Below are 114,135 nucleotides of genomic sequence, written 5' to 3'. Positions count from 1 at the left end.
GCAATGTTGTGCCTCGTTACCAGGTAGTTTGGTTGGTAGAACAGCGCAATGTCAGAATATTCTGGTAGAAACTGCAGCATGCAAAAAATGTAGACAGAGGCACAAATGCAGTTTTGAAGCTTTGAACTTGTGTAAAGGACCATTAAAGGAATGCAAGCAGGTGTTTTTCTTCCTCATTTGAGGACATCGTGGTACTGATAAAATAGGTGTATCTGAAACGTACGGCTCTTGATCTTCTTGTAAAGCGCAACAGGAAATCTTAGTTTGCAAATGCTGCTGCTTCGCTATCTCGTAGTCTGAGCGGAATGATGTTTCTTTGGTGGTATTGCCTTATTCTGTGTCTGCAGCAAAAAAGAAAATATCCAGGGTCCAGAGATCAATGTAGTAAATGACTTTCACAAACTGGGTTTTCTGAAAAACGTTGCTTGTGTGCCCCAGTAAATACCAACATCTCACTTTTGAGATAATAGTCTAATGAATAATAATTATTTCGAAGGGTTTAACTGTGGTGATCCAGGAAAAAATTTAATTTGTTGCTTAAACAGCATGTAGTAAACAGTCTAAGTGGCACCAAAGTCTTGTTTATTAATGTAGCAGCGCAAGTGAATGAGGAGTGGAGTGTCTGAGGAGTTCTGCAAGAGATCTACATCGACACTTAAAACCCCCCCGTGATTTCGTTTTGCTTGTTTTAGCAACGATTGTGTGTTAGCTTTTTAATATCCAAGTTGCAAATCTTACACTTAAAGGTAAATCTTTAAAGTGAAGCACAGAAATCCCCCCGGGGTTCCTTGTAGATGCTGCCGGTGCCTGCTTCCATGGGGGAGACGGACTCTAGAGCTACATAAATGTTTGACTATTCATCTTCTTAAATTATTAGTGATAGAGTGAAGTACAGGTTAAAAATTTTGAGATAGCTATGCCCTTATAGATAACGTGAAGCTGGTAGGCTGTGGAGTTTAATTCTTTGGTGTGTGTTTAGCTCCATATGCTTCTGACTGACCTAAAAAAAGACGACCTTTTTTGTGCCATTATGTTCACAGTGCATTTGGTATATTTTTCTGGCTGGCTTTTTCCTGCATTTTTTGAAGTGCTGCAGTTTCTTCAGTGTCTGGGTGTGTTGAATTTAATTAAAAATGTAACATTTAAATAAAGAAGCTGTGCAAATTTTGTCCTTAGCATGGGGTAGGGCGTCAATTAGAAGGCTGTTTAACTAGATGCTAGATGAGGATAAAGTTGATCATCAAAACAAAGTACTTCTTGATATCATCTCTTTATTAGGGAACTTCAGAAGCATAGAATAATTAGAAGTAGCTCTTAATTTTGTGTGCGTATTTGTACAACAGACAGGCCTTCGTTTTGTGCCTGCAGCAGTTTTTTATTAAAAGACAAAAAACCCAACACAACCCCTTACGGTGCTGGTATACCAGACTCTCTCCTGCAGTACTTGTGATTTACTCTTTGTGTCCAAGGAACGTAAACGTTAGATGTCTCTTTCATTTGTCAGATGTTAAGAAAAAATGAAGACATTTGTATCGCTAGCTCGGGAGAGGAAGACAAAAGCAGGCTCTTGGCTAACTGGTGAAACACTATTTTGGTTAAGAATAAATTTTATCTGAGACTTATAAGTGTATCTAAGTGCTTTCAATCAACAGCTCGGGCTAAGCAATCTCTCAGGAAGCTGAAACACCTTTAGTTATACAGCAGCATTTGAGGATTGACAGAAGCCTCTGTTCAGTGTTTCCATCTTCCTCACACATTCGCTGTGGCCGTGGAGCGATGCGAGTGCCCCATGTAGTACGGGTGCCCTCTGAGGTTGTACGCCGTTTCTGAAGGGCGGAATGGGGACGGAGATTTTCCCTACTGTTTTCTGATGCTGCGGGGGGAGAGAGTCACAAGGCAAACCCTGAACGTCGTGGCAGGGGAATGCTGTGCCGGAACGCTGCAAAGAAAAGGTTAGGGGAAGAGGAGCTGCGGAGCTGGTACTCCTTTTGCGGAGCAAAAGGAAGAGCGTGAGTTAAGAGCCGGCTGGGCTGCAGGGTGGATTTCGGCACTGCTGCGTACGGCACAGGTCTGTCCACGTTGGGAAGCACAACTGTGGTGGATTCGGTAGTACTGAAATACTAAAATTCAGATACTGAATCTTTCCTGAAAATGTCATTAATAAAGTATATTGTGACCGCTGCTTAATTGGTACCGTGGGGTTGGGATTCCAGGTTCATGTAGTGTGAAAAATTTCATTTGCGAGATTTGACTCCTCTGCTCGTCATTCAGGAGGTATTTGCCTGTGTCCGGCAGGATGATAACCTGTCCTTTCCCTTCTGAAGTAGCCGAAGCTTGGAAGGCAGAAGCAGATGCCTGCACTGGAGTTCAGGGGCGCACTCACCAGAGGAAGCTGTTTCCATTCGGCAAGATCTTGACAAGCCGTTCTGCCCCTCGGGCAGAGCTTTGCTGGCCTTCTGCTCTGCAAGTGGCCTACAGGCAAAATGCTCCCCCTGCCCCGGCCAAGAGGCTTCCTTCACCTGTACAAAACAGAAGCTTCTGACTAACTGTTCACCTCTGAAGATTACGAGACACTGAGGGGGTGGAAGGAAGATGAAGTAATAAAATAATGATAAACTACGTCCATTTTTTTTACCAAGACTGAAACATGGTATAAGATACTAGTTTTCACAGATTTCAAGTATTTAAGTTACGCCAGTACTATGATAATAGCTGACTACAAAGCTAGCTGAGTACAATAGACACAATTTATAATTTTGTATGCTTGGTTGTAGGAGGGAATAAAGGCTATAATTCATTTCTGTGTTTTATGTTCTTGAGACTTTGATGTGTACATGTGCAGTCAGAGCTTGGCAGAAATTGCCGAGATCGTAAGAGTTTGATGTCTGGTGGGGTGCGTGTGCTAACTGGGATGTGTGTGGACAGTTGCTGGAACCCTCGTTGCCTCGGTGGACTCTGGTCTATCCTGCTTTGCCTTTTATTCAGAGTGTATAAAAAAGAATGGGGCAAATGAGTGAGGGAAGGGAACAAAGAGGATAGTGATTAATGAGAATATATTTATGTAAAATTCTGATGTTAAAATAGTTGTTTTATGCATATCCTGCAACTTCTAAAGGTGTCCTGAAACTGCAGTGATGCCTCTTGCAGAGTTTCGTAGAGAACCCTTCATAAATAATGTCCCTTGGCTTTCTTTTCACTAAACCTATAGCTAGCTGTTTAGAGCGAGGATGGGCTCATTGCACGATCTTAATTTGGGAACAGAGAAGGCTGGTTTGCTCTCATTCGGGCTGCTCTGTTAAGGACAGCTGCTCGCTTCATCTCAGTTCCTTAACTTACCGTAGCTATTGCTTGTAAAACTGCGTTATTACACCTAAGGTCTACTTCAGTTTGCTATGTGAACTGTTATTTCACAGGCTACAACCCAAACCTTGGTTTCTGGTTTTCTCATGGCTTTGTGCTTTGTCTTTCATTGTAGTATTAAGCTATAGTTGCAGTGTGGCAGTAAGGTGGGAGCAGATTTGCCTAAATGTTTAATCTTGGGAGACTGAGGCTCTGTATACCTGTAGAAGTCAGATTTGTATCTTGTTATGTTACTCTTACGCTTTGGACTTTATAGTTTGCAACAGACCATACTTAAAATAATCCCTACCCATGTTAGCATTACTTGTGAAAGCACGTGGAGCATGTCAGATAACGCTCCATAACGTCTATTTTTGTTGTTGTTGGGTCAATGTGGCACTTTTATGCTTGGGGAAGGACTGATGTAAAGCCTGCCAAGGCTTGGCTTTCAAAGAGTGTCTGCAAGTGGGTTTCTAAAGGGAAGAACATTCTTCCAGGTAAGAGAGGCTCCTCCGTAATAAGGTTGAATTTTCTATTACAGTCAAACATAGCATGACTACCAAGGGCAGACGTGATACCAATTTGAATTTGGAGCGGTGCATATTAGTGAAGGCTAAGTCCTTCCGAATTACAGATTAGGTGAGCTATAAAGAAGTAGAAGGTTGGTGAAGAGGTGTTATGTATTCCCTGCCTTTAACTCTCTGTTTTTTATTTTTCCTTCTTGTGGCTCGACGGACAGCCAGGAGAAGTATAGCTGGTAGGAAGGAGATACGTGAGTGCCTGAAAGGCAGTTCTCCATACAGTGGTAGGCTTCAGCAGCTCCAATGCTTATTCGAGATGGCAGGAAATCCCCAGTACTGCTTTCGTTTGTCTGGAGAACCACAGACCTCTCAGGTATAATTTTGTAATAATCTGAAAAAAATCTCTCTTTTTGAGTTATAGTATTTATTTATGTCACAAGCTTTTCCTTTTCTCCATGGGGGTTTTTCACCATTGTTCATATCTTGTGTGAATGTAAGAGGAATCAATACAGATCTTTGATCTATTCTTGGCTATGTTATAAGATGAAGGAGGAAAACTTTTTATCAGTATTGTTTCATCTTGGAAGTAAGCACTGAGAGTGCATTCCTGAAGAGTCTGAAGTAGGACCCTAAAGAGGATGAGAGTGAGCTCTAGAAATAATTGAGTAGCTCATGATTCTCTTCCCCTGACAGAGTGAAATGTAGATTCTGAGCGTTGTGAACCCAAGGAAGAGAAGGCTGTTGTAAGTCATCTATTACCTGTATTGTGGGTGTGCGTCAACAGCAAGGCACGGTGCCGGATCCAAGCTCTGCCAGAACGTGGCTTGTACTGTACTGTGCCATCTCCACCTGTGTTGTACTAAGTAGCGGGAGAAGTTCAGTTGACAGTGAGGGGGTCATGGAGCTGGAAGATGAGGGCAGGACGGTGATGGGACTGGAGGTAGTGGTCATGATGAACTGCAGAGGCAGTTAGAGGCAACAAGTAACAGCCCGTAACCTCGTACTGGGGACAGGCGATTGCAGTGGGGTTTGGAGGGATGGCAGCCCGGGGCATGGATGTGCAAAGCAGCAGCACAGCATTGATGCTTCAGTACCAAAAGGTTGGAAGTAGTGTAATACAGAATACTGTAACACAGGTAGGCTGTGTATTGCAAGCAGTTGTCTTTGACAGGTCAAAGCAGTTGAATCCTCAAGAAACCGAAGCGGTGCGTGCAATAGCGGAAGAAAAGAAATAGTTGAGTGCTGTTAGTGCGCAGGGCCTCAGCAGGAGGAGAGAACTGGAGGCACTAAAATACGTTCAGGAGATGCTAACATCTAATTCATGCTCTATGCAGTGTAGGTTAAAACATCCTCAAGATTTCAATCAGTCTGACCAGGCTAAAATCCCTTCAAACACAACAGCTTGACGGAACTGGGGAGAGAATTATTTCAAAGAGATTGTTCGTGCCTGGAGTATATTCTGCAGTTGTTTTGAAGAGATGCCCTAACTACTTTTTATTTGTTTCTGCTCGTAAATGCATAATACTGTTCTGGTCACCTCCAATGCAGAACTGCAGTTGTGAAGTACTTGCATCTTCAAAAGCTTGATTCTTCCCTTTTTGAATGATGCGTGCTTACCTGTCCCTTGACAAATAACAGCGTTAGCTCCTGAAAGGAGGAAATGAAGCACATGTGGGATGTACTCTGGCACAAAACTGGGAGGAGTGCTTAATAGACCTGTGCTGCCATCCAGGGGGACCTCAACAGGCTGGAGACATGGGCCAGTAGCAGTCTCGTGAAGTTCAGCCAAGGGAGATGCCAAGGCCTGCCCCTGCGGAGGGATAACCCCAGGTACTGGTACAGGCTGGGGCTGAGCAGCTGGAAGGCTGCTCTACAGAGAGCGACCTTGGGGTCTGGGTGGACACAGGAGCCAGCAACGTTCCCTCGCTGCAAAAGTGACCAGCAGCCTTCTGGGCTGCAATGTGCAGATCCTTCCCATCTGCCCAGCACTGGTGGGGCCACATCTGGAGCACTGGCTCCAGTGCTGGGCTCCGCAGGACAAGAGAGACGTGGACGTAGTGGAGAGAGTCCAGTGAAGAGCCATGAGGTTCATTAAGTAGTTGGAGCATTTGCCGTGTGAGGAGAGGCTGGGAGAGCTGGGGCTGTTCATCCTGGAGAAGAGGCAGCTTGGGGGAGAACTCATCAATGGGTATCAATCCCTCATGGGGATGTAAAGAAGATGGAGCCAGGCTCTCCTCTGTTGTACCCACTGACAGGACAAGAGGCAGTGGGCACAAGTTGAAATATGGTAAACTGAATGAAAGAAAACACGTTTTTACTGTGAGAGTGGTTGAACACAGGTGGAGGCTGCCCAGAGAGGCGGTGGAGTCTCCGTCCTTGGAGACATTCAAAACCTGCCTGGATGCGGTCCTGGGCAGCCAGCTTCAGCCGACGCTGCTTTGAAAAGCAGCGAGTTGTGCTGGATGATCTCCAGAGATACCCTGCTGTCTCCTCCATTCTGTGATGGTGGCTGTTACAGGAAACTGCTGGCTCATATCCTCATTAAGGTTGAAGCTGCTAAACTGTAAACAGTGCTGTGCACAACTGTCCTTGATTTGCATGAAGCTGCCATGTCTTTACTTTGTCTTGAGGAGTCTCTCTCAAACCACACCGTACAGGGCAGCGAGCACGTGAGGATAGTTGCGTGCCCCGAAACTGCTGTCAGGCTGTAGTCCTCAACAGGAACAGCCCATTGCCTTTATTTGCATCGTTATATTTTGGCATAGGAGTCCGCGATGCTTCTGGACACGCGTGTGTTGTGTCCCCTACCGCAGTGCGAGCCCTGGGACCTGCTGAGGATGGTCTGTGAACCGGTCAGCACGGCTGTCACAAGGCCAGCGTTACGCAGGCATCAGGGTAAAAGCGTCCAGTTCTGTGGGACACATCACAGCCCATAAAACAACGCAGTTGCTCTTCAGTTATATCTGCTTGTTCAAAAACGGTCTGAATCATTCTTGTGGTGCGTCCCCGGCGGGTACGTGCCAGATCCAGAGATCACAGTCAGTACGGCAGAGTGTGGTTGATGGTGTTTTTGCTTTCTATTTCCTGGCGTTTGCAGAACTAGCTTTAGCTGTACTGTTGTTTGCCAATTATCTGTGTATCAATTTCAGTTTTGGACGACGTTTGATGGACTGCCTCTGTGATAGTCCATATGCTTGCTGATTTTCTTTTAAGCTACCTCAGACGGGAAATGCTTTTCCCAGAAAAGGGGGAATTGAGTTTTCTGTTTGAATGTGCCCTGACCTGGCCGTCAGAGGGAAAGTGAAGAAAACGAGAATGTTGAAAACGGGAACAAGCAGGACGGACCCTTCACCCAGAAGCATCTTCTAATCGACATGCTCTTTGTCTGGGCTGGTGGTGGACGCTTTTCCATCTACAAATATCAAGGTCTAGGCTGGGCAGCTTTCTCAGCCTTCCTAAGGCTGTGCACAGCGTGGCGGTGGGGTAGCTCTGGCTCTCCAGGTGTGGAAGAAGTGCTCTGTGGCTGCTGCGGGCCGGCGTAGATGCTTTGAAATTATTCTTGGAGATGTTAGAAGAATTTCTAAATAGAGCTTGCTTCCAGGAGGAGAACACGGTTTAAAAATACTGCTGGAAGCAAGTGGGAAAGAGCCTTAAAGAAGGCTGTGAATGCTCCAGGAAGAACATCAAGTTTCTGTACAAACCCAGTGTCTTCGGGAGACCCTGGGGGAAGATAACGAACCTTTACCTTCCGCTTGCCAGCCGTGGTACTGGCTCAGTTTTGGTTGCAAACAAAATGGAAACTCCCCCACTATCCCTGTCCTCACCATCCTCTCCCCCTTAACCCCAAATACCCATTTGGGTAATACGAAGAAGACCTTCCTTAGGAAGGGACTTGCTGGTCACAGGACAATTTTTCCTCTTCAGAGCTGCTACGTGGTCTGTGGGTGATGTTTATGCAGTGATCTTTTTAAATCGGGAAAGGCATTTTAAAATAAATTATGATAAAAGAATAGGATGAAGCAAAAATGAGACCAAGCCTCTTATTAGTTGGTAAATTTACTTATTGCTGATTCCTTCTGGCAAGTTAGGCTCGTGTGGAAGACTGCCCGGGAGATCTGTAGCCTTTTTGTTGGTGCAAAATATGTTACTGTCGGAGCTCGCCAGACACATTTCTTCTGACTCGTTAGCCAGCAACTCTCTTAATAGGTACCAAACAATTTAGCAGTGCTCCTTTTTTGTTGGTGGTGTTTTTTTCTTCCTCCTTCCAGCTTCCCATGGACCCGAGGCCTAGGAGTGTGCTACTTGTGAGCAGTGGGCTGCCAAAGCTGCCTTGGAGGATTTGGAACCAGACACTTTTTCCATTTACTCTGCAAAGTTGTTTCTCTGGTAGTACAGAAAGAAATGTTCTCAGAGCTCTTGTTATGCAAGTTGAATTTCAGAGAAAATGGCATGCAAATAGTCATCAGTATAATTGAGAAGCTCCTTTTTAAAAAAAACATTAAGTTGATGTTAAGTGGTAGTGCACATCAGGCGCCTTTCTTGCAGATCCCCAACTTCAGAAAGAGCATTGCTCTTGCCACATGCGCAGCTGACTTACCTTAAAACTAAGACTCCTGGAAAGAGCGTGTTTCTTTTTTCTTCCTTTTTTTCCTCTTTCGCAACATGATTTCTCTGCGTATGCTTTATGGCATTTTTGTAATTTCGCTACTGTGCATGTATCTTGCATGGGATCACCAGTTCAGATGGCATCCTAAAATAGTTATATGAAAGTCAATAAGACATTCTTGCATCTTTCTGTTCATTTCTTAGAAATAAACCCAATCAGGAACAGGGATGATATTCTCGAGGTGTAAGCAGTGTTCTTTGAGGAGTTTTTGACTTTCTTTGAAGGAATGCCGTTCGCAGCAGTGCCTTGGAGCAGTAACTGGAAGCACCTTTCCAGGCAGCGTTCCTCAGTTCACGGTGTGTCCAGTAAGGCTTATTTCCTTTCAGTTGCAGGTTTGATCACTAAATTAGCGTGTGCTGTAAATGCGCTTCTGGGGAAGTGTGAAGAGTCTTGAAAATGGACAATAGCTCCTGAGCTCCCAGTGTAGCTGTGGTGCGAGCGCACTGAACTGATGAAAGATCTGGCTTAAGGAGGCAGAGGCCATGGGCTTCTGTGAGTCCAGCCGTGACTCTTTTAGGACTTGGGGAAATTAAGTTGAGCAGTCTTCATAATTGTTTGGTTGCTGTCTATGAATTCAACGCTGAATTACGATGTCCAGAGTGCGTCATCTGTGGGTAAGCGTGGGAAAAATAGCATGCCTATAGTTTGTTATCCATGCCTTTGATTAGACTTAGTGTGGTTTCACAGCAGTTTGCGCCTTTCTGGCGCAGGTTTTTTTTCGTGCGTGAACACTTGGTGAGGTCCTGGGCGCTAAATTGGTCAAAAGAGCCCCCAGCCTGCACTGTTTGCTGCCTGGCTGGGTTTTTCCTGCCCGCTTGGCACCCGATGCCGGCACACCAAGGGCTTAGGCGAGCAGGGGTGCTTGTCTGAGGGAAGAGACCTGGCAGTGTGAATTCAGAGACAGGCTTGAGCTGGTGTAGTGTTGTAATTCAGAAGCACCCATTTTACTTGGGGCAATTAACCCATACAGGATGAAATTATTTCTCATGTGCCTTTTTCCTCTCGCTGTGGCCAGTGTAAGGCATTGCATGTGCTGTCGAACAAGTAGATGGAAACCACTGACAGCCCTGGGTTTTTTGCAAATGACGGGAAAGGGGAAAATCGAGGTGAAGAGACCCTGACCGCTCCTGGCAGCAAGGCCTGAAGTGTGGAAGGTGTGTGAGAGATGGACAGAAGCTTCAATACTTCCAGGTTTTACCGGAATTGCTTCTGGACTGCCTAGCGTGCCATGTTCTTAGAACTGCATGTTTTCATTGGAATCGATTCTTTTGTGCCTTCACTCAGGAGCATGATAAGACTTAGGTAGTATTTTTATACATTTGTGTCTCTTCTAGAAGCAGATCTTGTCAGCCTTGGGCTCCGTGTGATTCTTATTTATTTTTTTTTTTCCTAGCAGGGAATTTTGTACGGTGTGCTGACAGTCTTCACCCTGTCCCCGCACCCCCTCCCCGTGGCCTGTGCATAGATGTCACAGTGTACCTGAAGAGTTTAGCGGGCTCAGGTTTTAGCATTGCAGAGTATCAACAAGTGTTAGTTTTTAATTCCTTGTGGATTTTCTATATGAAAACTAAAAATTTAAATTCTTGAGTAGAATGAGTTTAATCTGCTTGCTTTTCCTTATCGGTTGTAATGCTGCGTGTATACCTGGCACAACTCTAGTGACTGTACTTAACCGTGGATTGAGATTTGTTGTAATTTTACCTGAAGTTTGGTCTCTCTGGGAAGCAGCGACGCGGAGCGCGAGGGGAAGGAGGCAGGCTGTGCCGCAGGAGCAGCAGTGAACACGCTCCCATCATGGAGCACTAGTTGAACAAAAATTGGTCTCGGATGATGTTACTGAAGTGCAGGTACAGCTCATCCATTGTTTTATTTCTTGGTTGAGTTTAAATCGATTTCTGTTCGGAATAGAGTAGAATACAGACTTAGGGTTTTCTAGAACAAGAGCTTGGATAAACAAGGGTGATTCTCAAGAGTGTCATGTGCCTTTTTTGATAAGAACTGGGTCCAGGATGATGGCTTTCTGTCTCCTTTCTCCAATATTCACAGGAGGAAGACTTTCAGATGTGTCTGCAGACTGCGTCATGGATGACTTGAGACATTATAGTGTGCTCTGAATTTCGGAGGGTGTTTACTTAACTCTTCTGGAAAGTTGGACCCTTTTTAGGCAACTTTTGTGCAGTCAAAAAATCTTCATAACCCAAATTATCAAATTTCCTGGGAAGATCTTGGTGATAAAAATACTGAAAATGTAAATTCTTGTGAGGTAACAGCGTGGTGTTATGTATTAAACTGGCAACGTTCCTCAGCTTGTTTAGTTACTGAGTGGCTTGACAGATTCTTAAAATGGGTTATAGCTGACTTAAAGCATCAGCTTGGGACTGTGAAAGAGCAGTGCGCTGCAGTGGCAGTAGAAGAAAAATTGGTTGAAACGACACTGTCCCCTGCCTTGTGAATCACTGGGCTTTAGTGTGACAGTTCCATTATTATTCATGCTAGGTAAGAAACAGTGGGATGTTTTTTTGGGGCCTTCCAGATGACCACAGGTGATTTATCATAGACTCCAGCTTCTTTCCAGCCAGCACACTTGACAATGAAACACTGTCCTTCGTTTCCTTCTCTGCTTCAGCTCTGGTGCCTTTTGGCAGTTTATTGCCACAAATAACTGCGCTAGATAATCTTCAGCTTGCTTTTAGTTATCTGGTTACGCCTGACCTTGCGGTTGGGGCCTTCTGCCGTCTTTATTGTCTGACTCAAAAAACCGTGATGACTTCACCTTCATCCTGCGTTGTACTTAACAGTTTTGAAAAGATTTCGTGCAAGCTCTGTCACCATAACATGCTGGTTTTGTGGATGGGTCAGCTTCTGTCAAAGACATGCACAGTCCTTGCCCAAAAGTTTAAAATAGTAACTGGTCTCGGTTACTTCTATAATTACCAGTATCATTTCATGTATCTCATGATTTGCATATCATTTTGCAAATGTCCAGATGGGGAGGAAAACAAATTTACAGTCGCTCTGAACCGGAATTTATAAAGGATGTGTTTGAAACTGATACTTGCTGTTAAGTGTGTGAAGTCTGAGAACTGAATTGCAGAGGCTGGGAACAGAGATCAGCATTCGGGTAGAGAGCAGCAGGCTGTCTGCTCTTACATTCTGGATAGAAAATGAATTCCAGGGAGAGTGGAAAAAGGCAAATATTTTATAGTCTCTTGAAATGGGAGGCTCTATACCTACACGAATTACTTAAAGGAATTCTTCTGTTTCAGAAAAGTAGAATAATATCAAAATGTTAATCTAAGATTAAGTTAGTTGCTGACTCTTTAAATGGTATTTCATACCCTTTACGTGCCTGAAGGACTGTGGTAAAAGAGCTGAGATTGGACTCCAGACAGTACTGTTGCTGCAGAAATACTGCTGGTGCTGAAAATCATCCCAAGGGGTTGATAAAACCTAAGTTTACTATTTTGCTCTCTGTGGGAAGCATTAAAACCAAACCGGATCTTTGCATCAGACAGCAGGTAGTCTTCATTATTGTTTGCGAGAAATGTGGAGATGCCGGCCCCTCGGATCTTACGCTGTAAGCCTGCAGCCTGTGAAAATGCAGGACGATGCAACTGGCCTTGTTTCATCCCTCCGAAACTGCCATCAGTTACTTCGAGTTTAGCAAGGACAGCATTTAGTCTTTAGTGAGACATGAGCCTTTCTTTCAAAACATACATCATTAAAAAGGGCGGTAGATCAGTTTGGCTTTGTCTGCAAGTAAAATTTTGTTTCTTGATTATTTTTTTTTGTGTGTGTTTGTTTTTTTTCTTTTTAATTTCAGCAATTTCTATAAAATTTCAAGTGCTCTGGAAATGTGCAGGGAGCCAAATTCTCTTCTGAAAATGACATGAAGTAGCAATGGAAGTTGGAGGAGGATTCCTTATAACTTTGTTTCCAGCATAGTTTCTGGAAAAATAGGACCATCCATAATGTTCAATGTATATTAATAAATGCCAGAAGTACCCATTAGCTGTGCAGTGGTTCGTTTGTGTAAGCTGTTGTATTTATTTACTGTTACAACTAGTGACTATGGGAATATTTAACTTCCTGTATTACGGTTGAGTCTCAGAAGAGTTGGTGGATGGATTTTTTTTTTTTAATTATTTTTTTTTTCTTTATTTTTGTTGGGAAATGAGGAGGCGGAAAAGACCAAGCGTTGTCTAAGTGATCTTGGGGCTGCATGTAGGTTGGCAGCAGGATGCAGGATTTTGTGGACTAAAATGAGTCTAGAGCATCTGGAGTAATACTCCTGATCATTTGATGCTTGCATTAACTTTGCGGTTCTAGCTGAGCATTAGTGTGGTGCCCGTGCTCAGCAGAGTACTGCCAGGGAGTCCCTTCTCTATTGCCTATGAATTAATTTCCCAATAAGATATCGATACTCGGTATGAGGCCACAGCTTTGTCAAACAGTCTTAGTGCCTGTGGGGCAGTGCAGATGCTAGAGCTGACTGCAACGCATTGAAGACGTAAAGACAAATTATTCTCTTTTGTGGAGGGTGAACTCTTGACAGCTTTCTGGAAGACATAAAAAGTATCCTGATTTTTCACCCATCTTTTGGAAATAAATAAGCTTTTTTGTTATTCTCCATGACAATTTTACAGCTATTACACCCTTTTATCCCTGAATTCCTGGCGGCGTTATCTTGAGAGAAGTAGAGTTAGGAAAGAGTTGATGATCTCAAAAAAGCCCAACTTCAGAAACTTGATGCAAGCGTTGATAGTATAGAATCCCATGAATGGGCAAGCCTCCAGACTGTCTTAAATAGTACTTGCATTTCTCACTTGTTGCACCGGAGAGGAAAACATGGAAAGGATGACTGCTGTGTACTGGGCTTTTTTTTCTTTGGATTATGGCAACTTTTTTGTGACCGCTCTTGAAGTAGGTGGGAAGTGGCTGAATGAATTCCAAGATATATGCTAGTGGAGATAAAACTGACTGGAGAGTTGTTTGTGGCTGTTACTGCTTTTATGTAAACTACCTGTTCCTTTTTTTTTACCTCTTTCATTGCAATGGAGATACCCTGTAGAAGTGCTTTTTTCCCCTTAGTTTGGGAAACAAAATTCTAACTTTACTAATAAAGTCTTGAGGGACATTAACTAAATCCAACCCTTTATATAAGCTATAATCTTGCTTGATGTTTCTGATCAACTGTATGAAAGTAACTAAGGCAGTGGGAAGACTTTAAATTTCTTTAAAAATAGCTGCTTTTTAGATAGTGTTATCAAAACATACATGTTTTTTCATATGCTTACATACCGCTACTGACTGCTGTGGGGTGCCACTGGTATATCAGGGGAAGGCAAGGGTCTCGTTTCTCCCTTGTGTGCCCAGGCCGTTAGAATAGCTAGCCAGAGATGCTCTTTTTTAAGAGTTAAATACACCTTTTGATTATTTTTATCTAGGGATTCTCATTCTCCTCAATATTTTCCTCTTCAAACGCCTTTTCCAGATAAAGAAACCTCCTTTACTAGTGGTTAATGGAAATTGTGAGTACGGATTCTCCGCGGGGAAGCGGCGTTCCAGCCTGCGGGTGCCTTGGTGCAGCTCAGTCGCTTCTCCCTGCTTCCCCCACGGCAGCAGGTCCCCACGCAGGAGGAGCCCGAGGAGAGTTCTGCGCTTACCAGCGGCTTCCTTATGTGTGCTCTCTTTTTGATGTCTTGCCGTTTTTTTTAAGCAGCGGAGCACTGCGAGAAACATCCAAGCTCTCCCGGTGCCCAGGCTGCCGTCTTACTTGGATTCGGGCTGACTTCTGCTGCCTGGCGGGGTTGGCTCCGAATCGCCCTTCTCCGGCAGAGGTGTCGGGGAGCTGCTGCCCCAGGCCCGAGCCGCTTCTGCACGGTGGGAGCCGGGCACGGCGGGGGGGTCCTGGGCTGGAACAGCCCCACTCTGCTGGGCCCAGGTCCCCTCCTGGCAGAGGGGCTGAGCTGTGGGTCTGTAGTGCCATCCTTCCTGTATAGTGCCTATAATGTCTCTGGTTTTCCACTATTATATACGTTATCTTGGCACACGCTGCCCAAGGTAATAGAGGGGTACATATAATAGGTTGTGCAAGCCTTATTTCAGGGGGAGATTTCCTGAAGAGGCCTCAGGCGGTAGTTGGGAAGCTGGGATGTTTTTAACTTTTTTTTTCCTTGACTTGCTAAAGCGTAAGTGCTCTTTCAGCGGCATTGTGGCAGTGTATACAGTGGATTTAGGTGCTGGAGCGTGTCCAGGGAAGGGCGACGGAGCTGGTGAGGGGTCTGGAGCACAAGTCTGATGAGGAGCGGCTGAGGGAGCTGGGGTTGTTCAGTCTGGAGAAGAGGAGGCTGAGGGGAGACCTCATCGCTCTCTCCAACTACCTGAAAGGGGGTTGTGGTGAGGTGGGTGTTGGTCTCTTCTCCCAAGTGACTAGCGACAGGACAAGAGGAAACAGCCTCAAGTTGCGCCAGGGGAGGTTCAGGCTGGATATTAGGAAAAATGTCTTTCCTGAGAGAGTGGTGAAGCACTGGAAGAGGCTGCCCAGGGAGGTGGTGGAGTCACCATCCCTGGAGGTGTTCAAGGAACGTGTGGACGTGGCATTGTGGGACATGGTTTAATGGACATGGTGGTGGTGTGTTGATGGTTGGACTTGATGGTCTTACAGGTCTTTTCCAACCTTAGTGATTCTGTGATTTTAGACCACTTGTTAATGAGCTTTTCTTAGTTATCTGAGTGGATTCCATGAAAAGGCTGTGGAATATCTCTCAAAACCCCGCTGTCTTCAGGACTGCAGGGGGAAGCAGTGGTAGGGAAGATAGGCTCTCCTCGCAGGATGCTTGAAGAGAAATGTGTGGAAAAGTTGCAAGACGCTTTAGTTTCATAGTGACTTAGAACTAAGCTATATACAAACTGAACTTTCACTCTTGATTGATATTTTAATTTGCATTTTTGAGTTAATATGTTTGGAAGCGTGTCTTGCTATATGAAAGACACATAGCTATTTTTAGTTATTTTGGATATTTGGAAACAAATGCTGTCTAATGAAAGGAGCTGTAAATCAGCAGTCTCTTGAATTCCTTTAGGTTTTGCTCAACACTAAACTTTGGGCAAGTTACTTGGGCGTTTTGCCAACGTTCTTTCAAAAAGCGAAAGTGGTTCAATTTTTTTTCCTGCCTTGTTGGTTCTAACGGCTATTTGAAAGGTTTGGCTGATGCGTGACTACTCTGAAGCTGGAAATCATTAAGTAACACTGAACAGTAGATTTATCAGCCTCTCGTTCTTTGTATAACAACTTCACCAGTTGCTTGCGTAACTAAGAATATTCCGTTTTTTCAGGGATGTGTGGTACAAGACAGGTAACGATGACAAAGTAATGACACCACGTGGTGGCATGAAATGCCAAGTTCGTCAGGGAGGTGCCACTGTGCTGGTGTTAGTCAGCGGCGCTCGGCCCTTGGAGCGGTGCCGTGGCTTTCCTGTGCCGGAACGTGAAAGCAGGCGCTGTGCCGTGTCTGCCGGTGAGGGTGCAGGGGAGTGCGGGGGTTACTGGGATTCGTCAGCCCGGATCTGTTCATGTCCTGTCTCAGGTAGTGAGCTTTTCGTTGTGAAATGCAAAGCTAGTTTAAAAGAACGAGACAACTTCTCCCAACCCCAAAGCCCACCATGAACCCCTCTCCCCCCAGTCAGCTGTTAACGACGGCCGCTGAGCAGCTGGCTTGTTCTGTACGTCACGAGGATTTATGTGCATTCTTTCAGTGTTTCCATCTGCATCTTTGAGCTGTCCAAAGCTTCGTTATCCATTTAAAGCAGGGATCTGTAGAATTTTACAAAACTCTTAGCTTTTATGGCATGGCAGTGAATTCTGTTGATTGTCATTCAAAATAATCAGTTTCCTATGGATTGGTTTTGGGCATTTTGCCTCACCAGTGAGTACTTGCACTGCGAACTTAATCTGGGATGCATATGCTGGAGGTCTGAAGAATAGGAGCAGGTCTAGCACAGTAGCATCTGCAAACACCTGATTTCCAAAGAATCAAAAAAGTGCTGTTGGAATAAGGAAGGCAGTCAGCTCAAATTTAACCTAATTCAAAGTCCTATCTCCCCAAACTGAAAAGCTGTATCTTACTGTCGGATTCCAGTGGCACTAACCCGTCTTTAGGTGTTTCTGTGGAGCGATGTGGTTTTCCCAAAGACCTGAGCTCCTGTGACACCAGTAAGACTTGGGGTGGTTCTGCTTTTCTGAAGCCGCACGTGCTTAATTATTCCATCGTGGAACCGAGGAATGCTTCTGTCTCCATACAGATACTTTTAAAAACAATTTGCTAATAGCTGTCCGTTCACCTTGCTACTGCTGTGTCTGTACCGCAGGGAGTCATGGAATACTCCGTTTGGAGTACATCTTAAAATTCATAGCCTGAGTTAGATTACATTTCCTCTAAAATCTGTGCGTATGGGGAGTATGTTTGATCTATTGGGGTTATTCTCTCTACCTTGTTTCAGGAAATCACTGGAGATACTAGTTGTTATTTCGAGGTGGATGATTTCTCCTGTTAGAAATGAGACACTTGGTTTTAACAACATAGAAACCCGTGCGCGGTTTGACCTGAAAACTGAACTTCTGTATGGATATACTATGCTAAGTTTTTGAACGTCTGTGTGCGTAGCTGGGTAACATGCAGCGAGTTTAGCAAAAAATTGAAAATCACTGGGAGAGAAGGTAGGAAATATAAACTCTTACTTACTTTAACTACCTTATTGTGCTTTGTTTCAAATCGGTTGTCAGATAAAGTACATGTCTCGGAAGAGAATAAGGCTGAAATCCCAGCAGTATGTGTTCAGAATGGAAGAAAGTAATTAACCACATCATCCAAATCTGTGTTTCAGCTGTGTTGAAATACAGCAGATCCAGTTGTCCTACCGCTCTTATTTGGAAATTCATTCGGTAGCTATTCCAATTAAAAAGTAATTGAAAAAATTGAAGAAAAATTGCGATGAATATAGCGTAAAACTGAAGATGACAGATCTAACTGAGGCTGATGTCAGTCACTTGGAATGTTAGAGATCAAATTCTTAACTCTTTTTCATGTTGGAAAGGCAATGTCACGTAGGCTTGCTTCCGTCCTTCCACACGGAAGGCCATTTCAGTAAGGTGCAACTTGATCGTGTCCTTAAGGTACGCCGCTGTGAGTGCACTTTGGATAAGATGATGATGGGTACTTGCTCCTGTTCTTCACGCGTCTCGCTATATGGACTTGGTGTTGAAGAAAGCGTTGAGGGCGTGCTGGAGACTCTGCACGTGGAGTCGGTTTGCTGTCCTGCTGACCACCTTCACGTACATGTAAACTTGTAAACATGTGCCTGGCTTTTGGGCTCAGTAACTCCAACAGGACTGCTCGTTGTGTTGGATTGAATCACAACCTTAACAGAATTGGGGCTGAAGTAATGCTGCCTATCTTGTGGAGCAAAGCATGGTTTGTCTTGACCGCAAGCAAAACAAACAAAAGTGTCAGAATGGTGCAGATGTTCTGAATTTCTGTAATGAAGTAGCTCCTCAATAATTATGATACTCTACCAAACTTGAAGTCATTGTTCAGAGCTTTTCTTCTCACCCTTTGCTTTTAAGTCGAAATACAGCAGATATCCACAACTACAAATTAATTTCCAAAATAGAGTTTGATTTTCAAGGGGATATGTAGAATTAAAAAGTGTAGCTTTTTCTCAAGCACTGTCTGGAAGTATTCTTGCTGTATCCTGAATACATCTGAGGTGATTTCTCTGGAAAACAATTCAGTCTGTTTTCAGAGCAGTGCTCTAATTTTTGGGCCTCAGGTTATGATTTTAAATCTATGCTGCACTGTTTTATGTTTAGTTTATCATTTATAATGTTTAAAAGACTTCGTAGGACAAATGCTGGGAAAAAGAAAGGCATCAAATGCACAACCCTTAAATATGCACAGTAAAATCGTGTACGCTGTCCATTCAAATTGATGACTTCAGTTTTGGGTGAATATTGTACCTCCAATTAAGTAATTACCGATTAAGGAGATGAGAAGATACCTTGTTCTTTCTGCTGGTGCTCTCTGTGTTACGCAGCCGTGCCTTCTCTGGGTTCCGACGTTGAGGTTTGCAAGGCTGTTGAGATACGTAGGGTATCTGCCCTAGTAAAGCAAGTGTACTCTTTTTATTGGGATGGTGTGGGAACATTATTGTTCGCTGTAGGGACTGGCTGCGGTTATTTTCTGCTTGGTCATAACCCCACAGCACAAAAGGAACACCTGGATTTGGAGAGAGGCTTGGTTAAAACCTGTCTCTCTCAAGTGGGGGGGCTCGGCAGGCTAAGCCAAGCTTAGTTCTCTTGCCTGCTTCCCTTCTGTGAATCCCCTCCCGAAACCCCTGTGAACTCTCTTCTGGACCCCCGGCTGCCTCCTGAAGGTGGTGGCGGCCCCAGACTGAATGTGAAATAAGTGTATTGTTGCTGCAGTTATTCTTGGAACAAGTGAAAATGACCCTTAGGTTTCCTCGACAACCTATAACTTTCTTTTGAAGTGATGTCAAGAAAACAAACATGGGTTCTTGAATGAGGTACAAGTCTCACAGCCGGGTCCCAGGGCTATGGAGGGGAAGGGGCTGTTAACCCCTGTGCTGTCACAGCTTGGGATGAAGGTTCATGTTTGCCCAATGCTGCGGAAGGGGGTAACAAGGGAGTACGTCTGTCATGGTGGTGGTGATGGCTTTGCAAAGAGTGTTAGTCACCTACAGTCTTGTGCAATTTTTGCTTTGGACTGAAAGGTTACATGGAAGTTTGTTTAGGGGGGAAAGAAAATAATCTTTGGCCCTCGCTTACCTTTGGTTAATAGTAACTTTTAAAAATATTTTCCAGGATAGGAAGCTTGAGAAAGAATTCACACTGGATGAAAATAATTTTCTGAAGCTGGGTATATTCCAGGAACTGTAACCCAAATGTTTCTCTGTCCGTGGAGAAGATTTCACGTTTGAAATAACTTCTACTGAAGGTATGCCCATCTACCTTTCCTTTTTAAGCTCAGTAATGACAGCGTGCTTTATATGCTATATTATGTGTTCTGGTGGTTGCTAGTGAGATTGTTGTTGATATTTAATACCTGGAGTCACTTGAGAGGGAACTGTAGTGTCGCTGGGATGGTCCTGCTGATGAGATTCAGAGCGGGTTACATACAGCTAAGAAGCTCAGTTCCTCTGCTGTTGAGTCCGCAGTCTAGTCATGGTATGTTGGTCAGCTTACTCCCTAAAACCAGGTTTAACTGGTAAGTGATTCTCAAAACTCGAGCTCTAATTTAGTGTACATAATTGATGGGAAGAAGATGGAACTTCTTTTTTTCTTTCTGGTGCCTATCTATGCTTCTGGGAACTGCTCGTGGCTGTTCCAAGAAGTAACCAGATGGAAATGACACGCAGTACGTTTGGTCATTGGGGTAGTGAAAGTGAATAGGCCGTGATTACTCACTGGTTTTCGTAAGGTGAGAAGTTGGAAGCATCCAACAAAGTTTAACGGAAAGAACAGGAACTGCCCTTTCACGCAGCATGTAATTGCACGGGGGATTCGCTGCCTTAGGATTATTTGGAGATGGACAGTGGGAGCACTGCGATCCTTCCCGGTGCAGGCAGTGGAGGTGGCTGATTCGGTCATTTTCCTATCAGTAATTCAGTTAGGAAAAGTTTTCTTAACATTAAAAAGGCAAGAGATTTTACGTAAAGCAAGGTCTCCCGTGGGGAATAGGTTATGAATTAAAGGCATTCTTGGAAGATCCTAAAAGATTGCAGGAGATCCTAAGTTTTGTTGCAGAAAAGTGCAGGTTTTAGGTGAGCTGTAAGTAGAGATGCTGCTGCTGACGGAGCTGATCATAGTTATGTTGCGTGTTGGACTTGATGGCTTGAAACTGGTGAAAGTTGCTCTGGAAGTCATCTAGGAACGAGAGCGCATGGATGGTACCCAGGCATTTGTAGTCATCTATGCCAGTGAGAGATGCAGAAATAAAAAATAGTAGTTGGAAATAACAGTGTAGCTCAGTCTGGCAAATTCCAGTCATCCTTGAGGCCCAGCTGGCTCCAGACCCTCCGATTCCTGCTAACGATGTACTCGGGGGAAGTTTAGAAGAGTGTAAATGAAGGGTAGGCATTCCCACTTTCTGACAGTCACCCAGGTTAGTGACTTTTCTGAAACAGCAGTGGCTGTAAGACATTTGAGGGCCCTTTATAAACCTGTTTTTTTTTTTATGAACCGGTGTAACCAGCTGAGTTTTTGAGCTCAGCTGAGCTTTTGGACTCGGTAACCATCTATGGTAGTAAGTTCCCCAGGGTTTCTTCTTCCTGTGCAGAAGGTAATTATTGTTTCATTCTGCCTGGTTTTGAGTTGGCTGCTTGATAACTTTGTGAGGTGTCCCCCTTCTTGGGTTTATAGGAAGCTGTAAATAACTGTCTGTTCACCTCCTTAGTACCGTTCCTGCCTTTCTCTGTATCTGCTGTTTTTCTGAGCTGTAGCCGTGTATCAAGTCAAGTTTGATGCATCTTCCATTAGAAGATGTGCTGCTTCTCGTTCTGCTCAAGCTCTTCTAAGAGAAGCTAATCAGACCAGCTGTACTTGTTTGAGCTCTACTGTCTCTTCCGAGAGAAGCTAACCAGACCAGCACTCGAGATGCAAACACACGATAGTCAAATGATGTCATGCCTTCTGTTTACTTCCTTATTCTTTCTTGTAATAACTTTTGACATTACTTCTACCTCTTTGGCTGCGGCTCTATATTGAGATCCTTGAACAGTGGCTCCAAGATTAATTTCCAAATGGCTGTAACAAACAGGATCTACTCTATTTGTATGTTAAAATGTCATGTTTCTTCAAAAGGATTGCCGTCCATCACAGAGGAGGGCTGCTTGTTTGCTTTGTCCTGGCTGTGGCACTCAGGTCAGGCGAAGCCCTCCGGAAGGAAGGGAGATGGCTCCTTCCTGGGATCATCTGAGCATACTTGGGGGGGAAGAAGTTCCCAGAACGTGAGATGGGGCAGGCAGAAGAGTGTGAGTGTGTGAAAGCTCAGCAGGAAAGAAACTTGCGGCCCAGGAGGGCGTGGGATACATCTCAGATGAGCAAGGGGCAGATGGACAGCCTGGCTGCAGAGCTGGTGGAGAATGAGAGACTTCTGAGGATCCAGCGGACACCGCAAACATCGACTGGTCCCACAAAGCTCCTGGGTTAGACTGAACCAAGCCCAGAGGAAAGGATTTGCCAGTCAGGACACAGTGGACAGTGGCAAATGGCTTATCCCCTGCTTGTCGTCTTTTCAGAAAGACAAACTCACCTGAAGTGAGCAGCAGTCGCTGCTCAAATACCTGTTGGTGATGTTTGTAAACCCTGCAAGTATTTATTTTCTTAGCATGCCTGCCATAAAGATTTGGGCACTTCTGTCTGAATGTACTGGATGGCCACAGGTCCCTGATCAGAGTGAGGTTAACTAACTTAGCGGTCGTTGTTCAGCGAGGGGTTTTCTCCCCTGATTAGGACTTTGCTTTTGTCAGCACCAAGTTAAACCTGCCATTTCATTGTCTGGCTGCTTATTAACATGAAATCATTCTGCAGCTGTTTGTGACAGGTTTGGTAGGTTTAAGCTAAATAATTTTTCTATCACTAGTACATGTTTCTACCTTGCTATTCATCTTTCTTCCGAGATCACGTATAAATACATTGAGCAGCACTGTTTCTTTTGGGACCCTAGTTGTTGCCCTTTTTCTAATTTTTTTATTTGTTTTGATTTATTTCGTACGTTTTAACCAGCTGCTGATTCACAAAAGAAAGTGAGCTTTTTAAAGTTGTTTGGAGAAGCCCACGCAAAATACTTCTGTGGGAATTCAGATGAACTATCGATCATACTGTCCTTGTCCATCTGTATGTTTTCATTGTGGGTTTTTTAAATTGTGTAAGAGTTTGCTTAAAAAGCTAGTTTTAGGCTTCAAGTTCACCAGGTTAAATAAAGTGATACTTTATTCCCTGCAATTAGTTGTTCGGTAGCTGCATTTTAAAGGTGCAGAGCTCTTGGGTGAATGCCATCTGGTCCTGGTGATCTGCAGGTGTGTTCTAAAACTTTCTCAGTACTGCCATTTGAGAGAATTACCTGGATTTTTTTCTCTTTTGCTCTGTGTAGCAAAGCTTAAAATCATCTGTGCTTACAGAGAAAATAAAGGAGATTTTGTATTAAAACTTAGGAAAAAAAAAATATCATAAAATAACCTTAAAATTCACATCAGGAATCCATGCCTGTCAAGACTAAAGAGACAGACTGAACTAAATGGGACCTAGGAAGACTTCAGCTGTGACATAGCTGCTGAAGTTGTTTGTCCTTTGTATTTTTATAACAGAAAGGATGTTACAGGGAAGTCAGAAGTATTCAGAAATACTTTCTTTTTGGAAACAAGCAGGATAAGATACTTGTCTCAGCATTTCCATCTGTTTCCACTTAGTAACTAAGTGGAAAACGTTACATATTTTATTTTATCAGGAGTGGGTTTAAATAGGCTTAAATAAAAAAATCAGTAAATCTTGGTAATTTCCTCCCAGTTTCCAGAAGGAGTTGCCCATGGTGATTGCTGGCCCTCCATCCTCGGTTTTACTGGTCTGGGAGTACCGAGAGCATTCTGAAAGGTTGGAAAATGCTGCGGGGTTTTTGTACGTGGGCAGTAAGGCTCGGGGTAGCCTTTGGTAACTACGGAACTGACTGCAGTAATAATCCTGGGCAAAAAAGAGCAAATATAGAATTTAGATAATAAAGAGTAAGACAGAAGTTCACCCAGAGTTTTAGGGGAAGGAGGAGGTGCAGTCTATTTTTTTTAATGGTAGCCAGAGAAGCATCGCAAGATGGGGTAAATTTTGCGATACGTCAAACTACTAGTCTTTCAGTCGGTGAATTTTAATCGCCTGTTATTTTTGCAGACCTCTTCTGACGTTTTCTAGAAAAGGTAGAGGCCTTCTACCAAACTTAATGGTATTTGGGTGAAGGCTTTAAGAAGATCTCCCCTGCCCCTGCATAGTTGTTAACTAAGATAAAATCCAGGCCACAAAATGGAAATCACTGGTAAGTGGAAGGATGAGATGAAGTGAGGCAAAAGGGGTGAAACAATCATTCCAGGCCTCAGAGAAGAGAAAGGAGACTTCTGACGTTCTGCTTGTGTGAGGAATAAGGCAAAAAGTAGGGATTACTCTGAAACATACATAGTAAGAGGAGATTTTTTTTTTTAAATGTTTTTAAACCTCTACCCCAGAATCTGTGTGCAGCCAGGGGTTGCTTTGTGTGTTCTTCTGCTTCTTGATTGAGGCCTCTGCATACCTTCTAAATATTAAAAAATTCCTGCAGCGTATTGTTGGCAAATAGCAGGCGTTTGAATGACAGTTTAATTCTACACGTATCAAATTTAGAAATGTTCTCCATAAAGCAGTTAATCCTCGAAAATGGCAGCATATAGTTATAGAAAACTTGTTTCCTTAAATCATTATGGTTTTTCCTTTAATTAGATGCTCCAGAAATAATATGGGCAACTTGAAGCGCTTTGAGATGTCCGCCTGAAAAAGCGAAAGCTATTTCTAGTTTACTGTTGACGTAGATGACCTAAACTAAAGTACTAAGACCTGAGATGCGGCAGACATCGGGAGAAGGGTACTTCTTGTAGATATGTGTTTGGGCCCCATCTGGATTAAAACCTGAATGTACCCGTGCTTTAGGTGGTAGTACAAGTTTTGAATACATACGGTTAATTCATTTTAATGATAAAAGGGAAAGGTTGTGGTATTTAACTTGTTCGGAAAAATGTAGGAAATATTTCATCTCCCTGTTCCGATACAGAGTTACAAGACAAACAAACCCTGCCTCCTCAGAGTTGCGTATATAATATTTCTTGCCCACAAAACATGAGGACGAGAGGATGTATTACTGACTTGAACGCACTGCAGAGAGCAAACATTGCTGTGACAAAACTGTCCTTCCCCGGCTCACACGGGTGAGCACTGTTACAGACTATGTTTAAAGGTGGGTTTACAAAAAGTTGCAACAGTTAATCCACTTACTGTTCAAAAATATTAAGCAAGGAATACCTTTTGCCAGCTCTGTTTGGTTTTTTTTCTCTTGTTCTCTAGCCGCTTAGTAGCCTACTTTGTTCTTTTTTTCTTCCGTACTACTTGGAGCAAGGATGGTCCCTCCTCCCTGTGTGTGGAAAGCACCTGCCTTCCTTAAAAGCTGTTCATTGTCATAAATGAATCAGATCTATCTTCTATATAAAATGTTTTGAACCTGACATGTTTCTTGCTGTGAATTGTAATACAGAATTTGTCCTTTCATGGTTTTTTTTTCTTAATGGCATGATTTGTCGGAGCTGCCTGCTGCTGGCAGCCTGCAGTGAAATGGCTTGTTCCTTCGACGTGACAGAGCACATCTAGCTTTCAAAAAGTCTTATTTTCGCAGCTCCAAGCAAGAACAGAAGCAAGCTAACAAATCAGGGGACTAAATTGTGAATTTTATTTTGACACCAAAGGTGATTGTCATAGGACGACAGAGCACATGATAAATTGTAAAGGCTCTTTCTCCTTACTGCTGATTTTGCAGTCTGTAGCTTGCTGCTGCCCAGACCAGGTTGTCAGACCCTCCTCTCTCGCTCCGTAGCTGTCTTTCAATAAAACTTTTCTAGTACACTGTGGTATTACAGTATTAAAGATGCAGAGGACAGGGAAAGTGCTATTTATGCATAAAGATTGAAAATACACCTAAATCATTTTGGGTGTAAATCAAAATAGGATCTTAAGGAAGCTGTTCAGTAAACTGGTTGCCCAGATAAAATTACCTGCAACTGGGTATCAACTGTGCGATGTGATTGAATTAACTCCTTGAAAATGAGCAACTTGGATCTATAAAAAAGCTGAATCAAAAGCTAAGTGTGAACAACAGTAATTCTCTGATGTAATTTGGAGACAGTTGGGAAGTGTTAAAGGTCAGTACCAGTAATTGCTTTGCAGCTGATTAAAGCGCTTGGGAAAAGGAAGGCCTCAACTCCCTTACGAACAGGCATGAACAGCGTGTGTGTCTAGCTGATTGGGAGGCAGAGTTGCTCAATGGCCTTCTGTCAGCTCCTTCCGTGTTGCTCTGATCTGTACTTAGAATCATAGAACCGCAGAATTGTTTAGGTTGGAGAAGACCTTTAAGATCATCAAGTCCAACCGCAAACCTAACCCTGCTAAGTCCACCACTAAACCACATCCCTGAGCACCACGTCTACACGTCTTGTAAATACCTCCAGGGATGGGGACTCAACCACTTCCCTGGGCAGCCTGTTCCAATGCCTGACAATCCTTTTGGTGAAGAAATTCTTCCTAATATCCAACCTAAACTTCCCCTGGTGCAACTTGAGACCATTTCCCCTTGTCCTATCACTTGCCACTTGGGAGAAGAGACCAACACCCACCTCACCACAACCCCCTTTCAGGTAGTTGGAGAGAGCGATGAGGTCTCCCCTCAGCCTCCTCTTCTCCAGACTGAACAACCCCAGCTCCCTCAGCCGCTCCTCATCAGACTTGTGCTCCAGACCCCTCACCAGCTCCGTCGCCCTTCTCTGGACACGCTCCAGCACCTCAATGTCCTTCTTGGAGTGAGGGGCCCAAAACTCAACACAGTATTCGCGGTGCGGCCTCACCAGTGCCGAGTACAGGGGCACGATCACCTCCCTGTTCCTGCTGGGCACACTCTTTCTGATAAAGGCCAGGATGCCGTTGGCCTTCTTGGCCACCTGGGCACACTGCTGGCTCATGTTCAGCCGGCTGTCGACCAACACCCCCAGGTCCTTTTCCGCCGGGCAGCTTTCCAGCCACTCGTCCCCAAGCCTGGAGCGTTGCATGGGGTTGTTGTGACCCAAGTGCGGGACCCGGCACTTGGCCTTGTTGAACCTCATACAGTTGGCCTCAGCCCATCCATCCAGCCTGTCCAGATCCCTCTGCAGAGCCTTCCTGCCCTCCAGCAGATCAACACTCCTGCCCAACTTGGTGTCATCTGCAAACTTGCTGAGGGAGCACTCGATCCCCTCATCCAGATCATCGATAAATTTATTAAACAAGGCCGGCCCCAAAACTGAGCCCTGGGGGACTCCACTTGTGACCGACCGCCAACTGGATTTAACTCCATTTAACTTCCATAAAGATGTCTAATCCCCAGAGACTGAGCAGTCCGTATAAAGCCCAGCTGGGCTTCCAAGCCTACGGAGCAGTCCGGGCTGCTGCTGGAAGAGGGAGATCTCTGCTTTTGCTTGGTGTGAGCAGTGTTTGGTGTTTCTTGCTGCCTTTTCCATTGCTGAAGAAAACTTGCAGGCTGGACAAGCGTCACTGTAGCAGTTATAATGAGTACATTTAATTTTTTTTCCCAAAAAATATAATAGCTATAAAGAGCTTTAAAAGAAAAATAGCAGGAGTTTTCTTGAGCAGCAAGAATGTGAACCTTGACCCTACCATGTTTATCCTCCTGTTCTCATATTCTGATTTAGCTCTTTTTTACTTGTTTAAGGAAGGAGAGTGAAACTTGAGAAGCTCTGTAACAGGGATTGTTTTGAATGTCTACATGGCTGTAAGCAGCCTGTTGGTATCTCAAACGAACTCTGCCTTGGCTACAAATAAAGCCAGGCTGGTGCGGGGGGATAGCAGCTTGGTGAAGAAATACCCAGTTATGGAAAGCTTATTTTAAGCTGTTCACAGCTGTTAATCTCTAACATCCTCGTGCGGCTCAGGACTTGCCCCATTTTACAAAATTGGAAACTTAAAACATGGGGAGAATAAGTGAACCATGGTAGATGGCAAGAATGATCTTTTTGTGGTATGAGGCTAGGTGAAGGAATGACAGCTACATAGTTGCATATGCTTAGTAAAATGAGAAAATTAAAATTCATTTGGAATTATTAGTTATGGTCCAAAAAGCACTTATGTCTCTACTCTCTTCCTTGAGTTTATCCAAGGAACTTAATCCATCATCAGTAAGAAAAAGTTACCACTTATCAAATGCTCCTTTTTGTTTGCACTCCTTTGTTTTCAAATAAGTTCTAAAAGATACTGACTATTTTAGTGTAGAGATTAGATTAGAACAAAGACTGAGACTTAACTTCATATATATAGAAAAAACTGTATTACAGCGTTCCAATTTCACACTTCCCAAAACTCGCCTTACAGAGCAGCTTTCTCTTAATTCATCTGCTGTATACAGCTTGAAGTTTTTAACTTACCCTGCTCCTTAATTATACAATCCTCATGTATTTCTTAAACAATTTTAGCTTAAAGGGATGATTTTAGTGCACACAATGTAATCGCTGTAGGCAGATAAAACTATTTGTTTACTGCACTCTAGCCTTGTGATCAATATTGTCTTTATACTTTTGCTTTACTCCCTTCTTCTGCTTTTAGTAGATTATTAGTTTTTCAGAACTGACTGGTGTTGCTTGAACAGTTTGTATGCCATTCCATGTCTGAGGGAGATGGTATGGAGAAAGTGAGTGTGAGGCAGTTGGGTCTTCTAACTCGGCATGGGTGGGAGGAGGAATGATACGCGGTCAGTTCAAAACAACTGGTTTAAAAAGTACTCTTCCAAACAATTTGAAACTTTGGTACGGTTTAAGGTTAGAGAACACTTTTGATTGCAAGCCCAAACGGGTTTTAAAAAGATAAGACACATTCATAGCATGTTTTCGCTGATAATTATCGAACGTGAGATTTCAGGTGTGACTTACGATTGAAGAAATGATGACAGGAGGTTGAGGCAGTTTACCAGAAAAAGATAATTCTTACCTTGTTTTCCAGTGTTCGGGGGGCTGTTCTCATTGAAGACTTGGCATAGCGTATTGCCTCCTGGGTCGATAAGGCATCTCAGTGCTGTTTTAGGCCTTCTTTGAGGCACTGCTTTGCTTTTTCTGAGAAGATCCAAGAAATGAAGAAATCCCGACCAAAGAAGTTACCGTGCTTCAAGAAAATTGTAAACCCCTCTTCATTTGCAGAAGGGAAGACTGTCATCAGCCGGGAGCTGAGGTTGGAAGCTGAGGCTTGGGCTCTTCTTGCCTACTAAGTTAATAAACGCTTCCCGTTCCTTCTCAGCCCTGTGTTGAGGGTAGGAAAAAACAAAAATGCATCCAGCGTGCCTGGAAGGCTAAGCCTCCCTTTCTGGCGTAAGTTGATGCAAAGTAGTGGTAGTTTCAAACTAGGGTAAGCGAACACTTTGCAAAAGGGTAGTTGGGGAACTCTGATGGTACTTGAAGGTGCTTTTAGCACTGAAGACACATTCTTGAAGCAGTGTCAAAGGTTGAATCAAAAGTCCACCCCAAACTTTTATGTAATGCCAACTTGGGGGGAAAAATGGGCATTCTTCATTTGAGAAACTTTTCCCCTCTTAACTTCAGGATGGAAAGCTCTTTTGAAATGAAAACTACTGTACTTCTGTTAATGTCAGAATAAGCTATTTCACCATCTAGACCTAAGGAAAAGCAGTTTGCTGAAATGTAACAATTTGAAGGATTTTGTTCCTATTAAAGATACTTACAAAAAACAATTCCTGACTATGTTCTCATCTCTTTAGTGCTCTAGGTTAGGCTGCTGCTTCTGACACTCCTGTTACTTAATGTTAGATCCCTGAAACTCCCAGCACATTGGAGTCTCGTCATATTATACTCTTAATGGTTTTCTGGACATAGAATAAATAACTTAAATATTGAGAAGGCTTAATGAAGGTCAGTAGTATCTGTTATGTGACCAGAAATGTGTTGGTATACGTTTGTATAGCAGACTTTTATAAACCTTAGAGAAATGTTTCTCCATACTGCTTTCTGATGTGTCTTAGTGTTCAGTCTGTATTTCCTGACTTTTCTGGCTTTTGTGGAAAGTATCAGTCGGACATTGCTCAAGACCTGAAGCCCAAGTCTTCTTCACCTAGAGATGAAGGTCAAGTAGTTCAGCAGTTACACTCAAAGAGTGAGAGAAGTAGGATGGTCTGAGGGTGACACAGATTCAGTAGCTGCTGTTGACGAAGCAGTTATTCTGTTCCTGTCTGTTTTGTCAACTATTACTTGTGCCAGGAAGGTGTATGGGAGGTTAGTGATTGTCAGGGAAAGAAGGCAGGAGGAATCATGCAACCGTATGGATACGCTATATTGCTTTTCTGATCAGAAATGTCAATAACAGATCTTGTTAGAATCTGCTAGAGTTGTACAGAAAGCCTTCCCTGGAGTGGAGACCTAATCAAAGATTAATAAATTTTGGGTCCTCTTGGCAGACTTTAATGCTTCTTAGTTGGTTTGGATAACTGAAACTATTCATCCGATGATACCGCATCAATAAGGCATAAGGCCAAGAGTCAAAGTGGTGAGAAAGTGTGTTTTGTCTGGAGAAGAGAGGCATTCATCAGCCTTTCTGCAGATGTACATATTAAACCAAATGCACCTGGCTAAACTGGTCTTTCAAATCTCCAAGCACCACAAAGCACTAAAAGATACTGCAGAAGCATGGGAAGAAAGCTCAAATTCCTGCTGGTGGAGGGACTGCTAGTTGTGCTTGCCTCCTTTGTAGGGTTCCCTCCTCTTTGCTACTATACAGATATAGGTGGCTTGGATGTGGTAGCTTGTTGGATGTTGAACATGGTCATGACATTCTTCTTGTGGGTAGGTTTTTGGGGATACCAAGAGGCCATTGAGGCCCTGCTATTCTGAGGACTGGAACCTCCTCAACAAGAATGCAGGAATGAATGCAGAAAGCAGTTCACACTTAAAGGACATAAAGACGAAGCTGAGCTCTGTAAGAAGATTCAGCAATTCTGCAAGATGAAGGAATGCAGACCACGAAATTATTCAGCATAGATAGGACTTTCTTTCTCCTGCTCTGACCAGCAAGTAGTGCCTTAGGTGTTGGGGAAGAGGCACAGGCTCTGGGGAGGGCCTCTTCTGTGTTTGTCCTCATTCAGTTACAGCTGTGCCCCATCAGCTCTGATTGTGACCGAGTTGCTTGTGGTGAGCAGAATATACTTCATTTCCTAACCTCTTATTACTGACTTCCCTGCACGGGTCTGTTTAAAGCTGCCGATTCCAAAACCGGCTTTTGCAGCAGGGACTAAAACATGCCTTTCAGCTTCAGAGAGCCCTCCCATTCATGCTGGGTGAAAAGGCCTGAGAGAGCCCTGCTCTGTTAGATTGTTCAGAAAGTGTGTGAACCACCCCCACCAGAGCCTAAAACTAGAGAACAGAACTCTGTTTAATGCTTAATAATTGGAAACGTTTAAAGTTGGCAGTTAGCTTCTTCGTGGTCTTTTGTCCTGGAAATCTGCAAATTTTTTTTTTTTTTTTTTTTTTGCCATCAGATCCCTAAGATGCTCCTGATTTGATTTAATTTCCTGTTTTGTTTTTTTTTTTTTATTGGGGAGTGCAATGCCACAGATTGCTGGAGAAAGTAGGATACTCTTTCATATTCCTGTTTCTTCACCTACCTCTTCTGCTTTGCAGTTACCTTTTATTCCTTAACTTTATTAGTGATTTCTAGTGTTTAATATTTTAGTATTTAGAAGTTCCTCATGTTTAAGTAGGTGTCTTAAAGACAGCATAAACAGGAAACAGTGTTGAATCTTTGTCATGTATCACAAGAAGAAATTGTGTTTACTGTTTTTTGGGTTCATAATACTCAGCAGCTCTTTAGCTTTTTTCAGTTTCTCTTTGCCCATTTCCTGTTATTCAGTCGGTGTTTTTTCTTACCAACATTTTGGACAGAGGCAAAGTGCACTTTTTGAGTTACAGAAAGAAGGTGAGTTTATATCCTAATGCCAAAAAAAAGGGCTCCCTCATTCTGGGCTCCTGCCTCTACGAGGCGATACCATCATTTCGGTCAGTGGATTACTCTGGTTTCCTTTTCCTGTGGTAGGTCCTGTGAGATGAACTGCAGTTTTGGCAGTCAGTGCTGCTGAAGTTTTTCACAGTAGCTCAGGTTCTTTATGGGGAGATCCCATTTCTTAGGAGTGCTTCTCTTCAAGCTCTCCATAGCTCATAGGGAACAAGCGCCTTGTTAGTTATGATGGCTTACCTACAGTGAAGCAGATTAAAGAAAATTAATTAGCTAATCATTGCAGAATGGAGTGGTTACTTTTCTAGACTATCAGGTTTTTTTAAAGTAAGCATGAACATTTTTTTATTATGTTGTAGACATGCTAGTTTATTTCTTGATAGAACTCAAAATGGAATATTCATAAGGGTGTAACTTTCATCATGTAACACCTTTTTCTGGCCTTCTGTCCTGTGTTTTCAAGATACTTTCATGTGCTTTAGCAGTTACGTTCTATATTGTAGAAGACTGCATGTGCTTCATGCAAAGATACTCATACTGAAATCAGCATGTGTGTTGTATGTACGTACGTATCCTGCTGCTTCCACAAATGGGATAGCTGGGTTTCATCAAGAGCTCTGCTCTTCAGTCTTGTTGGTGCTGCCTGGGTGTGGGTAAATGTGTGCCATTGTCCCCACCATCCGCTGCAAGTGTCCTGGTGTTGGATATGTTGATGTTTGGGTGCAAGGTTCTTCTGGACCATCCAAGTCTGCAAAGTCTCAATGAATTCACAAAGGATGCAAAGAATAATGAGGGCTTCGACAGGTGCATTGGCCAGAAAAGGAAGATTAAAGAAAATCCACAGCTGCCCTCCCCAATAAATAAGACAGGAGAACTGGTGACAACCAATATGGAGAAGGCTGGGGTATACAACAATTTTTCTGCCTTAGTTTTCAGTGGTAATCACTCTTCCCACATCTCTCAAGGCCCTGAACCTCAACGCAGTCCCTCCCATTGTAAGGGAAGATCAGGTTTGAGACCACCTGAGGAACATACATAAGTCCATGGGACCCGACAAACACCACCCCAGGATCCTGAGGGAATTGGTTGATGTAGTTGCCAAGCCACCCTCCATCATATTTGAAAAGTTGTGGCAGAAAGGTGAAGTCCCAAGTGACTGGAAAAAAGGAAACATCCCGCCCATTTTTAAAAAGGGTAAAAAGGAGGACGCTGGGAACTACCGAGCAGTCAGCCTCACCTCCATGCCTGGTAAGATCATGGAGCAGATCCTTATGGAAGATGTAGAAACATATGGAAGACAGGGAGGTGATTAAAGATAGCCAGCATAGCTTCACCAAGGGCAAATCGTGCCTGACTAATCTAGTGACCTTCTACAGTGGAGTGACTGCATCAGTGGACAAGGGAAGAGCTACAGATGTCATCTACCTGGACTTCTGTAAGGCCTTTGATGTGGTCCCACACAACATTCTGGCCACTAAATTGGAGCGATACGGGTTTGATGATGGACTGTTAGATCAGTAGGAAATTGGCTGGATGGTCGCATCCAAAGAGTTACAGTCAATGGCTCAGTGTCCAAGTGGAAACCTGTAACGAGTGGTGTCCCTCAAGGGTCCATACTGGAACCTATAGTATGTAATATCTTCATCAGTGACAGTGGGATTGAGTGCACCCTCACCACGTTTGCAGATGACACTAAGCTGAGTGATGCAGTTGATTTGCTAAAGGGAAGGGATGCCGTTGAGAGGGACCTTCACAGGCTTGAGGAGCGGGCCTGGGTGAACCTCATGAAGTTCAACAAGGCCAAGTGCAAGGTCGTGCACCTGGGTCAGGGCAACCGCCAGTATCGGTGCAGGCTGGGGGATGAATGGATCGGGAGCAGCCCTGCAGAGAAGGACTTGGGGGTACTGGTGGATGAAAAATTGGACAAGAGCTGGTAATGTGCGCTTGCAGCCTGGAAAGCCAACCATATCCTGGGCTGCATCAAAAGAAGTGTGGCCAGCAGGTTGAGGGAGGTGATTCTGCCCCTCTACTCTGCTCTCGTGAGACCCCCCCCGGAGTACTGCATCCAGCTCTGGGGTCCTCAGTACAAGCCAGACATGGACCTGTTGGAGCGGGTCCAAAGGAGGCCACAAAAATGGTCAGAGGGTTGGAACACCACTCCCATGCAGAAAGGCTGAGAGAGTTGGGGTTGTTCAGCCTGGAGAAGAGAAGGCTCTGGGGAGACCTTTCAGTATGTAAAGGCAGCTTATAAGAGAGAGGCTTTATACCAAGTGCTGTAGTGACAGGAGAAGGGGCAATGGTTTTAAACTGAAAGAGGGCAGGTTTAGATGGGACAGAAGGAAGACAAGTTTTACAGTGAGGGTGGTGAGACAGTGAAACAGGTTGCCCAGAGAAGTTGTGGACGCCCCATCATTGGAAATGTTCAAGCTCAGGTAGGACGGGGCTTTGAGCAACCTGATCTAGCAGAAGATGTCCCTGCCCATGGCAGAGGGGTTGAACTAGATGATGTCCAACAACATCTAGTCCGACAAGTAATAGGACAAAAGGAAATGGCCACAAGTTACCCCAAGGGAGGTTTAGGTTGGGTATTAGGAAATATTTCTTCACCGAAAGGATTGTCAAGCGTTGGAACAGACTGCCCAGGGAGGTGGTGGAGTCACCATCCCTGGAGGTTTTTAAAAGACGTATGGATGTGGTGCTTAGGGACATGGTTTAGTGGTGGACTTGGCAGGGTTAGGTTTTCAGTTGGACTAGATGATCTTAAAGGTGTTTTCCAACCTAAATGATTCCGTGATTCTATTTTATGATCTTTAAAGGTCCCTTCCAACCCAAACCATTCTGCTGCTGTTATGAATTTGCCAGCGCTAGGGGCTGCTTGTTCAGCCTTTGCTGTACTTCTCTGCTTCTAGAGGCACCGTAGTTCAGCAGTGTTACAGCAGCGTATTGTCTATCATGTGCCTGACTTGTAGCCTTCGGGACAGTTCATCTGGCTCCTGTAGGTCCTGACTCATTCTGCTGGTCCTTCAGTGGCGTGTATGTCTCTGGGGGTTTTTTTGTGTGTGGTACCATTCCACTTTCAAGCTTGCAGAGCTGCTACGTGGATTACAAAAGCTCACTTGATTGCGTGGACGCCTGCTTTGGCTTAACTGTCTGTTGGTTTCAATATGCCATGAACAATCATTTCTAAATCTCACTTGCTGCATTTTACCGAGTAGCCTGTAAGATCACTGTAGCGAAAAGAGCTTTTTTTGGCTGGAGTGAGGGCAAAGAAGAGTCGTTTCACGCTGTTGCATTTGCTTTGGGGCAGCCTCCCTTCTCGGTTGGCTGCAGCTGCCCCCGGTCTCAGGACACTGGGAATTGCATCAGTGTCTTCCAGAGGCCCGGTTCCACCGCGAGGACCGGGAGAGGCCAATTGTCCTCAACCTTTGTTTTAAAAAGGAGGTTGGGAAGGGGATCTGCCTGCTCTCTGCTGAGAAAAGAGCTGGCCTCCTTTCCTAAGGACAGCTTATCGGCCTGTCTCCTATAGATTAGACAGCTTTTCCTATAGATATATAAAAAGTTTTGAAAAACCTGTAGAATTGACAGATTGGTAATGGGCTTGAACTTGAGAAGTGAGATTTACCTGTGTATTCCACATATATGTATGGAATAGATATGTATTTGGGTTAACTGTGCACCCAAACATTCTTAATCTAAGGCCTTTTACGCCAGCTTCTCACTCGGTGAATTTATAACTAAGCACAGTTAGTTAAAAATATCTGAAGAACAGTTTGTAACGAACACACTATACAGCCAAACAGCATTACTGTCACAGAAATGTCACGTAGGTTGAGAATTCAGATGTCTGTTCCTAACTCAGAAATTCGGTTACTTGAGTGCATTTTCCGTAGCGGAATGGACGGATGCAGAAGCTCTTGCTTGGTGCGGTAATGCTAAAACTTAACTTTTTGGTTTTTTAATTTCAATATACTGTTGATGTAAACAGCTCAACTTAGAAACTGCTTCTCGCTGCCATATTTTGTGCTATTTTTGGGGGGGTGTCCCAAAAGACTAGGATCAAGCTAAACTGACTAATCTGGCAGTTTGGAAGATTGTTGGGAAATGGCAGTGGATGGGCCATGGGGAGGTCTGGGTAAGCTTTCGTTTCGGGCAGCTTGCCCCCGCTTTCCCCCCAGTACCTCTGAGCTCGGGCCCGTCACGAATAAAGCCTGTAGCCTTGACGTTCAGAGGTAGCTTTTCGAGAAACGTGACGCTGTAGGTTTGACTAGAAGTGGTTGACACCTGATGTTCAAAAGGAACTTTGAAAGTATAAAGTGGTCTTCTAGATGTGATGCTTGATCAGGATCTCGGTTCTGTTTCTGCTGGGCTCGAGGCTGTATACTTCCCCCTAATGTGTATGTGAGCTCTGCCTCAAAATGCTGAAAGGCCAAAGCCAGCGAGTAAATGTGGCGTGCGGGAGGACTGCGGGAAGGCAGAGCTATAAGGAGGCTGTGCTTTGCGTGGCTTGATAGTTCATAGCTTAAATGTGCCCTTCAGAACCAAGTCTTGCAACACCCATGCATTCAAATAGGAGTTCAGCAGTGCTGTGTCACAGAAGATAAATTTGCAATGATTTTCTTGATTTTTTCTAAATCTCTGAGATAACAACATTAAAAGAAAGCATTATGCTGACATGGAAGAAAGCTCTGTGAAATAGAAAAGTTATCTGTGACAAATTCTGAAGCGCTGAGTGGAGCTCCACAGAGTTTGTTATCAAATATCTTGGGTAACGGAGCTATTCCAAGAAGAGAGCCTTAATTTCATAAGGTAATCCTCTTTCTTTTAGAGATCCTTAGACACATACAGGCACAAGTGAAGAATCCTTGAACTGAGGTAGGGCAGAAAATGCATGGCAGTAACTTAATTGGTAAAAATAAATAAAAAATCAGTGTTTCTTTTAATGTGTTTTATTTAGTAGTTCCTATAAGCCCTTCAGTTGGAGGTTCAGTGTGAAAGTTACACTACGAGGGACCGAGATATTTAAATGAGTAATTAAAAAATTGGGGTCTCTACATAGCCTTTTAAATGGCCCTGCTATGGTAACTGGAAAGCAATGCCCCCCTTTCTGCAGTAAACCTTCCTGGAGGAAAAAAGTGTTGTTTTCTGTTTGTTTTTTAGAAAGGATAATTTCAAAATTCTGTCTTAGATGTAGTTATGCAAGCGTGGAACTGGCAAAAGATCAGGCGTGGTAACATTTTTGGATGCTGGAGAAAGCAAAATGAATGGTTGGAGCAAGTGTTCCTGCTGCTGCGGAAATAGTAATGTGGGTTAGGTTAAAAAAAGCATTGTGATCCTCTTGTATAAAATGACACGCTTATATAGAAATAATCTGGGAATGTAGCACACTGACATCTCTCATCCAATTGACTTTGTTTTATAAAATAAGTTTTATCTTAAACGTTCTGTGTAATGATATCATTATCTTGTTTCAGCTATGCTTACCACCTTTGTCAATGGGGAATAACAGTTATTCTCTTATTTTCTTTAACGTTGATGATCGGTTATTTCTTGAAACCATCTTTGATCCCCATAGCGTAGAACACGATGCCATCTCCTCGTGGTCTCTCACTGCACCTGATCTTCTGCATAGCACACAGACCCGGAGTCGACCGGCTCTTCTGCACAGGGCTCCTTCCCTCAGAAGCTCTTCTTTCCTTTCGTTAGGCTTCTGTACATGTAGCAGAGCCATGGGGTTTGAGTGAGGATGAGACAGTGTCTGGGGAAGAATTTAGTCTGAAACAGTGAACGGGAGCCAGAAATGAAAGGCTGTACTCAGATTCTCAGATAGTTAAATGACTTGGCTGCTCTTTGAAGAACAAACGTCTGCTGATGAGGAATTGGAGTTATCTTGTAGTCTCTGAAGATGCTGGAAGCGTTACTGGGGAAGAATGAAGATTAGTCCTTATTTGCTCTCTGTAGGGAACAGTAAAAGATACGACAATGAAAAATGAAATGAAAACCAGTAATTTAAATTGTGCCAAACTAATCTCAGCTCTGTCTTTGGCAGCTGATACTCTAAATAAAAGAAATTCAGTAAATCTTGTTTCTTTGTGGAGATCATTAAGATAGTTGGTACGCTAGCCAGAGCAGGATTGCGAAAGGTTATGGCTTGTTGAGGAAATGGCTCGTTTGAGGAAAGGTTTCCGCTCGTTGAGCCCGATCCTGAGGTGAGGTGGCAAAGGGCAGAATTGTAAGAGAAAATATTAAGCAAGAGGAAGACCATTGGAAGAGTTTCTTAGGGATGGTCTGAACGCTGTCTTATTTTGATGTAAATAATGACTGTTCTGAAAGTTGAAGTCTATTGGGGAAGCTGACTGGAAAAAGATAATTAATAGAGCTCACATAGAGAAAAATCAGGATAACAAAAAAGGAAAGAAAGTGGTAGGGGTAGGAGTAGGATGAAAATGAGCGATACAAAGTGCAGTGCTCTATATTTAGCAAAAATTGTTTGAAGAGGAATATTCTTACCAATATACACGGCAATGGTGAAACCTCATCTGAAATACAGCGTATGATTCTGGTCACACACTGAAGGCTCCTGCGAAGTGCAGCAGATACAGCGAGGGGACGTCAGAGGGGACGATCTGAGCCATTGCGAGCGGGTTTGAGGGAGCCCTGCTTGGGCAGGGGGTCCCCGAGCACTGCCAGGGAGACTTGGAGGGGGCAAAAACGGCAGCTGGGGCCAGGGTTTGATCACTGTTTATGAAAGGTAACGTACTGTGGTTTTGTGGGACTAGGCTCCAGCTCAAGTCGGTCTTTAATATTGTCATTCTTTGTTATATTCAAAGAATATAACACTTTGGCAGAGAACTGTATCCGTTTTCTTTTATATTTAGTTGGGATGATAGAAAATGTCAACGTGAAACTTCTGTGAGGAGGGTTTCTTTTCAGCAAGTGTTTACAAGGACTTGAGATCCAGAACATGTAGGAAAAGGAGGCCATTCCTTCAGTTTCTATTTCTAGCTTTGATTTATAGTATTATTTTGCCATTTCTGTTGTTGGTAAACACCTGTAAGTCCCAATCCCAGGCTGTAGTAAAACGTGCGGACCCTGGTTAAGAGGTGAGTGTGCGGAGACTGTAAGTATCGTCTGTTTTAGAGTCATCAAGAACAGAATTTGGGCGTTATTTTACAGACGAAATTTTAGCTGCCTGGCCGTACACCCTTTAGGTAATACAACCCACTAGTCTCTAAGCTGTATTTTTTTCCTGCGGTAAGGTTAGAGTTCAGAATTTTGGAACTTTCTATTAATGGTGCAGTCCAGTCAACTGCTCTGTGCGTTCTTGACGGTGTGCGCTCGGCTTCTCCTGGAGCGGTTAATGGTCCCGCTGGCGCTCAGCCCTGGAGCTGCAGGTCGTACGGTTGCAGATTGCACACGCGCGCACCCCCCCCCCCCCCCCCCCAATGTATAAAACCAAAATACACTCTTCTGCCCCGCAAAAGACCACTCACAGTTTTACACTTCCGCGACGTCTGTGAGATTAATAGCATATTCTAGTGTTCCATAAGGTTTATATTTATTAGCAGTTCAGCTCTGGGTTTGCTGATGTTGTTATCGCTCGCCGTGTCCTGTATTTTTTTTTAATACTTTCCAATTATGGTCAATCTCTGTTTATCTCTTGCTGTTGAATATACATTGGAGGCCTTTCTTCCACTTACATTTGATTGTTGCAGTTTTGGCTGATGAGCATGACTCTGAAATACAAATAATACAAAAAAACCCCAAACCCTTTAATGCAAACTGCTTACAGTGCAGTAGCATGGTTTCCCTGTCTGTGCCCAGCCTTGACTCTAACCCAGCAAAGCCTTTCTGTGCATGAACGTAACCTTTGATTTTTAGTTCAAGCTACTTTCAGTTAAAGTTAATTCATGCATATATTGTGTCCGTTGTTGATATGATACAGCTGTAATCTAAGTCGTGCTGGTTTTCTGGTGCAAAAAGTTGTTAATTTTGTTTACAGAATTTAACTGATTTTTACAAGCTGGCTGGCAGCTGTATGAAGGTATTCTGCTCAGAATTATAAAGGGGGAATAAATAGTGACGATGGAAGACTAACTCCTATTCTTTTCCATTCCAGCTAGTTGTGTCCCATCAACATGTTCTGGAAGTTTGATTTGAACACAACATCACATGTGGACAAGCTGCTGGATAAAGAAGATGTGACACTTCACGAGCTGATGGATGAAGATGACATCTTACAGGAGTGCAAGGCTCAGAACCGCAAGCTGCTGGACTTCCTTTGCCAGCAGCACTGCATGGAGGAGCTGGTCAACCTCATCACCCATGAGCCCCCCGTGGATATGGACGAGAAGGTCCGCTTCAAGTAGGTATTTGTTTTCTGTCCTCTGCGAAGAAAACTGAGTGAGAGAGCTTGATGCTGGAAATGCTCTGGTGCGAAATGGATGTAACCTTTTCAGTCTCGGGAGAGAGGCTTTCAAGTAGTGTGAAATATTTCACAGCGTTTTGTTATTCATAGTGAATTTTCAGAAGCTTGTTTCTTTATTTTTAATGGTTTAACATTGAGTTTGTCTAGGAAAAAAAATCTGTTTGAGATACTGATTATTTTGCTTGCAAAAGTATCTTTAGTATGTTTTTATGAAAATTGCAAGCAAAGAGCATTCTGCTCTGAGTTATGAATTTCTGAACTTGATTGGTTTTCAGTAGTCAAGCCCACAAAAGCAAGTGAGCTGTACAGTGAATAAAAGATGTCATATTTGCATATGCAAAACCTTCTGATTTCAGTGGCCGTATAGTTAGGGAGAGGGCCTTGCTCTGTAAAGAGCCTCTTTCTTAGGATGGTGAACTCTTTAGATGTGTTTGGTTCTCATAGCAAGTTGTGTTTATACATTTTAAACTAAGTGTACACTTGAAAATATTTACATTTTGGATTTGGGAAGTTTGTTTTTCTTAAGTTTATGTAAAAATAAAAGGTTGCTCTCTGTATAAATAAATAAAAAGGGGCAAGTTTGTCACTGTGGGAATGGATCCGCGTTGGTTGTTGCTTGAAATCCACCGAAGAAATGGTAGTTGGATCAGCTAGGTTTAGGTGACTATTTCCAGGTGAGTGAACGCCAGGAAATACATTATGTAGTGACTTGGAATTTTCTGTGGCTGCTTTTGCAAGGCTTCTGCTATAAAAGGTGAATTACCGGAAGGAACCAGGAGGCTTAGTTTTATACTGTTGTCCTACACGTGCAAATTTTGTACAGGCTTAAACCGGGGATGTGGCACACCACAGTCCTTTGACTTTTTGCATTTCCTGTGCTACATCAGGTATCACACCAGCATAACTGGCTTTTCGGTGGGTGACTGGCTCTGTGCTTATTGCAGCCCTTTACCCATATTGCTTGCGCAGCTAACCTGAGACAAACTCAAACCCCATTGATTGAAGAAGATGGGCAATACCTTCCTTAGTGCTAAGAGTTGGCGAGCAGAGGAGATGCTGAACAGTGCAAGACTTGTGGTCCTTTGCTGGAATCTGGGTGTATTTTGCCGGAGGAGAGGATGAGGGATTCCAGTATCATGCCAGCACTAGTTCATATGTTGTCACTGCAGAATACTACTTCAGTTAACCAGACCCTGTTTTTAAGTCCTATTCTTTTTGAGATTTTTGGGGCTGCTGTCAGAAGACCGTTTATGTCTCTGATCCTGTGTGCTGAAGGGTGGAAGTGGAAACCTTTTCCTATTGTAACCAAACAGATTAAGAATAAGGAAAGGCAGGGACAAACAAAAATTTCTCAAGAAGCAAGATCCTTAATGCAATCCAAAATGAAGAGGGAAGCTCAGTACGAGAGTCTTTACTCCCAGGCATCCTTGAATTTCATTCAAGGCAGGATTATGTGCCTTTTCATCAGCTTTTGAAGGTAGCGTGTGGTGTAGGCAGCTCAAGGTCACGTTGGCTGGTGAGGAGGCGCAGACGAAGGTAGATGCTGGTGGGAAGAGGCCAGTCTCCAGTGCTGCCGTCCCCTGTGCTGGCAAGATAGAAGAAAGTCTTGGGTTGGGAAGGCCTTAAGGTAGCAGTCTCGTTCACCGATTTCTTCATCAGATGATGGCATTATATCCTCTTCCTCTTCCGAAAGTGGTCTGTAAGGTGCCTGCTCAAAAAGCCGGTATAGTGGTGGGAACTGTGGTTATACACCATAGACGGCCACGAGAACTGCGTAGTGACCTGCTTGCCAGGACAAATAGAGCTGATCTTTATGAAGTACTGTTTTGGAAATGCTTCCAGTACCATAGGTAGACCAGACAGAGAAGCATTTTCAGAGCACAGTGAGGCACTGGAGAAGGGAAAGGGGGCTTAAGCTTATTAGACACTGGGAAAGCTTTTGTAATAAATAAAGGCTAAGCAGGAAGAATGGACTCTGTCTAAATCCACATGGAATCCTATTTTTGGCTCTTAAGAAAAGGTTATGGTTTTTAAACTGGACAGGGGAGAAACTCGATAGGTTTGGAAGGACACGCAGCTCAGAATGATGCATGCTGTGGAAGTGGAATCATCAGAGTGCTTTATTCTTGAAACGTCGGTAGGATGGAAGTTCATAAAGTTCATAAAGAAGGGAGACTGCAAAGAGGAAAACTCGACAGTAAATCCCCATCTAAGCATAGCATGCGAAACTAAGCAACCAGATGAAGACCTACAGCAATCAAAGAAGTGTGTAAACTATTTGAACTGTGATGTCTATTTATAATGAACTTGTTGACGTACTAGGGTGTCTCATAAACCTGCTGGGACCGTGCAGTAATGAGAGTGCAGCTTATGGGAAAGGCAGAGTAGGCTCTGCTAGTGTAAGAGTGGGCTGTAGGGGATAGAGGGCTGAGTGTCAAGTGAGATAAGTGAGCTGCAGCACGGAAACCTTATGGGTTGGGATGCCGTGCCTAAATAGAAAGGGTGAAATATTAGATCTGACTGTGTGAAGCTTGGAGACTGTAAAGGCTGCAAGAGCGGAACGTGCTATAACAATGAGAGGTTTCATTTATCCCCCTGTTGACAGGGTATGTATCACAGGGAGGCATGGTGCATGAATTTTTAGGAATAGTGAATGCCTTTTGCATGGAGCAATGAGCCAGAAAAAGGAGAAATAACTCTTCATATACCCTCGGGGGCTCTAAGAAATATAACTGTTGTAAACCCACTTTGTAATAGTAACCATAACGTACTCAGATTTAACATCCTCCTAGGAGCAGAAAAGACATAAACAGCATTATCAAGGGCTTGGGGTTTGTTTTTCTAACTTTTAGGAATGGAGCTACATAAATATGAGGAGGCTAGTTAGGAAGTAAATGGTACTGTGAAAGGGTAAAAAGCTCACAGCTGGCCTGGAAACATTTTAGTGGCTCATGGTAAATGCAGAGCTTGTGTTACAAAGATTGAAAAAAACCCACCCTAATGTAGAACTGCCTTGGTTAAAAATAATAATCCATTACAGGTAAAAGTACATCCTCACAAAAGGGGAGTTGTGTCCAGATATGGAAAAAGGACATTGTGGCTAGTTAATCTGTGAGAATGAACGAAGGGATTTTGAGAAGCAGTTTTCTAAAGGCAAACCCACTAATACACTAAACGCATCAAAATAAGGAAGCCTCTCTGAGAATGTGTAGGGTGGATGGGTGATCTGAGTGTAAAAAGGAAGATAGGACCATAGCAGAAAATCTAATTAAACTGTCTGTGTCAGTGCTCACTGCAGAGACTTCGCAGGAGATTCCCAAGCGGTGCCTTTACAGGGGAATAGTCTGAGAAACTGTCTCCAGTTGGAGCATCTGTGGAACAAAATCAGTAGAATAATTTAGGAGTGGCTGGTATTCACCCGAGTGATTTAAAGGAATCCAAATATGAAATTGCTCACCTGGTCAACCTTAAAACCAGTGGAATGGAAGTGGCAAATAGGACACCAGTTCTGAAGAAGGGTCTGTAAGCCAGTTAAGCTGGCTTCTGCATTGTGCACATTGCAAAATTTATGATATAGCACGGTGATTCATAGACCTCTCTCTAAATGCAGGCGCTCAGCCATCACGCGGTACTGCTTTTGTAGAGGGAAGTCAGGCTTCCGTTCAGGAGCTGGGTGTGATGGAGTCAGTGAAACACATGGATAATGGTGATATGCCTAACATGGTGCAAGTACAGTCCTGAAAAGATAAGGTCCCTTATCAAAGACTGTTGAAAGCAAGCTGTCACGAGATAACCGAGAAGGGTTCTGTCATCAGTTAATAACTCTTTAAAGAGAAGAAATATACATGAGGGAAAAATGGTTTCTGGTTTTGCACTAGTGAATGCTGTGCTGGTAGATATATTCACACATGAAATAAGAGGGGAGATGAATTATAAATGTGGAAAGTCGATAATGCAAATTTACTTAGGTTAATTAAAAGGTAGGAAGATTTCATGATGTTATATGGCCAAGCAGTAATAAAGCAAATCCAGTCAGTGTTGGTTGTGTAATAACTGATGGCCCAAGTTACACGTGCACAGGGACGGGCTTCACATTAGATTTTACGTCTTGGGGAAGGCTTTGGAGTCCTCGTGGGCAGTGTGCTGGAAATACTCACTAAATGGGGCAAGTGTGTGTTCATGATCGAAAGAAAGCACAAGGCTCTACACGAAGCAATTCAGTGTGCATACTGGAAAAGTTATTCTTGTCCTGTAACACTTGTCCTCACCTTTTACATACTACCAGGGCAAGAAGCATTTTCCTTGTTAAGAGCCAAATGGAACTGCGATGAGTAAGTGAGGCTTAAATCGAGAAGGTTGGCATGTGGAATTTCTTCCAAAATAAAAATTCTATTCAATGAATGGGGGTTGGACTAGATGATCTCCAGAGGTCCCTTTCAATGCCTATCATTCTGTGATTCTGGGACTACAACAAAACCAAACCAATAGCAATTATGAAGGTAAAGGTGGGCATAGAGCGATGTACTTGGAAGCATAATAACTGAAAGGAAGCTCCAGCTTGAGCTGCGCATTGAAAAGAGCCAAGGGCTGTGGAGCATCCTGCCGGTTAAGCCACATGTACATAACTCCTGGGTACAGCTAAGGCAAACACCCGAGAGGAACAGGCAAGCGGACAGTCAGCTGAAGAAGGAGCTGCAGGTCTCCCCACAGAAGAGGTGCAAATGCCAAGAGCAGCCACGTGGGATCAAACGAAGAGATCTTCCTTTCCTGGTGTCCGGTCCCTGATGATGGTCCTAGCAATGTCTTTAGACGATGGGAGATGCAAGCGTACTGTGAATTCACACAGTGACACAATATTCTCCCTATCTGTTCCTTTTGTGTGATTTCCAGCAATCCGTGTGTCTGTCTTGTCACCCCAAGAACTGAGCTGAAATTTCCAGAGACCTACAGTAATTCCACAGTTTCTTTCCTGATAGGTGGTCATTAGCTTAGGAAACATTGCCAGATGTATGAAACGTGCTGTGTTCAACTAAGAGAAGAAAACCACAGCAGGTAAATGCTGCAACCCAGATCCTGTTACACGCTCACAGGTCTTACTGCAGAGGTGGTCGAGATGTGAGAGTTACCTAGGCACTTCCACAGCTCTTTTCTGCGTGTTTTTTTTCCTTTGAGACTGAGGCTAGGGAAAAAAAAAAAATCTTGCTGTGTATTAAAAGATTGTTTCAGCTTCACTGTGCTACAAAAGTGAAGGTATTCCCTTCGTGTTGTAGAAACAGTCATATTATTGCAAGAGTGGTTTATATTGATCTTGGCGTTAGACAGAAGCCGACTTAGATCTATTGATCTAAGTTGGCTTTTGTCTAAACTTATAAAAAAGTTGTAGACCTTGCATAATTATTAAAAGTGGGAAATCTGTTGGGTTTATGTCTTATGGAATGGCACAATTTTTATTTGGAAGGTGAATGCACTACTTAGAGAATGAACATGCATTTGCAGCAAGAGTATTCTGTAGGGTTTAATGTTGTTATTAGTTTAGTTGGCCGTTACTAAAATATGTAGTAAATTTTCTTTTTGCTTTTTTAAAAAAAAGATAACCAGCTCTGCATACAGAGAGAAAACACTCAAACTGTAAAGGACAGGTTTTATTTTTAATCTGTATTACTCGATAACAAATCAAAACTACTTTAGGAAGCATGGATAAGAACGGGCACTCAGCGGGAGGTTTGGTGTTCAGAATCGCTGCTTTGTGCTTAGGACCGCTGAACCACTCGAGCACACCCTGTCAGCGTCTTTAAACAATTAGTGGGGTAAGAGTAAATCATGGTTTAAAAATAAAGTCCAGCTGCTTTTTGACTCTGGGATCATATATATCATTGAAACTGTGAAAATAGCGTTAAAGTTCAGTGCTCGGTTGAATTTCACAGCACTAACGAACTGCTGTTTCTGACTACAATAACCTCTGTGTGACGGTGAATAGGTGAATAGGTCTTTTTCTGAGGAGTTCTCTTAAGCCCATTTTGTAGAGAACAGTAGCTAGAATATGGAATTAAGATGCTAATCTAACAGTGAAACACTGAAATGAGGTTTTAAAAAAATAAAAACCAGATAGATGAATTTCAGTGTTGTAGCGTGCATGCAAGACGGCCTCCCATCCCCTGCTTAGTTCCTTCATCGCATGAGCAACGGAGAGGCTGAATCAGTGAAATGTTTGCAAAACGGTGCTGGGTGGTTGTACGTTACAGTTGACTTTTAACGTAGAATCTCAACCTGAAGAAACTTAGTCTTTTAGCAAAACTAACAGTCCCCAAAAAGCGGTTTTTGTATTGACTTTAGATTATTGTTTTGTATGTATGCACTTTGATATTTGAGACTTGGTCTAATTATAAACATAATATTAATTATAAACATGTTTTTACCTTTTCTGATCATAAATGTGACCTATTTCTAAAAGCACCACCTGGAAGAGCAAGAAACAAGGTCAGGGAAAAAACGGATTTCATTAGCTGTCAAATAGAATTTCATATTCTGATATAAGTGAGAAAAATTGTCTAAACCAGGCATAGTAATATTTTCTGAAAAGCAAGTTGATTTTACAGAAGATTGTAGACACTACTGAAAAATTGAAACACGGAAGGTTGGCGATGAATTGCTTGCTCTTGTGTATAGCGTATGCTCATTTGTTAGGAGTTTTGTGTTAGATCTAATCTTCTGTCTCTAAATTCTAGTCCTCTTGATTTAAAAAAAATTATGATGCTTATTTTTAATTCAGCTCCAGTAGCTGAAAGAATAATTTTTCAGAAGCCTGCTAAAGTATGCATTCTCAAATCAGCCTTCAATTTTTGGGTTAATTTTAGTTGTGCAAATAGATTTATGTTAAAAGATTTTAAGAGATTATAAGTGTATTGAAACTGATTAAGCATCACTTTTAAAAATCAGAACTAACTGCAATTTGAAGGCAGCTGAGATGCATAATTCAGTGGTTAAAAAAAGCACATGATGTGCCACAGGAAACAGTGTTTCCTTAAAATGTGCCATTAATGTAGATGACCCTTGTTTCTCGTGTGGTTTTATTTTTTTCCGTGTCTCCAGGAAGGGCCATCCTCCTGCTCTTTACTTCATAACCTTAATAGCAGCAGATTTTCTTGAGAGTTTTCATTTCACCTTTAGTTGCTCTGGTTCTGTCCTTCCAGATATCCAAACACAGCCTGTGAACTGCTGACCTCGGATGTGCCGCAGATCAACGACAAGCTTGGAGGGGATGAAACTCTGCTGAATATCCTCTATGACTTCTTGGATCACGAGCCTCCTTTGAACCCTTTGCTTGCCAGTTTCTTCAGTAAGACTATTGGGAATCTCATTGCAAGAAAAACGGAACAGGTAGTGATTAGATTTGTCCTGATACGTAAGCACAAATTAATCCACTAACGTTGTTTGTGTTGTGTGGCAGTATCATTGCTATCCTCGTGACCTCATTGTATTCTTAGAGTTGAAAGATAGCTTGCTATACTCTTTAAGGTTGGAGTTGAAATGCAGGCTTTGAAAAGTTCTTCGGATTCCTCAGTTGAGGGAGCTGCTGGCTCATTTAGACACCTTTGCGTAGTTTTGGTTTCAGATCTGCAGTAGCTGGGATATTCCTGTGCCACAGCTAAAGCTTTATTTTTTGTACTACGGCATATTGATGCATCCTTTGATCATTGCCCAGAATCATCTCATTCCATAAACAATGCCTCAGACTCATGCCTGTAAAAGGGGTGCTGGAAACATGAGCTGAACGGTGTGTTAGGAAAACATGCGTTCCGATTCAAAATTGATTTTTTTAAATGAAAGCTATCAGACAGCCTTAGTGGAAAATTCTCCAGCTTCGCTAGCTTCTTGACGCTCTTATTTCTGTGGGCTTGGGTTTCTTTGTGGCATAAAGGAAGGAAAATACAGCTAAAAAGATTTGATTTAGTATTGCCTTGAAACGAGAATGTTACTCTCTCATCTCGTTCTCTGGAGAATTTCTCAACCTAGTAGCCGTTTTGCATCGAGATTGGTCGGTTGAGGCAAGAAGGTGAAGTATAGGAAGTTCTGTGTGCCATGTCTGTATGTTGTACTAGCAACTGATGGTGACACTTTTATTTTTAGGTGATTGCATTTTTAAGGAAAAAAGACAAATTCATTAGCCTGGTGCTAAAGCATATAGATACATCAGCAATGATGGACCTCCTGCTTCGCCTAATCAGCTGTGTGGAGCCCGCAACTCTACGGCAGGAAGTACTGAATGTGAGAATCTACTGCTTTTTTTCTTTAAATTGGGAACAAGGATTTTTGTTTGTGTCTTAAAGAAATGGAATTCTTTTTGTCATTTATTATAAGAGTGGATCCCCTCTTCTGAAAACTATTTTTCTTAGGGCTAGCGTCTGCACATCGGTTACTTTGGGTACTTCAGCCTGTTTGTGGCATTGCACGGCAGAGCAAGTCTGGTTCAGTAACTGGCAGTAAAGGATTTTCAGCTCATTTTTCCATATAGCAACCACTATTTACTCTAGCTGGTTTTGCTGTAGAGGTTTGACAAAGGAAATTTGTAATCTTTCCCAGTGTTCAGAATTTCAGACTGATCATTTGGGACAGTAATTTGTTTAATTCCTCGCTGTGTACGTGATTTTTGGAGATGATATCTCGTGCCTCCTCCTTCCCCTTCCTCTTTCATAGGCAGCCTTATAAAATATCTCATTGAGATGCTTAGTTTGCTCTACAGGTAGGACAAGTTTTTCTCCCTTCATAGCCCAGTGTGGGTGAGGCTGCCTCAGCCCCCCTTTAGTGGGCAGATACACAGGATTGGAGGAAAAAAACTTTAGCTGCTTTAGCTCCCTCTCAGTAAACCAGAAGAGCGGTGTGCCGTACGGAAAACTGTACTCGAGGCATTGAAGCCCACGCCAGGATTTATAAGTTTGGCAAGCTTTGCTGCCAAAGTCTTCCATGTCCGGAGCATTGCCCATACCAGAGCTGAGCAGGTAAATGTGCTTTGCAGAGACTCAGGATAGATGATTGCCATCATTCGGTTCCTCCTCTCAGCCTTACGGTGCGTCGTGCAGTACACACACAGTCGCAGAGAAGGAAAAAAATACAGGCACAAATGGATCTTTACAGACTTGTATGGGCATTCACCAGTGAAAGGACGTCTTCATTTCTTGACAGGAAAGTGAGCAATTCAATTAATTAGACATCAAATAGTAATACAATTCAATTAAACATTCAATGAAACATCAAATAGGCATCAAATAGTAATACCAAGAGAGGAGACGGGAGGAAAAAGCATTCAAGAGATGGAATGATGGAGGATAATAATGATGGGGGATTCACTGGAAGAGAGAGCAGCTTTGCAGAAAAGGTCCAACCACATCCCAGGCCATGATGGCCCAAGGGCAGCCGGAGGGGTGAGGGCAGGGATTGCTCCCCTCTGCTCAGCGCTGGTGAGACCCATCAAGATACTGGGGCCAGGCTGGGGCTCACCAGTGCAGGACAGACATTGCAGTAGTGCGGCGTAATATCATTACTAAGATAAATGCAAGTATTTTTTCTTCTGATGTTAAAATGGCTTTTTAACTGAGGAGTGTTTCTCCTGGATGGATGGCTTCCATGCAGGAAACTTCCACATATCCAGGCTTCCAAATATTAACCATACGTAACTAGGCAAATCCGATGGGTTAAAATATATCAGGTTAATTCTACCTGTTAAAGATTTCACACAGTCAAAAAAATGAAAATAAAGTCTCCCACAGCATTCTCCTGGAGAAGCAGGCGGCTCATGGCTTAGATGGGTGCTCTCTTCGCTGGGTAAAAAACTGGCTGGACGGCCGAGCCCAGAGAGTCGTGGGGAATGGAGTCAAATCCAGTTGGCGGCCGGTCCCAAGCGGAGTCCCCCAGGGCTCAGTTTTGGGGCCGGTCTTGTTTAATATCTTTATCGATGATCTGGATGAGGGGATCGAGTGCTCCCTCAGCAAGTTTGCAGATGACACCAAGTTGGGCGGGAGCGTTGATCTGCTGGAGGGTCGGAAGGCTCTGCAGAGGGATCTGGACAGGCTGGATCGATGGGCCGAGGCCAATTGTATGAGGTTCAACAAGGCCAAGTGCCGGGTCCTGCTCTTGGGTCACAACAACCCCATGCAACGCTCCAGGCTTGGGGACGAGTGGCTGGAAAGCTGCCCCACAGAAAATGACCTGGGGGTGTTGGTCAACAGCCGCCTGAAGATGAGGCAGCAGTGTGCCCAGGTGGCCAAGAAGGCCAACGGCATCCTGGCTTGGATCAGAAAGAGTGTGCCCAGCAGGAATAGGGAGGTGATCGTGCCCCTGTACTCGGCTCTGGTGAGGCCGCACCTCGAATGCTGTGTTGAGTTTTGGGCCCCTCAATCCAAGAAGGACATTGAGGTGCTGGAGCGTGTCCAGAGAAGGGCGACGGAGCTGGTGAGGGGTCTGGAGCACAAGTCTGATGAGGAGCGGCTGAGGGAGCTGGGGTTGTTCAGTCTGGAGAAGAGGAGGCTGAGGGGAGACCTCATCGCTCTCTGCAACTGCCTGAGAGGGGGTTGTGGTGAGGTGGGTGTTGGTCTCTTCTCCCAAGTGGCAAGTGATAGGACAAGAGGAAATGGCCTCAAGTTGCACCAGGGGAGGTTCAGGCTGGATATTAGGAAAAGTGTCTTTCCTGAGAGAGTGGTGAAGCACTGGAAGAGGCTGCCCAGGGAGGTGGTGGAGTCACCATCGCTGGAGGTGTTCAAGGAACGTGTGGACGTGGCACTGCGGGACATGGTTTAGTGGGCATGGTGGGGTTGGGTTGGTGGCTGGACTTGATGGTCTTACAGGTCTTTTCCAACCTTAGTGATTCTGTGAAAATGAAGATACCAGGTGGCACCGGAGGTGCTCCTGAAGGTGTTTTTTCCAAATAGTCTTGATATAGGTATTATCCCCAAGCATTTAAACAATGAATGGCTTAAGCACTTCTCAGAAAAACAGAAAGTAGTAGCAATATTGAAATTTGGGATTGAATGTTCAGAGAAGCCACTTAGCAGCAATTTTGGCAATATATTGAGAAACGTCTCCAGAAAAGTTAAATTTCAGTCTTGATTTTTGGTAGGTATTAGAAATAAAAGTTATACTTCACTGCTTTAGCTTTTCATCACATCAGGAAAAAACTACTGTTTGTCAGCTAGTAGCTAGAACGGATGTGAATGGTTTGCTGTCTCAAAGCAGACTTCATGTTTCTTTGGGATGCCAGACACCTCAGAGAGGTATCAGGCTCTTTGAGTTTTAGCAAGAGGAAAAGTATTGTTATTAATTTTTCAGGAGCTTTTACAGCTGCACTTGGTTGATCTTCCTGGGTTCTCACTCCTGCTTAGCCACCCTTCTCCCACTCCTCACTGCTGAAATTCTGGAGAACGTGGTCCATCGAGCAGTGTGTTAGATGGTAACCATAAGGCCGTGCGCCCATTATCAAACAGCACAGCGGAGTCCATCTATCTTGTGATCTGGATCTGAGCTGCACTGTTTAATTTGTGTGCATTTATTTAACTTCTTATATATTGTGTCATAAATTCCTGTGCGCTGTCATCTTTGGTTAAACAGTTTCCAGTTGATTGCTCGCTCTATCCATATGTTGAACCTGCACGCAAACGTCATTCACTAACAGCACTGTATGTTTACAGTATGTCTTTAAATGCCATATTTGTGGGGGTTTTCCCTATCTGCACATCTTCCTCATGCAGTAGCAGTGTTTTGGATAGACATCCTGTGCCGTAGACTTTTGGCTAGCTGTTTATCAATTACTTTTGCAGCACAGTGACAGCAATTAAACTTAGTATTTTAAGGTTTCCCTAGTATTGCTGTACCCTGCTCCTGGATGGTATCTAAGGAGGTCTAACATTACGTCAGGGTCTCCAGGTTATGCTCCAGCTACTTCCCAAGTACAATATGAATGTCATCTGAACAAAAAAATGCCTTCTACGTTGTGTTTGTGTGACTTAGCAAACGCTGAAAACTTTGCTGTCCAAGTAGAGTTTGAGAAGTGGCGTTTTTCACTAGAAAGTGCTGCCGTGGAGGGCCCATCACTTAGGGCTGTGAAAAGACCACTTTTCCGCTTGACGTTGCTATGCTGGCAAAACTCTTCTGTGAACGTCAGTTGGTTCGTTCTATGTTTCTTGCTGTCTGGAAAGATAGTGTTTTACAGTGTCAGATTTACGATATCTTAAGTTGTAAGTTAAACAAAATTATATTCTGCATAACAAGTTCCACAGCACCTCTCCTTAGGGATTTGATGTCCACATTAGCACTTTGACTCAGTAAGTCAGAGACTCCCTGGTAATTGCACAAGAGACCAATTCTCTGGCCTTCTGTTTTAGACTGCGATAGCTGGACAGTGCTGGTGGCTCCGTTCTCTGCTCTGTTTTCTACTGAATGGACCTTCTAAAGTGTGTGCTTGAAGTTGCCTTGTCTACCCCTCACTCAGATGATGTTAGCCAGTGTGGAGGTTCTCACTGTCCTAGTGCCAGCGTTTGACTTCCAGTGCCGAGTGAAGCTGGGCCAGCAATTCCACGAGCACTGTAAGTTGGCGTTGCCACAGAAAGAGGCACTCCTGCTTTCACCTTCTTACTGCTTGTTCTGCCCATCCAGCTCCTCTTGGATCGTTGCCAGCTGAAGCATTCCTGTGGTTGTAAGGTGACATGGACTAGGGCATTGATCCAACTGGAAACACCTCTCTCTTATTTGTATTTTTTGCCAGGATAGTTTTCAGTCAGGTTTGGATTGGGTGGGTTTTTTTGCGTGGGCTTGTGCAATGATAAGGGAGGAGAAAGGAGCAGAAGATAAGTGGATGAGTATGAGCAGAGAGAAGGTGGCAGTGGCATTTTATATGTTCTTAAACTGTTTGCAGAACTACAGTTGGTGGTGTTTTTTCCCTTTCTCTTCCTTGATATGTAATTGAGGGCCTACAGTTAACATGAAAATATGATATTTCTTTATCCATTTCCTTCTGTTCATGCATGACAGAAGAATGCTTTGTCTGTGTAGCTCAGATTTTGTTGTTTTGGAGAGCTGTGCCATCAGGAAGAAAGCTGGCTAGCACATGCTGTTTCTCCATACTTCTGTCCCAAGTTGGACAGAAGCACCACTGTACAAAGAAGCCTTCAGATTCAGCAGCCCATGGGTGGGTGAGATGTAAGTGAAATAATCTGTTGTCTACATTGCACCTTTACAGCCCTGTCTCCTCCCCCTTTCTGGACTCTCACAACTGAAAATACTAGAAGAGTCTTCATCAGAAACCTCTAAGGAGGTCCTTCCAGCATGCTTGTCTTTCAGGCACCAACATTTTGATATCCTTGGACAAATCTGACATCGGACAGGTGGATGACAGCATATTCTCTTTGATCGGTGTCACTGGATCCTGGAATGTCTCTGTGGATTTGTGAAAGAAATAATACTGACTTTAAATAATTTACTTCTTGTGCAGCAAGAAAGCTCAGATATGGGTTGCTCCTTGAAGCAAGATAAACGGGATCGAAGAAGTCTGCCCTCTGTCTGCGTGTTATTAGTGTAAAATCTTACCTAGAAAAATGCAAAGAGACACAATTGCTGTGAAAAGATTCCACATCTGATTTTGCTGGCAAGTACTGGGAATTTATGTGAAGCAGATCCAGTTATTGTGGGTATCTCTTCTGCACTTCATCTTCCCATGCTTGCCTTAGTGACAAAAAGCACAGCTTCTGTTGTATGATCTTCACTGAGGAGAATTAGCCTGTCCTCCTGATTCAGGTCTGGAGGAGAGAACCCACTACTGCTCAGCTGGAGCACAGGGAGTCACTGGGATCTCACCACAAAACCCCACCTTTGGGCTGCAGAGTGGGTTACGCCATTTGATGTACCTGACATGGTTTCCTTGGTAGTCAGGAGAACATGACCCCTGTTACTCTGAAGAGAAATCTGCTCATCCTGGCCAGATCCGTCTCTTCTCCCTGGGTACCGGTGAAGAGTGCCCAGGCGTGGACCATGGCTTCTGGAAAAACCACTCGCAAGCGCCGTACCTCTGTGGTTGAACTGATCTTCCAGTTCGCATCGCTTGTAGCCAGAGTATCGCGTACCCTTTTTGTCAGTCTAACATGGATAGTGATCATAGCACAGAAAAAAACCCTCGGGTACGTTGTCCCGCTTTTTTCTGTTGCTTTCGCAGGTAACAAACTGCAAGAAGAAAAAGGGCATATTCTTCCTGCCATCTTCACCCTAAAGAAACAGTAGCTCCCAGAGCCTGATTAGACTAGCGCAGATATCTTTCTTTTGTAACAAAAATTGTCTTACTGCAAGATCGGTCCTCAGCTGAGGAGAGTTTAATTTGAATACTTCAGTGAAGTGACTATTGATGCTGTGATCCTTGAAAGATCAGACAGCTTGGTCTGGTGACTGCTGCAGAGTCCCTTGTTTGACTACCATCTTAAATAATAAGATGAACTTTCTTTTGCTGTGGCAGGTTAGGAATATCCAAGACCAAGTCACACTGTTATTAGGTATATTTTCAGCAGGTTTTAGAAAACAAAGTTTTGTTGAAGTCTTGATATAACAGCTTTCCTTAAGTATTGACTCTGCAAGACCTCAAAGATCCATTCATAGCATAACGCAGGTTGGAACGTTCCCAAGAAGGTCCAGTTGACTCTGCAGAGCAGGTCCCATTGAAGTAGATTGCTCAAGGCCTTATCCAGATGAGCGTTCATTGTCTCCAGGAGCGGGGATCTGCCTGGGCCCTCTTCCAGTGTTTGATCACCCTAAAGTGGAGACTTTTTTTCCCTAATATCCGGTTGGATTTTCCCTTGTTGCATCTCGTGCCTCTCAGCCCATCGCAGCACCTCCAAGAGTATCCTGGCTCCGTTGTTGCTCCCCACCCCACTGAGCAGTCACAGACCGCAATAGGGTCTCCCCTTCACCTTCTCCTCTCCAGGCTGAGCAAACCCCACTCAGCCTCTCCTCTGACCTCACGTCTTCCAGCCCTGACCCATCTCAGCGGCCTCCACGGGACCTGCTGCACTATTGCAATGTCTGTCCTGTGCTGGTGAGCCCCAGCCTGGCCCCAGTATGTTGATGGGTCTCACTGGTGCTGAATGCTGGGGAGCAATCCCTGCTCTCATGCTGCTGGCTGCCCTTGGGCCGTCATGGCCTGGGATGTGGTTGGGCCTTCTTTGCCGCAGGGGTACAACGCTGACTCCTGGTGTAGTAGGACCACTGAAGGCCCTCTCGGCCTTTTCCACAAGCTGTTCCTGGCTGATTGACTCCCACCTTATCCTGCTGCGTGGGGTTATTCCATCCCCCATGTAGGACTTTGCATTTTGCCTTGTTTGAACTTCTGAGGTTCTTCCCAGGCCATTTCTCCAGTTTGTCTAGGTTCCTCCCCTCCTGCACATCAGCTGCTGCCCCCCAATGTGGTATTGTTCACGAGTTTGCTACGGGTGTGTATTTTCCCATTTCCCAAGTCTTTAACGAAGACACTTCGCAGTACTGGTCACCAGTATCAACTGAGTTTTTTACTGGTAGCCTCTGCTGTTAGGCCTGCCTTGTCCTTGAGCCTAATAGCGGATTATGTGGGAGGGTGGTCATGGCAGAGAAAGGTAAGAGCTAGTACTTCAGCAGAACGGACCATCCTGATACGCAGAAAGTCAAGCAGGCATGGGAGAAGGTCCACGTGGGTGAGCAGGGGACTCCTGCCTGAGCTCATGTACGCACCGACAGTGCTGAGATGGCGGAGTGGGGATGGAGCACCCAGGAGCAGCAGTGAGAGGCTGCCTGAGCCGGCAGGGATGTTGTTAGGAACGCCAAAGCTCAGCCAGAGTTGAACCTGGCAAAGGATGTGACGGGCAGCACAGCGACTGATCCGGGGCTTCACCCTAGCAGGGTGATACACCTGAGATGTCCCTTGGCTGTGGTATCGGTGCACACGTGGCGTCAGGAGGAAGGAGTGGTCGTCCAAGGGCTGGATGAGCCTTGGCAGTCTCCCCACAGTCAGAGCTGCTGGCAGGCAGCATGCTTGTCGAAACAGCCAATCTGGCCGGTGAGCGGGTTCTGGGTTCCCTGCAGAAGGGAGTCTCCAGCCCCGCTCATCTGCCGCCTCCTCTTCCGTCCGTCGGTGAGTTGCAGGCTCAGGTGGCTCTGATGACTCCCTTGAGGAAACCTGTTCCTCCTCGCCTATTCCCGCCAAGCCATTATGCCTGTTCTGGAAGTGCACATCTCCTGGTGGTGAAAGAGCTTTTCCCATGCTGCCAGCTTCTAGCCACTCCCGATTTGTGAGTCTCCATCCTCTAATTCCTGTATGGTCTCTGGTAGTTCCTTCTTCCATGCAAAATTAGGGTCCAGGAAACCCTGACTGTTTCCACGGTCTCTGCAGAAAAGCCCTGTTGAAATTCTGTTCATCCAGAGTATACTACTACATTTTCTTTTCACCGCCACCCATAACTCCCATCATCTGGCAGCACAGCGCCTTTATGAGAGTGCATCTGCTGTGGGTGAGGGACATTATCTCCACCACGGAGAAGCACCAGGCATTCCCTGCTGCCTGGGACCTGGTTGACCGTGCCCTTTCTCAGGAGCTCCACGTGGGTGAAGGCCTCCCATGTGCCAGATACAGTTGATCCAGCTGGTGCTGGGGACCGTGCCCTCTTGCATGTCACCACTGAGGTTGCACTGATCTGGCAGTCCCATGCAGCCTCGAGCAGCACCTCCGTGCCCACTGCCTCATTAACTGCCTAGTCCCGGTTTGCCTGGACCAGTTTGCCATGTCCCACTTGTTCTGTGGTGCCTGAGCGTACGTGATACAGGTGCTCCCCAGCAGCGGTTGGGCAGAAGCCCAACGCTCCCTAGTCAGGAGGCAGCAAACAGGAGCCAGGTTTGTTTGCAAACGACAACTGCTGCATCAACCGCCTACTGCTTGCTGGCCCTGCGTCTTGCCGTCTTCCTTTTCCTGTAGAATAAAGTAGGTTGCACATATGTGCAAGTTTTCTGTCCGCGAATTCCACGTGTCATTTATCAGTGAGAGGAAACACACTGCTGAATTGCATGTGGTCAGAAGAGTTTGTGTTTCAGGTGTGACTCTTAAGGGAGATGCTGAGGGTAGCACTGTTGTACTTCAGTCCAGGTAGGTAAGTCCTGCAAGCGTCACAGCTTTCGTTTGAGTAGTCAATTAAAGAGTATTCCTTTTCTTGTGAATCTCAAAGTCCATCTCTTCAACAACAGCCTCAAGACAGAGGTATGGATCTCTTCCAGGTTTACAAGGTGCTTCTTAATTCACCAAATTTTGGTATTGCTCTTTTGATCTTAACAGATTATTTCAGTTGGGCTTTTTTTTTTTGCTTTTGAATTTCATTTTCTGTGTTCCTCAGTTCCCAGGAACAGTAATTCCTTTGTTCAGATGAATGATCGTGCTTCCCTCTCTTCCGTACCTCTCTCTGTGGCCATCCAGCTCCCCCCAGAGCCCAGGATTATGGCAGTCCAGGCAAAAAGAGCAAACCTTCTTACCCTCGCTTATTGTGTAACTCCCAGTTTTAATTAATAAGGCCCATAGGCCCAACTGATGTGGGGCTTGGGGGAGGATGTTAGTAGAGAATAAAATTGAGACTACGATGGAGGGCTGAGATTTAACTTGCTGTGCTCTGCAAGGGAAGGAAAATACATTTGACGCAGGAGCGTTGATCTGCTGGAGGGTCGGAAGGCTCTGCAGAGGGATCTGGACAGGCTGGATCGATGGGCCGAGGCCAACTGTATGAGGTTCAACAAGGCCAAGTGCCGGGTCCTGCACTTGGGTCACAACAACCCCATGCAACGCTCCAGGCTTGGGGACGAGTGGCTGGAAAGCTGCCCGGCGGAAAAGGACCTGGGGGTGTTGGTCGACAGCCGCCTGAAGATGAGCCAGCAGTGTGCCCAGGTGGCCAAGAAGGCCAACGGCATCCTGGCCTGTATCAGAAACAGTGTGGCAGCAGGAGTAGGGAGGTGATCGTGCCCCTGTACTCGGCGCTGGTGAGGCCGCACCTTGAATAGTGTGTTGAGTTTTGGGCCCCTCACTCCAAGAAGGACATTGAGGTGCTGGAGCGTGTCCAGAGAAGGGTGACGGAGCTGGTGAGGGGTTTGGAGCACAAGTCTGATGAGGAGCAGCTGAGGGAGCTGGGGTTGTTCAGTCTGGAGAAGAGGAGGCTGAGGGGAGACCTCATCGCTCTCTCCAACTACCTGAAAGGAGGTTGTGGTGAGGTGGGTGCTGGTCTCTGCCAAGTGGCAAGTGATAGGACGAGAGGAAACAGCCTCAAGTTGCACCAGGGGAGGTTCAGGCTGGATATTAGGAAAAGTGTCTTTCCTGAGAGAGTGGTGAAGCACTGGAAGAGGCTGCCCAGGGAGGTGGTGGAGTCCCCATCCCTGGAGGTGTTCAAGGAAGGTGTGGATGAGGCACTGTGGGACATGGTTTAATGGGCACGGTGGGGTTGGGTTGATGGCTGGACTTGATGAGCTGACAGGTCTTTTCCAACCTTAACGATTCTGTGATTCTGTTAATAAGTAGTGTTCTTCTGGGCTGTGGAAGTCATAAGGGTAGATGGAACTTTGATGGGTAAAAATTCCTCTGCTGGATTGGCAGGTAGGTTCTGCACAAAGCAAGAAACAGGCTGAAATACCCACTGTACCGTGTCTATGGAGCTTATTATTTGAAGAATGGATACTTGCAAGCAAACATGGATATGTGTTTGGGTTTTTTTATTGACGTTGTGCAATGTGTGAATGCTGCGGGAATACCCCGAGGTTGCAGTCAAAATCCGGGCTCGTAATCGTGGTGCTGTGCAAACATGGGGTGTGTGACTGATGATGCAAAATGAGCCTTCCCAGTGTCACACAGAGAAGGGGAGAGGAGAGACGGGTAGTTTTATTGTTACAGAGACTGCCAGTAGGCATAATGGATAGATTTGAGCAGCTGTTTTTTTGGAAGATATAAATGAGGAGAATTTCATTAATCTTAATGAAGCCATTTTGGTAAATTGCCAATTGACAGCTACCTGAGCTGTCATCAGAAGACGGAGTCTTAGGACTTGAAAGAAGGGTTTCAGTAGTCATATTCCGAGCACAGGGCGATGAGGAAGGATGCTTGTAAACTAAATGAGCCAAGAGGGAATGGACGGTTGCTTTGTTAGTGGAACGGAGATGGCAAGACTGATGTATTAAAACAGAGTGGGGTTTAACTCTACTGCGATGGTCTTGAGAAGAAGATTCAGGAGTTTAATTTTGATGCTGGGAAACTAGAAACCAGTGGAAGAATCTGAAGAGGTAGGTTGGTAGCGAGACTAGTGAGGAAAAATGTCTTAGGAACCCAGTTTTTTGAACCTTTGGGTAAACTGGATGTCAGGAAGAAGAAATTACAGAAAATACGGTCTTGAATGAAATACGTGGTTTCCCAGCTGTATGCTGGGAGGATTTTTGGACAACATTAGTATTTTTGCAATAATGGGGGCCACAAGAAAGGAGACAAAGTCAGACATTTCAGACTTAGTAGGAAAACAGCAGTGTTATTCATGGGAAAAGTCACTAAAAATGGTGATCTGGAATTTTTGTTTTAAGTCAGAGATACATCATACTCAACATGGAATGTAGAGGACAGGATGAGATCTGTAGGAAGGTTATTAGAGCAAAGCTGGTAAAGACTCAACGTAAGGATTATAGTTGGAGTCATGTAAATAGATAACACATAAAAATGAGCGTTCAAGGGGAGAAGATATGCATAGAGCCTTCTTACAAAGAAATGGAAGGCAGGAGACTGTTCATTTTCTCCATGACTCATCTGAAGAGTGATGGAAGATTGTATCATTGCAGAAACCTCCAAAGTCATCTTCCTTTTAATTAATGTTCGGTCAGTCATTTCGAAAGCAACTGGGAATGCATTAGTTTGACTGATGTGACTGATGAGTTTGAGTGATGTTAAGACATCCAGCCATTTGCCTGGGATGAAGACCGTAGAAATTGGAGTGAAAATGGATGGGTGGAAATGAGGAGTTGAGCTTGCAGATGAAGCTGGGAAGGGAGAGACCGGAAGGTATCATTTGCAGATGGCGTACTTAGTTTGCATGCAGCCAAGAAAGGGAGATAAGGTGATAGCTTGCACTAGGAAAAGGAAGCAGCCTGCGGTTGGCATAGAGCAAAGAGACGAGGGGTAATAACAGCATTATTATGTCATCTCAAAGTCTGAGAAATTATTTAGTGTAAACAGTAGTAAGACTGTAAGAATAGGAAATGGTAGGAGAAAAACATGTTGCTAATTATGCTAGTGCTGCCTCAGATGAGATAGTGTTTATGACGGATCTATTCCATGTTTTCCAAAGGTATTTGGGTTTTTAGTTCCATGGGCAGGGTGTACATACTGCTGCAAATTAAAATGTGTCTCCATGTGTGCCTAGGGGAGTTGGTATACTGCCTGTGGCTTTGATTATGAAATAGAAGGAAAGGGCTTTCCCTTCTTGAAAAGCCTGCGTTACGCAAAGCTTCGCGAAGATCCTCTTGTTTTGAATTCTGTGATATCAAACAAGAATTTTCTTTCCCCCTTCCTTTCCCTCCAGTGGCTTAATGAAGCAAAGATTATTCAGAGACTTGTGGAACTGATCCATTCAAGCCAGGATGAGGACGTGAGTATGGCGAGACTAAGTTTTGTCTTTGTGGGTAGCGGGTCCTGTACGGTCCAGCAGAATCTCCCTCTGTCTCTTCAATAATGCCCAGGTGACTTATGGAAGGAGATAATCTGTGTGGATGGACATCCTGTCCTTTGGTTGCCAAGCTCAATACCAAAATGTTTTGTTGTTTTTTTGATCTGGTTTTGACTTGCTTTCCTACCAATTTCTTAGTTCATTCTGCTGCTGCATCAGTTCGTCTCAGCATCTACAGTCAGCGGTAACTTACTTGGTTTAAGTATGAACCTGCTATTTGAAACAAGCTGTTGAATAACTTCTTAAATTAACCGGTTCGCTGTAACTCTCAATTCTTTTTAGACTGTAAGAAGCAGGTATTCAGTTATAAAATCTATGAGATGCAATTCTCTAAGCCCATGAAAAAGAAATGCTGAGTATTACATTTTATGAGTGTTCTCTTTTTTTTTCCCCCCCTTTTTTTCTTTCAACAATTTCCACAAAGCATCCGAGCCAGGAGCTCTAGGCCTGGATTTCAGTTTCCTCCACTATCATTTCGCATTTGGGTGTTGACTGCCGTCCCTGATGCTGAGCAGGAAAACCACAAGAAGCGTGTTGGTCTCTAGCTGGCCTGCTTTGACGTAGATGGGGATGGGGGCACTTGTTAACAGCTCCCAGCAGCAACACGAACTGGGTGGCGCAGGGTTCTTCTGGTGTAGTGTTAATGCCAGCAATTTGATTCCCTCATCTCATCAAAGCAGAAATTGCCCCTTCTGAGAGAAAAAACGGGAAGTAACATGCTGATTTGGATGCCTTCAGCAGTGCTATCTTATGGGTGAATGCTAAATTGCAGCGTAATATCTTATACATACAGTAGCTACAGAGAGTCTTTGATCGATAGCCAGAATGAGACGATTAATTTATCAAAATACTACTTTAAAGCCTTTTAATACATAGTAATTAAATTGTAAAGGGTTTTATCAAGCCATTTATTTTTCTTCATGCAGGAAACCTCCTGAGTAGCGAGACGTAAGAATGAAATACTTGTATTTGAAATTTGCAAGTTAACACACTTGGTCAGGAAGATAAAAAAAGAATCCTCACTTTCTGAAATCTTTAACTGCATTTAATTGTTAAGTTCAGGAAGACCTTCTCTTTGATTTTAAAATCTGTTAAAGCTTCTAATAATTCTCATCAACATTATATTTAACAGATTAATAATCTAGAGCATCAGCACTTGTTCTAAAAAATTGATTTATTCAGTTTCTTGCATTCCCAACTATGTTAAATTCTCTTTGATGGCCAGAATGAGCCAAGTTGAGACGTTAGCACTGAAATGTGCTCTTATGTTGTTGTTTTCAGAGGCAATCAAATGCTTCCCAGACCCTGTGTGATATCATAAGATTGAGCAGAGACCAGAGCAATCAACTCCAGGATATACCTGAGCCTGATCCACTTCTCACAGCACTGGAATCGTAAGTACTTGTCAGAGGGCTGCTGCTAAACTAATTGCTACTAATATTGTCACTTACTCTCTAGAGACACGAAGTATGCATGTCAAGCCTTTGCTTAACTCTTGACATTTCTGCCAACCCTTTAATACTGCTTTTAAATTGTAGCATCACTTAACTGCCTCTGTTGAGATTTCTGGGTTTTGTAGCTCTGCCTGAAGGCAGGAGATTGGGGTTAATGATCCAAAAGCTCACAGCCTAATTCAAGACAAGGCAATACTCGTGAGCGTGTTAAAACACTCATAGTGAATTCAGAGAAAGGTGAACTGCGATGGCAATAGTTGAGGGAAATCCTATAAAGGCAAATCTTAAAATTCCTGTATTGACGGTATTACTTGGTGCCATGTGTGACTTCAGGTGCAAGGCTTCAGTCATACTTGGCCAATTAGCAACTCTTATTCCCTGCTGGGAATCCGTATACATGGATTTCATATCATCAGGTTGCTGTTCTTCAAAATGGGGAGGAAAATGCTGTGACAACAGAAGGAGTTCTCTCACTGTCGTAGCTCATATCTCACCATGCACTTTGTATGGGGCGTTATCAGCTTGCTTTCCAACCTTCACTGAGGTCCCCTTACACACTCCAAGTGTCCTCTGGCATGCTGGTTTTGGCTCCTGAGTCAAATCAGTTGTAGATTTCTTAACTTAATGTGAACCTTGGGTTGCATGCGCTTCCACAGAGATAAGGTGATGCTGAGATACTGCCTGATACTTCTCACTAAGATTGTCTGCCTGCCTGTTACTCTAGACTGAATCACTAATCTCCCTGTTTTTATTCTCCAAATTTGGCTGAACCCTGAAAGAAGTCAGCTTGCGCACGTTCAATGCCTCCCTAGCCCTCCCTCATCATTCAAAAAGTCATTCCATTTATTTGTGGCTAGACAGTGAATGTTCAGATCTCTTCTCTCTGTATCCATCTCTGTGGATCCCTTAATACATCAGAGTTAGTGTCAGCTGCTGCTTTTTTCCTCAAAGCACTGTTTCCTGCGACCGTCATGAGCTCTCTTCATGTCTCAGAAACATCGTGCAATGCTTTACTTACAGATGGCACGTCACAGCGCAGATACCTGATTGGTTTAATCATTTTCTACCTTCTGATTGATAAACTTTGCAGACAAGATTTGTAAATAGAGAGATTGTCTTTCATTAAGCCTGGGAGTTTGGCGAAAAAGTTGAAAAGCTGTTTTGGTTCGTAAGTGTTTTGTCACGTTTGCAGATGAACTTGCATAACTTACTCGAGGGTAGTCTGTCACTGGAGTGATCGTGGGGAGGGGAATCTAGTGATTTCCATCACTTGGAAACTGTTGGGGTGTGTTGGGTTGTTCTAAAGATGTGACAAAATGGTACTAGCGTACAGTCGGCAAAAGAAGCATTTGTCACATTTCAGGTTTTTTAAGTTACATTTGATAGAGGGGTTCTCTTGAAAAAAGGATGGAAGGATGCCTGTGATCCCAGCCAGTGGTGCTCAGCACTTCTTTTCAGAACCGGCGGTTGTATGTCCAGACAACTCGCAGTGAAACTTGGAAGTATTTTTTTCATTTGAAGTTTTTTGTTTTGTTTTGTTTTTAAATCCAGAGCTAACTTCTCTAATATTACTAAAGAAATACATTGATGAGAAATTTGCACTTTCAAAAAGTATTTTTATTAGGAGTTCCTTCCCAAAAAATGTTAAGTATGAGTTCTGTACCAGAAAATGTTGATTTTTCAAGTTTAGTGTATTCCCTTGGCATTGGTTCCCTGCTCTTCATAACGTAGTTTTAAATTACTTGTGTTAGCATGTTTACTGCTTCCTATATTTGCCTCAAACCTAAAAACATTTACTGGAGATTCAACATCAGATTAAAACCAAAAAAGGCTCTTTTAGGCCTAAAGGCGCCATTTTGACAGAAAAGGGATGAAACAAGAGACTTGCAATGAATAATACAGCATCTATAACTAGGGCTTAAAATTTCCCTTTTCCATGTTTTTGTCGACCCAGAGCTTTCTTAATTTCTGTTAAGTTCTCCTGATTCTGAGCTGTCAGTTCATACGTGAATATCAGGGGGACCTGTTGGGACAGGAGCCGATGTCAGTGAAAACGGGACGTGAGTCGTGCTGCCTACGAGCGCTGAAAAGCCGTGGTGTCTGCAGATGTGCTCAGGATCTTCCACGGGCTTGACATGTAACTGTGCCCCTGCAAGGAAACGCTCTGTCTTAAATGCTTCATTTCCTTTACTGCGCCTGCAGAAATAAGGCAGACCTGGCCTTTTCTCCCATGCCCTACCGTAATATTTTCTTATCGACATGCACGATGTTGGATTTCCGGTGCAGATTGCATCCCTGGTTGTGGAGCCTTCAGCATCTCACCACGTCTGTATCAGTTTTGAGCCCTTTAAAGTTTGGAGATGAGCCTCCAGCTTGGGCATTTCACCTGGGAAGTCCAGGACCTTTAACGAGAGTTGTGGTGGGCCGTGGAGAACATGGTACTTTCAGACTTCTTTGGTAATTTTAGACTTTCTGGGTAGTTTTAGACTTTCTCAGTAGTTTTGGAGTGGGATGTGGAGCCCTGCTGTGTGTGGGGCAGAAGATCGCTGCCCACAGTCTTTCGCGAGAGCCTCTGTGACACGAGTGGTAGAATTTAAGCAAATTTCCTTGATTATACAAAGAATTAGACAAAGCTGGAATTTGAAGTCTGGCTCATACTTTACTCAGATGGTCTGTAGCTCTTCCCCCTCTCCTTTCGCTCTCCCTCCCAGTCGCCCTCACTTCCCTGGTGCTCTCTGTGTATGCACTTTGCGTGTTTTCAAGCACTACCTGTAACTTCCATAAGATAAATAAAAATGGTTTTGCACCATGAAAAAACATTTCTAAAAGTCATTATACCACTTCACAGTTTAGAAGAAAAAATATTTTGAACAGAAGTGATTTTTTGCACAACTTACCTTTCTGCTGAAGGTCACATATCTCATTACTTTTCTTGGCCAATTTTTCTGAGCTTTGCTGGTAACCTTCTTTGATCTTTGGATAACTTTTTAAATCTATGAATCATGAACTGATGATCAGCTAGTACAGCAAGAAAGAGCAGTGATCAGGGTTATGGAATAAATATCAAATCTAGATTTTCAATAACTGCTGGCTGTATGTGAATTCAGTTAATCACGGTAAACTGTTACTTCTTTTTCCTGACTCTGCCTCTTGTGCTTGTGCTGATGGAGAGTATTTAGACACTACTTACTAAAATAATCATCTCTCATGCATTATTCATGTATTTTACATTTTTATCTCATATTTTATTTATACAAATGTAAATGAGATTTCTTCAAATGTTAGAAAATAGTAAAAATTAGACTGTGAACTTGAGTAATAGTGTTTTTAGCTGGACATGTGACTTAGCAAGTCAAGAAAGGCACTTGCTGAGTGCTGGATTTTGGAGAACTGTCATTAACAGCCGCAGAATTAGCACGGGGAGGAATCGGAATACAGAGGTGGAAGCCAGCACTGCTGCAGTCGAGTAACAGTGCCAGCCTGAACCTCGTATTCCTCGTATCTATTATTCATTTAGCGTGGCAAATAGTAGAGAGAAGTGGGCTCTTACTTTTGTGCTAAGTAGTCTTCAATTCTAAGGCCATCCTTGAGTGTCAGAATAATCTTTAATGCTAGAAAGGACCAGCGTCATTATTCGTTCTGACTCCGGCAGCCTTCAGCGCTTTACTTGGTGATCCCTCTGCCTGCCCCCCCGTCTGTCAGTATTTGGAAGGCATCTTATCTTGGTTTAAGGGCTCAAAGAGATGGTGAATTGATTAAAATGTTGTGAGGGGATAACAGCTAAGACTACTACAGGCGTGCATATTATTTACAGTTTGCATTTGTTGGCTTCCGTTTCCAGGTCCCGGATCATCTTCTGCCAGTGGCAAATGATAAGGGTCAACTTCCACTGTTTGTTGTCTGTCTTCTGCCATTCTGATGGATAATTTTAGACTATCAGCTAATAGCTTCATGTTGTCTTTAATAAATTAATTGGACTGAGTTAACACTTGGGTTGTCTCCCAGTTTATAACTAAGAGGTATATCCCATTGATAAAGGAGAATGACAGTTTGATTTGGAGTCTAGGTGTTTATAACCAGGTCTTGCCTTAGTGATGAGTAAGCAAGTTCAGAAACCTGGTGTAGAACCATTCTTGTCATATGAGACTTTAGAGAGGAGTGTCCTTAGTCTTTCTCAAAAAAAAAAAAGCAAGCAGCCTTTTTTACCCCAGAAAACCCAGAAGTGGATTTTTTTGTGAGTTAAGCAATGGCTAAATATTTCTAATTCTTACACCGCTAATGTGTGTGTGTTTATCAACAGGCAGGAATGTGTGGAGCAACTCCTGAAGAATATGTTCGATGGAGAACAGACTGAAAATTGCATAGTGAATGGAACACAAGTTCTTCTAACATTGCTGGAAACAAGGCGCTCTGGGTAAGTTAGCACGTGCTGCCCTAGCAAGAACAATTTTAGGAAATCCAGTCTAGTTTTACTTCAGCAAAAAAGGAATTTTTTTGGCCTAGTGTGGAGCGCTGTCTAGAAACGAGTACAAGATGGGTTTTCTGATGCAGCAGCTGTACCTCATCGCAGTTGTACCGGTTGGCGACCGGGCCCTTCTGTGGGCTCCTCCAGTTCTCTTGTGCTCGTATAGCAAAGGGTTGTCTGTAACAGCAGAGATCTTACAGCAGGATGTGTGCAGAGTGGGGGAGGAAATGGTACATCATGCGTAATCTGGGTGATGATGCATGTATCTATTTCTGGCTGTATAGTTTTTATTTTGTTTTTTAAAATTATATCCCCCTTTTATTTCTTTTTATGGAGATAGAGGAGAGAAAAGGCAAAAGAGAGTTCTGGGGAGGAAGTGAGACATTGAAAATCTCAATTTCTAAAAAAGGAGAAAAAAAGGAAGAGTGAAAGAGATAACAGAAGATTAGGAAGAGGTCCTGGAGAGAAGGTCAGAAGATGGCTCTGGGCAAACAAGTTGCTAGTCAGAAAGTCATGTGCAGAGTTAAAACTGAGAAGTTAAGATACTAATTCTGCTGTGTCTTGTGCCCAGGATCTCTGAAGATTTATGAGTTGGGGCTTAGGGGCTCCTGTCTAGCCCATTCCTGCCTTGCTGGAATTACATTTCATTACTGAAAGTGGGTTTTTTTGTTCCAATGCGAGACTCTGCTGTTGGAACGGGCTAGTAATACTTGTTGTAATTTACTGCTCGCCAATAAAGAGGTACGATTATGAGCACAGCTACATGCCTGCTGAAGGTTTTCATCAGTTAGTATATTTATATACATCTTTTTGAACACTCGTGGAAGGTTTACAGTTTTTAACAAATGTTTATAGTTAACTCATGCTGATGTAATTTACTTTTCAAATGTTTGGGAAGTTTTAAAAACCAGGAAGCACTTCAGTAATTTGCCTTTGTCAGCTCTGCAGGCAGCTTATTCTCTGTCTTCCCACTCATCTCATTCACAGTTTTGATTATGTGAATATCATCTTGTAAATGATATATTAAAATAATGTAGTTATATAAATATATTCAGTAACTGGAAAGAAACCATTTTTCATATTCATAATTATTTTTCAAGAGAAAATGACCAACATGGAGACCATTTAAAGATTTTGTCAAATCCTACCTGTTGTGCTTTTCTTCTTTACAGAGTGGAAGGACTGATGGACTCATACACTCAGGGATTTGAAAGGTCTTACACTGTCAATAGCAGCATCTTACATGGTATTGAACCAAGGCTGAAGGATTTTCACCAGCTGCTGCTCAGCCCTCCCAAGGTAAAGCATCTCAACCTTTCTCCGGAGCTGCATTTCAGGGTTTCCTTTCCTTATACACAGGCTTCCTGGCTATTTTCTGAAAGCGCTGTATGCTGGAACAGGCAAACGTCTTTTGAAGAAAAATTCACGCCTGAAGTTTATAATTCAGGTGCTCAGGGACTAGGCAGTAGGAATTACTGTAGCCATTGTACTTGAGTAAAACCAAGAAGTAGAGATATGTTGGGACCGGTGGCTTGCGTAAAGATGGTGAGGGGGTGAAGATATTTTGATTTTAATCTTCAGTTTTGGAAGTACAAGTCCCACAGTGGTCACACAACACCGTCCTCTGTGTGGGAAGATGGTTTAGGTTTATCTGCAGAGAATATTTATGAAATGAACTAGTTACAATTAGTCAAATCATGGTGCATATACACTCAAGGGAATGCTGATATTCTTTGATGTACTCAATATCTGTTTCTCTGATAGAAAACAGCAATCTTAACTACAATTGGTGTCTTGGAGGAGCCACTGGGGAATGCTCGTCTTCATGGATCTCGTCTAATAGCTGCTCTGCTTCACACAAACACTCCCAGTATTAATCAGGAACTATGCAGACTCAGTACCATGAATTTATTACTTGTGAGTAACATAGTGTGATGCTGTGAATGGGGAGAGGGGGAATAACTTTAAACTAGGAACATTTTTGCTCTCCTTTTCATCTGTTCAGTGCAAGGTAGTTTTTTCATGTATGCCACTGTCTAATTATTTTCCTAATCTGCTGGAAGTAGGAACCGTCCATCCTGAGAATAGCTTTTGTAATACAAATACAGTTGCTTAGTATTTTGAACTGAACCTCATGCTTCAATTTATTGTTACAGTAGTTTAGTAGTCTGTATGCAAAATAGTCTGGTTATTGAGAAGGCTTGGGTATGTTGTGTGTATCACAGAATCATAGAATCGTTTAGGTTGGAAAAGACCTTTAAGATCATCAAGTCCAACTGTTAACCTAACACTGCCAAGTCCACCACTAAACCACGTCCCTGAGCACCACGTCTACACATCTATTAAATACCTCCAGGGATGGCAACTCAACCGCTTCTGCGGGCAGCCTGTTCCAGTACTTGATGACCCTTTTGGTGCAGACATTTTTCCTAATATCCAATCTAAACCTCCTCTGGCAAAACTTGAGGCTGTTTCCTCTCGTCCTATCACTTGCCACTTGGGAGAAGAGACCAACACCCACCTCACCACAACCCCCTCTCAGGCAGTTGCATAGAGCGATGAGGTCTCCCCTCAGCCTCCTCTTCTCCAGACTGAACACCCCCAGCTCCCTCAGCCGCTCCTCATCAGACTTGTGCTCCAGACCCCTCACCAGCTCCGTCGCCCTTCTCTGGACACGCTCCAGCACCTCAATGTCCTTCTTGGAGTGAGGGGCCCAACACTGAACACAGTATTTGAGGTGCGGCCTCACCAGAGCCGAGTACAGGGGCACGATCCCCTCCCTTAGTCCTGCTGCCACACTGTTTCTGATCCAAGCTAGGATGCCGTTGGCCTTCTTGGCCACCTGGGCACACTGCTGGCTCATCTTCAGGCGGCTGTCGACCAACACCCCCAGGTCCTTTTCCATGGGGCAGCTTTCCAGCCACTCGTCCCCAAGCCTGGAGCGTTGCATGGGGTTGTTGTGACCCAAGTGCAGGACCCGGCACTTGGCCTTGTTGAACCTCATACAATTGGCCTCAGCCCATCGATCCAGCCTGTCCAGATCCCTCTGCAGAGCCTTCCGACCCTCCAGCAGATCAACGCTCCTGCCCAACTTGGTGTCATCTGCAAACTTGTTGAGGGAGCACTCGATCCCCTCATCCAGATCATCAATAAAGACATTAAACAAGACCGGCCCCAAAACTGAGCCCTGGGGGACTCCGCTTGTGACCGGCCACCAACTGGATTTCGCTCCATTCACTACGACTCTCTGGGCTCGGCCATCCAGCCAGTTTTTTACCCAGCGAAGAGTACGCCTGTCCAAGCCCTGAGCAGCCAGTTTCTCCCGGAGAATGCTGTGGGAGATGGTGTCAAGGGCTTTACTGCGGTCTAGGTAGACTGTACCCACAGCCTTCCCCTCGTCCCCTAAGCGGGTCACCTTGTCACAGAAGGAGATCAGGTTAGTCAGGCAGGACCTGCCTTTCATGAACCCATGCTGGCTGGGCCTGATCGCCTGGATGTCTTGTACGTGCTGCGTGATGGCACTCAAGATGATCTGCTCCATAATCTTCCCCAGCACCGCCCTGGATCCTCCTTCTGGCCCTTCTTGAAGATGGGTGTCACATTTGCTAACCTCCAGTCCGCTGGAAGTAATACTGAGAGCTGATCTTTTTGTCTCGCTGTGAAGAGGGACACATTCTGAAAACTGCCATTATAACCTGGGCAGTCTTTCAGAAAATTATACTTAGAAATGACTTAGTTAATATTTTTCTTATGATTAATTCAGCCACGGAATAGATAACATTTTTTTGGTGTGTCTGTGCTGTGAGCCCTAGCTGGGTATGAGAGTATTTTCAGTGTGCTCAGTTTATAGGAAAGCACACATTCCAGCAGAGCCAAGAGAGCACGTTCAACTATAGGTGGATACTGAGGCATCTAAGTAAAATTGTTCTAGTGGAATTGCTAATTAAACAACTAGCTGGGCAGTGTTCTAATATAATATGATTGTTAAGAGTGGGAAGATGTATCTAGAGTGAATTCTTTTGTTTCTCATTTTATTCCAGGACTTATTTTTTAAATACACATGGAATAACTTTTTGCATTTCCAAGTGGAATTGTCCATAGCAGCTATTCTCTCTCACTCTGTGCAAGAGGGAAAAACTACTACTAATGAGCTAGAAAGCAAAGAAGAGGTGCTGAATGGAAATGTGGCCACAGAGAACTTAGAGACTCCAGAAAACAATTCCGAGAATATCATGGTTACTCATGTAAGTCTGGTCATGTCACCTGAGAATTTTAGACTGATTGATTCAGCTTGAATATGCATTAACAAGAAAATGGTGTGACAAACTGTTCAAGAGCATGGAGTTTATTTAAAAGTGTCTAGATAGAACTTGGTTCTGTCGGTTCTGGATGGAAGTGTATTTGCTTTTGTATGTTTGGTTTTAGCATCCAGTTACAAAATAAACATACCACCCATCTCATTTAATGGGCTTGTGAATCCATTTTTATTTAATTTTTTTAGTAAAGATGCATATAAACGCTGGACAAAAAAAATAATAGCTACAACTAGCTACCTACCTTTTAGCTTCTGCATTGTGGCCCTGATGATGAAAATTTTTTGTTGTGTTTGTAAAATGACAACAATGTTCTTCATTGCTGCTCATGTGAAGCCCAAAAGCAGGCTGAAGATGTTTATAGGTATTGCTGTTTTCCCTGGATCCTCTGAGAAAAAAATTGAGAAAGAAGAAACTTGAGCTCTTGGGAAAGATAAGTGCGGAACTTTAAGTTCTTGTTCAGTCGGAGTGAAGGAATGAACAAAAGTAACTATAGTTCAGCACAGACTTCCTAAGGCGTGAGTCTTACTTTGGCAAACTTTTGAAATGTTCTTCCTATCTCTTCTTTTTTTTTCCCCCTCTAGCTGTTCCAGAAGTGCTGCCTAGTGCAAAGGATATTGGATGCCTGGGAAGCCAATGACAAAATACAGTAAGGGATTTCGGGTTCAGAAAGCCCTTGTTCTAGGGCTGCAGATTTAGAGTATTGCCTTGAAATAGTCTGTCAGTTATTTGGATAATTTACAATTTAATGGTGTCTAAAATGAGTTGGATTTTGATTGTGATTTGGAATTTGGATTATTTGCATGTTAAAAAGCAAATTCACCAAATAGGCGTATAATTTGAAAGCACGTTTTTTTACAAATGCTTATAACATCTCACCCCAAATACACAATATGGTTCTTTCTTGCTTTCTCAGGAAATTACATAGCGTATTAATGACATAGAATATTAACTGTTTTCTTTTTCTTTTTTTTTTTCAATGCATAATTATATTCTCCCTAGAGTGAGCAACTGTATGGAAACTGAGGTGGGCAAGCATTTTTGCCCCAGATTTGCCCGCATTTAATATTCTAACTTTATAAAACACTTGGATTTCATGCTGATTGCAATGATTATAAAAACTAAGTAATTAAAAAAACCTAAAACACATTAAAGTGAACATATTGTCTAGGCTTCTGTTTCTTTGTCCATCTAAATGTTTTGGTCCTCCCTCACTATTTTGAGCTCCTTATGGCTTCAAAGTGCTTTGTAGTCCCACTGTAATTATTTCAGGCTTACTGTCAGGCCATAATTGGTGGGTTGGGTTTTGGCTTGATTTTTTTTTTGTTTGGTTTGGTTTTGTTGGAGTTTTTTTTTTGCTTTTGCTCTTGTGCAACCCCTTTGGGCTGTTGATAACCAATTTTGCTGATAGTTTCATTGCACAGCTATCATTGTGCAGAGTTTTGTAGGTAGCAGAAATATCTGTGGTTGCTGCTTAAGAGTTTTCCTAATTAAATTAAATAGGAACGAGAGCTCATACATATTTCATGCCAGTTCCAGTCACCGCATTGGAAAGAATTTTAATTGCAAGAAAAAATATTGAGTTAACAGTGAGGTATCTCAGATGGTGTGCTTTAAGAAGTTTGAGTTTATATGAAGATTATTGTATGCACTCAGTGAGGAGGTGGAGTCAAGCACTGGGAGCCCCAGGGTCAGAGATTCCAAATTGAGAGCTTGGGAATTATTTCTTAAAAATCATCAGCAAGAATGTGGTAATACATTTTCCTGTTGGAATTTCTCCTTGGGTTCTCTTAGTTTTAGTTATTCCCTGTGTTCACAGAATCACTAAGGTTGGAAAAGACCTGTAAGATCAAGTCCAACCATCAACCCAACCCCACCATGCCCACTAAACCATGTCCCGTTCTTGATAAAGGACTTTGTAACTACTAGAATTTAACTTCTAGGTAGCCCACATAATTCTTTTACTGCAGTCCATTTGTTCTGTCTAGGTAATTAGAATTTAAAATAAAGTAAGTCTGGTCGGCAATGTGAGTTTATAGGAAACATCAGTTTACTGTCACACATCCTGGTTTGCCTTCCTGTTCATGTAAATGTAGTGACCACCATTTGTGGCATGGTTGATAAAAAGTATTTGAAAGTGTTAAAATAAAAGTTAATTTTGCATGTTTGCTGCCTGCATTCCAGCAGTCTGTGAAGGACTGCTCAACTCAGAAAAAACGTTGTGTTGCTCCTCCCGGAGTATACAACCGAAGAAGACAGATACAACATTGCTGAACACTGCTTTTATCACCGTACGCTTTACGTTTTTGAGAAAGCTGAGCATTGCAAGTTTGCTGAAAAACATACATTTTTATAGAGAGCAGTAGGACAGGGCTGTGTCCCTTCGCCCCATCTACCCACGAGTTTCGTCCTCCACAGCTCTCATGCAGCTCTTTGCAGGGCCCTGATGAGGTGCTGGGGTAACCCGTCTCGGGGTCCTGTGGGTACGTGGGTACCCCGCGTTCCCAGCTGCCCTGGTGCAGACGGGCTCCCGCCCCAGAACGGTGGGGCCGGGGCTGGCTCTGGGCTCGCAGCAGGACTGCCGCGGCGCTCAGCAGTACCCCGGGTCTGGGCTGGGGCTGTTTGCTCTCCTGGTGGTTTGGGGCGCGGAGGAAATTGCCATGAGCCTGTGTGCGAAAGGCTGTAGCTTGGCACTGGGGACTCATTTCCAGGTGTTTGTTTTATTTGAATAGTTCTAAACCCTGAATTTGGGTTACAGTGCTGTTCTTGCTGTAGGACATATGTACAGATACCGTTTGTATTGGCCTTGTAATGGTTTTTGGTACGGGAACACATGGAGAGGTAAGGCGTGTTTTTTCCCAAACCGTCTAGTCTCCCCAAGTGCATATATTCAGCTCCAACATTAGGGGAAAGCCTGAGATAATTTCATTATAAACTTAGCCTTTTTAGAGGTTCAGGAGGTGATGATTATACCTTCCAAGGGGTGTGGAGGTCACAAAAAAAAAAAACCAAACTTAAAAATGTGGCTGTAACTGCATGTGATCAGGAGAGCTGATACTGTCTGATGGCTTTGCTGTATTCGACCTGTCAGCTTAGACCGCTACGCCAAATCCCCGGAGCAAGGGTAGAGCAGAATTTAGGCGAGCACTGCATACCAGCTCAAAATGGACTCTGATGTATTTAGTGTCTTCCTCACTCCTGAGGCAAAATGAAAGTCTTTATTATGCGTTGGCTCTGTTAGCATCTAGGAAAGAAACCTTTGTTTTACAGCTGGAGGCTTAGCAAGGTGAGGTGGAAACTTCTAGTCATCCTGTTTGTAAGGGTTTTGTTTTTGTTTAGTTTGATTCTGACCCACCAGTTTTATTTGTGGTGGCTTGAGTCGACCTTGCGTGCTCCTTGTGCTGCATCAAGAAATAATAATTTCTGAATTTGACTTCAGGATTTGGGATACTTTAATGTGCTTAATGTTACAATGAATAATAGCATCGTATGTAAGAGTTTTGTCTGGGCTTCTTTTCGGCGCCTGCCAGTTGAAAGGCAGAAATGCTCTTTCTAACCGTGGTGCTGTGAGATTTCTTACTGGGAATCTGCTGCTAGGGTTTACGTTTTCCTTCCCAAATCTCATCAGTCCTTCTTTGGATACTGCGGAAAGCAGAATTATTTCAGGCTCTTCATCCCTGATTTTTAGATTGCTGCTTTGTTATCCAGTGAAGGAGAACCAATGAAGAGTCAAAGAAAAGTGACTTAGAGACTGCTTGGCCTTAGTGTTGGCTCTTACGGTTTTTTTGTAAGGGGGAGAGGTAGTGGTTGTAGATTAGTGTCTTTCGTTCTCTTGAATTCATCTGCTAAATACTTCAATTGCAAGTAAAACTCTAAAGCTTTTTCAGTAACAGTGATGTAAATTCTTCTTGCTGTGAGTTTTCTTTAGTGGAAATTATAACCAGATGATGTAGCTCTGCACTGGTCTTTCAATGTACCTTATTAACTTACTCTTTGTAACTGGCTTACATTTTATCTAGTGCATTCAAACTGGATGAGTGATCTCTCCGCTCTAAATACATGAAAAAATGCAGAAAGGCTCATTTGTTCTGGGTAAACTCATCCTGTGCCCTGCCTGCATGAGCAGAGCGCATTCCTGCTGATTCTCTGCTGCATCTTCTATACTGACCCTGCTTGGAGTAACACGTACATGTGCCAGACTGTTGCAACAGTGGGGACTCTTAGCATGTCTAGAGTATGAAGGGGGTTATGACTGTGACCCTGGGATTCCTGGTGCCTGGTTATATTGCTACTGGCTGTTTTCTCTTTTCAGGGCAGAAGGTGGAATGAGGCGAGGCAATATGGGCCACCTCACCCGGATAGCCAATGCTGTAGTGCAGAATATGGAGAAGGGCCCCATGCAGACTCAAATTAGTGAGTTCATTAAAGGTACGTGCTCCTTTCTCTGTTCCCTTTTTTTTTTTTTGATTAAATAATCCTTGCAGGACTTTTGGGAAGACTTTTATTGCATGTATTTCATGAGAGTCCCTGTTATAATGAAAAGGATTTCTAGCTGAATATTTCCCAGAACTTAAAAAAATGTCCAGACCAAATTTGGTTGCTCTTTGCTTTCGTACAATTACGTTGAAATTGTTGGAACTTTGTCTTTGCAACCAGAGGCTAAAGATATCCTTTTTGTGCTAAAGAATGCTTCTTTTCTTCCGGATTTACATGCACGTTTATAGTGCTTTTTTACAGCATTCTAGGGTGACGTTTGTAAGTGGTGTTTCTATACTTTCTTATTCTTATACCTGTCTGCGAGGAAGAGAGACACCAGAGTAAATGATCACAGAGGCCCTACATCTCCGCTTTGTCGGAGATACTCACGTTGCCAAGCTTTGTCCATCGTATCCTCATTGGACTTTATTTTGAGAACTAGTTCTAGCTGACATTTTTGTGTGAGAGGACATAAGATTTTCCATCTGCATCTATTAAGGGAAACAATGAGCACAAATATGACTCGGGTTTCCATTTTTGGCTTCTAATGAGCATATCAAGTAGTAATACAGTAACTTGATGTGTTGTGGTATCTACATTAAAATTGAGAAGTCATAAATATTTTAGTAAAGACTGAAAGTTTCAGAAGTCCTGGTTGTTTCTCTCCGTTGCTTTACTGTACGGGGTCTGGCTGGGATGAAGAGTACTTTACTCATAGCAGCCGTGCGGTGCCGTGTTTCGGATTTGTGACTAAACCCTACCACCACCAGTGTTTCAGCTCTTGCTGAGCAGTGTTTGCACAGCACCAAAGCTTTCTTACCCACTCTGTCCCCCCCAGCGAGTAGACGGGGGGTGGACAGGAGGCTGGGAGGGGACGCAGCCAGGCAGCTGACCTGGATTGACTGAAGGGCTGTGCCATGCCACGTGCTCAGCAGAAGGAACTGGGGGGACAGTCTTTCCGAGGTAGCTCCTGCTCAGAGACTGGCTGAGCATCAGTGTGCTGGTGGGAGGTGGTGACTGAGTGCCTTAGCATCGCTTGGTTTGGGTTTTTTTTCCTCTTTTCCCCACTTATGAAACTTTCTTTATCTCAACCCATGAGTTTTTCTTGCTTTTGGTCTTCCAGTCCTCTCCCCCATCCTGCTGTGGGGTGGCGTGAGCAAGCAGATGGGTGGGTGCTTAGTTGCTGGCTGAGCTCAACCCACCACAATCACCATGAAAGAAAAGGAAGAAAAAACCTAAGTCACGTGTATGCTGGTTTTCAGAAAACTGTAGTAGAAGTTTTGTATCGTTAGCCCACTGTAATTCCACAAGCGAGTTAAGATTGCTAAGACCAGTACTATCTTGCTGGTTGGCCTAAGGACAGATGGTCCTTTCTCTGCAGAATTTACCATTTTTAGAAAATCAAGAGTAAAATGTAATTCACTTTGCAGAGCACTTACATAATGAATGCATTACTTGCTCATGTGCAGGTGTATGTGTCTGCTCAAACACTTCCAGGTAGCCAGTGGGGCTAAATGACTGGCTTTGATCTTCTCATGAGTTGTGGTAATCTTTGTGGTGACCTTTTTGTTGCAGACCTACCTGAAGATTGCAGAGGGAGATGGGAGAGTTTTGTAGAAGAGACGCTGACGGAAACAAACAGGCGGAATACAGTGGATTTGGTGAGAACAGTGATATTGTGCATATTTCAGACAGGCCTGTTACCTTCTGGACTTCCTTTAGCTAAAAAAAAGTGATATTGCTGGGTTTTTGTCTTCTTTTGCTTGTTTTTATGAAGTGGGCTTACAAGGGCAGAGTGTTTGTAGGAAACATACTCCATAATAGTTCTTCAAGCAGCAGCATCTCTGATACATGTTGGTAAACTCTAGTCCACGTTTCTGTATTACTCATTGGGACAGTTTCTGCCTTCTGGAGCATTTGGTCTTTGATTGTATGTGTGGAACATAAGTATTTGAGCTTTCTCAGCTTTCACTTGTGCTTATTTTCTTGTACTTCTTTCAGGTGAGCACTCACCATCTGCACTCTTCCAGTGAGGATGAAGACATCGAGAGTGCTTTTCCCAATGAACTTTCTCTCCAACAGGTGAGTTGACAGCATGCTCTTCACTATTCCCGGGAAGCTTGCTTCTCTGATTTGCCCTTAATCCGTCCTCGTATAGAGCAGCTTCCTAAATTCTACTCTTAGTCAGTGTGTTCAGCTCTTTTGTGTTTGTCCGGTTAGGTACTTAACCTGGCAGACTTCAGTCTAGACTCCAATTGGCAATAAATTTGGCTCAGACTGTGTGCAAGTCTCGGACGCATGATGTGTCTCGTGTTCCTGTGAGACATTCTCTGCATGTTTCTCGCTCTTTTCCTGGTTCTCTCCACACCAGGGGGCTGGGTGGGTCGTGATGTTGTAGACCAGCTGCAGTGAGTTGCTGTAGTTCCCAGCCAACAAGGGAGTGGGCATCACCTACCTGCAGTAGAATTGGAGCTGACAGAGGGGTTCTGCTTCCTCCTGAGCTACGCAAACATCTATTAAAAACCAAAAGAGCCGTACAAAAATGTTAGCAGTAAAAAGCAGTAAGCAGGAGCAGCAAAAGCAGTAAAAAGCCTGGACTTAGGAAGAAACGAAGGTCATTAAAGGTTCACTTGCATTTAGCAAAGATCTCAGGATCCTCAAAATCTGAGGTACTCTGCTAAAGGTCTATCAAATATATGGAAGCTGCTTTTCAGGATGAAGTATTTAGACGAGTTCTTCTTTTTTGATGCTGAGAACAGAAAGAGCATTAGCAGAACATACAAGTTTCAACCTATTTAGTAGGAAGCCGCCTATGGGGACTTAAAAAGACAATCTCAATCTGAAATCTAGTTAAGGGGAAAAATGAGCTGAAAATAGTTTCTAGTTATTCTTTTGTCCAAATACTTTTAACTGGCTACTGTGACGTTACAAATACCTCTTTTCCTCAGCTGATACTTAGAAAACACATTAAAAAAGGGAAAATGCATTGCCTTTGTAAAAAAAAAAAAAATTAAAAATAAATTGTTTTGTCTTTTATTGTGACAAGTATCAATAAAAATATTGACAGGACCCTGCAGAACTCCTCAGACAGGAACACGGGTACTTCATATTACCTGCAGTGGAGTCACGACACAGTGCAGCTGCAGAAATGCATGTTTGAATTACTTAGCTGTAGCTGGAGTGGGCTGCCTCCCAGTACTCAGAATTATCCTCCAAAGAGGAGAAATGATCTGAAAAAACAATGCAACGCATAAGAGCGAGTGTGAGATTCTGTTTGGAGGCAGAAGCAATCCTTTTCATAAATAGAGAATGATGCATGGATGAGTAGGCACGAACGGGACCAAAAGCGTATCTGGGCAACTATCCTGGGGTGCAAGCTGGAAAATAGGAGGCCCAAGCCTCCTATTTTCCCTGTGGGAAACTAAACGTATGATAGGTGGGAGTGTTGTCTCAAAGACACATCAAGTCATTTTCCCATTCTCCTTGGTGAATGTCCAGTTGGAGGCAATGAACTTCACAAGTGATTTGTATGAGCAAAAGGTAAGCTAGAGGATAGTAATGAGAATGATCAGAGGTGTAGAACATGACATAGGAGGAAAAATTGAAATAATTCGGTCCACTTGGTCAAGAGAAGACAAGATTTAGTGGAGACATATGCCTCATCCTACAAGGAAGAGGGATTTAGAGGAAGTGAGGAGTACCTTCTTGATGTCCATGGTGGGTTTAAGTTGCAGCTAGGTAAATTTCATATTGCATCGGGGGAAAACAAACAAATGAAAAAACCCCAATACGACATTCTAATAGAATAATGAAGCCAGCAACTGGTTTCCTAGGAAAATTTCCTAACTCTCTTTGGAAGAAGTTAAGCATCTGTCCAGGACTTGCAGAAGTCTGTTTGAGAACGGTCTGTTTGAGATCCTGCTTTGAGAAAGGGGGTTGGAGTAGATGATTTCTCAAAGTTCCTCAGTTTTCTATGATTTTACTGCTTTTTAGAATATGTGTTTTCAGCCAGCTTAATTGGATATCTTTGGACACCTTAATGATAGCTGCTTTTGGGTTCCGTTGCTCAGGCCTTCTCTGAGTACCAGATCCAGCAGATGACAGCTAACTTTGTGGATCAGTTTGGCTTTAATGATGAGGAGTTTGCAGACCAGGATGATAATATCAAGTAAGTTCATAAAACTTCAAGAGGCTTATATTTAGCATTTAAGCCTCTTTGCATCTAATCTTTCTTCTTCTGGTTCAGGTTTTAAAATGAACCTCACTGTATACCTCCTTGGGTTTGAAACAAACAGAAGACTGATCAATGGCTTGGAAAACAGCTGACCTTTTTTTCTTTTTATAGGAGTCCACCCCTGATCTCCAAAGACAGTTGTAGAACCAAGGAAAAGTACTTCTTCATTTTGAAGAGAAACATTTTAAATAAAACACGCAACTATTATCCAGCCATGTTCTAGAATAAATTTAATTGCCCAGAAAGCAAAGCATTAGAGCTAACTCTAGGCAATTACACAGATATTCTCCAGTGGCATTAAGTCCTTATTGAAATAGGAGCAGAAAGAACAGTGTTCTGATGAAGTCCACAGAAAAATTTAACCATTTTCTTTCTTAGGAATAAGGAAACATAGATAAGGCAGGAGCAAATAACAGTTCAAAGAAGGCAGATATAGGTGGATTTAATGTTACGCAACTTGCTGAATTCAGTGTTCAGAAATGGTGCTGCTTTTGTAGAAGAACTACTGTAATCTCATTAAAACTCCAGCTCATCTGCTCACCTTAAAAACTGTAGCTAAGGAAATTACTGAGACTTAATTATCCCGCTTGTCCATAACGGTTCAGAAACTGTAACAGTTTCGTATACATTTATTGACAGAAGAGTGTTCCAGGAGGATACCCACTGTGTTCCTGCTCGCTGATTTTGCCCATTCACTTTCATCTTGCAGCAATGTTTGTCTCAATCAAAGGAATTCTTTGTCATCCAAGATGACAGGGAGGGTCCGTGGCAGTACCTGCTGTAGGTGCCATCCTAGAGCCGATACCCTTCGGACAGCAAATATTGGGTGTGTGGTCTGCAAAGCACCGCAGGATCCTGGTGTCCTGGAATCCTGACAGAAACTGGAAGCTTTTAGCCCAGAAAGCTCTGGGCACGCCACATTGCTCCGACTCTTTGGCTGCTCCAGATCTGATTTATTGAGGATTCTTTTGCTGGTTCTGCTCAGACCATATTTTTAGCAGCTACTGGGCTCCATGAAATAACCTTAAATGAAATGACAATGTGGAAATAGTTTGGCTGCTCAGAGTTGCTTTCAAGCATGAATCAAAGTAGAGAGTCATAAGATCCTTAGGGTCTTAGGAACGCCGTTACTGCGTTTGCCAAATAGTTGGGAACGTCTTCTAACGTGGAGAAAGATTTTGGAGTCCAGCTTTCCTGTCTTTTTTTTTTTCTGAGCATTGTAGATGTGAGAACTTTAATAAGGCAAAAAAAGTTCCAGACTAGAATGAGAGTTTAATTGAACATGGATTAGTTCTACACATTTTTTACAAATAAAATACACTTTTAACTTCTTATCAGATAGCAGTAGATACTGAACTTGTGTGTGTAGATGGAGGGGAAGAGTGAACTTCTGTGAGGAGCTGCTGAAGGTAGCTAATGTCCATTTTAAACATGAAACTGAACAAAATCTGTAACTGGATGTGCCAGCCTTCTCTGTATTTGTCATTACAAAAGGAGAATATACTACAAAACTCCTCTGGCATTGAACATTCTGAGAGTGGTGCTCCCTGTCATCTGTTTTCCAGCTATTTGAAACTGTTCCAGATATGAATTTGAGTATTTGAAGAAGTATTAATCATGTTTCAATGTCCTGGTGATTTGCATGACAGTATTTTTTACTAACTGAGCAGTCTTCTTTAAAAGAAAATAACACTGTCTGAACTCTAAGGTGTGTAGATAGGGTGAAAAAATACTGCATCCACTCGAACTGTGCTAGGAGGTCGGAGTTTTTTGGGCTGTAGCACCCTCTGCTGTTATTGAAATAGACACTTTAGGTCCGAATCAGAAATTGGGTTAATGATTTTTGCAGCATACGTGTCTTAGTCGTGCATCGGGGTTGTTGAGCCGTAGTACACTAAGAGTCCCTGAAGTTACTGTGGTTGTGTTAAAACAGGCAGGTGCAGTTCCCGCTGGGTACTTCTGGATACACGCCCACCGTGCGGGATTCAGCCCCGTCTCTGGGGCTTGTCTCATGCTGAGGAGCCTAATGGAATTCCTGGGTGAACGCAGGACTGGAATCCCAGAGCAGCTGGGTGCAGTTCCTTCTCGTTTTAATTAATTAGGAGTTTCAGGTTTTTTCTGTAAGATTTGGTTCAGCTGGAGAGACCTGGTGAAAAAAAATTAAGATAGCCTTTATGCTCCATAGGTACCATGAGAGTTGCAAAATAATAGCCAGACATCACTGTGGTTGCCATGAAGCCTCAAAATACCATATCAACAAGATAATGACAAAGGTTGTTCATTCAGGTATTGAATCAGACCTAAGAATGAAAATCTGAAATCATCTTTTATCGCAGAGAGAGGAGACCATTGCACGTAATACGGAAGTGAATATTCAGGGAACAAACGCAGAGGGCATTGAGTGGTCATATAAAGTGTCTCTGTGGTCTGCGGTCCTCTGGTCTTGTGTTGGGGCTGCAGAAGTGCTTTGTTACTCTATGCCATCGCTGACATTTCTTTCCCTTCTTTTTGCAGTGCTCCCTTTGACAGGATCGCGGAGATAAACTTCAACATAGATGCTGATGATGACAGTGTAAGTGGGTATTTTGGGATATTTATTTAATACGACAGATTCTGGCAAGTTAGTTCATGCTTGAATTAGCTGTTATCATTTTGAAAGAAAAAAGATTTAGTATGTTTTTTTGGTAAATGAAAACTGGTAACTGGGCTCGTAGCTGAGTCCAGTTAAGGAACTCGGGGCGTTACATGTATCCTCGGAGAATCTCCCTGCAGTTTATTGCATTGTTGAGGATCTTCAGAAGTAATACTCTTTACGTTGGAGGAATCTCTCTCTCTCCCTCTCTCTCTCTCTTTGCAGCGTGAATCTATTGTCCTTCTTTTTACTTTGATAATCTTTCCATACACAGACTAGGAAAAAATGCAAATAGAGAAGATTTGGTTTCTTACAGGTCTAAGTATTGCCATGCTGCGTCTTGCCTTCTCTGTTGTATTGACCTAAATCAATACTCACTGAGGAAGCTGGAGAGTGACTTCAGAGGTGATTCCAGGCTCATCTCCTGACTGAAGCTTATTTTAGTCAATACTAAGGCTTGGGTTTCCTTAGTCTTAAAATACTTTCTTTTTCACTTAAACAGTACTGTGAAGAGTATTTTTTTTCTCTCTTCTGCCTGCTCTAGGCAGTGCTCTGTAGATACAGAAAATTTGTTTTCTTTTTGAAAGTGTCAGCTAAAGTCTGCAGCCACTAAGAGCTGTTTGTGCGCTTATCTTAACTTGGGTTTTTTTCCTGAGTAGACGGTTTTTGTGTGCGATGGAATTCTAACGCAAACGTTGGTTTGGACTGTGCACCATCTGGAAGTCACCACTCAGTCTTTTAATTGAGAGATCCCAGAATGCGCAAACAGGCAGATCATTTGTATATTTACAGGGATATATCACTTCACCGGTGTCTGAAAACTGTCATTTCCAGAATGGAAGGTTGTGTGTTTTGAAGGGGGGGGTGTGCATGTGAGTTAAGTGGTGTTGTATTTGTTGAGGAGCTCCCTGCAGTTCTGTCAAGGAGAATGCAGTCATTGAAAGAAATTGCACTGTGGATTGTTAGTCCAAGCGGGACAGTTTGCATACGTGGCGTCGCTTTACTCCCTGAGTTCCAAGCCGGTCGGTTTGCAAATGTGTTCTTAAGGGAGTCGTTCCAGCCCTCTTCTGCAGTGACTTTATATCCCTGCCACTGTGAGGGCTACAGAGAGTCGGGCAACAGATCAGCTACGAAGCAGTGTGCAGGAGTTCCTGCTATTTTGCAAGCAGTGTAGGCTGAGATACTGTTGTGTTTCTGTCTTGATCTAACACGGGCTTGCTGCTTCTGAGCATGCTGTGCTATTATTACTCTTCCACAGCTGAACGTTGCTTGTTGCACAACTTGGGATGTAAAATCAAATAAATGCAGACACCTTCATGGTATGAGTTGTGTACAAATGCTGTTCTATGAATTCCCTCATCACTGAAGTTCTTCTTTCTGTCTCTAAAGAATGAATGGAATTTGATTTCTTTTTGATACTGTTTTAGCCCAATGCTTCCCTCTTTGAAGCCTGCTGCAATGAGCGGATCCAACAATTTGATGACAATGAGGAGGAAGAAGATATCTGGGAAGAGAAGGAGATAACCTATGCAACCCAAGTTAAATCAAGAACACGGTAAGGTGAAAACAAAAGATCGATTTTTTTTTTTTCCTTCCAACCCTCCCCTCCTCCCCAATGCTATGAAACTGTACATTTTGGTTAAGTACATGTTTACTTGTTTGTTATTTATGTGCTGTGAGGCCTTTTTCTGACATAAACCAGAGTGCTTTACATGTCACACTTCCGCAAAAAGAGGTGGTGGTTTGTCTTGAATGTGAAACAAAGATGCAGTTTGAGGGAATGCAATAATGGTGGAAACACCTAATTACTCAGTCTATTATCAAAGACATTAAAAAACCCCACCCTTAGTTTGAAATACTTAGAACTTGCTCCTTTCCTCATATTTGGAGAGGAGGAGGTTGAAAGAATTGTAAGACTGAGGGTAGTAGACAGAATATTCTTTTTCAAAATTTTCTACGGTTGGACTTGATGATCTTAAAGGTCTTTTCCAACCTGAATGATTCTGTGATTCTATAAAATGTCAAAAGAAGAAAAGTAATGTTCTGCATGAGAATGAATGACCTCCCATGGTGCATCTCTGGCATTGCAAATCATTTACAATTTTCCATCCCTTTGATAGAGTCAGTTATTAAATAAAGTTACTCCTGTAATTCTAAGTCTGAAAATACGATCAAATGAGACAGGAAAAATGGCCAAGACCTTAGCGTTTATTTGCCTAGCATCAATAAACTGATCGTCTTGTTCATACACAGAATTGATACCACACTAGTACTGCCCTTGCTTGCTGCTGTTTTGCCTGCTGGTATCAATCTCCAGCCCTGAATACGTCGCTGCAGCGTATTTCCCATTACGACTGCAGATGCATTTTGACAAGTAAAGCACTTCGGGGCTTTAGTGGAAATATCTAGCGGAGTGCCTGCTATTGCCTGTCCGAGCTTTGTGTCTTTGTGGGAAATAAGCCCTGTAAAAGGCATTCAGCATCACTTGGTCAGCTCACAATTTGTGCTTTCTCCCTGGGGCAGGGAGGAGGCAGGTGAGGGATGAACTGGCTGCTGTAAGGGCGTTTCTAATTCTGCGTTCCGCAACTTAGATTTGGAGCGTCTCAGACCTCAGAGAGTTCGTCAAAAAGTGATCTTGAGAATGGAGATCATGATGGTAGCGTGGACTCTGAAGAAGAGGAGGAAACAGAACAGCAGCCACCTCCTTCCTCAGCTAACAACAAGAATAACGTTTCTGAGCAGAAGGACTCTGACTCCTCCGAAGGTAAAGAGTTTAAAACAGCACCGTCCCATTTGAAAGGAGAACTGTAACACCTCTGCAGAATAGCAGTTTCCAAATTGCCAGGTTTCTGTGGCTATTCTGTAATTCCACTGGTGCAGGTGAAAAATGTGAATTTCAGTCTTCGTTTTTTGCCTCTGAAATATTAGTGAGATTGAGCCCTGCCCGGCTTCTTCAGAATAGTGGTGTGCTGCTCCAGGTATGGTGAGACAATCACACAGGTGCAAGTATGATAATACTACTAGCTCTTTTAGTACCAATACTAATGACCGAAATATTAGTGGAGGATTATGACATTAAATCCTTATATTATTTTATGCAGACCCTTGCCAAGTATCTCCACGCTCCATGTATCTGCCTTTTCCGCCTAATTGCCTTTCTAGTTTCAGTTTGCACGTTGTAAACCCATTCTTACAATGCCAAGAGGAAGACTGTAGAGGGACAAGGTTTTCCCAGATCACGATGCAAATAGTGCTGTGTAAGTTCATGAGAGACACAGTGTTGTCAGCAGAGCGAATTCAGTCAACTGAAACAAAAGGACAAAAAACGTTTTCCCAAACGTTCGTTTCTTGTTTGGTGCAAGCATTTTCAGTTTTAAAACGTGAATTTTTCTAGGTGATGTCTTTGTATTATAACTGTGAGCATAACGCATATTTATTCCAGTAATCAGCTCTTGACACCTGTTTGGTAGTGCCAGGTATTTTCAATTCTTGTTAGGAAGAATCGGTATAAACAACACGAATGGCAACCTGTGGATAGTGTACGTCAGTTTAGTTACCCTTCTAGAGACTTCGGTTCAAATTTTGGTTCAATTTTTGAGTGAATGTAGACTTGGTGGATCTGTCCTACTCTCAGTTTTGTTGCACACAAATCAGTTTGCACGACACACCTCTGCAATCCTTTCTCTTTCTTGAGAAAAGTTAATGAAGAATGCTTTTTAAAAATTTGTGATTTGTAGGAATGGAAGTATGTTCTAATGAATTAAGGAGTAGGCTGGGACTGTAATAGACAAATTATGTTCTTAGTTTTGCCCAAGATCACCTCTGTGATCTTAAACATTTTCATCCGTTATATCGATTCCTTACCTGTAAGTGCCAAAATTAAACAGTTAGCGATGGAAATGGTTGAAAACCATTCCACTTAGCTCTTGGCAGGAACTAAGGTTCAGCTTCAACGTAGAGTTCAGCCGAAAATCACTGGCTCAAAGAACGAAGACATTTGTAATGTTATTTTTCTTAATTGATGCTTCTTTCTTGTGGATAACATTAATATTTATCAGAAGAGGGATCTTCGAGCTGATTGTCCATGACCCATGAGACGGGCAGCTTCCTGTAGGTTTCGAAGGAGTGCCACTGGATGGTCTTCCTTTTTTTGTCTCTGGGATCATTTTGGAATATTTTTGGGATGGCCAGAGATTCTGAAAACTCATAGGAATTCCAGTCTGTTGTTCCGTGTCTCCAGGGTCAGGATGGACAGCTGTGTTCGAGCCCGTGAACTCGAAGCCCCCTGCGCCCTGCGTGGCCATGGATGTTGGATCGAGTGTATGGGATTCAGCAGCCTCGGAGAACACCGCGCCAGAAGAGAAAGGATGGGCAAAGTTTACAGACTTCCAGCCTTTCTGTTGGTAAGAGGCACACATTCTTTCAATTTCTTTATAACTATTGAATGAAAGAATATTTGAAATATGGTTTGATGGAGCACATTGACTGTAATCTTTTCTTCTTCCCTTTCCCTTCCCCTTGCTACCCCTTTTATTTTTTAATATTGTCTGAGTATTCCGGGTCAGGGCTTCATACTTCCCTTTGCCTTCCGGTGCTTCTAACTGGTGTTAGCATTCCTGTCTTATGATGCAAGAATACTTCAGGTATCATCACTGCTGCTACACTAGGAGTATAAAATAAGTAAATGAATAAGATTTTTAGAAGTTAAAAACCCTAACGATTCTTCTGTTGGGGATATTTGGAAGCACAACCAACTGTACTTCATTCTCATGGCTTTTCCCCCCTTACTTTAGCTCAGAATCAGGTCCACGATGCAGTTCTCCTGTCGACACAGAAAGCAATGATTCAGATGGAAACCCGAAGCAGAGTCAGGACAAGAACTGTAAGTGAGAATGTTACAAGACAAACCAGACGTATTATTTAAGCTGTTTGAAATTCTGCATAGCGTACCAAGCCTACTAGGGAGAACTTCCCTCCAGTGTCATCTGCCTTATCTTACTTGAAGGCTCTCTTTTGTCCTGAGATCCGTCTGTTAAAATAGCAACTCAGAAATCCTGAATGTTTGTTAGGATAAAGTTATTCAGCAAGAAAAGGATGAAATTTAAGTTAGTAAGAGTTGATGTCACAGAGACGATTAATTTATAAACTCTTCAGAAGTCCTATTTTAACTGTACTGCATGCTGTGGGATCTGCACAGAAACCATCGTCTCAAAACTTGCCATAGCTGTAAACACTCCATTTTACATCACCTTACTTACTCGGGGTCATACCTGGGGAGTTGTTCCTGTGGTTTTGTTCATTTTGCAATGTAAATTATTTACTTTTCTCAGTCAGCACTGCCTCTCCCTGTGTTTGGAACGTCTGTGTCACGAGGAAAGCACCGCTGGTGGCCTCAGACAGCAGCTCCTCCGGAGGCTCCGACAGTGACGAGGAGGAGGATAAAGCTGATATCGTCACAGAAACCATCAGCACAGGCTCAGGCCAGGAAACCATCAAGCTGACTATGGATGCTAAAAACGAGAAGGCTGTTTTCACCAGGTGCGAAAGGAATCTCCTTGGGCTGGGGTCCTACTCTGCCCTGCTTTTAGCCCCTTGTGTTGTTAGGGGTTAGTGTATTACTTTTCCCTTTTAGACACCATGGTTCCAAATGTCCTGTGTGAGGATGTCTTACAGCTTTCTTGTCTCGGGGGTTTTGTTTTAAAAAAGTATTTATAACGAGTTTATTTTAAGAGTTGTTTGTGGCTCATTTTAGCCTCTGAGCCACGTCACAGAAGCATCGCCCGGCTGGCTGGCTGGCTGCACAACAGATCCGGGCCTGGGCTCGTGGCCCGGGTGCCAGGTCAGATCGCATAGGAGAGTCGTGCAAAGCCTCACACAATGGGTAGTGCAAGGTCTGACGTGGAATCAGTGTGCGGTCTTGCAGGGGGAAGATCTAAATGCCTCAAGCTATCATTTTCCCCTCACTATCAAAGTAGTACATTATAGACAATAAATGATAAAAAATGCAAAATGCCAGAGAAATACATGGCAGATCCTGAGATTTGTCAGCTTTTGGGCTTTGGTTGGAGTTGCATGTGCTCGAATCTAGCCTACTCTAATCATTTGAGAGGGGAAGTTGCTTTTCAAAATAGTAAGCGTTTAGTTCACAACCGTGCATCCAGAAATATTACCCAATTATAAGATACTTGGGTTTTTTCCTCACATTCCTTACAAGTATGCAGGGTATGATTTAACTAGTTGGAGTCCCTCTATTTTATGCATCTGACTCAGGAACAGGTATTTAGTTTTTATAACGTTGTGGTTATATGACTTTTTTGGATAGTCAATGTGAGCTGCTTGGCACGTGCACACGCTCCAGCAAACAGCTGCTAGGAGTTAAAAAGCAGTGACTTAGGAAAGAAGTGGGATTACAGAACTAGGTAAAATTACGGGAGGCAGTTAACCAAAGGTACGTTTGGTTGGGCAACTCTAAATTGAGTTTTTAATAACGTGACTGTGTGTTATTTTTGGTGTCCACCTCAAATGGCCTTTACTCTTCATACTTGAAATGAGTGAGGTGCCTGAGATGCCTCTGCTTGCAGTGATTGCACCTGAAGGGCTGGTTTGATAAATGGAGTTAGTTTGTATGTGTAGGGATGGCATGGCCAAGCAGACTGGCTTCACGAAAAACGAAAGGATGAAAGAATACTGCCCGCTGTGCTAAAAGCAGCATCTCCTTTTCCACTTTTCATTGCGCTTGAATTACAGCTAATTAAATCCATTGGCATGTGTATTTAAAACAAACTGTGCTCCAGATGTTTTTCCTCTCTGAATGCATGGTGTTTGTGAGTAGAGTAGTATTTACACATGTAACTATCTGTCTCGATTCATAGTAGCAGTGTAAATCTTATTTGGCATGTTCTTGCATCTTCCATGTATTTCGTAGCAGGTAGGGAATTTTTTTTCTGATTTGGCTGGTTAGATGTTGTGGGCTGTACTGCTGTTTCAGGCAGTGTAATTTTGAATGTGTTTTTTTTTCTCTAAGTAAGTGTGTATATCTTGAGCACTTGCAATAAGGACAAGGCTTCCAGAACCTGCTTTGTTTTGCAGGACTGCAGTTCTACAAAACTAATTCCACTTTGGCAAAGAAAGTAAATACTTGAATAACCACAGTCTCCACTTTAAAGGTGTCTGTAGCTTTCCACAACTATAACCGTAGCCAAAAATCAAAATAGAAGCTGTGGGAAGACAGAAACCTGTTACATAGATGGTGATTTCAGCCTCTCCAGATCTGTTTAGTAGCCAGGTTTCTCCCAGTGTATGAATTGCCATATTGACCAGTGACGATAATGGAAACTCGCTGGTATCCTCAGCTCCCCCTGACCAATCTGCCTTCTCTTGGAAGAGGTGCAGGTGAACTCAAACGGCCAGTAGTGAATATATTCATTTCTTCCCGTGTTCCTCAGTGATTCCAAGGAAATGAACTATACTATAAGTTGAAGAATTTTTCACATTAAATATGTGGTTCTTGATGACTTTTTGCAGGCACTTCCCCAGAAGTGCTAAACTTTTACCAGACTGCGTTCCTGTTCCTGTAGAAGTGGGTCTTCCCTCTCCTTTTTTCCCTCCCTACAATACTGAAATCTACAGTGGAGATCTTTAATACTCCCTGGAGCTACACCAGGACTGTCGATTCTACCATCACTAGGGTCATGAAGGCTCCAGATGTTACAGTACCTGCTTCCAGATGTTACAGTACATGCTTCCAAATGTTAGAGTACATGGGTCTGAATACCCTCCACGATCATCATCTTAACTGCTGATGCTTCTCTGCCTGCCCATACCGCCCCAAAATTTAAACTCTGAAAGTTAATGATTTGTCCTTGCATGGCTTAGTAGAATGACCCTCATGGCAGTTCTGCTTAAGCTACCAACTAAGAATATTGACTGCCTTAAACATCATACAAAAGAAGGTGTTTCAGATGTATTTAGCTAATTTCTCTACTTTAAATGTATTTAGCTAATTCCCTTTCCCATATCTAATTCTATATGGTAATTTCTTGTGAAAAAGTAAGTCATTCTCTGACTCAAGAGCTTCCAGTAGTGCCAAATCTCGCTCTTCGGTAACTTCAGAATGTGTTAGGCTTAAGAAAGATGCTTTTTACAATGTATTGAATCTTCTGCTTTTTTGTATGTTGATCTGAATTTTATGTGGAAAACGCCGTGTTCAGTGATTGTACTCTTTGAAATAGCCTTTCAGTGTTTCTGCGTATTCTCCTGGCAGGAACACCGCTTGAGGACACGGTTGCAAAGTTAACTCTTTTGTCTGTTTTTTCAGCAATCTTTACTGTTTTCTTTTTCTTCCTTTCTTTGCTTGCTTTCTATTTCTGCCCCTCTTGCTGCCTTTCTCTCTCGCTGTGGGTATTGCTCAGAGTATTTAGACCTGCAGTCGGAGGGTATGTATGACGATGACCTTCTCAGGGTTCCAAACATCCACCTGACAAGTAGTTTCTCCCATTAGTTACTTCATACTGGGCTGGACAAAGAGCATTTGGACCGTTGGACTGGGAAAGCTCAGCTTTTCACAATCGGTTAAAACAGATCCTAGAAATTATATTTCGAAAACCTGAATTTGAGGTTGTGTATAGTCCTTTGTGAAAGTATGCGCACAGTCAACATAGCCATTACCGAACCATTAATAAGCAAATACAGTGTTTAGTCATTTCATGCATCGTGTCCTTGAGCTTCTGCCATTCCACCTGTTTGTGAGCTCTTTCTGCAAATAGGATTTTTTTTATTGTTTGAAAAGGAAGGGTCCTGCTCTGGTCAAGATGACTACAGGGAAGCCTTGCTGACCGCAGTTTGCTAAGGCACACGCTGCTAGAATTGCTGCCTGTGTTAGGTGGGGAGTGGTCAAGTCTCCTGAGACTGTCTCGCAACAGCACTAACAAATACTTTACTTGTATGCTGAATATGCCATGAAATAAAGGTTGGTGTGTTTTTCAAATGATCTTTTTTTTTTTTTTAATACAAAATAGTTGCATTTTTTTCTCCCAAAGTTTGCTTTCTGTTTTAAATAGTGGGTTTTTACTAATTATTTTCTAGAATTCATCCATTTAAATGAATTTTCCCAGTCGCTGTGCAAGCTAGCAAGACTTTGCTGTAATTTCTGGACAAGATCAGAGACAAAAAGAGAAATCCACTGCAATGAGCACGTCTCATAACTGTTTCATTTTCATTACAGCAAATGTGAGCTTTCACATCTAAAAGGGGCAGTTACCCGCTGAACAGAAATGCCGTCCTGACTCCTCTGAGCAGGAGGTTCAGGAAATGCCGCTCAGCGTGTGCCTGCAGTCTCCAGAGACTTAAGGCTTTCAGGATTGTAAGCTGTGTGGTATTGTAAAAGAGTTGTCCTTACAACATCTACTTATTTAACTTACTATTTTAATAATTAACAATGCCATTTTAACAAACTTTTGAAAGTTTCCTGCCTCTTTCATAAGTAGGCGAGTACGTATTGCATTTACCTCACAGTACGTGCTATCAGGCTGCGCTTTTTGCCAGAAAAATGTAGTAATATTCAAGCTGTTAATGAGTGACGCGCGAGGCGCAGCCCGCGCCAGTATTTGGCTGGTTGAGGGTTCTCGAAGCTGTTCAGAGCAAGCGCAAGCTGCAAAGGTCTCGGAAATTTCTGCAAGGCTTTGCTGAAGTCGTCAAAGCGATCGATGGACGGGGCAGGTGAAATGCGAGGGCTGTGCGGCGGCGTTATCCCGGGCAGCTCCACGCTGCTCCTGTTTATCGATCTGTGGGTCGCAGAACAAACAGTCATGAGACTTGCCTTTAACGGGGAGAGCAGAATAACGGATGCACAAGCGTCCGCAATGTGAGCAGTTGCTTTTGTGGGAAACGACTTGTGTTTCCCTGTCCTTGTGCTTAATTTTTAATTGTATGATACTAACCCAGCTTTTGAAAATCATAAAGGCAAAAGCTTATCTGAAGTATTTTGCTGCTGAATTGTTTAAATAGGGTTTCTAAGCAGCTCCTTAAAAGATGAGCGGCACTTAAAAAAAAAAAAAAATCCAGCTTTTGCTGTGTATGGTGATAATGGGCTTGGGGTGTTTGTAACTTTTAATTTCTCTTTCAGTTTAACTTTACCTGAAATGCTTTTTTCCTTTTAATTTTTTTATTTAATGCTTGAATTTGTTTGCTGTCCCCTTCTTCCTAGTGCCTCCTCACCCGACTAGCTTGGATAAGCAACTGAAAAAGAAAGTTTAGAGGGGAGGCTGGAATCCGTCTGAAAATAGTGGTTGCTGCCTGTTAAAAGCAAATATATTTCTTCTGTGTCTGTAGGATGCCAACTCTCATTTAGTACATTCGTCAGCTTTGGAGGCAGACGCTGTAGGTGCTGCAGCGGTTTCCTTAGCACTGAGGTGAAAATGAGACAGCACTAGCAATTTCTGCGTTTTGCAGAAATTTCTGCATTACAGTGTCTGTAAAACCACCATAAAAGTCTCCTCTTGTTTCTGATCACATGTGGTGCTGCGATGAAAGTGCTTAACTTTCGTTCTAACAGCAGTGACAACCCTAAATTGCTGAAATAGCTCAGAAATAGCAGCTGGCAGTGGTTCCTCGTTGCTCTGGGCATGGGGGCTGGGAGGGGGCTGGGGGCTCCGCACCCCGTGGGGGTCCCCGGAGGGCCGTTGGCGTTGGCTGTTACTGAGGAAGGAGTTTGGGTGGAGAGCCCGCTTACACGCAGCGGAGAACATAATCCCAAGCTGAGTGGAGTGACGTTGTCACAGTGGATGTTTTGAGCTCTCCCGTTTTGGGATACGTTTTTCTTTTCTGTGCCTGCCGCCTGTTTGTCTTGCATGACGTTCGGATTCACCATTGCACGTGACGAGCATGAAACATCAGCGCAAGAACCGGCTGTCTTGCTTCTATCTCCTTTTGCTGCCTAACTGCAAAGAGTTGCTGGAATGCTTCGAACAGAGGATGAGGGGAAACGAGCATGCTGTGGGAAATGGGGCACGGAGCACAACGCCACCGTTCTTGTAAAATTTCGCTGCATATCGGTGTACGTTTATTCAGAAAGAAACGCAAAAGTGACTAGTTCAAGGTCCCATTTCACTGGAAGACTTTTCCAATCCAAGATGAACACTTGGTGCAATAATTGGCATGGATGGGATCTTCTAAGCTGACCTAAGTGTTGGCCTTTTTCATGGAAGATTGCATGTAAAGTTGGAAGGCAGACCTCCCGTGGTGTGTGACTTTGTCTAATTCACAGCCAACAAATAATTTTCCAGCGTGTTGAGAAGTATGAGTGTAGCATGGCTGCCCGTGCATCTCTTTGTCTTGGGGCTGGTTGTTGCAGAGCCTGGTTTTTAAGGGCTTGCTTGTGGGCTTAGCATGAGACTTGTCTTTAGGTACGCTCTTTATACACGTCTTGTTTCTTTGTTTATAGTATCGCTGTTGTTCCTAGTGTGTCTTCACCGTGTCTTGTTGTCTGTGATACTAACTGTTTACCAAAGAGACTAGAGGATATCTAAAGTGTATCCCAGGAGCCACAGTAGTGAGCTTCAGAGGTGGGTAGAACCGAACTCTAACTAAGGCTGTTTCATTCGGCATCAAATCCTGCTTTCCTGGAATACCTAAAGCTCTTCGATCCTTGGGGACTACAGCCTGAATTCTTGACAGACCTGTTGGCATTGAGATGTAGATCAGTATCGCACTCAGCTTCGGGAGGAGCTACATTAGGTGCTGTAGCACGTGGATTTCCATCTGGCACTGCAATTCTGGGTCAGCTTGGCTTACGTGAACCACCAGCAAAGCTGATCCGAGAGGCTCTCAGTAAACAGACCAGTGGAAAGACAGGGTGGGAGCATGACGTGTTTTGCAGTAGTGCTGTCAAAACGGGTGTTAAAAAGAAGTTTGCATAATGAAACTGGCCAAGAGAGGTGTTCAAAAAAATTGCAATGCTGAAGTATTTTCTCTGTGAAGCTGGTGGGAATCTACAGGAAGAACTGAACTGTTGGCAAAAGTTAAGTGAGCTCCTGATGTTTTCATCTTCTTAAATAGAACGGCATATCACTTTATTTTAACTGCGTATCCGTTTTGATATAGAATGGTTTTATGACAACCTCAGTAATTACGAAGTGTGAACTTTGTTGAATCCTGTTTTTCTAAGAAGAAATTGCACTTCAAGGAAAACAGTTGTGTTAGCTTGAGGAAGCTTTGCGTTTGCAGCGTTTGGGCATTAGAGCAAAAAAGAACGAACAATCATTTTGTAGCACCTAAGGTCTGGAAGGAGGATATATAATATTTCTTATTTATGTGTATTATATTACATGTAGTAAACACGGAGAACTCCATGCTATCTTTATGGCAGATTTTTCTCTAAGGTGATGGAGTTGAGACTCAGGAGTTGAGTCATGCAAGTCTCCCGTAGCGTGCGAAAAGCAAATCTCTGCAAAGCATCCAGAGGAGTGCAGGATGAGCAAGTCCTGCACCCTCTGCGGGCTCCTCCCTGTTGGGGTTCCAGCAGAGGTGAAACCCTCCCCAGAGACAGCCAGAAGCCAGAGTTCATGTTCTCAAGTCCCTTGTCTGAAGCAATGTGTCTGCATTTGGGAAGGGTCACTGGATGCCTTCTTGAAACCAGGTGCGGTACTGTCGCAGCTTTCCATGACTACCTTCTCTTCTGATTGTTGGTGTGAACAGAAAACCTGTTCTCGTTTCCCAGTGCGGGCCAGTATATGTGTACGTATGTGCGTACGTGTATTTTGCACAGACGGCAGCGACTTTGATGACAAGTGTTTTGGTAGCCCTCCTTGTCTAATACATCTACACATTGGTTAACACAAAACAAGAGCTATTTTAAATATTTCCTAGCTTAAAATTATTATTGTAATTTATCATGTAATTATTCTAAGTGAAATCCGAGTGCTTGGCAGCACGCATCGCCCAGAGGAGATGTGATGGTACCTGCCTCAAGGAACTTGCTGCCTTAAAAGACAAACCACAGATGATGTTTAAGATACAAAATACATCAGGAAGAGTAAACGAGAATGACTGACTTGTTTCCCTTTCACCATCTTTACAATCCCCTGCCATGCTTCAAAGCAGTCTGTGAAATGTGTCGTTGGAGGGTATTCCTCAGTTCATCGCCCTCAAGGACTATGGCCAAAACTCACCAAATTCCATGTTCTGAAGTTGGCTCCGGCAGGAGGTATTCCTTGCCAGTGTCTGTAATAGCACGCAGGTATTTACCCCTCCCGGAGATTCCCAGCTGATTAATCGCTTGCTTTCTTCACTTTGCGAGACGCTAGGCAATAGTCCATGGCTGCCGCAAAGTTTCTGTAGACCCCAAGGTTATCTTCTTAAAGTTCTCCCGCAGAAGCCCTGTTGCGTAAAGGTCAAGTGGAGACTGTCCCGGTCAGCATGCTTTGAGCTCGGCTGTGTAATACCTACGGTGAAGCAAACTTGATCAGCTCTGCTACGCCCGATACTCACCAAGCATCCAGGTGAGGAGAACACCACCGGACTCTGTGCCAGGACTGCCCCGAAGCGACCAGCCAGTAGTTAGGGAGAGACATCTCCAACTTATTTTATGCAAATTCTGATCTAACCTTCTAGAGGTGAAGATGGCTGGGCCTAATAATGCAGGTCATATTTTCTAGCCTTATTTTCTGATAAGACTGAAGAGTTTGGACATCCCGCTTGTGCGCTGGGGGTGGTTAGCTACCTCAGAAAGCATTGCAGTGCTGGTGGAAAGAGAGGAGTCTCTGTTGCAAGTGACCTCCAGAGCAGTATTTACAAACTCGGTGGTTAAGTTGCAGAATTTGGCTACGATGTTGAGCTTGGTGAACATAAAGGAAAATTGTCCTGGCTCTCGCGTTGGAAAGCCCAGTGGGCATGGCTGTAGGTGGCATGCACAAGCTGTTTGTGCTGAGTGCTTGTCCGTTGTGAAAAAAGACACGGTTCTGGGCAGACTTAGGCTTGCTGTTGGAAAATTTGCACAAGTGGCTTTGAATGAGAGCTTAAAAATTCCTAATTCTTTCTGGAGTGGGAAGTATTAGAGATCTGTTTGCAGAGCTGAACTAAGAAGAGTCTACAGCAGATAGAGACGATGTTGCTGGTAACTCTTCTTCCTTAGCCTGCCTTAACCAGGCGCCTGCGAAGATGGTTATATTCTTTGCAGGTAACATGCTCTCTGTCCCTGCCCTCAGCCTGGTCAGGGTTTGGAGCACGTAACCCGGCTGTTCGGTGCCGTGGAGGTGAAGCGTTCGATTGACTGCACTGGCAGCAGGGTTCTACCAGACGGGTGCTTCGGGGCCACAGCTAGCTGCTAAAAATAAGCTGACCAGAGGAATACGAATGCAAAATATTTACAAGGACTAGAGTTTATTCTAGGCTAGAATTAGATATTGTTATTAACCCTCCTGCGTGGGTCGTAGTATTCTGTGTTCCACACAAACGCCTTGGTTTGTTTCCCCGCCTTGGTTTGGCCTCTAAGTGTCCTTCTGCAGAGGTTTGCGTGTCCAGCTTTCCTTTTCCGTGAGCTTGTGGAGAGAGAGAAATTTCCATGCCCCCTTCGTGGTCAGGTAACCTCGGGACCTTATAACATCGGAATCCTTGTGTCATGGAAATTTTAATGATTGAATTTAAGAAGTTTATCTTTGAGCGATTTAAATCTCATGAGCTCCAGATCCTTGTGTGGGAAGTCGTTTTCTAGTGACATTTCTGGCAACTTAGTTCAATTCTCTGCTGTCTCATCTCTCCCCTGCAGTTTGTCTAAGGTACATTTTTGTACTTGCGGTATTTCTTTTTAAGAGCATGTTAGCTCTTTAGGAAGATAAATGTTTTGATCTCACTATTCCTCATTTTTGATGTATTTTTTTCAAAAGCACACAGAAAAGTAGCTGCAGAAATAGAACCGTGATCTCAAAAATCTCTGTCACATGTCTTGATTACCAGACTGATTATATGCATGCATTATAAACTCCCTTGGCAGCTGGTGACAGGATTCCAGCTCAGTCATCTGCTGAGCTTCCCTTCCATTTTTGTAGGCATGCTCTCTGAAAGAAGGAGAAGAAATTATTCTGGAAACCGAGACTGGGTTAAAACTGTGAGGAAGATCGTTCACATGCAAGCTTGTCCTCTGCCTTAGAAGGCAAAAAATAAAGATGTTCACAGAAATCACTTCTCCAATTAGAAAGATGGGTCTTTTTAATAGAAGTGTAGAAGATTCGGAGGTTTTGTGCTAGCAGTTTTTTTCTTTTTTCAGGATTTGAGCTTCTGTTTTGTTGTAGGGTAACGTCATTGGAAATAGTATCCCTCAGGCGTGGGAATCTGACGTCTGATGTGTTACTGAAAGCAAGTTAATCTAACCGTGTTTGGTTTCTGAAGACACTGCTCGTGAACATCCAGTCAGCCTTTTTTCTTCCTCAGGATTTTAGGTTCTGTACTTAAATTTGAATCTTTTCTAGGTGCACAGAGAAGTATCAGGTGCCACGCGGGAAGAATCTATAGAGTAGAGCAGCGCAGGTGCCTGTATTAGACCAGGAACGCCCTTTGCCAAAACCGGCAATTGAAGGAGCAGTGGGCTTGGAAATCTGCTTGGCGGTGTTGGGTAACGGAGGGCAATTCCAGGAGAGGTGAACTCATCTAGGCTGCCTTTCCCACGGATGGCTGGGCCAGAGGATCTTCTGAGGTCCCTTCCAGCCCGGGCTGTTGCGTGGTCCTGTGTACTGGTGCTGACGGTCTCCAGCTACCGCCAAGGCAAGCAGTCTGCTTTGGGTTTGTTGCTCCCAGTGGTAAACTGGACTTCCCGGACCCTTCTAAACTTGCAAAGCCTTGGCCAAACGTACTTCGCATTTGCATCCTTCTAATGTTCGTTTTCTGTGTTTGTCCGTAGGAGAGCGCACCAGCAGAGGTAGTTGTGGAGGGTGCTAAAATGTCTTGTTTGCCGGCAGTGAGGATGGATACACAGGGAACTCTTAGGCCGGATTTTGCTGCAGGAAAAGGGAATGCCTTTCTTGCGGAGCTATCGTTCTTGTGCGTATTTGGCGTCTTGTTGAATTTTAGGAAACGTAGCCCCCAGGGTGCATACACTGCTTTTTAATTCCAGTTTATTTTCAGTTCGCATTTCTTTATGGGATTTTTGTGGCCTGTGCTAGGAGAGGAGGAGGAATGTTTTTTTCTCCGTTGGAATTCAATCCCCATTAATTGACGTTTTAATGTGAACTTGAATTCTCCCCACACAGTGACGCAGACTGCATGGTTATTGATAAGCTGGCCATCACTGACATCGGAACGACAAAAGCATCCAAACCCCTGAACAACGTGGCCCAGCACTCAGAGGAGCACCAGAACACCGCCGCTGTTGTCACAGCTGTCACGGAAATGGCCACAAAAGACAGGTGAGATGGTCAGAATTCTCCTTTACCAGCCTGTGACAGAGAATTGGTTTTTACCATGTCACTGAATGCGGTTATTCTACCGCTCGCGTACGGTCAGGGTTAGAGGAGTAGTACATCTGGAGCGTCTTGGAGTGCATTATACTGCAGGTAGTGTAAAGCTGTTACCGCGATATATTGCACGTATCTTTCAGTTTCCCAGAGGTTCTGTCAAATCATTTGTTTTATTAAAATAAAGGACTTCTCACTTCCTACTCGTAACAAATACGCAGATAGTATGGGTTTGTATGTTCAGGTGAACGTATAGACATTTACAGTTAAAATATTATAAGGGAGTGTGGGAATGTGTTTTGATAACTGAAATGCAAAGTAATCTCGAGGAGGAATGATATTAGTAATTTTTGTGACTGTTTAGGTCTTTTTAAACATGGAACCAATTCTTCTGCATATCTACTGCTATCGCCTCCACGGCTTTGCTCTGGCTCCTGTTTTTGGCCATGCGTACCATTAACAAGGTGCTTCTGCTTCTTCTCTTGGGTGGCTCAATCCTCCTGGAAGAAGCTTGCTGTTAGACTGAATCTCAGACAAATGGGCCCTCCTACGGGAATTTCTTCTGTTAGGTACTTTTGGTGAGAGGAAGAAGTTCTAACGAGCACTTTGAGCTTCATGCAACCGATCCCACGATTTACAACCAGTCTTACACAAATTCTAGTGGTGGTCTCTTCTCCCAAGTGACTAGCAACAGGACATGAGGAAATGGCCTCAAGTTACGCCAGGGGAGGTTCAGGCTGGATATTAGGAAAAATTTCTTTCCTGAGAGAGTGGTGAAGCACTGGAATAAGCTGCCGAGGGAGGTGGTGGAGTCACCATCACTGGAGGTGTTCAAGGAACGTGTGGACGTGGCGCTGCGGGACATGGTTCAGTGGGCATGGTGGGGTTGGGTTGATGGTTGGACTTGATGATCTTAAAGGTCTTTTCCAACCTTAGTGATTCTGTGATAGTGCTAGTGTAACATGTATTTGGGAGGAAGCCGAGTATCTCATCGGGTTGTTGTTCTCACCACCGCAGCCCAGGGCCCTGAGTGCACCAGCGGGCAGGGGGAGCTGAGGGTGACAGCGAAGTGGGGGGCAAAAACCCTGCAGAGAAGGTGCCCGGTCCCATATGACCCCATCCAACGATCACCATTCACGTCCTCGTCCTGGGACAAGGCAGGTCCCAGGACAAGCCAGGGAGTCAGGTCAGCAGGTCTGCATCAGGAAGGTGCGATGCCGGTCACGGCGTGCATATGGCATAGCTCCGGCAAAGGCCTAAATCCAGCTCCCAGGCTGATGGTGGAGCTTGCCTGGGAGGGGGCCCCAGGAGAGGCTGGTCAGGTTGGAGCCTTCTGGTGGACTCAGGACCCTGACCGTCACATTCCAAACTCTGGTTCAATAAATTGATTAATGGTGTGGAATCAGCGGTCAAAGCTGACTTCTCAGTTTCTATTTTGATTTCTAAATGTAGTATTTTGTAAAGGACTTGGAGGGGGTTTTCATTAGGAAGGTAATAATGTTTTAACAGGCAGAAGAAACAAAAATAGAGGAAGGATGGCTCAGGTACTACCGAAGAGGAAAGTTTCCAACCAGGATGAAAGTCGGCTTTAGGAACGAGTATGTTCCAGTAGTTATGTTGCTCTAATATTACTCTTTGGGTTTCTCTTTAGGAAAGAAGAAGTCTTGCCCTGTGCTGAAGCCACGTTAAATGGCCCTGCTTGATGAAACAGATGCAATGGGACGTGTGTGATCCAGGCCAGGCTGCTACCTGGTGATGCAATTTGTCAATTTTTTTTTTTTTTTCATTTTAATTTTATTTTTTAATAAATGCTGCATTGATGAGAGAGCTGGCATTCAGGACCAGACACGCAGTTTCAACACCAACAATCTGTTCTGAAAGACACTTGCATTGTCTAAATGTAGCATTGATCAGTTAGTCATCACAGGAATGATGGGGTTCTTCCCAAGCAAGCCTTCTGCCTAATTTCAGTTCCTTGTCCCCTTCCCTCTCTCCCTGGTTTTTGTTTTGTATTTGGGGTTCAGTCCTATTTTCTTAGTGTTATTGCACACAGTATTCAGCTTCTCTTCAGAAAGGTAGCAGGTCTAACGCTGGGACTTGGACAGTGCACAAGAGTCCCGCAGTCGTGTGACCAAAGTTCCTGATGGAGCTGTCTTTGGGCAGCATTTGCACCGCTTTTGTATAGCAATAAAGCCTTATCAGAAACATTTCATAGGAGGAAACGATGCAAACACTTTAAATGGGATGAAGCAGGGAGGGATTTTATTTTACATTTTTGTGGGGTGGGAGGGCAGTCATTGACATTGTCCCAAGCCAGAGGCCGAGTAGCTGACTTGCTGTAATGCTGAACCGTCTTGAGAAATGGGAAGTCTCTGCGTTCCAGTGAATTGCTCAGCGCTCTCTCCTCTGGAGACGTGACAGTTCACTGCAGGATCTTGGGTTGGTTAGCAATTGGTCTCTTCTGTCCGAGCCATCAAAACTCCACTTCCCGGATGTTGTCCTCCGTTGGCTGGAGAGTACGCAGAGAAGGTAGCGTGTTGTTTGCCAGCTGAGAGGATAACGAGCCACTGGACTGCTGCCGTGCAGGAGCGAGAGCAGATATGGCACAAACAGGCTATCAGGTGTTTGCTGGCTTTTTGGAGACTAATGTATTTTCAAATTATTATGGAAATCCTTTTCTGTTTGTTTTGTTCTGTTTTTAAAGTTTTTAATGGATGCAGGAACAGCAACACTTTTGCACTTTGTACCTAGTGACAACATTGGAGAGTGGAATGGCCCCAGCGCAGGACTCCTGCTGTTGCTCCCCGGGTAGTCGGTCACGGAGAAGTTTGGGTGGGGGGATACGTACCGCTGCCTTGGGCTAGTAGAGTAAAACAGTACGGAGAAACGGACTGCGCTTCAGACTGCCTGGGAGCGAGGTCAGTTGAAGGTGTGTACTTGACTCTGGAACACAGGATCTTCTGCGTAGGCTGAAGGACCCACTCCTGTAAGGACTGTACCGGTTTCAGACACAGGTCTGCACTGGGCGGTGCTGGCCTCTGCTTTGAGCTTGTTCCCAGACCGGACTTGTGCACATAGATCATACGGGTGTAGATGTTGGGCCACTTGCAGAAGCAGGCTCGGGCTGGTAGCAGCAGATCGCCACGACCAGTGCTCCAGTGCTTATTCTCTACCCCTGTAGTCTAGATACAGAGCTGGGCCTGCTTTTGTGTGTAAGCTGTATGCTGAAACCCACCTGTCAGATGTTAAATGCCGCTTATTTTATTAGTCCAAGACCTAAGCTGGAAAATCATTCACTTTGGAATAAAAGCATGAAGCTTGACACATAGGTAGCCAAATAGCTTATTTTCCGATATATTCTCACTTGTGCGTGACGAGGGACTTTACCCTGTGAGTATGAAAAAGTACCTCACACAGATCTGTTGTTATGAGCAAAGGCATCCTAGCCAGACTTCAGTCTTTTGAAAAAATGCTTTATTTTTAACTGTGATACATATGTAGTGCATATGAAATTTTCTTAACTGTATTGAGAGGTGGTGTCGGGGGGGGGGAGTGAGATGAACAACATGTTTTCACTGTTAGAGTCAGTCTGTTCTGCTGGATCAGTATCCGACGGTGACGTACCCGCAGCACGAGGTTATCCGTGTGTGCCCAAAGACAACGTATTTTCGTTTTTGCTCTTAGGGAAAATTGAGGCTTTTGCTTTGCTGGAATATCAGATACGGAGGTTGCAGTGCAGAAGGCAGGATGAGATTACTGTGTGCATCTTGGAAGTTGTGCGCTAGGGTTGTGGGCCACTTGTATGCTGCTGACATAGCTGTGATTTCTCTCAGCTGCAATTACTCGGCAAGCAGGTGCTTTCATGGCACAGTACTGTTGTTCTGGAAGTCTTCTCACTCGCTCCTTGTAATTTAAGATAAGTAATTTAAAGTTACATTGTGCTGGGAGGAAAAAATCTCACTTTCTGCTTTGGTTACCCTGCTTGCTATTTGGAGTTCAGTCCCCCTGTTAGCCAGGATCGTCAGAAATGATCAGTGGTTTTGAGTTCCTAATTGGAGACACATCAAAGTCTTAACTTTCAGAGGATTGGTGCTAGAGCTTTTCTGAAAATCAGGTTCTCTTCGGGCATTCTTTAAACACCCAAAACCGATACTATGAAAACTGAAAAACCATTCATCTAAGACGACATCAGTGCAGCTTATTCCAGCAGCTGGTTGAAGACCATGATTGGGCTTCAGTCCCATTAAATACCAGGTGATGGCAATAGTTCTCTTCCAGTCCGTTCTCATTCGCGGTTCTTGACCGTGCTGCTTGCAGGTTCCACCATGCCACAATTATGACCAAGTCCGTGTAGGATCGAGAGATGAAGGGGAAATGTCCATAGCAGGCACAATTTGATCATCCTTCTGGCTTGATACATTTTCAGCCACCTTGTTAAACAGATAAATGATCTTTGCATTAGGTTACGTCATAGACAGGGGTCACCTTACATCACCTCGAGCCGTGCTGGCCGATGTTGCAAGAATACTGATTAGCTGTACCTGCCTGATCTGTTCATGAAGCCTTGAAAAGTGGTACGGAACAGCTGGCAGCAATAACATCCTAAAACGTTTCGGAGAGATACGCAAGGACGTGTCTGTCTGTGCCTTTTGTTGCAGATTCTGAACCTGTCATTCGTTAGCTTTCGGCTTTGCGTCTATGAATTTAAATGAAAGCTTTAATAATACATTTAAACATATCCAGTAAGCAGATCTAAAAACACAGTTTAGTTACGGAGGGGCTCGTTATCTAAGTTTATTAATTTGATTACTCCTGTCCGGTTACTTTTGTGATAAGACATTTTACCGGTAGTTAATCAGACTTGTAGAAATGCACGAGCTCTCTTGCTTTTGTGACAGTGAATGGTTCTTCCACATTTGGGATTTAGGCTCTGAATTATACCTCATCGCTCCCACACCAGCCAACAAGCTGATCTAGAAAAAGTTCCTCATCCTTGGGATGTTGGAGTTTGCAGTTCAGAACAGATCCAGAGGCAGGTGATGGTTTCCTTGCCTGGCTCAAATAATTTTACAGGTAAACCGCACGTAGATTTCTTTCTCGTCCTAAGTTTGAGCTTCCCATCTCTCTGGAGTCACAGCGGATAGGCAGAGGTTGGAGGGTCCCACTGCCTCTAGTATGTGGTCCCCGTTGCTGTCTGAGCATTCTTCCTCGCCGTCCCGGACTGCTGCCGGCGCTCTGCGGGGCAGCTGGGCTCTGTGCCTGCTCTCTGTTTTCAGGTGACCGTAAGGCGTAGCATGCGGTGACTCGACTGAGCCCTCTCCACGGGTCAGACCGTGCCACCTGCGGTGCCAGCACTCCGTCTCCGTGGCGGTTGTTCGTGGTGGCATCTCAGGGCACGCTGAGTGCGGGAGAGCTGTGTTACCTTCTCCGTGTGCTCGAGGGAAGGACTGTTACCCAGGGTTGGAGCGGGATGTATTGTCTGCTGAAAATGGATTTACTTAACCCAGCTGTACCCTTTAAAAACCCCTTCGGCTTGCTTAGATTCTTGGTTGGAAAGCAATGAAGACTAAACAGAAGTTCTGTTCAGCACTGTCCTTTCTCATTTATGTGCAGTATTTTGAATCTGTCCATATCGATATGGTATATATAATTTTAGGTTTGAATATGTATATTGATGAGTGTGTATATAGATATATATTTGCAATATGTATTATTCCATGTATATTTATACACACACAGTTGGATATTGTGAGAAACGTGGTGAAGCGGAGACTCAGAGCACAATGAGCCTAACTTTTATATCTATGTACAGCTCCACGATCAATAGCAAGTCATCGACAAACATTGGTTGTACAAGACCAAAACCAGCAAGGCATACCTTACTGGGGGGAAACGGTTCTGCTAGAACATTTCTAGTTCAACGATTGTACCCAGCTGGGCATTGATACGGTGGATTACAAGGGAGCAGCGGCTTGTCCCGGGATCCCACCGTTGTTCCAGGCATCCCTGCTGCGGCAGAGCCTTGCCCCCGTGCATTGCTCCAGAGCATTTCACGCTGGGAGAGGAGGGGGCCTTTTCTGTGCGATTAGCAGTTAAAAAGTGATGCAGATCAGCCGACGCAAAGTAGTTCTTGCATCATAGGATGTTTGTCTCTGGCTGGTTGGTTTGTGGGGAAAAATACGCTCGTTTGGATGATACGGCCGTTCAGGAGCCTTGCCATCATCACATCAGATGACTGTTTTCAGGCATCCAAACTCCTGTGTTCAGTGGACAGGGCGGGGGGAGCACAGTCGTAGGACTTGCAATCGGAAAAACCCTATGCTGCAGAAAGATGAAGCGTAACTAGTTTGGAGCCGTGGAGACGTGATCCGATAGCAGATAAAAACTCAAGTGGTTTGGATTAATTATTTCTGTCGTTCACTACAGGCTTTTAACGCTGGGTGCAGGGACGACAGCGCTGTGAGCAGGCGGGTGGTTATGTACCCTCTTCAGACCGGGGGAGCTCTGGAGCTGGGTTCGTGGGTTTGAATTCCCTTGCTGTCCCAAAGAGGTGAGGTGCTCTCTAAAACTGTATCCACCAGCTTCAAATTAAAGTTTAGGCGAGATCGTCCTTTGAAGGAAAGCGGTCAAGGAAGGTGATTGTAGGTTATTGAACAGTTTCACCAGTCTTCTAACAAAATTTTCCCCCGCACAAATATAATTTATTGCTGCTTCTCTTGAGTCATAACAGTTATGGCAGAGAAAATCCCAGTTACTCATCTGGGTAATACGTCCTCAGCAAAGCCTGATAGAAATTTCGTGGGTGTCCCAAGGCTTTGCTGCCCTTGTTGCTTTTTAGAGAGCTGCAGCTGGCAAGCAGAATGAAAATCCAGTGGGTGCACAAATTGGGGGAAAAAAATTAAAAAAAAAGAAAAAAACCCCAACAACAAAACCCCACTGTGTCCCCCTCAGCATCTGTTCAAAAAGACTCCGGCGTCCCAGTCTGCCAGCAGAAAGGTTTCGGGTGTGGTGCAGTGTGCAAGGTGGATGAAAGCTAAGGGGCATTCCGAAGTAATGTATCTAAAGGAAAAAACGTCAAATGGCTTTATTGTCTGCTGGCATCTCAAAGTCATTTTTCCAAAAATTAGCCAGCAACCTGTAATTGAAATCCTTATTTATCAGTGGCGTAACTTGGAGCAAATCTTACTGCCAGTCACTAAAGGTTTACACCAGGGTGTACGCTCTGTAGTGTTCCAGTCTCGGCTTAATCCTTCCAGCCACGAAGCGCCTTTATTTCCCTCCTGCCCGGTTAGAGCTGTGCCCGAGAATGCAGCCTGGGGCTCTAGAGCCGGGTGCTGGGGCTCGGTTTTGGCACCTCTTTCTTTGCACTTCTTTTCCGACACTCTTAACCATCTTCTGCAGTATTTTTGTCAGCATTAACTAGTAAGTTGGGTTGGGTTTATTTAGACTTCACCTTCCGTTGTGCTCAGCGCTGTCTTACTGCAATGATAATCACAGTAAAGCTGGAAGAGCCTCGTTTTCTTCGGCTGTTCAGCGGATCGGGTAGGGAAACAGCTGCTGCGTGGCCGAGTCCCCCCATTCCTGCCAATGGTAAAGGCCAAAGTGGTTTGCCAGTCGTGGTGGAAGAGGCGCAACAAATTCTTGCAAGTACTCTGATGCTGACCATGCAATTTGATGTCCCCTGAGACTTCATGAGAGAGGAAGGTCCTGCATCCTGGATTGATTGATTGCCAGGTTGATTACGCTTGATAAATAAGACCATCTGATATTTTTGCAATGCAATACCTGACTTTTTTGATGCTCTGTAGCAGCTTATCTTGCAATTTTCAATCATTGAAAGGTTTTCTTCTCCTCTTGCTCTTCCCAAAGCAGTGATCTCACCCTGAATCATGTCCAGAAATTCTAAACAATTGATTTTATTGTTACAAGAGGGTTTGGTGTCATTAGGAAAAAGAGACAAAAGGGAACCTGCTGTTTACGATGGCGTGCTAATCTTCTTTGGTTGGTTTGTTGCCTTTTTTTTTTTTACCCGACGTCAGTTCTCTCTGAAATCCTGTTCTGTTGTTCTGAAAGCATCTGTATCTTGGGTTGAGAGCTCTCACACGGCAAGTGTAATGCACTTACATGCTCTTTTGCCAACCCCAACTTTAAAATAAAACATTTTCAGATGCTTCTCCCTGAAGTGAAATACAATTTCTTAATCTCATCCCAGTCCCTTGATGTTAGGGGGAGCACTCAGTAGGGAAAACACGGGCAGGGTTGCACAGTTGGGAGCTTTACTTTAAAAAAAGAAAAAAGTTTGATGCATAGGAAGGAGCTGAAGGAAAACGGAGAGCTGCACTCGGTGTATCCATCTCCACAACGTCCTGTCGTTCAGGGGTTCGCTATTAATTGGCTTGAACTGGGACACGCAGCATTCAGTGCTGTACACAGAAAAATCACAGCAGCCTCGTAACTGTGAACTGATGATGCTGCACGCTTCAGAGCGGGTTTAGAAAAGCTGAGCCTTGCATTGCAGAGTACATTTCACATTAGCGTTAGCTTCTGGCTCCGTACCGCGTATTGTGCTACTGCTGCGCTCTTTTCTAGTCGTGTCCTGACTTGCGTGGTTTCCCTGATCGGGGTGTAAAAGGATTTGTTTAAGCCTTGTTACTGAAACCACCATGCAATCCAGAGAGTGGTTGTGTATAATATGGTTAACGCTAGGCTTGGAAGGATAGTTTTATTTTCAAGAGCAACATGGGCAGGGAAGAGCTGAAAACTCCCTGAAAACTAATTAAACTAAAACCTTGGCTTTGGAGGCTTTCAAGTGTATCGACATTGAGTGCAGCAATATGTATCTTCAAAAACATCTAGGGCTCAGCTATTTATTCATTCTCTCTTTGATTCCATAGCTAACTAATCAGGTTGCAACAGGATTTTTTCCTTTGCGGAGGTGAAATGCGAGTTTGCGGCGCTTTGCAGTCGCGCTAGGTACCTCTTCTTTTTCAGATCAGCCCCCTCAGAGTCTGCGCGTGCAGCAGCTGGAGCTGGGGTAGAGCACCGTTACCGCTGGCGGAGCCGAATGCCTTGCTGCTGGCACACGGCACGAGAGGGGAGAGCTCTGCGTTTTGGAAACGGATGGTATAACCTTTGTAAGATGGGCTAAGACTGACTTTATGCAAGTGATTTTTTTTTTTTTCCCCTTTTCTTACTAAATGTGTCATCTTGGCAGGTTTTGTTTTGTGGGTAGAAGATACCTACAGTGTTAGTTTCTCCATCAAAGCAAGAAACGTTTTTTGAGCAAAAAAAAGAGTCCTAAACTCAAGAACAACCCAAACCCATGTGTAGTTCATTCAATCTTAGAAAGAGCCATTAAGTATGAAATACCATTTCGTGGTCAGGTTGCAGCAGCGTGTTCACTGCGTCAGAGCAGAGTGCCGGATCTCAGGCTTGGGCATTGCGAGCTCATCAGCGCGCCACTGCCATTACTACTAAATTTTAAAAGAACTTGGGATGAAGTTTGGAGTAATCATTTTACCTTTGCATGACAACTTGCAAAAAAGAAATCCTTCTGGTCAGGGGAACCGCGTGTTTTTAGTTGCGTTATGGGCAGTGCCTTAGCTTGCTTCCAGAGTTACGCGTCGTTAATTATGTTTATAGGTCTTGGGTAAGCAGAAACGGGCACCGTAGAGGTACTTGACGTCTTAGACCGTTTTTCAAATTCAGTTCAGTGAAAGTTTAAGATGCTTTGGGAAATGGGTTTGATACAATTCCTGGTGATTCCATACTGGCTAAAGTTTCCAGCTTCATAGGGAATGCTGTTTCGTTTGGGGTGAGAAGGTGATTTTTGATAATGGTTTCCCGCCGCGGTAGCCGCTGACAAAATGCCAGCTGGCAGGAGGTTTCTAGTAAACCTAAGCAGGCATTTTCGGTGTACATTTAGATGCAAACCTTCTGACGGATTTGAATGCAGAAAATAAACGATTTGGCTCCTAGATGTTAGCTTATCTCATCTAAATCTCACTTACCTCATTACTAGAAGGGCATTGTGGTGACCAGTCCAACCTCCCTCTTCATTTTTGTATGAAAATTAACCGTGTTTCCTAGTGACTGTTAGCCGCCACCTTTCACAACCTAAGCATAAAAACGTTAGTGAAATATGCCTATATGTAAAATGTATTTTTATATTCGATGCTGATCAGGAGAGAAGAACCCTTTTTCTCTCCCCGAAGCTGGGGGGCTTTTATAAAGGACAGATCCTTCCCCATCTATTTTTTATTTTCTCAAACTACTAAAAATCTTTTCTCGTGTAATTTTGATGCTCGTAGCTAGTTTTTCAGAACTTTATAGGGATTCTAGAAATGCTGTCGAGACTTTTCTACTGTTGGTGGATTTTGAGTAAGCTTGTCTCCTGCAGTACAGCACGCCATTGCAGAGACTGCCAAAGCGTCTCCTAGGCTAGATCCTTCATGGAACTAAACTTGCGACCTAATTAACTAGAGGCACAGCAAACATTAATGGAAAACTTGTCGTGAACAGGGTGGAACTGTTTCTCAGTAAGCCCATGGAAATCCTTTGCCAAAATGCTGAACGTTGCATCGGAGCCAGGCAGAGCCGCGTCGCCGGCGGTGAGGTCCTGGTCTCGCCCTGTCCTCACCCGAAGCGCGTTCTGGAGCGTATGTAGCCGGGTCTCTCGGATGCTGCATCGTGTGGGTGTTGATTTACAAACTAGGTATTGACGGATCACCCGTGGTACTCATTTGCACGGGAGGCTGTGTGAGAGGAGGTTTGTGCCCCTCTGTTGCCGGGAGCCCAGAGCTGGCACCGTGGTGGCACGTTCAGTGGTCCTCGCGTTCAGTGGTCCTCGCAGCGTGGCAGTGACTTTGCACTGAAACTTTTAACTCTTTTCCTGCTCGTCTCATCTTCAGACTAAGGCTTAAACACGAAACCGTGACTGACTTGCCAGGACAATCTGGAAAAACGGCTTTATGCAGAAAATCACCTCTCCTCTTCTCACCCGAGGTCAGGCGACATCCCTCTCGTGCAGGGCGGTGCGCTCTCTCTGTCCGCGCTCTCTCTGCATATCCCCACCTCCGCGGGTGGGTCTGCTCCAACCGTTCGAAGGGCCAACAGGCGAAACGGCTTTTGTTCTCCGTGGCACCGGGTGGAGCAGGGACAGACCCTTTCTAGGGGATTTGTCGGCTTTCTGAAACGTGCCGGTATCGGGGAGGGTAACGGGGGGCACTAAACTTGCCTTAAAGTGCATTGATCACATGTAACGTAAAGTTCTGCATTCTTACTCTTTCAGAATCAAATAACATAAAGAAAACCATTAATTACCTCATGCTGTAGATTTCTGTAAATTTTGACTGTAACATACGGATCACATGAAAATACGCATGTTACATGAAAACGTTGGAAGTTAAAGGAGGGAAGTAGGGTGTTCAGGAAGTAACACAGTAAGCTGTAATAGTTAATTCAGCGCGCAGTTCCTACACGTGGTTTGAAATAGAGATGTTATCTTTGTAAAGAATATCCTCGCGGTCATTTTCAAAGCGCCGTTTTCTTTTTGCCTGAGGCTTTGAACAGACTTTTCTTTCTTTCTTTCTTAAAATAAATTGGCCAAAGCACGGGGTGGGAGAGTTCAAAGTACCGGGGACTCCTTTGCTTCCTTTCAGAAACTTCCCTTCGCCTGAGATGTATCCTAGTAGTTTGTGATTAATTTCCATTTATTGTGTCACATCACTCCTGCTATTTCCCTTGTAAACCTCTGGACAACTCCGCTCCTGCTGCCAGTGCATCTGCTGAAACTTTACCAAGAAAAGGCATTTGTGCTCACTTAGATACTTCCCAGCTCCTAGCTGGGATAGAGCCTTGGGGGTTTTTTTTTGTAACTTCAGTTTCTCTCGTTTCTCTCACTTTCATACTTTACCTTTTATGGTACAAATCCACAGGACCATCCTTCCCTGGCCTGCCTTCCCCTGAAGCCGTCTGTCACGGGGATCGGGGCAGAATCGCATCATGTGGCGAGGACGGGTGTCGTCTGTCTTGCACCGAGGTGCGTTTGCAGCGTCCGCAGTCGCTGCTCTGACGGAAACCTCCCGTGGGGTTTGGGGGTCGGGATCGCCCACCCACCGTGGCTCGGGCGGGTTTGTCTCCCCCGTTCGCAGCACTGTCCCCTTCCCCCCAGACCCCATCCTCGCTCCCGCAGAGAGCTCGCCCCGTTTGCATTCCAGCTGATGACCGAGTGCCCTTGAAGGAGTGAACTGTCTCTAGGGCCAAACAACGATCAGCAATAAAAATTCCAGATATAAGAACACCAGTGCCTTTGTTTCAGTTCGGAAGGAGTAATTTCTTCTCATTCCAGCTTTGGAACCAAGTCATGTTTCATCTCCAGATAGCCGGGAGACAGGGAAAGAGAACGTGATGCGCAGAAGGATCCCACGCTGTAATAACAATAATAATTTTCAAATACCCCACTGTTGTTCCGAGTGCCTTATATCCATCCAGATCCCGACAAAAGGTATTTCTGTTCCTTCTGCTCTCCTTCCTCTTACACCTCCCTAACCTCCTAGCTGTTTATGCCGCTTAGCATATCCCCGGTGTGCACCGCCGAGCTTGCCGGCTGCGGTCGTTCCCTGCGCGGCAAGCTCCCGGGTGAGTCCGGTGAGGTCCGCGCCGCAGCGGCGACCCCTTCCCTCCCTTCCGCGGGCTTTTGTGGGGAGTCAGGGTGGGAAGGTGATTGAGGACCGTTACCAAAAGAGCGTGCGCACCGCTAGCGCGTGGGGAATCGGGAGACGTTGCGGCGTTGTCGTGCCTCCTCGCCAGCATGCGTGTCAGTATTTCGGAAGAGGAGGACCAGTGCCATTTGGGAATCGTTATCTCCCTGCGAAAGGTCCATGGGTTGTCTTTAAGGATGGGGCTATGCGAGGAGAACGGGCTCCTTTTCCTAAAGGGTAACAGAAATGAGGCGATGGCGGCTAGTGCAGCAGAGCGCTTAACGTGGCGTAGTGAAGGTAGATCTGATGTACATCCTGCTGTCATTCAGAATGTTTTATTGATATCCAACTAAAAATGTACATTGAATTTGTCCTCCGAGTGTTGGAGAAACTATGCTTAAAAGCGCCTAAGAAATTGATTATACGTAATTTTTTGTTTAAATATAACTAATATTTAATATTAAATATTTTATTATTTAATGTGTAATTTAAATTAAAACCTCATTTGTCACTATGGGCATGTAAATATTTTCCCCTTATGAAATATAAATATTCCTCATCTGAATTTTGTTTTTTGAAGGAAAAGCAATTTTTCTGCCAAACAGTCACTGAGAAATACTTGAAAAGCTGCTGAAAGGCTTTTCCCTCTTACAATTATCCGTGCCTTTAGTAGCAGCACCATACCAGTGTAACTGAAAGTGATGGAAACATTAAAACATTCTGTGCTAAACCGATACCCGCTGAAATTGGACCTTGCGCTGGCCATTGAGTTCATCATGAGCCAGCGCGCGGTTTGGGGCTGCGCTTACGGATCGTCCTCCTTCGGTGGGATCCTGCAAATCCGCAGCCTCGCCTGCGAGGGGAGACGCAGGTCGGGTCCTGAGCCGGCTTCACCCTAAACCAGGATTTCGGAAGGGGTGCTAAGACGGTGACGGCTGTGCTAGGAGAGGTAAGAACATCTCTTTACCCAAGCTGTGCTGTCGTCTCGCGTGTCTGCAGGTTGGGAAGGGGGTGGCGCTGGCAGGAGCGGTGCCCTTCCTGGGGTCACCGGCCTGACGCGGCTCGTCCGTGGCCCTTAGCTGGCCCGACCCGCGAGACGCCCGGCAGCAGAAACGTTGCTGGCCTCTAATTACCGGATTGTGAGCTCGCAGCTTGGGTCGGGAGTCCCGACGCAGTAAAAACCTGCTGTCGTCGTCCTGCGTCCTCCCCGCGCAGCCCTCGGAGGCAGGCGGGAAGCGCGCGCGCGTTCCGCCTCCCCGCTGCCGGCTGTGGCCGGGGGCAGCCGAGGGGCTCCCCTGGGTCGGGAAACGCCTTGGGCTTGGCCGGGCTGGCGATCCGGGACCCGGCCCCGTGTTGGTGGAGCCGGCGCAGGCAAGGAGCCCTGGTGATGGAGCGGCTCCTGAGCGCAGGGCAGAGGAGCGTCCGCCTCTCCTGCAGGGCGTTGCTGCGGGGCTGCAGCGGTGCCTTGCGGAGGTCCGTGATCCGCCCTTGGGACTGGACCGGGAAGCAAAGATGGTGTTGGGCTAGGCTGGCCCTGGGGCGGGCTGAGCTCGCTGCCTGGTTTGGGTCCACGAAGGCGCGCGGGGAGAGCGGCAGGACGTTGCGTCGGGGCGGGCGCTGCAGGGGTGTCGGAGCAGCCCGGAGACCTGGCAGCCGGTGGGTGCAGACGGACTTTGGGCCAGTTTGTAAATAATACTTGACCATCCCCGCCCCGCTTGAGGTATTTTCACAGCATCCATGGGAGTGGTAACTTCTCCTGTTGGGTTCCTGCTTGGCCGAGGACGTAAGCAACCCAGGACTTGCGGGCTCGGAGCATGAGAAGAGAACAGAAGAGACCTTGCGATTAAAAGAATTATTGGGATTTCAAGGAAAAAACTAATTTCTTCTACCTTGTTGGTCATTTAAAGAGCAGATTTAGATGCGAGAAATACACTTCCACTCACTTGCTGTGCCTGAAATACTGTTTGTGTGTTTTTATAAGTTCTCCTCGGAGCACCGGCTCTCCTCTCTGCGTGCCGGAGGTGGTGCCCAGGGAAAGAAAAGGCGGTTTCATTTGCGAGGCGGAAGTTGCTGGGATGAGGGCTGCGCTGGCGGGCGGCTGCAGGACGGGCAGGATCGGGTCCCGGGCGGGGTGAGGGTTTGGTGGAAGGAGCTGCTGGCCGGGGCGTGCTGGGTCCGCGTGTCCTTGGCTCTTTATTCCTTCCTCCGCTCTTCATCTTCAGTTGTTAATGTATATAGGGACTATTTATATATATATATATATATATTTCTAAATTCATCTTAAACCTATTTTTCTCAGAACTTTTGGGTTTGCATACAACTTCTTGATTAGCAAGCGCGCACCTTCTAAAACGGCTTAATCATTGGTACAAATTAAAAAACTCCAAGGTACTGGGCACAGGGAGGCAGGTTTCGGGGGGGGCAGGATTCGCCGGGGCCTCGCTTCCGCTGGGCTGAGGCCTGAGAACGAAGTGACTCGTGAGGGTTCTTTCTGCTGGGGATAAAATACGACTTTATACTTGTTGCCATTTTCTCTAGGCAGGTCTTCTCCGACTGAAAAGGTGCTCGAGGGTGGTTTTCACCTCGGCATTGTTGGCGGTGAGGCTCGTGGAAAGGAAGGTCCGTGATGTTTAACTTCCGTTCCTTGTCTGATTCTGTCTTTGCCTTTTGTGTCCAACCCGGGGTTCGACGGTGTTCAAGCTTTAGATGAGCAGCTTCAGTTGCAATGTAAAGTTTTATAGAAACCTTTTTCTTGATCTGGTATTTTGTAAACCTTTGCTTTAACACAACCCGCGTACTGGCACTAGATCGGTTTGGCAGTGCTTAAGACCGTCGTCTCACATATATATACGCGTGTGTGTACGTGTATACATGCATACACGTATG

General features: G+C 44.1%; 1 protein-coding gene across 1 annotated transcript; it reads left to right on the top strand.

Moving 5' to 3' along the window:
* Positions 1 to 19,449: 19,449 nt before the first annotated feature.
* On the top strand, positions 19,450 to 100,513 carry PPP6R2 (protein phosphatase 6 regulatory subunit 2). Its single transcript, XM_059817053.1, has 24 exons — positions 19,450 to 19,541; positions 39,495 to 39,740; positions 46,994 to 47,180; positions 47,931 to 48,068; positions 60,389 to 60,454; positions 61,814 to 61,926; positions 66,287 to 66,400; positions 67,624 to 67,750; positions 68,216 to 68,368; positions 70,492 to 70,695; positions 71,349 to 71,413; positions 75,077 to 75,192; positions 76,816 to 76,901; positions 77,242 to 77,322; positions 79,311 to 79,408; positions 81,989 to 82,046; positions 83,534 to 83,661; positions 84,698 to 84,870; positions 86,347 to 86,509; positions 86,900 to 86,988; positions 87,437 to 87,644; positions 90,518 to 90,541; positions 98,345 to 98,500; positions 100,200 to 100,513. Exons 2-24 carry the CDS (start codon positions 39,514 to 39,516, stop codon positions 100,249 to 100,251), a joined length of 2,826 nt encoding a protein of 941 aa, XP_059673036.1. The 5' UTR covers positions 19,450 to 19,541; positions 39,495 to 39,513; the 3' UTR covers positions 100,252 to 100,513.
* The last annotated feature ends 13,622 nt before the right edge of the window (positions 100,514 to 114,135 follow it).

This window comes from Gavia stellata, chromosome 4, assembly GCF_030936135.1.
Source record: "Gavia stellata isolate bGavSte3 chromosome 4, bGavSte3.hap2, whole genome shotgun sequence".
NCBI classification, from domain to species: Eukaryota; Metazoa; Chordata; class Aves; order Gaviiformes; family Gaviidae; genus Gavia; species Gavia stellata.
The sequence above is the reverse complement of the archived record's forward strand: the minus strand, read 5'-3'. Positions and strand labels throughout refer to the sequence as shown.

Bases quoted from the DNA above. Each gene is read 5' to 3' on its own strand.
- PPP6R2 (XM_059817053.1), top strand. From the start codon at position 39,514: ATGTTCTGGAAGTTTGATTTGAACACAACATCACATGTGGACAAGCTG. The intron at 79,409-81,988 runs GTAAGTTCATAA...TTCTTTTTGCAG, and splicing joins GACCAGGATGATAATATCAA to TGCTCCCTTTGACAGGATCG. The intron at 86,989-87,436 runs GTAAGTGAGAAT...TACTTTTCTCAG, and splicing joins GCAGAGTCAGGACAAGAACT to TCAGCACTGCCTCTCCCTGT.